Raw genomic sequence first — 141343 nt, forward strand, 5'->3', positions numbered from 1 at the left:
ATTGTGCACATTCAGGTTTATAACTGCATTCATCTGAAATACTAGGTCTTTTGATGAGATTGATAAAAACTGAGATTGGTTACCACTGAATATGCAGTCACTCAGGGAGCCCAGATCTTGAGAAATTGTCTTTTGTAAATGCAGATGTACAAAAAGGGCATCTCTTCATTTATTTTATGTACACACAAAGTGAACATGTCAATGCATTTTCTCTGAGTCAAATTTTCACAAAATGAATTTGAACTTTCTCTAAAAGTTTTAATACAACTTATACCTCCAGGGTTGGAAGTGATGCTAAGATAAAATAAATAAAATAGAAAATTGTGATATGGTAGTGTGGTGCACCCCCTTTTTTCTAGTACTGAAGGCTTTATGCATACACTGTATATTTGTAAAAATGATTTGAATCCCTTTTTAAGACATTTATTAGAGTGTCTGCTAGGGGTCAAGCATTGCTGTTAGGGATACAGTGAAGAAAAGAACAGGGCAACCCACTCATCCTTTGTGGAGGTCTCAGTCCAAAGAAAAGAGAAAGTCAGGCTCAAGCAGTGCTAAAAATAAATGCACCATAAACCAAAATTTCAGGTTGTGGAAGGATTATAAGACAAAAGAACTGGCCTTATATCAGCATTATATCAATAAATTGTCTGTCTGCATTGCTCTCTGTTTTATCTCCTCTGCAGACCTTTAGTATGCACAGTAGACACAAAATAACCATTTAAGTCTCCAATGTGAGATCAAGAACATACATCTGAACTGACTTCTTTTACTAAGGTATTGTCTTTGTGACAAAACCTCCCATAAATTGTGGTGCTGCCCATGATTCTGAGATACAATCCTGAATATAGCACCCCCTTTTTTTCCTATGGGATTTGCAGTTTGGGGGAATTCAGCTTGTAATAATGGGGATTTTAATCTTTTGAGATTGCAATTTTGGGAATTTTAGATTTCAGGGATTTTTGCTCTTTGAGGATCTCAGCATTTGAGAGTCTGTCTTTTGAGATCATGATTGACACCCTTTGGGGCCACCGGAGTGCTGAGAGCAGCCTGGCATCATGTCAGTGTGTTTTTGGACTGTTGGGGGACACTCATTGTGCTCATTTCAGCCTTGTCCAACTCCATACTCATGAGCAGGGCCTGCGAGGGGGAGATCTCTGAGTCAGCTCTCCTGGCCACTCACGCTGGATGTGCCTCCATGCCACAGTTCCTGGGGCGGGTCCACCAAAAACACCATGGGGAGAGTCCCTAGCACCTCTCTGACTCCCAGTCAAGTGTAGTGGAGGCTCAGCCCCTAGCAGAGCAGTGTGTGCGCACATGCCCTTGCACGCACACATGCCCTTTCACACAGAGACTCGTGGACCAACTGAAAACTATTAGGTTTAAAACAGTGAGAAAGCAGAGCCGAGGAGGCCTGAAGAGCTCCCGCACTGGCTGCTTGGCGACAGGGACTAATGCAGGGACTGTCAGAAGAGTGCAGCCTTGCACAGAAGTTACTTCTTTAGGGACATCTGGGTAGATGTACAACCCTGGGTAGAGCGACTTTTGTTATTGATACCTAGCTTAGTATTGATCCTGTGGTCAAGAATCATTTTAACAGAACAAATTATAGACTTCTCTTCGTTTTGCCTCAAGAAGTCCCCTTGCCTCCATTTCTTCAGGTTAGATAACTGTGGCACATGTGTTCTTATTACAAGGACATTCCCAGGAGGCTCCATTCTCTCTGCAGAACCTCTCTCATCTGTTGCTAGGCTTTGACACATGCTCACACAGGCAGGCAGAAAAATAACAACCACCAACTCAGGTGTACATTCATGACCCCAGGGCCCCTGCCAGAGCTGGGACCAGGGAGAGTCAGGGTCCACCCTCTCCAGTCCCCCTGCGGTGCTACCTCACACACAGCTCAGGTGTGACTGCTGTCTCTTGTGCCTCCAGTGAAGGTTGTGGCTTTGGCATTTGTGAGGGTCACTGGTAGAATGTTGGGGGCTGTCTCCCCAAGGTCAAGCACCATTTGGGGACCAGAGAGTGTACTTTGAGGGTTTGTGTTTAGACACCCCCTGTGTCACTGTCTCCATCCTGTGTTGGGCTAGAGAGGGGCTGATGGACAAGAGACAAATTCCAGTGGTGTAGTCTAGGCGTCTCCTTCTCTCCCTCTTGAGGCCTTGGTTTCCCTATCTGTTCAGTGAGGATTGTGAAGCCATTTCCATCTTTAAAGAAAAGAATCAGTGCATCCTGACCTAGGCTAGCAAGAAAGGATGCCTTATGTGGATAGTGGCCTACTTACCCCTTTGCCTAGACTTGCAAGACACCCAAGAGCCCAGGTTACCTCTAAATACACAAGGAAAGTGGTCGACCTGAAAGGACTGATTTTGAAATCAAACACAGACAATGCCTGTCAAGAAAACATTTTCACATGCCGAGCCAATAACTGAGCGTGCATTACGTTTCAGGTGCAGTGTGTGGTGGAGATCCCTGCAGAGGCCAGCCTGGCCCCTGCCAGTGGCTCCCAACCTCACACCTCCAGATGAGACACCAGTGACTGTTCCCCAGGTATTCCTAGCCCTCACTCACTCTCCATTAAAAAGCCAGGTGAGGGAAGTCTCAGTGGCAGGTCTCTGCTGTGGCGAGGGGAAGCTCACAAAGTGGGGGGGGGGCTCTGGGCCAGGACCCAGCAGCCATCAGCACCATGTCTGGGTACCCTCCACAAAGACACCCCTGGGGAAGGTGTCAGGCTTCTGCCCTCTGAGCCTGGGATACCAGCGCACTCATGCTGACCCCAGAGGGAGGGACGTGGGGCCAAGCCTAGGAAGCCTGTCTAGGGGTTCAAGGAGTGGCACTCACTATGCTCAAGGAACCAAGAATGTGGCCCAGCTATGGTGGCTGAAGAGAAGTCTCCTTTATCTTTGTGCCAGGAAAGAAAGCGACTGCAGCTTTTTACAAAACACACCCCACTGTCCATCTCCTGAATTTAAAGAATTTCAAAGACATTATTTCATTGTGTAAGGATGCAGATTCAGTTCATGTCCAAGAAAGCCAGTTTTACACAATGTAGGAGCCAGGCAGCAGCACCTTCATCCTGTGGGTCTGAGGCCCTCTGAGCACAATGTGCGAGGGAGGAAGCCAAGGGGAGGGGAGCTCCTGACAGGACAGCAGCATCCTCCCCAGACCCTTGAGGCTGGGAGATTAGATCATGACAAAGCAGGGTGTCACTTTGGACAGTCCTTTGGGACTGGAGGCCAGAGGGGTGTGACAGGAGGTGAGCTCAGGATCTGGGAGGGGCCAGCATCCCCGTTGCTCCACTTCCCTAGAAGCTGCTCCATCACACCAGAGCTGCTTCACCTCCCCAGAGCTGCTCCACCTCAGCAGGGCAACTCCACCTCCCCAGGGATACTCTACCTTAGAAGGAAGAAGAGGTAGTGGGGCAGCCTCAGATGTGACCTGGCATGGTGGGGAGACTGGCATTACTCAATTCCCAGGTCTACATTAGGCCTCCCAGGCCCAGAGCTTGCTTTTTGGGGGCCTTCACTGAAGATGGCAGAGTTTTGACAGGCCTCTAAATGGGCTGCAAGATCAGTGTCCCCAATGGCATGTCTGTGTGACCCTGAGCCACTGCAGACTGTTGCACACCTGGCACAAGTGCTCACATTCACAGGGCCTCTCCCTGGCCCCACAGTGCCCTGTCCTGGAGGGTGCAGGGCCCTATTAGCTGGCATCCGGCATCTTCCCAGGACAGCTCCCATACCAGCTGGGCACCTCTTCCAAGGGGGCTGAGAATTGGGGACTTGCCACCCCAAAGACCACCTGGAGATGGGACCTCAGGAGAATGAACCCTCAGCAAGTGCCAGGTCTTCTTGCAGCTCAGTGTCCAGCCTGGCTCTTTGCTTCCAGTAGGGCCCTCTCAGAGGCTAGAGTCTGACAACTTCCCATGGAGGTCAGGTTTCCAAGTCAAGCAGTATGCCTGGATGGTTGTGAGGGTCACTTCTGAGAAATAGGTAGAAAGTTTGGACTGTGGTAAATGGGTTGAGGAGTCAGGGTCCTGGTTTAGCCACACCCTCCTTTGAGGTTAGGCCCAGTGTTGAGAATTCAGGGCTTCTTTGGCCCCGGTCCATTTGTCATGCCCCAGGAAAGGAGCACATGGCTCAGCCTACCTGCATATGCAGCTGACATGCAGGGAGTCCATGTGGCCTTGCTGACATTCCAGGAGCAGCTTGCTTTGTAGGGTGCCAAGGGTGGGGCTCTGTTGTGTTGCCCTAACTTCATGTTTGGGATGCCGAGGCTCCCTGTGGTGGGAGGGATGGGGGGAGAGAGGGTGCTTGGGCCTGTGTTGGCCCTGGGCCCTCATGATTCCAGGTGCCCAGGGGATGCATGGTACACCACCAGAAAGAGTCCCTATGCTCAGCCCCAACCCAGGAGGCAGACAGAGCCCAGGAGGCAAGTCAAGAGGAGAGGGGCCTGGGGAACCTCTCCCATTCTGCTGGGTGGAACCTCATGGGGGCCAAAGGAAGTTAGTGGGTCCAGGAGAGGAGATTTCTATAATTCCATAAAGTCCTACTGTGCTCAGATCAGATGCTCTTTGGCCACTGAAGTGGAAAAAATGCAGTCCCACTCCACCCACCCAAGGTCAGAGCAAAAAACCATGAGGTCACAGCTATGCAAAGAGCTCTCCTGTGGGGAGGCTCACCCTCTACCTCCTGGGAGGCTCCTGTCTTCAGGGGCCATGCAAGTTAGGAGCAGCTGACCCCATCCTCCAGGGGCTGTACTGTGGGTGAGGGGCTGGTTGGGTTGCCTCTGCCAGACAGGCTCGCTCACCAAGGAGAGTTGGGGCCCTGTAATCAGAACCAGCTGCACCTCCCTTGTGCTGGGGGGATGGGGGAATGTGTCTACAGGAAAAGGCCCCATGGGCCTAGCTCACATGACCTTGTCAGGGAAGACCTGCTGCAGCCTTTCCTATCACAGTGGGGAAACAGGCCCTGAGCTCAGCTGCAGCAGATTCCAGTCCAGAGGCACTAGTTACCCTGTAGGTCTGAGACCATTCCTGGACCATCCACCTAGAAGAGAGCAGAACACAGCCCTCTAGGGAGAAAACAAGACATCTGCTGGCCCAACATCCAGGGAAGACTATTACTGTGTCCTTGGAGGGGCTTCTTCCCAGGCCCAGCAGGTTCATGCTGTTGGTAGCAAAGATGAGGGTCAGCCTGAGGATGGGCATTCGATTTACAGCCCCAGAGGAACAAGCCAGGCCCTTGGAGGATACTGCCACCTGCAGCTGTGTTAGGCGGCCACGCCCAGAACTTGGTGACAGATTAAACCAGGTCCAACTGCCACAAATTGGCCGTGGATCAGTTAGTTTAGGCTGTATAACAAACCCAAATCAAAAGTGATGGAACTCAGTAAGTTCAGCATCTCAAGAATCTATACAGAGATGGATATGCCAAGAGCAGGAAGCAGCAGCAGGAGGAGAAGGAGCAGGGCTAACAGCACAGTGCAGCGTCCAACAGTTGTTAAGACTCTTTCTAGAACAGTAAACTTACAAAAATGTTAGCCAGGTGCAGTGGTGCATGCCTGTAGTGCTAGCAACTCGGGAGCTGAGGCAGAGGATCACAAGTTTGAGGGCAGCCTCATCAATTTAGCAATGCTGTAAGCAACTTAGTGAGATACTGTCTCGAAATAAAAAATAAGGGCTGGGGATATGGCCCAGTGGTTAAGCATCCCTGGGCTCAATCCCTGGTACCAAAAATCATATCGTCATTCTATTATCATTTTTAAATATTAAATATTTTCCAGTGTTCTGTGAGGTTTTGCCCTGCCTGTTTTTTGAAAACACTCTGTATTTCCTTGCAGTATCACTTGGCCACAGTGGAAATAGTTATTTTCAGGTTTTGTTTTTTTGGCTTTTGGCAGTGCTTACCAACTTGAATCTGGGATTACCTGTTCAATACAAATCCATTAGTAATAATTGTGTCCTACAGAAAAGTATGTTGGGCTTTAAGAAGTTGTCTCAGAGTGTATTCATGCAGCTTGTAGGGTGAGGTAAGTTCGGTGCAGAGTGCTTGCCTAACATGCAAGTGGCACTGAGTCCACCCCATACCTACCCACCCCCAAACAGAGGGAGAAATAAAGAAAAGCAGACGAGCATCCCTCATCTGAAATGCTGGTCCCAGAAGTGTTTTAGATTTCAGGTTTTTGGATTTTGGAATGTTTACATACACATATTCATCTTGCAGGTGTGATGTACATCTCAACACACACACTTCATGTATGCCTCAGGGCCACTTAAGAACAGTCTGAAACTCCTGTAGGCAGGACTTGTAGTGCACTTGGACTCTGGCTGGGACCTATCCATGAAATCTTATGTGGAATATTCCTCTTGGGCTGTCATGTCAACCCTCAAAAAGTCTTGGACTTTTGAGCATTTGTATTTCAGATTTTTGGATTACAGATGCTCAATCTGCTACAGTAAACAAAAAGGCAACTGTTCATAGCGTTGATCTAGAGGGGCTGGAGGGGCCCGAGGGCCCCGAGAAGTGGCAGCTTTATCGTACGGCTTCTGCAGGTACTGCCAGCGTTCCTACCTGAGTCTATCCAGGACACCTGAGCAGTGGCCATCAGGTGTTGGGCATTTCCCTTTCCACATCACAGTCTGTCCCAGTACTGTCTGTCCTGGGAAGACCCCAGTGCATTCTTGACCAAGTATAGAGAGGGAACCAGCTTTGCCCTGGACCATGTCCCAGGGAAGCAGCGTGGGGCTCCAGGGGTGACCTAGGGGCCGTTCTGGCCCGAGGTGAAGCTGGATGCTGGGAACATTCCAGGCATGCTGGTTGCCTGGCCTTCCTCAGCAGGCTGGGAACAGGCCCGGCCTAGTGGGCGGTGCCTCCCAAGGCCTCTGGCTGACCCTGCACAAAGGCAGGGCGTTCCTCTGCCTCGAGGCTCCTGGACAGCTGCAGAGGTCACTTGGCAAGGCCACTAGGCCCTTCCTGACAACACTCTTTGAGGAGTCTTGTCTGGGTCGGGGGTGATGTTCATGTGCCGCACCAGGGTCAGTAATCGCGGATGCTCCCCTTGCGGAGTCAGTGTGTGTGTTGAGGGAGGGGTGATCATTTGCTCAGCAAGTCCATCCTGGGATGGATGAGTCTTAGCTGAGCCGTGGGCAAATAACAGGCACATGAAAGTGGCTAGGGAGGGCAGTGTGGCCAGCCCAGCCCCTCTCCCTATCTCCTGTCCCCTCAGAGGATTGAGCCCCACCTGCACACACTCTTTTGACCACAGGCATCTGCCTCCGATTTCCCCAAGTTCAAAGGCAGACAGTTGGCAGGCAGCAGCGCTGGGTGGGCTGGCCTGCTGCTGGGTGTGCTGTCCCGTCTGGATTCTGGTCTGGGAAGAGAAGAGTCACGTCAGTCTAGCCCCCCTTCCTCCCAGCCCTGCTGTGATTGAAGCCACGTGTCAGGGCCGCCTAACAGCCGGCGATGGCTGCAGGTGGGCCATGGATTCAGGGACCATCTGCAAGCTCCCACAGGCTGGGCATGTTCTCCTGTGGCCTGGTAGCCTCTGATTTATGCAAGGGCCAGCTGATCAGGACACCAAGCTCTGCACAGACTCAGGCATGGGAACTTGGGACAGGGCTCAGTGTTTCTCAACTGACCCAAAGGATGCCCATGGCCTTCAGAAAACTGTGGCTCCACAACCTGCAGCTCCTACAGACTAAGCAAGGCTTCCAGTTCCACCACCTGCCCAGTACAAGAGATTTTTAAAAGGTACATGTGGAATACAGGTCCTAAGGGCTGTGGGGTTGCCTTATCCTACAGGGCAAGGGGGAGGTCAACCTTCCAAGGCTAGCCCTACAGCTGGGAAGAAAGGGCTTTTACTTTTTTTCTCCCCCTTGGTCCCAGGGGTTGAACCCAGGGCAAGTTACCACTGAGCTACATCCCCAGCCCCATTTATTATTTTGAGACAGGATCTTGCTAAGTTGCCAAGGTAGCCTTGAATACACAATTCCTCTACCTCAACCTCCAAGTCAGTGGGATTGCAGGCATGTGCCAGCCAACCTGGCACAGGGCTTCTACTTTTGAGGCCAAGAGGAGGTATGGACCTGGAGCTAAGTCACATAGCTGTGATGGGTGTCTTCTGTTCTACAGAGTAGCCAAGGCAGAGTTATAAGGGATGATACTGCAAGGTTCTAGTTGCCATCTCTGTACTGCAAGGTTCTAGTTGCCATCTTCTTCCTGCCACCCTGGGTCACCCACACTGAATCTCCACCTTCCCCCCTGCAGCTGGCTTCCGCCACTTTGCAACAACTTGGCATGAGCCTTTACCCCCACTTGGTGGGCTGGTCTCTGGTCCTTGGCCCCTAGCAGGCTGTGGGAACATGAGGGTGAGGACACTAGTGGGGTGCTTGAATGGAGCTCAGGGCTCTTTGCATCCCACACCTTGAAGTTGATCTGGGGTGTTTCACATGGTGCATGGTGCATGGTGACACATGGCTGGCACTGTTAGTAGCTGCCCAGCTCTCCTATGGACCGCAGCTCTTGGCAGGGGCCCTCTTGACCTACCACACCCATCTACACTTGGTCTTCTGCTAGCTTCATCCTGTTTCCTAACTCAGTGCCAAGAGGGACACTGGCTTGCCCTGAAGAGCTTGGAAGGGGCCCTCCTGGAGCAGATCCAGGAGGTGGTCCCCCTGGGAAGGGTGTGGATGATGTAGTGGCAGGTGTTGGGGGTGCAAAATATGTCAAAGTGTCAAAGCATGTTGAGAGTTTGGACGCAGGTACACAAAGCCAGTCAAGCTGGTCATCCCAAACTGGAGCACCAGGTGTGTGTATCTCAGGAGCACATGCACATGGCAGAAGACCCATAAGGAATGGAGAGCCTGCCCTGCAACTCTTGGCTACATGGAATGTAGCCATCCAGTGGCTTCTCCCTGGGGGAAGCCCACAACTGCCCTGCCTTCCCCTATGTCTTGTCCAAAGAGGCCACAAACTTCGCAGGACACAACAGCCTAGCCTCAAACCCTCCTGGGAAGGAAACATGCATTCCCACCTCAAGCCTCAAGATGTAGCCAGTTCCAGCCTGGACTCAGTTCTCAGATCCATCCCCTGCCCAGGCGTCCAGTGTCCCAGCTCAGAAACCCCCTCTGGCCAATCTTGGCCCTGCCTCCATGTCTCTGTCTATGGAGGACTCACCTAGTAACCCTGGACACAGCTGGGTGGAGCAAGTCATCCTAGCCACAGGCTTCCAGCATGCTCCACCCAAGCAGAAAGCATGGATAGTACCTGCTGCTGTCACAGACCAGAGGGACCTGGAGCACTGCTGTAGACAGATCCTCCTCACTGACTCCTCCCCTCCCTCCTGTCAGGTGAGCATGTGGGATCCTCCTCAAGAGAGGACACAGAGGCCCCCTCAACTGCAAATTAAGGCAGCAGATGTCCCCAGCATGGAGACAGGAAAGGATAAGGGTCCCCAGGAATTCTCCAGGGAAATGCAAATGCTGTGCCTTGGGGGCTGATTCAGCAGAAGCAGGGATCCATTGTCAAACATTGGACTGTGCTCTGAGAACCTGCATTTCACAGTGTTTAGTGCAAGAAAGTGGGGAAAACAATTCACTGCACAAGGTGAATGTACCCACATTTGAAGCCCAGGTCCCTGTAAGGTGTGGAGCAGGGTCAGCCCATAGCTTTCATCACAGCAAGAAGGGAACAAAAGTGAAAACAACTGGTGCACATTGCATCTGCAACATGCGGGGATTCTTGCCATCCCTTAAATGCAAAATAAGAAAGAGGAGAAAAGAAGAAAAGAATGAGGAAAAGGAGGAGGAAGAGAAGAAAGGAAGGATGAAGAAATGAGCCCAGTATAGTCCAAAAGGGACATATAGACCCAGAGAGAAGCATTGCTCCTGCCTGGACTTCTGACCCTCTGTGGCCAGGCAGAGTTGAGAGCAGTGCCATCATTGTCCTCCTGGGCCATCCTGATGGAAGGCCTGAGCCAGGCAGCATTGTTTCCAGCGTGGGCTGTTCTTGGCACTATTGGTGCTGCTGCTGGGAAGCTTGGGAGGATTAGGGAGTTCAGAACCCTGATATTACAAGATCTGTCTCCCCACTAGACTGATGAGGGCCTTAAGAGAGACTGTGTGTACTCAGGGAAATCCCCTTGGTCCAGGACGGGGTTTAGACCTGGAAAGATCTCAGGGGGAGGGCAGAGATGAAAACTGCTGGGCAAGACCCAGAGTGGCCAGCAGTCTGGAAGTCTACTGAGAATCCCACTGTAGGTGTGCAGCCCAGATATGAGCAAGAGAGTCAGCTTGCAGGCTGAGAGAATGTGGGACGGGAGTCCCAGAGCAAACTCACTGCACAGTGAGAGACAGCATTTAGTGAGGTGCTTCAGTCCAGATAGATCCTGGAGGAACTTGAGTCAGGACACACATGGGCTTGGAGATGATAGACCAGGCTGGGAGATGACAGACCAGGCTCGGAAGTGTATGAGCTGGGCTGTGGGCAATCTTGGGAAGTGGGAGGCAAAGCAACTTTCAGAGGACTTCTGAAAAAAAAAGAGAGAGAGCTTTCTTTTCTAATATAGGTATTTAAAGCTATAAATTTGCTGGACACGGTGGCACATGCCTATAATTCCAGTGCCTCAGGAAGCTAAGACAGTAGGATCACAACCTGGGCAAATTTGCAAAACCTAGCCTTAAAATAAAAAATAAAACCCAGTACCTAATAATTAACAAAGCTATAAATTTGCCTATAAGAACTACTTTAGAGGCTGGGATTGTGGCTCAGTGGTAGAGCACTCGCCTAGCACAGGCAGGACCAAGGTTCGATCCTCGGCCCCACATAAAAATAAAGGCATTGTGTTATGTCCCTCTTCACCTAAAAAATAAATATTTTTTTTTAAAAAAAGAACTACTTTAGCTACATCTCTTATTTTTTGACATGGTATTCTTTCATTTCATTTATCTCAAAGTATTTTTAACTTACTCTGTGGTATCTTCTTGGAACCCCATCCCCTTCCTGGGCTACATAATAGTATATTGTTTAATTCTCACACATTCATGAACTTCCTCCAGTTTTTTCTGCTTTGCTTTTCATATTTATTTCTACTTTGGGAAGAGTACACATTGGTATAATTTCGATCCTTTTTGATGAGTTAAAGTTCATCTTTGACCTTGCATGTTGGTCTGTCCTGGAGAAAGTTCACATGTCTGGAGAAGAATGTGGATCCTGCTTGTTGGGTGAAGTGCCCGCCATCTTCTGGGCCTTGCTGTCCACAGTATGGCTCCCATCTGTGTCTCCCCACTGCACTTTGCTGGTTATTTGACACACTGCTGAGAGTGGATTTCTGAAGTATCTTGAGTGTTACTGTGTCTGCTTCTCTCTTTAATTCTGTCTGTTCTTGTTGCATGGTTTTGGGGGCCATAGTTAGATACACATATGTTTGTAATTGTTCTATCTTTGTAATGAGTCAACCTGCTACAACTTGGATGTGTTTCTCCAAAACCCTGTGTTGAAAACTTCATCCTCGGTGCAATACCACAGAGTACAACATTTTATATTCCTGCCAGCAAGGTGTGATTTCCCCCATGTCCTCATAAGCAGTTGTTATTTTTCATTTTTAAAATTATTGCCATCTGAGTGGGTGTGAAATGGCATCTTGTGTGGTTTTGATTTACACATCCATGATGGCTGATAATACTAGACATTTTTAAAAATGTGGAATGGATATTAGACTTTTTCTCATGTTTCTGTGTCTCTATTGAGTTGAGCAATATTTTCTCTCATAGTTTGTTTTTGTTTTTGTTTGTACTTGGGCTTGAACCCAGGGGCACTTTCCCATGGAGCCACATCCCCAGCCATTTTTATTTTGAGACAGGGCCTTGCTAAGTTGATGAAGCTGGTTTTGAACCCGTGATCCTCCTGCCTCAGTCTTCTGAGTCACTGGGATAACAGGCATGCATCATTACGCCCAGCCATAGTTTGTTAATATGGTGAATCACAGAGATGGACTTTTTAAAATGTCAAACCAACTTTACAATTCTAGGATAAACCACAACTGATTACCGTGTACTGACTTTTCTTATATATTATTCAATCTTGGAAAGCATGAAAGAGAATACAAAAAGAAAATTGAGACAGACTTCAATGGACCAGCGATGCTTTATTAAGCAACAGAGGGGCAACTTTTTGAAGGGAAAATGGTAGTGGGCTCCAAACAAGGGTCTGTTTTTTATAGGGTTTAGCAGGGCCAGGTCATGGGAGGAGTTTTGGTGGTGGGCTCGTTTAGGGAAGGGCAGGAGGTCAGGCAGGTGAACAGTTGTAGATAAGGGAAGTTCCCTAGGCCCATTGTCCATATCCTCCATTCGAGACTCTGAAAGGGGTATAATGAGTTGGGGCTATGTCATAATATCTGGCTACTTCCTGCTGAGAAGGGGTGGAGTGAGGGATCCCCTATCAGAAATCTGGAAGAGGATAAGGAGGTGGGAGGCATTTTAGGCTTCTAGTCTTGGTGGATGTGGCTTGAGATAGACGTAGAGGGAGGGAACTTCATTGTCATGTGGGTGATTCCTTCTTTATTCCATCGTGGGGCTCAGGAGAGTCATGTTGTGAGTGAGGGGGCAGAATGGCTTTCACATGTTCTTGGGAGGTAGTATGGGCTAGATACCTTATCAAGAAGTTGCTTCTGTATAAAGTAAACAAAGCAAGAGGGAAAGGTTATTATAAGAAAAATGAATATTAGAGGGGTTAAAAGAGGGAGAAGCCAGGAAGCCCATTGCTTTAGGTCTCCCATCCAACAAGGCCCACCAGGAATCAGCTAGTTCTGATCTCTGCTATTCTAGTCAGTCCTACAGCTGTTTAACCTTATCCCTTACCAGCCCTAATTGATTGACATAGAAGCAACATTCTTCCCTGAGGAAGAGGCACAGCCCACCTTATTCTGAAGTAAGGAGATCTAGGCCCTGATGATTTTGCAGGATGACAGATGCCCAGGAATTCAGTTGATTTTGCAAAGTCAGTGCCAAATGGGCAACCTATTGGATATCTTCAATAACCTATTCTGACAACTTTTATAGGAGTGAATAGAGGTTTCCAATCCTGCTCCTCCTGTTTCAATCTCTGTGGATATTTCTAGCTCTTTGAGCAAGGGAATAAACTTAAGGGCTCTTTTGTGTCAGGTGTACACCATTATCAAGATAGGCAAACTTTGGTTTTCAGGTAAAACATCAATTTGAGGACAAAGGTACAGAGGCCAGTCCAATTTTTGGTAGGCAGGTAAATATGAGCTTCACAAAGGAAAAAATGCCTCAGAATTCAGGAGACACCAGGGCTATGGGCCTGACACAAGTGTAAATCTTAGGTTCCATTAAAAGAACCATTGTCTTTTCTTTTAAATGCTCAGGAATGGCTATAACTTGGTTATGACTGTTTTTGCTAGGTGTTCAAGATCAAGTTGGCATACTGATCTTGTTCCTATCTGCTGTTAAGAGTCAGCTGAGTTCCCTCAGGGTCACTCTTAGGAGCTTGTGAGCAGCCTCTTGAGTGCCATTTGCCAGGATGGACTAGGGTCTGCTTGACACTGTGGCTTCCCTTGGAAGCATCAGGAATGTCTCCCTTATCCAATGCCCCCCCCATCTTTGCAGCATGTGCACTGGCAGTGTTCTGTTCTCCAGGGTCTCATAGGTCTGCCTAATTGGGAGGTCATGTGGCCCAGAGTGGCAAAGCCCTTAGAGAATTTCCCTTGTTCCATGGGTTTAAACTGACTTGGAGGGCAAGAACCAAATGTTGGCTGTTTTCTTTCTTGGCCCTTTTACTTTCTTAACTTGGTTTTAAACATTCAGCAAGCGAGTTTCATCAGTCTTACAGAAAGAGTACTGGGTTTTAACTTTAATGTATAACTTTACAGTAATTTACCCCTTCTATTCAACTGGGGTCTGTGTGAGTACTGGAAGTTAGCCTTACATCCTCTCTGTCTATAGATGATGGCCTACTATCTCAAATTACCTCAGGTTGTTATATTGAAAATTGTACTTCTGTAAGGTACTAACAGACAACAGTTAAGTCTACAAGGAAAATACAAAATGAAATTAACAAGAGCAAAAACCTATTTAGTTTGTATCATAGCTAGGAACCAAGAAACATAATTTTTATAACCCCAAACCTTTACTCTAAACTTTAGTTTGAAGAACACCAATTGGTAAAATGTTCTTTGTTCTTTTAAACCTTATATTTTAAAGACTTGTATACTTGGAAAGTATGAATACATTGAGTATATAAAAAATCCAATAATAGCATGACAATTACACTGATGTTTTTATATATCAAGTCTGGCTTTTAAAGAAAATTTTAGATTCAGCAATGTAGTGTAATAAACTAAAATAACAGTTGTTGTTTAGCCAGAGTTGTACAAACCCTTATTCCTTTAAGACTAATTTTTCTGAAGACTAAAACTTAACAGACACAATAAATTATCTTGATAGATAAGAGCAGATTAATGTTTTAAGAAATCCTTGTTACTTCAACATATACAGGATTAAACTTTGTTTTATATTAGTATTTAATATTTGACCTTAGGGGAAAAGCCTTGAACAGCTTTAACTTATTATGCTAAATATATATATATGTAACCAACTTAGTTACATACAAACATTTTGAAATTTACCCTCCATCAACCTTCTGCAAATTGCTTAGACATCCTATGACTTTTTACATCACCAAAGATTTTCTCACACACAAACATTTCCTTTTTCCTTCTGCTTTCCATACTAAAATATATTTCCATACCTAGAACCTTCTCATATCTCTTTCCTAGGTGTTGACCTTTTTCTAAATTTACATTGTGAAACATCCCTTATGAAATTTCTGAATTTAGACGGATTACTCCACTTTAATAAGATGAAATACTTTTACGTTTTTATGATACTTTAATTGAAGTCCAACTGAAACATTATACTCTTTGCATATAAATTATACCTGATAGAATCTTAACTCTTAGTAACCTTGTTTTTAGTGAAGACACAGGCAAAGCAATCTCAAACATTTTTCCATTCACCAATTTATGAAAACATACATAATGTTTAAATACATTATCTTATGGAATTTAAAAAGTTAAGCATACTTGATTTCTATTTAGAAGTTAGCACTTTAACTTTGTATATTAATCAGATGTCTCTAAAAAACACATTTATGATTAATACCATTTATGCTAAATCTAATTTACTTATTTTTAACTGTGAAAAACAAGATATCAGATAGTGTAGTTAATAATACTTGCTATCTCTTTCTTGTTGAAGAAAAATCCTCAAAGCAATGCATATTGCATTTTAGACATTGTGTGTGTGTGTGTGTGTGTGTGTGTGTGTGTGTGTGTTGCTGGGGTTTGAACCCAGGGCCTTGTGCATGCAAGGCCAGCACTCTACCAACTGAACTACATCCCCAGCCCCATTTTAGACATTTTATAGAGACCAACACTCTATTAATTGTCTGACCATCTAGAAAAACTTGTGAGTAATTTTTAAACACATCTTTACTCTCATTTGTTTCCCTAATTGAACCCCTTCTTAAAAGTCACATGAACGAAGGCACTTTGATCTATTCATCATTTAAATTTTAATTTATGAGTACTCATTTATCTATATGCCAATTTTGATATCGTGTACATTATGTATGGACATAAGCACATATGTAGATACAATACCACAATACATAGGTGTGCACACATACACAAAACAGATAGGAGACAGAGATCTCATAGCTATTTGTTGTAAGAGGAAGTTTTCCCAATGTATTTGAGACCTACTTCTTGAAAACTGGCCCCTGAACAAAGACAGAATATAAAAACCTCTATAGTTAGATAAAATAAAACTGATCGGAAAAAAAATATATTAATTTAGGCACACAGGATCAAATGCGAATTTATCATAAAACCGTCAGCTCAAAAAAATATAAAATTTAGCTGGGTGTGGTGGTGCACACCTGTAATTCCAGTGGCTTAGAAGGCAGAGCTGGAAGAATCAAGAATTCAAAGCTAGTCTCAGCAATTTAGCAAGGTGCTAAGCAATTCAGTGAGACCCTGTCTCTAAATAAAATACAAAATAGGGCTAGGGCTGGAGCTCAGTAGTCAAGTGCCCCTGAGTTCAATCCCCAGTACCTACCTGCCTCTCCCCAAAATATATATATATATAAAATTTAAAAACAAGAGTTCTGGGGGAAAAATAACATGGCTGTTATAAGATCAGAGTTCACTTTTTGGCTTAGATTAGAGTTCAGATATTAAAAGAATGTGAGAGAGAGCCCTGAAATCCTTAGGTAAAGATTCTCAAGGTAAAGAAGACTTGATATATGAGATCATTAGTTTGCAAAAGGGAAATAAACCAGTCATTTAGGTCTCACAAGTGGCTTGGCTTTAAAAGTAACACTTTTTACCCCTTTTGGTCCTAAATCAGCTCCCTGCAAGCCCAGCAGACCTCCACGATTTTTACATTTCAACACAAGCCTTGATGCAATAGAGATCTGGCAGAAGCTAAGTGAGGGAAGCTGCTGCCATGAGTTTGCATTTTAACTTTTTTTTTCTTTTGTAAAATCAGTCTCTTAAGGTATGGTCCTGTAATTTATGTTTCCTCCAGAGACCCTTTTTCATTTCCCCAGTTGGTAATCAGGCCACGTTGGAGGCAGAAAATTTTTAGGCATCTCCTTTATCTCATCTGTGATTAAATCATCCCCTACTATTACTTTTGAGGATGAGACTCCCCTCTGAACAAATATTTTAAAAAGAGAAGAGAAATATGGGCACCTGTGCCGAGAAAAATGTTTCTTTGGCTAGAAGACAGCTCCCCTATGCTGGAGACTGTAAGGGTCAGCAGTTTCTGCCTTTTCCTCCATGACCTCTGGCTGGGGCCTCACTCAAAATGGAGGATAATAAGTAATTTCTTGAAAATATTTTAATTTAAGGGAGGACATTTGCCAGCTAATTGTGCCCTTAAAGTTTCTTACATGTTCCTTTTGTCCTTTTGGGTCCTCAAATTCACAGGACCATGATCTCGTATTATGTGCCTCAATTTCAAGTAGGAGGCAAGTCTGTTAGTGCTCTGGGTGACATCTTCACTAGAGAAATGATTTGTGTTCCTGAAATATGACAGACAGATGAGGGCTAGTTTTACTCTAGTTAAAGGAGACAGCTATCTGGTCTTTTTCCTGCCAGATGAGGGGAGTACAGGAGAAAATGTGTATTATGAGAGTCTAGAGAAGGTTGTCTCATTTTAAAGGTAGGGGAGCTCTACTTTGAGAACCTACCAGAGTTTCAGAATCTGGTCACGAAATCTTCCTCAGAGATACTTGGGTTCCTCTTATCAATATTACTTTGGGTCTGCAGTTCTCCTTTAGTGAACAGGTAGTTTGCTAAGGAATGTGACATATCCTGTTCTCAGGGGCCAGGCAGGGCTGCAGATAAATTGTTTCTTGGAAAAGAAAGCATGTGGGGGTCAGCACAGAGGGCCCACTTGATAGAATTATCATACACAACAGTTAGCAGGCTCCCCCCGCCCATCCTGCCTCTCTCTCTCCGTCCTGTGACTAGTGACAAAAGGAGGGCCACAGGTGGCTGATCCCAGGGCAGGAACAAAGCCCAGGGGTACAGGCAGGAAGAGTGGGGGCATTCATTCGTTAACAACTCTTTGCCAGGAGGAGAGTTCCATGGAGGCAGGTCATCTTGGCCACAGGTGGGGATGGCGGAAGTGTCCTAGAGATATGAACATTCTATTTCCTCCTGAATCAGCCCCCTTCTTTTTGACCCAATCATTTATTATCTACACTGTCTTTTTGTCTCCTGGCTTCGGTTCCCCCCTCTGAGAAAGGGAATCTTACTGCTGTAAGGGAAAAGTGAAGATGGCTGCTCTGACTGCTTTGAGCTGAGATGGGATGACCTGGGGCCAGTTTGGGTTTCCATTTTAGGAATGTTTTGGGTCTGTCGAGGTGTCCATGGAAAAAGTCTGGTTTGGAAAGAACGGGTTGTAAAGTCATCTGGGGGTGGGTGCTTCTATGAGAGAAACAAAAAGACAAGAGGACTGGAATGAGATTATGCAAAATAATATCACAGCATCTAGAACAGGTCAATGAATATCATGAAGTTGATGGAAACTATTAATCTCACCAGGAAGTGCAAGAGCTGAGAAGTTGTTCCCATAACAAAGCCAGTGAGGATAAGGCCTTTATTTGGGAATGTAAATCTTTAACATTGCCAGGATTATCACAATAATTAGTTTTATAATGTCACAGATTCCCCCATAAGATGTAGTTATCTAATGTCATCTGATTTTTACAAAATACCTTTCTATTAGCATAACCTCTGTGCTTAGTAGAGATCTCTTTATTTCTGTTACTTAGAACTTTCTTAGTAAAGTTCGTTAGGACTATTATGTGCCATGTTACATTGTTTAGACCAATATGAGGTATACATTTGGGGCTAGATAATCATACTAGCAGACACAGAAACACAGATCAAGCTTGCCTATATAGGAGGTTAGGAAGATTTGTAGATCTCAAATTGACTCAGAAAAAAGGCTTATGACTCTGACAGTTTCTTTGTGTGTGTGTTTGTGTTGGGTTGTGTGTAGTGCTGGGGATCAAACCCAGGGCCTTGTGCATGAAAGGCAGGCACACTACCAACTGAGCTATATCCCAGCCCTTAATAGTCTCTTGATAGTTATCAGGCACTCCTATCTATGAAACTTTCCTTTATAGCCTTCAGTTTTACTTACTTTTGTTGGGGGTTTATCTGCTACTTGGGGGACAATAAATGAAGAAGAGGGCTGGGAGTCAGGACCTGATCTAGGGGGCTTATGGAGTAGGGAGTCAGTGAGAATTAATTGGAGAGCAGAGCAAGGTTGGCATAATGAGGGCCTTGTGCAAAGGCAAAAGAAAGCTTGGAGGTAAGGAACCTCAGGCCATTTGTCAGTTCATTGGAGGAAACTGTCTAAGTCTTGGAGGATTTGGAGGTCAAATATCACAAATTCTGAATTTGGGCCATCGACAAGGTTGTCTAGTTTATATTGCAGCCAGATCCGAGTACTCATCCTAATAAGGCATTTACTTTTAAGATCAGATTGAAAGTGGAGGATTTTGAAATTTTTAATGAGACAACCTAAGAGGGAATCCTGTGGGATGGGCTGGTTAGTGCCCAAGTTGGAGAGGTTTGACTGGGGTGTCAGTCAAGATCAAGGCATCCCTTAATGTCTCCTGTCACCAGAGTACCACCAGAAAGTGAGAGGGTGTCCCCCTCCTGCAATCCCATTGGTGGAGGACCTCTGGTATCCAGATGAGCCAAAAGGTGAGGGTCTCAGGCAGGGCACCTCTGTGAGAGACCAGAAGAGAACTTACCTCTCCAAAGAATGAGAAGCCTGGTGTTGCAGGCAGGAACAAAATGGCAAAAAGCAGCCTGGAGGTCTGAATACATAAGAGAAGGAAAGAATTGGAGCAGTTAGGATTAGGGGATGCTGCTAATATTCACCCATAGGGGTCCTTGCTCCATCCTTGTGGCAGTAAAGAAACAAAACTCTAGCCCAGGCCTCACGGAGGGCCTCCTTCTCTGAGTATAAGGTGGAAAGAGGCAGGGGGAATTGGAAGGAAATATGAAACATAGTAGGGTTCATTAGGTCAGGAAAGGGTAGACAGCCCCAAATCTCCATCCTGGGTTTTGGCCCCAAATGCCAGCACATGAAAGGGAATACAAAAAGAAAAATAAAATGGTGGCAGAGCTCACTGGACCAGCAATGCTTTATTAAGTAATGAAGGGACACATTTTTGAGGGGAAAATGGCGGTGGGCTCCAACAATGGTATGGGTTTAGCAGGGCCAGGTCATGGGAGGAATTTTGGTGGTGGCCTCTTTTAGGGTGGGGCAGGAGGGTGGGTAGAAGAATAGTAAGGGAAGTTCCCTGGGGCCTACTGTCCATGTCCTTCAGCTTTGATTTGCTAAAAAATTGTAGAGAAATGTTGCATTGGTTTCATGAAGGAACAGTTCTGTAACGTCCTTTACTTTCAGTGCCTTCTGGTTTCTCTAGTGTCAGAGGTACGGGGCAGTCCTCCTTCCTCTCAGGCTTCCTGTAAGACTTTGGGTGAGCTTCGTCTGACTTGCCCCATGTTCGGTGGCATGCTCCTCAGGGCCCTTCTGCACCACGTGCTCACCACAGAACGTCCTCATTATGGCTGACAGATGCCTCAGGTGTCTGCTCTTCAGGGCTCTGTGGGAGTTCCACCTTCAGGACTTTGCCTACTTCACCTGGGTGGCAGAAACGTGCTCCAGGGACTGGGATGTAGCTCCATGCTTGCCTCACATTCTCAAAGCCCTGCGTTCAATCCCCAGTTCCAAAAACGAAACACCAAACAACATGCTCCAAATGTTGCCTTCCCTCCATTGCTTGTCAGCTGGATGTTGGCCACGTCCCACTCCCTCCTATGCTGGCAGCGTGGACCTCAGCTGCAGCTCCTGCCCATTCTGCTGGGAGGTTTCTCAATGTTAGTGATTTAAAAAAACAAAACAACAACCAAAAAAAACCCAGCTCTTGTTTCTTTGTGGTTTTTTTTTTTTTGCCAACTATTTATATATTTATTCCTATTTTATTTTCTTCTCTGACATTTATTATTGCCTGTGCCTGCTTTTTTTGTTTAATTTCATATTTTTTGTACTGGGGATTGAACTCAGGGGTGTCTAACCACCAAGCCACATCCCTAGTCCTCATGTTTCTTTTTTACTATATCTTACTCATTTTCTGATTGGTTTTGTTTGGATCTGGACTGTCCCCCAAGGTCTGTGTGTTGAAGACTGGTCCCCACTGGTGGTGCTCTGGGGAGGTGGTGGACACCTAGAGAGGCAAGGCCTGCTGGAAGAGGTGGGCCCTGGGCATGTCCTGGAAGGTTCATCTTATTCTGAGCTCCCTCTCCTGTTGCTGCTTCCTGGCAGCCATGAGCTGACTGCTGTCCTCCACCAAGCCCTTGTGCCATGTTGTCCTGCCTCACCTGAGGCCAGAGCAAGGGAGGCACCAACGGAGACCTCTGAAACCATGACCCCAAATAAATCGTTCCTTCTTTAAGTTGATTTTATTAGGACCATCCCCTGCCATGTTGTGGGGGATTGAACCGGTGCCCCTCACATGCTAAGGAGAGGGTCTCCCAGACCTGCATCCCAAGCCTGATCATCCCAGGCTTTGCCACGAGACAGAAAGCTGACTAACAGACACCATTCTCTAAACTGTTGGAAAGTGATTCTCTTTGTGTGTCCTTTAGAAGGTCTCTATTTCTGCCCTCCAGCCCACTGATTATAGCACTTATTCTATATAACCCACCACTGACCTTCTTCAGAGGGTCCTCCAGCCCTACTCTTGGTACCTATAATATGCAATCCTCCTTCCTCTCAGGCTTTCTGTAAGACTTTGGGTGAGCCTCAGGATTGTGGATTCATTTCTAAGTTTGGTTGTGCTTCTTAGTGCCTTTTAGGCTTCTGTGTGACTTCTTGTTTTCATGGAATACAGCCATGATATGTTTTAATGTCCTTGTTTGCTCATTTTGACAATGAAGTCAGTTGCAGGTGATTTGTCCTTGTTTGGGGATGGGAGTTTTTGCTTCTTTACCTGCCTAGTTTCTTTGAACTCATGCTAGGCATTGTGAATTTTACCTCTCTGGGTGCTGTATATATATATTTTTAATTCCTACAGATCTTCCTGAATTTAATCTGAAGTCATTTGTGTGGCTTGACTCCGGTTAAGTCTTTTCAGGTCTTGCTTCTGTGGTTTCCTAGATGGTGTGGGTGCGGTCTGGTCTAGTGACGACTGGTTCTCATCACTGAGAGTGTCGGGTACACCTGCCACTGTCCTGTGGGCATGGAACCTTTCCCACCTGCCTGTTGTGAATGGGACTCTCACACCTGTTGTGAGTACCGGGTGGCTTTCCACTTCATTCTCCTGGGGTTTCTCTTCATCCTTGGGTGGTTTTGTTATATGCTTATGTGACAAACTCTAGGCTGAGAACACAAAGGTGCCCTCTCTGGTCCTCCAGGGTTTTCTCTGTCCTTCTCTTGCGTCTGGTGCCCTCTCCTGAGAACCTGACCACCATGGCCGTCCTGCTATCCCCTCTCTTCTGTCAGCCTCCCCCGACTGCCCTGGAGCTGTGTCCTGCTGTGCTGTGTTCTGGGAGTTGCTCAGTGGTGGCCATTTCCATTCCTTCCCTGTCTCTCTGGGATCCAGCATTCACTGCTTAAACATCAGCTTCCTGTATTAAATTTTGGGTGGGAGTTGTTTCAGGTGGAAGGTCATTCTGGTCCTGTTAATACAACTTGGCTTTATTGTTTTATTTTTTTAAAAAATCAAAATAAAAGCAGCACTTTCTTTCTTAAAAGTGCGTGCACCCAGCATAGTACGTCCACATTTCTTTTCTGAGCATCTCTTTTCCTTCCCATAGGGGGTCGTTTCTTCTGACTCACATTCTAGTTCATGGATTCTCTTCATCTGGGCCTCAACTGTTGTTAAAACCATTCAGTGGTTTTGAATTTTGGTTTTTGGGCTTTTCATTTCTATAATTTCTATGATGATTCTTTTCACATTCTCCTTGGTCAAATTTACAGCTTCTAGTCATTGCAAACAGTCGACAAGCCTTTGACCCCCTTGAGCCTACTCAGAGTCAGCGTCCTTCTTTCATGTTTTCTGGCTGGTGATCCAGGCATTGGGATTTCTTGTGTCTGTTTTCCTGCTGTTTCTCTGTCATGGTGCACATCTCGTGCTTCTTTCTGGCCATCTTTGCTCGTGTGCTGGAAAAGAGGTCTGTGAAACATCCTTAGCCTCATGGACAATGCTCTCATTGCCCTAAGAGGAGCTCACTGGGCTTTTTTCCAGGTGCATGGGCACACCAGCCACTTGGAGTTACCTTCGGTTGCCTTCAGGGCTTGAGAACTTGAGATTTTCCAGGTTCAAGGTTTGAGTACCCAGTTGATCCAGAGTTGGGCTGTGGCCATTAAAGGACTGATTTACCTAGGATTCACCCTTATTTCTGGGGAGCATCCCTTTTTATTTCAGCCAGAAGCAGGTGTGGTTGACCACAGTTCACCCCTTGCTGGGTCCTAACTCCTATTTTGTTTCAGTAGCCTCAAAAGGACAGACCCCTTTGCCGCTGTTTCTGCAAGGGCAGCACCCACTCAGATGGGGAAGGTCATTGTCTCCTTACTCCCCAGATCTCACTGTTCTGGTGAGTCCTTACCGCATTATAAGTGTCTCCTGCTTCTGGAGATGGCTTTATGTTTTGTCATTGTTTTGGTCTGGATATGAAGTGACCCCAAGGAAGGCTTGTTCTCCTGATGGTGGCACTCTTCAGAAGTGGTAGGAACTTTAGGGGACATGTGACCTTGAAGGCACTAGCTTGCCCTTGGCCCTTTCCTTTCTCTTTCTTTGCTTCCTAGCTATCATGATGTGAGCAACTCTGCTCCACCATGTGTCCCCTGCCATGATGCTTCCTTGACAAAGGTCCCAAGCCACAGGACCAAGTGACCGTAGATTGAAATCTCTGAAACCATGATCCAAAAGGAATCTTTCCTTTTTAAAGTTGATTTTCTCAGGTAGTCTGTCACAGTGATGGAAAGTGGATTAACACACCACTGCAATTAGATATCGAAGCTCCATATCTATCAGGATTTGATTCTGGGTTTCATTCCTATAATAAACTGAATATTTGTGTTTTCCCCAAATTCATAGGTTGAATTCCTAACTCCCTGTGTGATGGTATCCAGAAGTGGGGTCTTGAGGAGGGGATTAAGTCATAACCCTCCCCCTGTCTGTACCATGTGAGGTCAGCAACAGCAGGCAGTAGTCTGCAGCCCAGGAGGGCCCTCCCTAGTCCCTGACCATGCTGGATCCCGGACCTTGGGCTTCTAGCCTCCAGAAAATGCAGAATAAATTTCTGTTGTTGACATCCCCTCCAGTCTCTGGTATTTTGTCATAGCAACTTGAACTGATGAAGACAATTCCATTATCTGTCCCAGCCTATGCCCCCCTAATGTTTTAATTACTGCAGAATCATAATAAATTTTGGTGTCTTGTAGGGAAATTTTATCTGCCTTATTCTTCTTAAATTTTTACCCTTCCACATGAATTATTAATTTTTTTATACTAGGGATTGAACCCAAGGGCACTCAGCCACTGATCCACATCCTCAGTCCTTTCATTTTTCATACATTTTTTATCTTGAGAGAGGGTCTCACTAAGTTGCTGAGGGTGGTTTTGAACTTGAGATTCTCCTGCCTCACCCTCCCCAGTCACTGCTGGGGTTACGGGCCTGCACCCAACATGAATTATAACTTTTAAAACCAGCTTGTAGAGTGCATTTAAAGACCATGCCAGGATTTTGTTTGGAATTGCCCTAATTTTTCTCATTTTTGTTATGTAATTCTTTGGAATCCTGTATCTTGATGATAACAAGACTTGTCAAAACTAGCTGGGATGAGTATATTTTACTGTGTGTAAATGAAGCCTCAATTAAAAAAATAAAAGGTTTTCACAGGGTATGGCACAGGTGTGAGAGACAATGATTCAACCAAATTGAGTTGGCCACGGAGAAAGCTGGGGATACCAGGCTGGGTAAGAAGTTCTCAGAGCTGGAAGATCGAGGTGTGACTATGGGATGGAATGCCACACCTACAAGAGTTGGGCTGGGTGTTCTGTCACATGCCTAGAGTGGGCGCCATCACGTGTCCTCCTGGGGCTGCAGTCATTGGTGGGAGCATGTCCTGCTGCAGGGCTCAGGCGCTGTCACGTGTCTGGCTCACGCGCCCTCACCGGCTGGGGGCGCTGTCACCTGCAACTACGTACTCACCTGCTGCGCAGGCTCCTCCATGGCCGCCCCTGCATCCGGCCTGGGCGCATCCCGACGCGCTGCCCTGGGGTTCCTGCTGCTAGTGCTTCTGCTCCTGCAGACGCCCCTGGCCCGGGCCACCGCCGCGGCCCACCAACACCTTAAGAGCTCGGGGGACTCCCTGAGCAGTGCTGTGGGTAGGTCCCGTCCCTGGCGCGGGCAGCCATCAGACCCCTCGCGCTGCCCCGCCGCATGCCCACTCTACCTGTCTCTCCCCAGCCTGTGGCCGGCGCGCGGTGCAGGGCAAGATCCTGGGCGGTGTGTCCGCGCCCCCGGGGAAGTGGCCATGGCAGGTCAGCGTGCAGTATGCCGGCTTCCACGTGTGCGGGGGCTCCATCCTCAACGAGTACTGGGTGCTGTCGGCCGCGCACTGCTTCGGCAGGTGAGGGCGCCGGGAGGCAGGAGCACAGAGCACAGCATGTCCACGACGGTGTTGCGTCCACCTTGTTGAGCAGAACCTTTCTCTGCACTGAGGCCCCGACCGCTCCGGGAGGCTGGTCCCCACTTGCACCACCCCACCCCACACCAGCAGCTCCCTCCACCTCAGAGCCTCAGTGAGGTGCCCACGCTAGAGACTACACCCCAGCCATGCTCGCTGATGCTGACCGAGCAAGGCCCTGTCCCTTGAGCCTCAGTCACGTCCACAGCAGCTGCCTGGTGCACAGGGATAAGACTCCCCTTTGGCCATCTGCCTGATGTGGGAAGTGTGTACTGTCCAGCCTGTTGCAAGGAAGGGTTCGTATGTGGGGGCGTCTGGCTTGTAGAGCTGTTGGCCAGGGGCCCTTGATGGTCTGGGATCTGAGTTAGGCACCTGTTGTGGGTACCTCTGCTGGTCAGGCTGCACCGCCTTCCAGTCTTGGTTCTGTCTATAGGCTGATGGCGGAGGCTACATGCAGTGGCTTTCATTTTGGCCCCCAGGGACAAGAGCATCCAGATCTTTGACATGTACGTGGGCATCGTCAACCTCCTGGTGGCCAACGAGCACACCCAGTGGTTTGAGGTGAACCAGGTGATTCTGCACCCCAACTACGAAAGGTACCACCCCGTGGGGGCTGATGTGGCTCTGGTGCAGCTGAAGACCCGCATTGTGTTTTCCGATGCCGTCCTTCCGGTCTGCCTGGCACCTCCTGATGTGAACCTCACCAACCTTTCTTGCTGGGCCACTGGGTGGGGAGTGGTCACGCAGCAAGGTAGGCACAAGGGCAGCTCACGCTGAAGCCGGCACATGTCTTCTCCCAGGTGGGCTGTGTTCCTTGTGGGCTGAGGCTCTGCTGTCCCTGCCTCCTGCCGACCAGGAGCTCACCTAGCTGCCCCTCTCTGAACCCTACAGGTCACACCACGGATGAGCTGCAGGAGGTCCAGCTGCCGCTGGTCTCCAAGGCTCTGTGTGCACTGCTGTACAGACACTCGTCCTATATCCTGCCAGACATGCTGTGTGCTGGGGACCTCTTTAACGTGAGGACTGTGTGCGAGGTATGCTCCCACCGGAAGGATTGGAGTTGGGGCTGGGCAGGGACCCTGGGATGGCTGTGTGCTGATGATGGTGCATGAATACCTCGTACCTGCCTTAGGCCTAGACTGTGGCTCTAGGCCTGCTGCCGCCAGGGAGGGGGCCATGTGAGTGGGGAGCGAGGCCACCCTCCCTGCACCTGAGAGGCAGGCCCTCGACCCTCAAGTAACAGAAAACCCCACTTCCTTTGCAGGGTGACTCTGGGGGGCCACTGGTCTGTGAATTCAACCACACATGGTTGCAGATTGGAATCGTGAGCTGGGGCCGCGGATGTACCCAGCCCTTGTTCCCTGGAGTGTATGCCCGGGTCTCCTATTTCTCAAACTGGATCCGTTATAACATAGAAATCACACCCATTCCTCCTCAGCCGACCCCTGCTCTCTGCCCCATCCTGGAAGTCACTGTTGGTGTCCTTGTGGCCATTCTGGTGGGCCTGTTAGTGTTGTGAGGACCGAGACCACCCCAAGCTTCCTCATGGATGCACGCCCTGCTTCAATCCAGCTGCAGCCTGCCGGGTCCCTATGCTCCTCCTGGCAGTCTCTCCAGAGCCAGGTGAGGCGAGGTGCCGTGGGCCATAGGTGGGTCTCTCAGGGGAGGCTTAGGGGCTTCCCAGGAGGGCAGAGGAGATGCAGCAGGAGAGCCAGGAGCTTTGGTAAGGTTATTAAATATTTATGAAGCAAGCATCTCAGCACTTCTGTACTGGTCTTTCTGCCCCAGGGTTGCAGCAGATTCCTTCAGAGTGAGTGTCCGTGCAGAGAAGGGTCCACCTGTCCCCTGTACATCCACCTTCAGAGTGAGGCAGCTCCCATAGCATGTAAGGAAGAGCCCAGACCAAATGGAGCCTTTGTAGGAAGGACTACCCAGAGGCCAGTGTGAGTCTGTGGGCTGTAGTTGGAGCTGAGGCAAGAGGGAAGGGCATTGTCTGAATATTTAAACCTGCAAACAGAAAGGAGTTCCTGAAGACATTTAAACATCCAGTTTGAAAAACTGGAAAAGGTGAAGGAACCGGAGGATCTGTGCAGAAACTAATGAGCCCAAATCAAAACATACCACAGCTGGCAGTCAGCCCTGCCTCTCCACATGTCTAGCACCCCAGACTCACCAGCTTCAGATGGAAAATACTCCTCCCAAAATTTTGTCTCTATTAACTATGAACAAACTTACTTTTCTTGTCATTTCCTAAATGATACAATATAACAGCTATTTACAGAATATTTATATTGTATGAGGTGTAGTAAGCCACCTAGAGAGGATGCAAACTGCACAGAGGATTGCCTGGGTTACAGGCAAATACTGAGCCTTTTACACAAAAACTTGAATTTTGGTACCTGCAGGGGGTCCTGGAACTAACCCTCAAGGACACCAAGGGACAACTGTATTTCAAAATGCTGCTTTTAAAAAAGAAAAAAAAACTAAAACGTGTGTAGTGTCAGGGGAGAGGGGATTACTAACCTAATCAAGAAAGAAATGAGAACAAGAACACACACACAAAAAAGAAATGACAAAGAGTAGCTGGATGCTGTGGCACACACCTATGGTCCCAGTGACTTGAGAGGCTGAGGCAGGAGGATGGTGAATTTCAGGCCAGCCTCAACAACTTAGCAAGACCATCAGCTTAGCAAGACCCTGCCTCAAAATAAAATTATAAGGACTGGTGATTGGGCTGGGGATGTGGCTCAAGCGGTAGCGCGCTCGCCTGGCATGCGTGCGGCCCGGGTTCGATCCTCAGCACCACATACAAACAAAGATGTTGTGTCCGCCGAGAACTAAAAAATAAATATTAAAATTCTCTCTCTCTCTCTCTAAAAAAAAAAAAAAAAAAAAAGGACTGGTGATATAGTTCAGTGGTAGAGCATATGTGCAAGGCTGGGTTCCGTCTCCAACACTGGAGGTAAAAAAGAAAAAAAATGAAACAAAAAAAATAAGAAATCACAAGATATTACATAATTATATGTAAATGAGTTTTAATTCCCTTTTTAGGAATTTTTTAAAAATCAAAATCAACAGAAGGTTCAAATAGACCACATTCTATAAAAGCATCCCTCTCTACTTCTCAACAATCAGGGACCAAGAGATGCCATTATGTCCCTAATGGGGGATCTCCTGCCTGACACGTGGGTTGGGACTGGGCAGGCTCTGCCTCCACTGTCACTGTGCACCGTTGGAGGACAGTGTCTCTGTCATCACCTAGGAGGTGTCCAGAGACATGAGCAGGGTCACTTAAGACGTCCTCATGTAAAGAACAAGAAGGCTTTTAGTGTGGGGGGCTGTCCTGGAGAACATGAGACTGCCAGGTGACAGGAAGTTCAGCAGTCCTGAGACAGCTGTGTAAACGCAGTCTGTGCACCTGTTAGGGGGCATCGAGGTTCGAGCAATGAGATGGACAGCCCACCTACCCGCTCTGAAAAGAGATGGAAGGTCACACGCAGAGCTCTTTAAAATGCCCCTATTCTCAGTCTATTTTCTGTTGCTATAACTAAATACTTCAGACTGGGAAACTTATAAAGAATAGAGGTTAGGAGGGAAAGAGAAAGGAAGGAAGACAGGCAGGAGACAGAATAGAAGCTTATTTGACTCATCTTCTGGAGGCTGGAACGCAGAAGCATGGGCTCTTGTGGGGACTTTCTGCCCCACCATGACCTGGGAAGAGCCTCACATGGCCCTCACAAGTGTTCCAGAGCAAGCATATTCCTAACCATGCCACGTCCTCCTTGACCCGCTAAGGCCCTGGTGACAGCAGGGTCTCCTGACCCTGTCCCTCCTCAGACCACCAACACATGACCTTGGGTTTGAGTTTCCAGCACATGGGCTTCAAAGGCCACTCCAAGACCACGGCCTAAAGAGGAGCACAACAGAACCAGGAGGGAGGTCTTTGTGCTGCTGAGGCCTGAAGGGGCCGACCCTCAGGGCAAGCCCCTACCACGGCAGGTGCACCCAAGGGAATGACACACAGGTCAGACAGAGCAGCTTAAGGTTCTTCTTTTCCTCTGTATCTAGATAAGTTGATTTCCAACTTTTTATCAAAACATGAACTTGCAAGAATGCCCAGGGAGAGACAGTTCATGGGCTAGCTGGTCAGAAAATACTGACGCATTCTACGTGGACACTGCAGTTCAGCAGGCCACAGACTGGGTGATCCACGTCTGCCATGCATACAGAAGTCAGTGGGTAAGGCTTGGACATTCAGACTGCACCCTGCCTGTGGGATTGGTGGGTGATAAGTGTCGCTTCAGTTCCTGGAGGTACCTGGTCAAATAGAGTTGAGATCACAGGATCTCAACCAGGGAGGGGTCATGCAGCCCCAAAGGGCAGCTGAACACAAGGGTTCTTGCAGCACTTCAATACATAAACACATTCCATGTGACATTCACGGGACACCTGCTGTGTCCCAGTGACAGCCTGGGAAGGCAAGGAGATGGAAGGATCATTCTCTGCTGTCCCTGGGCTTATTTTCTGGCAGGAGACTGAAACGAAGCTCCGCTATCTGGCTCTACGGTGTTTACAGAGCTATGGTTTTACATGGCAAGTCCCGTGGGTTTTGGCCACAATCAGTTATGACCAGCTCTAACTACATCTGGACCCTTCCCCTGGCCTGTCATCCACCTGCACTGGGCCTGGGGAGCCACGGACACTTTGGAGCCCCCCAAAGGAGAGTCAGCATGTGACTCTGTCTTCCTGGGTCACATCCATGGCACTTGTGGGTGCTCCTGGAGGGAGAGTGGCTTCTCACTGTCGAGTGAGCAGAGCTGCCAGGCACCTGGGGAGTGGGCACAGCATGGCACTGAGCCAGAGTCAGGCTTCGACCAAGCCGGGATCAGCACTACCTCCAGCACCCGTCAAAGCAGAGGAACACACTTGACCATGCAGCTGGTGCAGAGGGTGCTCCAGCCACTGTGCCCCTGTGGGCGCAGCCCCATGGACCAGGAGGGGACTCTGTGGGCACAGCTCCATGGACCAGGAGGGGCTCTGTGGGCACAGCTCCATGGACCAGGAGGGGCTCTGTGGGTGCATCCCCATGGACCAGGAGGGGCTCTGTGGGTACAGCCCCATGGACCAGGAGGGGCTCTGTAGGCGCAGCCCCATGGACCAGGAGGGGTCTCTTGCAGCCACAGAGGCTGCCTATGAGAAGCAGCAGCTGCCAGGCCTCCCCGTGTGTGATGGCTCTGCGGTGCCTGGACTGACCATGGCTCCTGGAGGAACCACGCCCCAAACTGGGGCATTCGCACCCCACCCGGCAGAGCACGTGCCTGTGTGGTAGCACTTTCGGAGCCAACGTTCAGGACGCGGCTAGAGTGCCTTAAAGGGAACCCACTTTGTTTCAGAGATGGGATGTTGATTCTTTAGCTTGTTGTGTTTATTTATTTGTGGTACCTCAAATAAATATCAAACCCAGGACCTCATAGTGCTCCAGTGTCCCCTACCACTGAGCTGCACCTGCCCTTTTTATTTTATTTTGAGGTAGGGTCTCATCAGGTTGCCCAGGCTGACCTTGAACTTTGGCCCCCTGGCTCAACCCCGAGGCTCTAGGATCATGGGCACACTCCCCTGCTCCCAGCTTCAGTTTGTAAAGAGACGAGGCCCTTTATGTGTCTGCGGGGTTCTGGGGTGTGCATGGTGTGATGGTTGCAGCAGGGGAGAGCCCAGTGCGTGGGCAGGCCTCACCCTGGCCCTCAGCTTGGCGGCTGTGCTTGAGGACTTTGTGGCATCCTGGGCTGAAGTCCGGGCACATCTCTGGGTTCTAATTCCCACTTCGTGGTTTCCTCCAAGGACTCCAAAGCAGTGGCTGCGTAGTGGCACTCTGCCCTCTCCTCCACCAGGGGGCACTTCTCTGGCCTCTTAGAAGCAGGACTTCCCTGGGCCCCAGCACATTTGAGTGGCCTACTCTGCAAAGCTGGGGCGGTGGCCTGCCTGGTGTGAGTGGCAGTTGTGACGCTGGCTTGGGGTGCTGAGCGGAGGAGACAGGCTGCACCTGGGAGTTGGGACTCCGCTGCCCTGGCATTGCAGAGCCCCCAGCACGGGCTTCAGAGAGAACTGGCATCCAGGAGGCCAGCTGCAGGCCCAGGCCAGGCTTTCTGAGGGCCTCTGCCTTGCTGCCACACTGGGTATGCCATGCTGCCCAGAGAGGGACCTCACTGGCTCATGAGATAGTGGCGGGGGCACTGCTTCCCACTCCAGCCATACCTGTCCCCAGCTCCCATCAGCTCCTGGTGGACACCTGGCCAGGAAGCTCAGGGGGCTCATGGTGCCAGGTGCTTGGAGTAAGGGTTGGAGAGCCCATAGCAGGAGTGGGCAGTGCCCAAGTGCAGCCTGCAGCCCCATGTCCCCAGGCTCTAGGCGCAGGGACCTCCACCCTGGGGAGCCGTGTGACTGGACTCCCTCCTGACTCCAGCAGTGCCTGGGCCCCCATCTGTCTCATCTGTCTCGTGGTGTGAGGACCACCCTCTGTGTGTGTCCTGTGTTGAGACTGAGCCCCCCTGGGAGGTTTCAGAGGTGGGGCCTGGAGGAGGAGTCCTGGTGACACTTGAGGAACATAGGACATGAGGGAAGACTGGAGGACGCACACGCACACTCCCTGTCTTGCTGCATAGTGCCCTACGCTGCCTTAGAGCTCTGCTGCGAGAAGGCAGTCCCCGAATGTGTCCCCTGGATCTTAGACCACCAGAACTGTGAGCTAAACAGACCCCTTTCCTTTTTATGCAGTGCTGGGGATTGAACCCAAGGGCACTCTACCACTAAGCCACATCCCCTGCCCAGTTGCTGAGGCTGGCTTTGAACTTGTGCCTTGAACCTCCTGCCTCAGTCCCTGGAATCACTGGGATTACAGGTGCATGCCACCAAGCCCGGCAAAACCTCTTTCCTTTAAAAAGCCACCCTACCTCAAGCATTTTGGCATAGTAACAGAAGACAGACAAATGCAACCTCCCTTGACACTGCCCATTCAAATCCTCCCCAGCCCCAGCCCCTCCGTGGTGAATTGAAATTACTTCCTCTTCTGCCCACCCTTGTACTGCCATGGTCAGGACCCTCCCTGGAACTAGGAAATCACTCCCCCGAAGCAGAGGACCACACAGAAGCTGCAGCATTCTCCTTTTTTAACACATATTTTCCTTTCAGTTGACACCCTCAATGGGTATAGTGGCCGCTCAATCTCCATGTGTAACGTGTGATGATCAGATCAGGTGATTGGCAGGTCCATCACCTCAGACTTTGGCCATTAGTCATCCTTTCTTTGAGCTGGGAACATTCAGAGTCCTCCCTAGTGGCTGCTCTGAAAGGTCCCATTCCTGCTGTTCATCAGGGTGAGTGCGGGTGAGCCTCAGGGCACAGGTTTCAGTTTCTCCGAGGTCATGATACCACCCCAGGTGGCAGACATGAACAGCCCTTGTTTCTGTGCCTGCGTGTTTCATCCACGGTCCTCCAGCTCCTCCCACCTGGCCACTGAAACCAGGACCTCACCCCTGTTGTGGCTGGATGGCCTGTGACGGCACCACTTGCTCCTCATCCACCTATGCTGATCCCACCTGACCACCATGGACAGTGTGAACCCAGGAGTGCACATGTCTCTCCGACACGCTACCTCGTGTCCCTTGGAGGAAGGTCCAGTGGTAGGACTCTGCATCCTTTCCTTGGTAGTTATTTGAGGAGCCTCCATACCTTTCCGTGACAGCCCACCTAGTTCACGAATTCTGCCCCTTCTTCCACCTTCCATCTTCCTCCCCAGGAAGACCCCTGCTCATCTGTCCTCCAGGGGACCTCCCTAGGATGACCCCTCCTCTTCTGTCCTCTAGAGGACTTCCAAGGACTCCTCCCTTGTGTCCTCTAAGGGACCACCAAGGACTCTTCCTCCTCCCCATCCTTCAGGTGACCCTCCTGGCCTCAGTGTCGCTGCCTGCTCAGTACTGGACAAAGCAGGTCAGGGAGTGGGACAGTGACGGGTGCTGGTTCTACTGTGGGCTCTGAAGCTCTTTGTGTCAGAGTTGAGAGCTGGGCTCGGCTCCATCCCACACCCTGCCCCACGTCCCTCTGCTTCTCCGTACTCTGCAAGCTCTTGGGAACTATTAGGGCGTCATGAGTTCTGGGGTGGAAGGTGGCCCCTCCCACCTTCCTCCCGGCCTTGTCCTAGGTGCAGTCTTGCACCCAGGACAATGAGAAGCAAGCAGGTCCCCACCTACTGCTCTGGCCTGGATGCCACTTCTGTTCCTGCAGAGAGGGCCTCACTGAGGGCCAGCCAGTTCCTCCCCCATGGCAGTGAGGTTCTACTCCCCATAAGCTGTAGGAGATGCTGCAGGGAGGGCTGCACAGTGGGCAAAGCCCAGGTCCAGGACAGAAGGGCACGCACTACCGCCCCCAGGGCAGCAAGGAATTCAAGGGGCTCTGCTGCCCTGTTCTGTGCAGGAAGGTCCCAGACCCACCTAGCTCAGTCCCAGTCCTGGCCAGCTGGCTGGAGAATCTTCCCTGCTCTCCCTGGCCAGAAGAGGTGACGGAGGCCTGAGTGGGAGGGGGCTGCCCAGCCCCCCACCATGCCTACCCACTGGCATCCCCTCCCAGGCTCCTCACCACCATCCCAGGGCACTGGTCTGCTCCAGAGGCCCCAGCTGGGACATGCTGGCGCCTCACCCTCAGAGCACAGGTCGGACTCCACTCCCGCCTTCCCTCTATGACTTAATGGCCAAAACAGAGCTGCCCATAAAAAATGATGCTTTGACACTGCGGCCAGGACCTGATCCAAGAGCCATCACGCGGAGTTCCTTACCACGGCCATTCATCTCGGAAGCTGATGGGTTCTTGCCGAGCCAGGGTGGCCTGCAGCCCTTCACAGCCCAGATAAGGAGGGCTGAGGACACAGCTGGCCGTGTGCCAGGACAACATGCCTGGACCTCTGAGGTGACCAATCTGAGCTTCCCTGCCAAGGGCAGAGGCCTCAGGCTCAGGAGCCGGGGGTGAGCAGGCCACACTAGGAACAAAGGCAGGAAGTACCCCCAGCCCCTGGGCAGCATGGCCCTCTCAGGTCCCCCTGCCCAGCCCCACCCAGAGCCAGCAAGGGAGTGCACCCATCCTCACACCAGGGTGAAAGTCAGCTCCAGCTTCCTGACTGCTGTGGCCAGGGCCACTGCCCATCTGGTTGTGATACACACTACGGGCCTGGGGAGTCAAGGGGCTCCATTGACTCACACAGGACCCGGGTATCCTACTAAGAGAGGGCCCCAGGGCTCCAGTCTGGGGGTCCCACCCACCCAGCTTTCCTGTCTGGTGAGCCCTGGGACTCCTTCCCTCCCTCCCCCGCTCCCCTACAGACTCCTACCCCCTCCAGGCCTTCCCTCCCTCTTGGGGCTCCCCAGTACCCAACTTCCTGCCCCCAGACTGCCCCACCAGGCCCTCTCCTCCCAGGCCTCTCCTCTAGGACTCCTTCCAGGCCTCCCTCCCCAGGACTCCCCCTCAGGTCACCTCTCCTGCTCCTGCCACCACTCCCTCCCTCCCTCCTGACCCCCAGGACTCGCCGCCTCTCCTCCAGGGCTGTGGAGCCAGCCAAGCTTCTCAGCTCCTAAGTGGGGCTCTTGGTTCTTTACGAGTCTCCCACCCCATAAAAGAGATCACCACTGAGTTGCCCAGAACCTCTGGAAGCAGCTGGGCTTGCCCGGAGCGGGAAGAGGTGGTGGGAGAGGGGCTGTTGGGAGTGTGGGAAGGGTCCCGGTCCTTGGAGGACCCACAGGCTGAGTGACAGGGGCTGGTCTCTGCGGAAGTCCTGGAGCCCTCTCTGCTGGGGGTGGAGGGGAGGCAGGAGGCCCTGTGCTGACAGTCCCCTTTGGGGCCCAGGCCTCTCCCAGGACGTCCAGGGGATCAGGCAGGGTGAACCAACAGCAAATGCCTTCTGATTAATAAAAGGTCTGATGGAAATTTCATATGTTGACTGGGATCCTAAACATTTTCCAGGAACATCTGGCAGAGCTGGGCTGCCTGTTTATGTTCACAATGAGAACATTTTTTCCAAGAGGTCCACAGTGATTGTCTCCTGAAGCAAGCATGAGGGACAGACGCACTGGGCGGGGGTGGGCTCCAGGTTGCACCCACCCCCTCCATTGTTGTTAACCAAGGAGCCAGAAGCCAAATGCCTGCTCTGCTATGGGGAGGGGGGCTCCCAGCTCTCCCAGCCCCTGCTCCCTCTGGATGGTTCCCAGTTTAAAGTCCTGTCCCCAGAGGGGCTTCCTGTATTGTCAGGCCTATGGGTCCTGGTGACGAGACTGGGGGTGGGACATCAGGAGGGGGGGACAGACACTCTGCCAGGCCCCTGGCCTTATCCCCACAGGATCCAGATCAGGCCATGGCCCTCGCCCAGTCCTGGGACCTCCTGGTGTCCAGCAGAGGCTGCAGAGATGGGGTGGATGGATGGAGACAGTGTGCCCAGGGGGCACTATGGGCTGGAGGCATGCAGCCGGGAGGAGGGTCCCTGCCTGGTCAGCAGCACCACCAGGGCCAGGGCTGCTGGCAAGGGTTATGACAAACAGGCCCCACCAGGACCACGCCAAGGACACAGGCGCCTCACTAGCCCCCATCTCAGAGCAGCCGGGGGACAGCAAAGGTGTGAGGAACCCAAAGTGGGACCCATCTGGCCCAAATTCCACTAGGGCTGCTGCTGCCACCATCAGGATCTGGAGGGGCTGTGGGCTGTAGCCTGCCAGCTGGGCCAGCCCTGCCCCGTGACCACGCTGGGCCACCGTGTGTGGTCCTTGTGGGAGACTCTCATTTATTTTTCTTTCTTTTTCCCTCCTTTTCCTTCTTAATAAAATGCGCTGGAGCGGAAGGCAGACACAGCCATCGTCCTGGGTCCTTATAAAATGTGTGTGAGCATGCTGCTGCTGCCAGGGGCTCTGCCCCCAGATCCCCTGGTCTCGCCACTGGCCTCCCTGGGCAAAGGGAGGACACCCAGGTGGACAGACAGGGCTGGGCCTTGGAACCCCTCAGGATGTCCTCCAGCTGCAGGAGCAGGGGAGGGGCCCTTCTCCAGGCAGCCCCTGCCCCCAGGGCCAGGGTCTCCTCCAGCACAGAGGGGTATGAGCCCCGGGATGAATCTGGCCTGGCTGGACTGTGCCTCTTGGGTCGAGGTCCTGCCCTCAGGGTCCAGGAAGCTCACAGTGTGGGGCTCCCCAACACCTCAGCCCAGCAGCCCTGTGTGGCCTCTGTGGTGGCCAGTAGTCTCAGCCAGCCCTGGTGTCCGCTTCACAGCCTGTCTGTGCCCAGCCACAACCTGACCTCCCGCCAGCACTGACAGGACTTCCTCTCCTCATCATCAGCTGCCCGCCTCTGTGGCCTGGCACCAGGGGCCTGGGAGGCCGGGTACTCAGGCACAGCAGCCCACGGGCACCCCCGTGCAAAGGCCCACTGACTGAGGCCCAGTGCACCCCCACCCCTCCACACTCCCTCCTGAGGCCCCTCCTGGACAGCCCGGACTACTGCACACTTGGGGGCTTGGGGCTGGTGCAGCTGGGTCAGGAAGGGCCTCCCTCTTAAGGCTTGTGTTCCCCTGAGCCGGGGTCCTCACTCACAGCTGGACACTTGCTGGACAGCTCCCTCCTTGGGACCCCAGCTCAGCAGTCCCACCTGGGGCCTTCCCCCAGAAGTCTCTACCTCACCCCCTCCCTGCCTACCTCCAGACACCCCTTGCCCAGGGTGCTGAGAAGCTGCCCCCAGGACCCTCCCCATGTCCCTCATCCCCTCGGCTCCAGGCCATCTCAATCCTTACCCTGTATCCAGCCTTGTTCCCCTAAGCTTTCCAGGCAGGAGAGGAGGAGTCGGCTGTCCTTGCTATCTAGAATGGCTTCTGCCTGTCCTCCCATGAATCCACCCATGGAGAGAACCTCTGACCCTTTGGAGGGTCCCTAATCCCTTGCCCTTGCCTCTCAGCCCCGTCCTCTCCCTGGCCATATCTTCCTGAGATCATTAAGGGTGTAGCACACTGGAATCCACTGTAGGCTTTAGGGGTCCTCGATGGTGGTCAGTGCCCCAGAGAGGGAGGAATGGGGAGGCTGAGGGGCCAAGAGAGGCTGGGGCGTGGGGCAGCCCACCCAGCCCTACTCTACAAGCTAGCCGGGGCCTCGTCGAGGCAGCACTGTGAGCCGCCCTCCCCACAGTGCCGGGCCTGGTGGCATCTGCACAGTGTCCACAGCTCTGGATCTGGGCTGAGGGGTCCCCAGACATGCCCCTCTCCACTGCTCATCCCTCCTGGGCCTCAGCTCAGCCTGGGCTCAAGATCAGGCCCAGGAAGCAGCATCATGAAGCTTTTCTTGGAAAGTCCAACTTGTCCTGAGATAAGGGTAGCTCTTGGCTCCCACACATGTGGCGGAAGTGAGAGGGACATCTGTGTCTTTGGACTGCCAGTCAAGCAACCACATGAGACCCTCAGCAGAGAAACCGAGGCCCCTGCCAACAGCCAGCCCTAGTTTTCAGATGCCCTCGGAAGACTCAGAGGACCACAGCATGGCCACCTTGGGACCGCAGCCCCTTGGGTGTCCATTGACAGATGCTGAGATCAGCCCCACCCCTCTGTCACTGTACAACCAGAACAAACCCTGAAGCCCTGCAGTGAAGACCCCCTGAGGACCAGGGGCATGTCGGTGCGCTGAGGCATGTACACCACAGGTACGCACAAAGACATGGACGGTCGCCTTAGAAAACACCCTTCTCCTACGTCTCTGGGCGCAACATGCTGTGCCAACTATGGGGACCCGCCGTCCATTCATGCCCCAGCCAGGAGGGACTGTCTGCTCTCACAGCAGAGAGAAGGAGGGGCCCAGTCCTGGGCCAGGCCAGGGCTCTGTGGCCCTCAGTAGCACATGCTGCCCAGACCAGGGTCCTCGGGCCAAAGAAATGGGGTCAGAGGACACCTACAAAGTTCCTGCAGGTGGGGGCAGGTCAGGAAGGCCAGGATCCTTGACCCAATTTATAGAAGACCCACTTTTCCCACGAGTCTCCCCAGGCCACCAATCCCTCACGTCCACTTTCCACAGACAAGGCACCCTGAGGAAGATTACTGTCCCCACAGTCCCCTCAGCCTATCTGAGGTCCAGTCCATCAACACAGGGATGGCCTGTGTGTGCAACAGAGAGGGAAACCAAGTCCAGAGAGCCCTGATCCATGTGATCCCAGGCTTGACTCGGGGTTCCCCGGGGGCTTTGGGATGGTGCCATCACCTGTATCCTCACCCCTCAGGAGGGGAGCCACCAGGCCCAGGCACAGCACCTGGGGAAGTCCTGGCCCAACCAGGCAGACAGCAAGGGCCACACCAGAGTGGACGGGGCAGCCAGGCCTCTGCCCAGCACATCCACACACACACATCAGCACCGTGTCCCGTGGGAGCCTGGGAGCCCTCTGGCACACAATGCCACGCGAGCACACCAGCACACACCTGCAAACATGAGCACAGAGCCCTCACCCAGTGCACCAGCAAGCACACGCATGCACATGTGGCACACTAACGTGCACATCCAAAACATACACAGGAGCACGCGTGCCCACATGATTGCTCACACTCGAGCACACACACACCCCTGGGAACACTCACATGAGCACAGCTCACACTGAGACAGGAGCACGCCCATGCACACTCATGAGCACACCCACGCAGGCACTTTCACATGTGCTTATGGCCGCCAAATCCAACACTAGCCTTGGGCGTCTGGCCTGGGCCTTCCCAGCTCTTGGGGAAGCTCAGTGGGAGGCAAAGGGAAGCCGCTGGCAGCAGCTGGAGCCCAGACCATCCCTGAAGCTCAGCTCCCGGAGGGAGGCTGCGGACAGCACACGTGTGAGAGGCCTGGCGGCCCCCTGCACGGGTGCACAGTGGACCCAGCCTGATTTACGACGGGACTCCCGCACATGTGTCAAAGACGCCGTGTTAAGCACCAGCATAAAAATAATATATAGGTTACCGCAACCTTCTCATGGCCTCCCAGCCCTGCCCTGGAATGCTGGAAGCCAGCAGGTGAAATAACACTCTCTCAGCAGTGGTGCTGGGCCCAGAGCCGGCAGGAATCTCCACCGGAGCTCGCTCGCGGGGTCAGAAGGAAAGGCAGACATGCTGGTTCCAGAGCACCCGTAGCTCATAGGGCCACGCTGGGGTCCCTGGGAGAGGGATGCCTGGCAAGGTCTCTGTAGTCCCTTCACATTGACGGTGTACCTGCTGTTGCCCAGGGAGCGCAGGACCCCCCAGACAGGAGCCAGGACCCCAGGCTGTCCCCAGGAGCCTCATGGCAGGGAGCGCACCCCTTGAACTGTGACCACCTCAGGCTGCAGAGGAAGGCCGATGGGGTCGGGAGCTGCAGCCACAGTGAGGGTGAGCATCCACAGGACAAATATCCCCTCTGGTGGCTCCTCTGGGGAGTGAGTGCTCTCCCTCCTATCTGCAAGTTGAAAGAAACCTTGGCATCTCTCCTTCTCACAGCTGGGGAAACTGAGGCTGGGGATAGAGGTGACATCATCGGGCACACGGGGCCCTAACCCAAGCCCACCCCACAGCATGCCAGGAGATGGTGGGTGGGGCTCTACCAGGCCACCTACCTCCTGAACAAGCCACAGGGGAACCAAGGCAGCCACCAGCTGTCCTGTGCGGACAGGCTTCCACAGCCAGGGAGCATGGGTCTGCAGTAGCCCGGGCATGGCCTGCAGGTGCTGGGAGCAGCAGCTCTGGCCCACCATGGGAGAAAGCCAGCTCCACTCTCGTCCCGAGGGCTTGGGGGTCCCAGGCGCCATATCTGTGGGCTTTTCTGGAAGACCCCCTCTGCCCTCTATGAAGGGGGGGTTAGGCTGTGCCCCCACGCTTTCACCACAGGTCCCTTTGGTGTCCTTGCTGGGAACCTCCCTGGGAGGTTCCCACCTTAGGAGGGGAGTTATGAACTCTGGGCCAGGCCATGCCACAGTGAGGGGCAGTCACTCTGCCCAAGTAAGGGTCTTGGTGAGAGCAGCCGTGCCGGCCCAGCCATGCAGAAGGGAGGATGTCCCAGGTGGGAGACCCTGAGAGGTGCAGAGGGTGCCAGGCTGGTTGTCCTTACAACCCGTACTAGAGGCTTGGAAGGGGCAATGGAGCCAAGGTGGGTCCCTCCCACAGCCAAGTTTGGTGGGCATCTGTGGGTGGACTCCTCTGCCCAGGCAGGACCCCACAGCAGCCCTGGCAAGGGCCACCTCCCCACCCCCTGCAGAAACCCTTCTGCTCCCCGTGCAGGTTTCCAGCCTTGGTCTTCCCACAGGTGGCCAAGGTCCAGCCCTAAGGCAGCAGGAATGGTCCTTTCCAGCCGGTGGCCAGGGCCAGCAGGGAGCGGAGCAGCCTGGAGTCTCTGTCCCTGCTGCTCCGGGGCTCTCAGGGTGCCCCAGGGTACAGAGCAGCCAGAACCTGCGCTGCCCAGCTTGCCCCAGACAGAGTCTTGGTGAGCTGATGAATCTGGAGGGGCTGTCACATGGGGCCTCCATGGGCTCTGGACCCCACACACACCACAGGGCTTCTGCAAGGCAGGGGCTTGGCCCGGATCCCCAGGGCGGGTGGATCTGGGAAACAAGTCCAGTCTGGGCAACGGGGCCTGAGGACATGAGCTGTCATTGAGGCTTGGGGGTGGCTAGGGAGAAGAGCTGGAAAAGCCTCCCCTCAAAGGCCCTGCCCTCTCCTAGACCCTGCGCAGCCTAGCAGTGGGCAGCAGGCTTGAGGCTGAGGACCCCTGGGCATCCAGGTCCTCTGTTCTCTGCCCCATCTGTGACCAAGGAAGGGAACTAAGATTTGGGGCAGGCCAGGTGCAGGGACAATCTGTTTCTCCTCAGAGGCCTCAAGTAGGACTGGGGACCCAAGGGAGGCACCACAGCAAATACTTCCATGGACCCTGGCCTGCCTGCCACCTGGTCTCAGGGGCGAGCCGTGGGGCTGCCCTTGTCCCCCACTCCATCAGCATCCCCAACATCAGAAGGTGGTGGATGCTGTCACCTAGATGTGGAGCCAGCAGGCCAAGGGCCCAGGCTATCTGCCTTGAGCCACAGGTTATTTAAATGTGGGGTCAGTAGGGCCTGAGAGGACAGGCTTGGGGTCAGGGTGAAGCTTGCGTTGGGAGCCACAAGGCCAAATGTCCAGCAGCAGTTCAGAGCCGTGGGTGTTCCAGACCACCACCTCCCCCCAGCGGGGCTCCTGGGCCTGCCACAGCCTGAGACCTCTCCCTTGGCACAAAAGACCACAGCTGCGGCCTGCCCCAGCTGTCCTGCCACCTCTGTCCCCATTAGTCTCTCTCTCCCTCTCTACAGCTCTGTCTATCTGGGTCTGTTTCTGGGTGTCCCTCTCCCTCTTTTATCTCTGTGTTTCTATCTCCCTTTCTGCCTCTGCGTCTTGGTCTGTCTTATGCTTTTTCTTCCTCTGTCTCTGTCTCTCCATCTCTTCCTCTCTCTCTCCCTCTCTTTCCATCTCTCTCCCTCTCTTTCCATCTCTCTCCCTCTCTCTCTCCATCTCTCTCTCCATCTCTCCCCATCTCTCCCTCTCTCTTTATTTCTCTCTCTCTCCATCTCTTCCTCTCTCTCCATCTCTATCCCTCTCTCTCTCCATCTCTCTCCCTCTCTCTCCATCTCTCTCCTTCTCTCTCTCCATCTGTCTCCATCTCTCCCTCTCTCTTCGTTTCTCTCTTCATCTCTTCCTCTCTCTCTCCATCTCTCTCCCTTTCTCTCTCCATCTTTCTCCCCCTCTCTCTCCATCTCTCCCTCTCTCTTCGTTTCTCTCTCTCCATCTCTTCCTCTCTCTCTCCATCTCTCTCCCTTTCTCTCTCCATCTCTCTCCCCCTCTCTCTCCATCTCTCTCCCTTTCTCTCTCCATCTCTCTCTCCATTTTTCTCTCCATCTCTTCCTCTCTCTCCACCTCTCCCCACTGTCTCTCCATCTCTTCCTCTCTCTCTCCTCTCTCCATCTCTCCTCTCTCTCTTTCCATTTTTCTCTCTCCCTCTCTCTCTCTCTCTCTCCCTCTCTCTCTCCATCTCTCCCTCTCTCTCTCTCTTTCTTTTCCTCCCTCTCTTTCCCACTGGTGATGAACCCAGGACTCTCACAGGCCAGCCAAGTGCCCACTCTACCTCTGAGCTACCCCCAGCCCTTCTTGCTCTCTTACTGGCCTCCTGTCTCTGCCCCGTTTTGTCCCCCTGTCTCTGCCTCTCCCCACCTGCTCTTGGACCCCTGCATGTGTGGTCAGAAGCGCCAGGAGCCCACAAGACACCCACAGTGCGTTCTCCTCCAGGGTGAGAGGTGGATGAGCTCAAGTTTCCTGCAACCAAGCCCTGGGTGCAGGGCAGAAGCTCCACAGCACCAGTGGCCTCTGAGGGCAGCCTGGTGCCTGGCAGGGGCGACTGCCTGGGGCGTGGAGGCTGAGCGCCTGACTGACCCTGGGAAGTGCAGCCCCAGTCGCACCCAGCCCAGCAGGGGGCGGGGAAGGAATTCCAGGAATTCACAGGGAGGAGAGCCAGAGGGCCAGAGGTGCTGGAAGACTGGTGTGACTTTCCAGATACTGGATACTGGCTTTCAGAAGTCTTCAAGAGGACTGTCACCTTTACGTCTGCAGAAACCAGCTCCCAGTCCACAGTGGAGTCCTCAGGGCCACCACCCACCTTCCCCCAGGATGGACACACTGGACACCCCCCCAGGGCCCTTTGCTCTCACTGCCTCCCTGTGGCAGCCTCCTCAGATTGGCCTCACCACGTCCTCCGTCCATCAGCCCCAGCTGGTGCTCAGGGAAGCACCCTGCCCCAGACATCCAGGGAAGACAGGGCCAGCTACACACAGCCCACCCCAGGTCGCGGGGACCAGGGGCTGCCTTTGGGGCCAGGGAGGCTACCGTGAGCCAAGGCAGGTCTGGGCAGGGCCCTCAGGACCCACCTGAGCACTCTCAGGGAGCTCAGCTGGCAGCTGCAGCAGTATGGGCCCTGTGTTGGGGGCCTTGGGAGATGCGACAGGCAGGAGAGCAGAAGACTGCAGTGGCCACTGACCAGGGTCCATCCTCCAGCAGCCACCCAAGGCCCTGGGGTCTCTGGGCCCCAGAAGAAAGGGTTGGGGTAGGGTAGGGTAGAGGTATAGGAGGTGGGGAGCTCAACAAACAAGTCTGGGGCTGGCACCCTACCTGGCAAAGCACCCCCCACCCCTGCTAGGGAGCCTTGCCCCTCTCCAAGCCTGCCCCTCTTCCAGGCCACAGGAAGGTCGGGCATGCCTGGTGTGCCAGCACCCCAGGAGAACAGAGGGCACCGTTGGCCCCTACCCCAGCCCAGGGTGCACTCAGCAGTGTCTCCAGATGTCCTCCCCAGGCTGGTGGGCAGTGGTCTGGCTGCAGCTCTGCTGGATCCTGAGCTATCACAGCTGCAGCGAGGCCAGTGGATGTCGAGTCCTCCCTGCAGACCAGCCCACACCCAGCGAGTCCCCTTGAGCCCCACAGACTCAGGGTGAAGCCCTCCCACAAGGGCCGCAGCCAACTTCCCTCAGTCTCCAAAGCAGGCAGGGTGGCCCCAGCTGCCTTGGAGGGTGCAGGAGGCGGGACCTGAGCCAGAGGGCACCCTGCAGGGAGCACTTGAGCTCCCCAAGGCTTCTCCGACTCACCCCTCCAGCCTCTTCCCTGACCATCCCAGGCCCACCCAGGACCCAGGCATTGGTGGCATGCACAGGGTCTCCAAATGTCACCCCCACACAGTTGAGGCCCTTCATGTGGGAACTGCCAACCCCATCCAGGGCTCATCCTGGGAACACACCTGCCCCACCCCGGGCAGCAGCCCCAGTTCCTCTCTAGCAGTTAGGAAACCAGACCTGTCCCTGGAGCCGCCTGGGAGTGGAATTTCTCAGATGCATCAGACCTTTCCACAGGGAGAGCAGAGTAAGCCAAGGGGCAGGGGCAGCCCTGGGCGTAGGACAGGATGGGTGCAGCCGGACAGCCATGGAGCACAGACACCTGGGCACTCAGGTCTGAGCCCACACGCAGGTGCAGGGTGCCCGTGACTTACGTGTCTGAGCTTGAAATACCGTGTCCACGCATCTCCCCCGCAGCAACGCAGGCTGCCCAAGACAGGCCTGTGCCCAAGACACACATCCACGCCCACACCACTGCCCGTGCACAGCCTCATGCCAGTGCCCACATGTGCTTGTGCCAACACACAAGTGCCTGCAGACGTGCACCACATCTGCACTGTGTCCAGGACACACGTGCCCATCCATGCCTGCCCACGGACAGCACCAGCTCCTGCTGCAGGATGGGTCTCTCAGCGTTCACAGGCTCACACACACACACAGGTGGAGAGGTAGGAGTGTGCACACCCAGAGAAGCGGGGGCTGCCCAGAAGCAGGAGGCCCCTGGGGCTTGAGGGTGGGAAAATGGGACGAGGCTTCTCAGGTAGAGGGCCCCATTGCCAGTGTCCACAAGGCTCGGAGGCTGCCTGGCAACTTGTGGGCATGGAGGCCACTCGCACGGTCCACATGGATAATAGGGCTCTAGTTTCTGTCTGTTGGCCCGTCAGAGCAGCAGGAGTCACGTCCCCAGGCAGTCGGGGGGACTTGGGGACATTGCCTTGACTTGCCGTTGTCCCTCTGTTAAGAAAGGCCTAACAACCCTCCTCAAGACAGAAGGACTTTATCGGGGGGTCTCGCAGTGGGGAGCAGACAGAGCTATGCCCCAGCACAGTGGTGAGTGCACACTGGTGGCCAAGGGTAGGTCCACGGCTAGAAACTGACCCAGTGAAGACACAGGTCAGGCACTCTGGCTGGACCCAGCTGGCAAGACTCAGCAGGCCAGTGGCCAGACATCATCCAGGGTGGAGGGGTGAGGAGCTGGGCAGCAGCAAGGGCAGGGCTTTCGGCTGCATTGACACGGCAGGGTTCTCCCGAAGCTGGACAGTGCAAAGATCAGCATGGGCGCCCAGTGGTCAGGGCAGAGTTCAGTAGGAATAGAGTAGTTGGCCAAGGACAGACTCTGACCTCTCTATGTTCCTCCCCATCCCAAACCCAGGTGGAAAGGGTCATTCTTGATGGGGCCATCCACCAGGCAGCAATCAGCCTGGGCTCCTGGGGCTCGGCCTGCTCCTGGGAAGAGTGGCCCCAGGTGTGAGGGAAGGCCCTTCAGGGCTGCCAGCCTCAGGCCCCTGGGCATGCTCAGCTGGGAGAGCAGCTCCACCTGGTCATGGGGGCCTGCTGTGCCCACCCCTTGAGGGCCCAGTGGACAGCGTGTGTCAGGCAGCTGCTCAGCACCAAGCCCACTGGAAGTCTCACTTGGGCTCAGGGATGGGCATCCAGCTGCTTTCCCCTCAGGCAGCAAGGCCTGGGCTGCCCACTGGGCCCAGGAGGAGGACAAAGGGCAGCAGTGAGGAGGAAGTGGAGTGTGGGAGGTCTGGGGCACATGGGCACCTGCTTCCAGGGGTCTCTCTAGGTCTCAGGCTCCCTATCCAAGTGCTCTCTGACCATCCAGTCCTACATCTTCCATCCCTGAGAGGTCACTTGTTGACCCTGAGCCATGTTCTAGGAGCTGGTACCTCCACCCTGCCCAGGTTGGGGTCCACAGTGAAAGGGCACTTGGAGCAGGTACGTAAGCAGAGTGGTGGGGTGGGCCCAGGATGGAGAGTAATCTAGGGGAAATTTCCAGCTCTCTATCACGGAAGATGGCCCAGGGAAGGGGGCCTTTTGAGATGGGCTTTGCTGTGTGAATAAGAGTTCACGAGGCCTGAAGAGTACTCCAGGCCAGAGGCCAGGCCATACAAAGAACAGGAGGCCAAAAGGAGGCTGGTTCTCAGGATCCTGTGGTTCTGAAGGAGGGCAGAGTGAGGGCAGAGGGGCCTGGGATGGGTGACTATCCCCCTCTTTCTTCTGGCCACCCCTGCCCAAACCCCAGACCCAGCTGCCTTACCACTTTCCATGGGGTCACACAAAGATGCTGCCTAGTATCCCAGCCCTGACCTGCAGAGCCTGCCCCTGAGTGCCCACCCACCTTGGAGAGGAAGAAGCTCTCTGCTTAGGAGCGCCCCTATGGAGATTGGGTTGGAGCGGCCCTTCCTCAGAGGTCCGAGATGGTCACAGGTGGTAGCCAGACTCCCAGACACAGGCCACAGCCCCATCCAGAGTGGACTTTGGTCCCCAGGGCAGCTGAGGGGGCTGAGTCCATCTGTACCAGCCAGACTTGATTGCTGACCCAAGTCCCCAGCCTGGGCATGTCCTCCCTCAATAGCCTCATGGGGAAGTGGAGTCTGTAGGCCACCCCAGTCATGGTGAGGGTCTCTCCTCCTGCTCTCAGCAGCAGGGGCCTGGACCACCACCTCAGATCTGCTGCTGGAGTCCTGCAGAGCTCCTGGACAGGCACCGGCAGGGCACGGAGCCCTGGACTGGGCTGAGGTGGGGCCCTCCCTTGGGCCAGCCAGTGGAGGCAGCTCTAAACAGGGGACGGGGCTGCTGAGAAGCAGGTGGCATCAGCGAAGTCACCCAGAGGAGCCCACATCCTCGTGCCTCTGCGGTGGCGGGCTTCACTCTGCCCTCAGGCCACCAGAGCGGCTCAGAGTCCTGTCCTGACCTGAGCCTTCTGCCACATCCTCATAGGTAGGAGTCACAGAAGGGGACAGGCTAGGAGCTCACCGCCACTGCCTGGAACCTGACACACGGCCCCGCAGCATCCCCCGTCAGATGGATCTGAGTCACTGTGCTCCCAGGGTCTTCACAGGGCCTGGACGGGGAGCGCACACATGTGCACATGCACATTCATGCACACACAGAACTCAGGGTTTCTTCCCACAGCTGCTAGAACAATCCCATGCCGTCCCCTGAGGCCGCCTCAGCTCCAGCCTGGTCCAACCCTCCTCCAAGAAGTCCTCCCTGTTTGCCTGACAAGAGTGGAACACTGTGACCCCAGGACCACTGGAGACCCATCTGAGCACTAGGGACCCCATGTGCACAGGCGGCTGGGAGGACCCGCTGTTTCCCACCTGTTGCCCACGGACCCCTGGAGGAGGGCCCAGGAACCTGCCCTAGGTGGGCAAATGGCTCCCTGCCCAAGGGCCAAGAGTGGGGGCTTCTCCCAGCTCAGCCCTTGCAGGCAGCCGGGGTAGGGACTCGAGAGGCTGGCCTGGCCCCCAACCGTCCCTGGCCAGACACCCTCCAAGGCAGGCAGGATGGCGGACTCACGTCCCCTCTCCAGGTCTCTCCCCAGGTCCCAGCACCTGAGCTCGAGCCCCAGGATCCCCAGGGAATCCCCATGTCAGCTGCAGCCCCTGACACCTATTGTCCATCTGCCCACACACATGAGGACACACTGGTGACACCCAGCACAGGCTGGAGTTGAGGAAAGGGGGGGACCCTAGTAGGCAGGCGCAGTCATCAGTGTGGGCTCCTGCTCCTGAGGTGAGCAGTGGGCAGCAGGCTGTCCGCCCCTGGGGACATGGGGATGGAGGGGCCACGCAAAGCAGAAGCCAGAACATGAGGGCCCCATGACCAGTGACCCCCCAGCTGCCCTCAGAAGACTCAGAACTCCCCAGAGGCAACAGACTACCATGTCCTGGGGCCACCACCCCAGCCAATCCCCAGCCACATCACTGACTGGGGATGTCTCCCACCCGCTGACTCTGTCTCTGTGTCTCTCCCCGTGTCCCCATCTCCACCTCTGCCATTGTCTCTGTCCCTTGTCTCTGTCTCTCCATCCCTGTCTCTATCCCCCGTCTCTCTCCCTATCTCCCTATCCCTGTCTCTGTCCCCTAGTCTCTGTCTCCCTGCCTCTCTCCCCCAATCTCTGTCTCCCTGCCTCTCTCCCTGTTTCTCCATCCCTGTTGCTGTCCCCCCATCTCTCACCCTATCTCCACATACCTGTCTCTAACCCACTGTCTCTGTCTCCCTATATCTCTCCCTATCTCTCCATCCCTGACTCTGTACCCTGTCTCTCCATCCCTGTCTCTGTCCCCCCGTCTCTCTCCCTATCTCTCCATCCCTGTCTCTGTCCCATCTCTGTCTCCCTGTCTCTCTCCCTATCTCTCCATCCCTGTCTCTGTCCCATCTCTGTCTCCCTGTCTCTCTCCCTATCTCTCCATCCCTGTCTCTGTCCCATCTCTGTCTCCCTGTCTCTCTCCCTATCTCTTCATCCCTGTCTCTGTCCACCTCTCTCTGTCCCCCTGTCTCTCTCCCTATCTGTCCATCCCTGACTATGTACCCTGTCTCTCCATCCTAGTCTCTGTTCCCCGTCTCTCTCCCTATCTCTCCATCCCTGTCTCTGTCCCCCTATCTCTCCCCATCTCTTCATCTCTGTCTCTCTCCCTGTCTATCCATCCCAGCCTCTGTTCCTCTGTTCTCTCCCTATCTCTCCATCCCTGTCTCTATCCCCTCTCTCTCTCCCTGTCTCTGTCCCCCTGCCTCTCTTCCTGTCTCTCTTTCCCAGTTTCTGTCCCTCTGTCTCTCTCCCTGTCTCTCTCTCCCTGTCTCTGTCCCCTGTCTCTCTATCTCTCCATCCCTGTCTCTGTCCCCCTGTTTCTCTCCCTAAATCTCCATCCCAGTCTCTGTCCCTCTGTCTCTCCATCCCTGTCTCTGTCCCCCTGTCTCTCTCCCTGTCTCTCCACCCCTATCTAAATCCCCTCTCTTCCCTATCTCTCCATCCCTGTCTCTCTCCCCTGTCTCTCCATCCCAGTCTCTCTCCTTGACTCTCCATCCCAGTCTCTGTCCCCTGTCTCTCTATCTCTCCATCCCTGTCTCTGTCCCATCTCTCCATCCCTCTGTCCCCTGTCTCTCTCCCTGTCTCTGTCCCCCTGTCTCTCTCCCTAAATCTCCATCCCAGTCTCTGTCCCCCTGTCTCTCCATCCCTGTCTCTCTCCCTGTCTCTCTCCCTATCTCTTCATCCCTGTCTCTGACCCCCTGTCTCCCTCCCTGTCTCTCCCTGTGTCTATCCCCATCTCCCTCCCTGTTTCCCCATCCCTGTCTCTGTCCCCTGTCTCTGTCCCCCTATCTCTCCATCCCTATCTCTGTCCCATGTCTCTCTCCCTATCTCTTCATCCCTATCTCTGTCCCCTGTCTCTGTCCCCCTGTCTCTCCCTGTCTGCACCATGAGATACAACCTGTGCACCGCACACCTGGACCTCAGCTGGCAGAAAGGGGCAGGAGGCCATCAGACTGTCCAGCACTGCCCACCCGAGAGGGGACTGCAGGGCTCACTACAGCCCTGTCTAGTCACACCCTGGCCCCCAAGCATCTCTCCCACCTGGCACACCCTGGTCTCCTCAGTGCTTGTCCCTTTCTGAGCACACTAGGGTGGCTGGAGGCCCTGGGCTGCACCAGGCCTCGCTGAGTGGGGCTGGGCAAGTCCAGCACAGCCAGGCCTCTAGCCTCCAGGGTGGACACTCTAGGGGACAAGGTGGCCACAGGTGCTGTGGGTCCAGGAGGAGCTGTGCAGCGTCCTCTATGCACATGCCTCTGTATGCCACATGGAAGGAGTGGGCCCCACAGGAGACTTGCGGCCTCCTGGGCAGCAGGGCCCTGATCCTTTCTCTCGCAGGCCCTTGAGCCTGGCAGAGAAGAACCCAGCCAAGGCGCTGCTTCCCAGGGGTGGCTGCGCTCTGGCTGCCTCAGCCTGGGGGACTTCAGCATGCCCCTCGCCAAGACCCCTCACTGAGGGCCTGGTGCAGCCCCAGGCCCACCCAGCCCTCCTGGCCGGCTCCCAGCCTCGAGCCAGAGGAGCATGATTTCATCCTGCTAGAATGCGGCAGCCGAGTGTTTACATAATACTCCCTCTCTGTCCCTGCCCTGCAGCCCTGCGGACTGGCGTGAGCTCTCGCCTCAGCCCATGCCCAGGCTTCCCCTGGGCTCCTGGCAGCCAGCACTGATCACTGTCCTGAGGCATCAAGGGACAAGTCTGGCCTCTCCTCTGTATCTCACCCCCTCTGGGGAGGCGTCCTGAGCTTTCCTCCACCAGTCAACCCTGGGTCCAGAAAGCCCCTCTCCCCATGAACAAAGACATGAGGTGCCCCCCCCCCCCCGTGATGGTTGTACCCTCACTCCCATCCCCTGGGCCTGGCAGGTAACCCAGATGGCTGCAGGCAGGAGGACATGGCACCTGGGTCGTGTGCGTGGCGCTGGGGACTAAGCCAGGCTCTACGCTGAGCCCACCCCCACAGAGCCTCACAAAGTAATCCAGGCTGGCCTCAAACTTGCAATCCTCTTGCTTCAGCCTCCAGAGTTACCAGGGTTACAGGTGTGGCACTGCACCTGGCCACTTGAGCCCTTGGAAAGGGAGTTTGACTGAAGGGTGAGAAGGCTGGGGTTCCAGGCAGGCTCCTAGGTCTTGACAGGATGCATCCTAGGCTAGTCCAGTTGCTGGCCACAGTGTCACAGTGTGGAGGGGCAGATGGATGAGCAGGTTGATCCCCCAGGAAGCCGCAGCCCCAGGTTTCTGGGTTCAGGCACCAGGGAGGAGGCTAGGCTGGGTGAGATGCAGGGGTCTGGGGAGCAGAATTCAGGGAGGGTGTGGGGGGTACCAGTAAGGGCCCAGTCCACCCCCTCCTCCAGCAGAGCACCCCTAGCGCCTATCAGCAGTGGAAGGGGGGCTTCACTAGGACTGTCCCTGTCCGCTCCATTCCCCAGGGGAGGTGACCTTCACTGGAGGCCCGTCTTTTTCTCTTTCTATCTCTGTCCCCCTCTGTTCCCTGTCTCTCTCTGTTTCTCTCTCTCTTTGCCTCTCTGTCTCTCTCTGGCTCTGGGCTGTCCTCAGGACCGGGCCGTCCAGGGGCCACACACTGAAGATGGTGTCAGGGAGCAGGTTCCTCTCCTCCTATAGCAGGAGTGGGGCAAAGCTCAGGTGCAGAGGATCCCTGCTCCCTTGGGCTCCATCCATCAGGGGGGGAAATCACTGGGCAGCCTCATGGTGAACAGGGGCAGCCCAGGGTCTGGGAACAGCCAGGGGGCAGCCAGAGGGACAGAGGAACACCCAGAGGGAAGCAGAAGTTAGCTGGTGGGTGTGACCGTGAGGTCAGGCAGAAGCCAGTAGGGGTGCGGCCTGCAGAGGCTCTGGGGACACACACAGCAGGACATTGGAGCACCTGTGGTGTTTGCCTGCTGCCATCCCCAGGTCCAAGAGGGCAGCTCTGCCCCAGGTCCCCTCAGCTGGAGGGGGACATTCTCCCTGAGCCCAAAGGGCGGACTGTGGTATGTGGCTTAGAGGCTGTCCCTGTCCAGCCTGCTGCATGGCTGCTCGGTGACCAGAGCCAGCCCTTCCGTGGGGGCTGCAGCAGAGGTGCAGGCTGTGGGGGACAGTCCCTCTAGCCTGTCCTCCCCTCCCCAATTGCCCTGGGTCCCTCCCAGCCTCCTCCAAGTCAGCACTCCTTCCCAGGCCTACTGGCCTTTCCTCCCATGCACAGCCCTTCACTGAGAACCTTCGGGAAGGGGGCTTACCTCACTGTCCCTCAGAAGGAGGATGGGGCCCACCTGTCTTCTGTGTCTGTCTGAGCACCACTGTGTACCAGGACATGGGAGCAGCTGAGATGCCAGGCAGGACAGAGTCTCTGGGCCCCGTGGGCTCAGGGTCCACCCAACATCCAGCACAATGCTGGGGGTGGGGGTCCTGGGAAGTAGCCCCCGCCTGTGGACCCTGCAATAAATCCTCACGCCCCGCATGGCCCAGGTTTCACCTGTCCATCCGCCACGTGGGAGCCCTAAGGAGCTATTTGGCATGGAGAACTTCCTGGGGCACCACAAACGTCACCAGCAGAGGACACTATCAGTGACAGTTTCCAAGATCCACAGCTGGCCACCTGCCCTGAGCCCTGTGCAGTGGGCCAAGCCAGGGTGGGGCAGCCCCTCGTGTCTTGCTGCTCGCTGTGCTTACTTCACAAAGTTGTAGCCTCTCTGGGCCCCCTGGTGGGCCCAACAGTGTCCTCTGCTGAGACATCTTCCCGTGACTAGGGTCCCTGTCACACCACAGGGGTTCCCGCCCAGGACACACCCCTTCCCTGAGGAGCAGACTCCACCTGCACAGAAGGACCGTCAGGCCCAGCCTGGAGACCGTGAGTGGACAGGAGGCGAGAGGGGACATCGTTCTGCACACAGGTGCCTACAGCGGGGATCCCACAGCAGCGGGTCCCTCAGAGGGCACTGGCTGAGTGGCACTCTTGTCCTGTGGCTCCGTCACCATGCACAGCCACATGGAGCCAGCTCCACTCTGTCCTCTGGCTCCCCTCCAGGCTCCCCTGTGCCTTGTCACCTCCGCAGGCCAGCCAGGCAGAGAAGCTGTTGCTCTGCTGGCACCTGGGACAGGTGCCCAGGCTGCCCCATGCTGGTGGCACCCGCAGGCCCCGAGCTTGGCTTCAGGTGTGCCGGAGACCTGCCCTGCACCCAGACAGGGTCCTAACAGGAGAGTTTGCTCCCAGTGGGTCCAGGGTCCACGGCCTGCATGGGCCTCCTCGCCCCCACCTCCCCCACTCTCAGAACCTAGTACAGAAATGCCACTGAGGTTGCGCTGGCATCTAGGGAAGGACCCTGCTGGCGGGCAGGGGGCAGCCCTGGCTCCTCCCTGGGCTCCAGCATGGGGTCAGGGAGGGGGAACTGACTCCCTCTCCTCCACAGCTGGCCAGCTCCCCTACAGCTGTGTCCAGGCCCCTGCTGGAGCCTGCTGGCCCATCCCCTATGGCATCCTCTTCCTCAGTGTCCGCCAGCCCCTCACCCTTCCATACCCACTATCAAGATTCTTCCAGGAGACCCCGTGACTCCCTGGACCCCTGCCCTAGCCCTCCCTGTGCCAAACCTGACTTCCCCTATCTGACCTGGGGGGCTGGGCATACCTCACCAGCACAGTCCCCTAGCCTGCACTCTCCCAGCTGACCCCCACTGCCCTGCCTTAGGTGTTCCCTCCTCCCAGCACCCCCTTCTTGTCCCGGCTGCTCTCCCACAGGGACGCCCTCACTCCCACACCACCGGCTCCTCTTGCTGTTTCCTGCTCACCAGAATGTGCCCCCAGGGTGGTGGCACTGTCCTCCCTCCTGCTCCTTCTTGGGGATTCTGTTTGCAGGACCATTCTGCACAGCTCCTTGGACACCTGTAGCAGCAAACGGCCAGGCAAACCTGCCCCCCATCTCATATTGGGAGAGACACCAGCATCCAAGGAAACCAGAGATGGATGGAAATTATAGCAGCAAAATCAGATTTTATTCAGGGCAATTTCAATGGGAGAGAAAGAAGTCTTGGTACAGATCCAGGCTCCCCTCCAGACACAGCAGGAGCAAGTGGAAAACGGGATCCATGGCTGGGACGTGGCCAGGAGCAGAGAGGGGCTCTGGCTGGTCCCAGGATTCTTGCTGCAGGCAGGCCAGTGACCAGACATCATCTGGGGGTAGTGGGGTGAGGAACACCCATCAGATAGCGAGGGTGCTGAAGCAGAGCTCTTGCTAAAAGTGGACAGTGCAGAGATAAGCAAAAGTCCAGAAGTCAGGCCATCGGGCTGGTTACAGCCTGAACCTCGCAGGGGGAAGCCGCAGAATGTGGGAGGCTGTCCTCAGCTACTGCCCAAACTCCATGCTGTGGCCTCTGTGGACCCAGGTGGCAGCTTTCAGCTGTCCTAAGCTGGCTGTCCACCCTGCTCCAGCCACCCCACTGCAGCCTGAGCATGGCCCTTTGACAGTCTGCACCTGCCATCTTCACACTCCGTCCCACAGGCAGTGACTAGACGCCTGGCCTCTGCTCCACTCTGGGCAGCCTACAATCCATTTCCTTCAAAGCTTTCCCTGTGGGCTGGATGTGCTTTCTGTGGGCATCAGCAGGGGCTTCTTTGTGGCCAGACTCTGGGGACCTCTTCTCATGCATGTCACCACCATAACAGTCTTAGAGTTTGCAGGGTTTGTCCCCCTGATAGTTTATGGTAGGACAGCTGCATGGACAGTTAATTGTTCACAATAGATTTTCCTCCATGGAACATACAGTTTTAATGCTGATGCTGATACCCTTGATTTTAGCATTGGCATTACCTGGCATGTATAAGGCACTTGATGGATACTTGTCCTGAGTGGATGGACAGGGAAGTGGGTGGATGGACGGGTGGGTGGGGATGGACAGGGAAATGGATGGATGGATGTATAGTGGGGTGGTTGGGAGATGTATGTATGTATGTATGAATGGATAGGTGGTTGGATGGATGGGGGTTGGATGGATGGATGGATGGATGGATGGATGGGGCAATGGATAGGTGGATGTATAGGTGGGTGGATGGGTGGGGGGACAGATGCATGGATGTATGGGGAAATGGATAGATGGATGTATAGGTGGGTGGCTGGGGGATGTATGTATGTATGAATGGATGGATAGATGGATAGGTAGTGGGTTGATGGATGGGGAAATGGATGGATGGATGGATGGATGGATGGATGGATGGATGGATGGATGGGGAAATGAATAGAAAGATGGATGGGGAAATGGATGGATGGATGGATGGGTAGATGGATGGATGGGTGGAGAAATGAATGGATGGGTGGATAGGAGGGTGAAAGAATAGACTAATGGATGGATAAGTGGATGGACAGCTAGATGAATGGATAGAGAAATGCAATTATCCAGTAACAATGGCACTGCTTTGCAGTTGAACATCCCTAATCCAAAAAATCTGAAATCTAAAATTTAAACTTTAAGTACCTATGTGACCCTCAAAAAATTTGGGACTTTAGATTTTAGGATTTTGGATTTTCAGATTAGGGGTATTCAACTTTTACAAATATCCCCAAATCCAAAAAAAAAAAAAATGCCTAACATCTGCAACACATCTCAGACCCCAAGCATTTTAGATGACTGACATTCAGCCTGCATGACACACCAAATTTAGAAGAAAAATATCTTACCTATCTTTGACATTGCTAGAAAAACACAACACTAAGTTTCTCAATAGACAGGAAGGACAGAAGAACATCTCCATTTCCCAAGTGTGGCCACCACCTTCTGCTGAACACAGGGCCTCAGAGGAGAGGCTTATCTTTTCAGGATCCCTAGTCAGGGGGGCAAACAACGCCAAAGCGAACACCTCCAACACCTCGAACACCTCTGCAGGAAGGGGGCTGAGCAGGGGTGGGGTGCACTCATGCCAGGGTGGAAACAGCCACCTTGGGAGGAATATCATTTAGGACACAGAATCAGATGTTTCCAACTTATTTCAAACGGCCTGGAAAACAACACAAAGATGCGTACGTTTTGAGAGGGAGGGAGATAGGCTCTGGCCCCTGCCTTGAGACGCTGGATCCCTGGAACCCTTGGACCTTCGCTGTGGGCATTCTTACCATGGCTACCTGGCCGGCACCAGGGCCAGCGTCAGAGCTCACTGCAGGCTGGGTGGCATCCAACCTGCCCACAGACATTGGCTGGGGAAGACAAGGGAGATCCTCTAGGGGAGGGAGGTCACAGGGTAAAATCCACACGGAGGCCCTGCTCCACAGAGCTCTCACCCTACCCAGCCCCGGACCCCCCCAGGGCTTGGCAGGGCTGGCCCACCTGCCCCATGTCCTGAGCCCCTTCACTCAGGCCCTTCTTGACTATAGGGCACCTCCCCCAGGAGCTGCCCTGGCCCCTCACTGCCAAGGGCAGGTGCCTCTCCAGCCTCCCTCCTCAGTCCCCTCCCCCCTCTTCTTCCTGCTCTCCTTCCCCTCTGTCCTCCTCCTCCCTTCTCTCCCTTCTCCCTCCTCTGCCTTCCTCTTTCCCTCTTTCTGTCCCTCTCCCCTTTCCCCCTCCCACCTCGCCCCCCACCTCCTCCCTTCCCCCTCTCTTCCCGCCTAATTCCCCTCCCTTTCTTTCTTGGATCCCCCACCCTCTCTCCTCTTTCCTCCTCCCGGCTTCTTGGGTACCCCACTTCCCCATTCCTTCCTCCTCCTCCCTCCCCTTTCTCTCCCCTCCCTTCTAGGACCCCTTCCCTCCCTAGCTCTGGGAGGTCAGGCCACCGGTTGCCTGCTCACAACCACAGCCGTTTCCATGGACTTAGGCCCAACACAAACAGCCCAGGACCCCCCACCTCAGCCTGGCCTTGGGAGAGGGGCTGGGTGGGCAGATGAGGTCATTGCCACAGGCCCCCCACCAGGCCCAGGGGGGAGTGTTTGTTGGGTCTTGTTTCCTTGGCAACGTGCTGGCTCCTCCTCCTCTCCCATCCACAGGCATCCAGCAAAGCTGCCAGTCAGGCTACCACCCTCCCAGCCCCCACACTGGCCAGGACAGAGACCCCAGCCCAGAGCTCTGGGCTACCAGGAAGGGGCTGTGACCCTCAGTCCCACCTCTAGGATGGCAGCTCCAGGTGTCCTGTGCTCCAGAACTGCCTGGAAGCTTCTCCTCTGCCCTAATAGGTGGGGAGCACCTGGCAGCCTACAGGGTGTCTCTACCCACCTGGCAGAAGCGGTTGGTCAGGAGAGGTTTCCTTGCTGCCTCAGGCTACGGACCTGTTGGAGCTCAGAGCTGAAGAGGCCAGAGAGAGGGGCAGGGGGTTCTGGAGGCAGGCCCCCCCCATACTGCACAGGGCAAGGCGGCAAGCTACAGCCTAGCACTAGTCCCCCACAGCACTCACACATGCATATGAATGCAGAAAAACGTGAACAACACACATGCACACACACAGCATGCAGGCTGTGGAGCCAGCCATGAGCGAGCACACAGACATGTGGGCCATGTATGTGTGCACACACACACTTGGTACATGTGAACAAACATGGTCCCAGCCACAGACATGCATGTATAACAGATGCATGGACCTAGCCCCTCTGAACACACACGTACACACATGTGGACACGCAGACGCAACTGCACACAGCCACAACACCACCTGTATGCACGCTTGCAGGTACAGACCTTGAACACTGGATGATCCACCCCACACGGGAACCCTAGCTGCACAGCTGAGACCCAGAACCCACCGGAGAAGACCAGTCAGGGTTCCTCAGTGGGGCAGGCCATGGGAAACTGACCCGGCCAGATTCTCACCCAGGCTGGACAGTTCTGCCTCCAACATTCAAGAACAGGCCCACTCAGGCCTGGCCTGCTGGGCAGAGGCCTGGGAGCTAAAGGTATTCTGTGGAGATCCTGAGAGGGGGACTTCAGCCCAGTAAAGGCCAGAGGCTGGAGGCGAGGACTCAGCATTGGGGGCCATCCTCCCTTTCCAGGAGAGTCCCAGGGTCAGGAAAGAGAATTTGGAATTCAAATTAGGCAGATTTGAATTTCTCCATGGAGGCCTCGATGCTCCCCGAGGCCCAGGGAACCGGTGGAGGGCTGAGAGGGCAGCGACTCAGGGGAGTCAGGGCACGAGCAGGAGCCATCAGGGGTTCCAGCAGGATGTATCAGGGGGTGGGGACCAGGTGGACTTGAGTAGGAGGGCTTGGCCTGTTAGGGGCCGTCCCCTGGACAGCCTGGGAGGGAGGAAGGGAACTGGGTGAGTAAGCCCCTGCCCAGAGGACACAGGAGATAGAGAGACCAGTGGGGCCTGGGCAGCCACATGGCATGGGGACACAGGCCCACCACGAGCATTGGGCCCACATCTTCTTCCTCCCGTCCTCCCTCTGCCTGCCCCGGCTTCCTCTCCAGTCCTCCTCACATTCCCCACTCCCCTGCAGCCGCCTCCTTTGCCTGCCCCGACCCCCAGGGCCCCTGTGAAGGTGGCAGACTCAAGTGGGCATAACTTAAAATACATTTATTTAGTACTCCATTTGTTTCTGGTTCTGTTATACAAAGCTATTAAATAAATACATTCTCCACAGTCACTCGGGTTCACACCCACGGGCTACAGATGAGGTAGAGAAATCAACAGGCTCGCGGGAGCCTCAGCACAGGGACGCCCCTCCCTCCTGGGCCACCCATCCAGCCAGAGGCAGGCCTCAGGTCAGGCCCCCGCTGGGCTGGTGGGAGCAGGTGGATGGGGCAGAGGGAGACCACTGGCTCCGTGCCCCACAGAACAGCTCCTTCCACGCTGTCCCACAAGGTCAGAGGCCAAGGCCGGCACGGTGGCCTCCTCACTGAGCAGGACGCTCTGTGTGTCTTTAGAGAGAAACAAAACCACCAAGAGACCTCTGCAGGCCGCCTCGGGTGAAGAGCCTGTTCTGAATGTTGAGGGCAGAGCTCAACTGGTGTTGGGTAAGAAGACCCTGGCCCTTGGGTGTCCTTCCACGAATCACATGACTGAGCTCCAGTCTCAGGGGCAGAGTGGCCAGGCCTGCTGCTTGGGACCCTGACAGGTGTGGACACCTGGGAGGATAGGCCCCCCGGGCCCGCCAGCCACTCTGCCCCTCTGGTCACCTCGATGCAGCCCTCACACAGCCCACCCACACTCACTTGCTGGGACGGGGCCTTGACCAAGGGCTGCCATCTGAACCCAGGAGAATAAACGGTACTGACACCATTCAGAAGGACCAGAGACCTGCAGCCATATAAACAGGCTTCCTTTCAAAAACAGTTTCCCCTTTGCTTCCTGGACACTGGGCTCTGAGGAGCCCACTCCTTGCTCAGTAGTTCCACACCTGCCTCCTCCCAGACCCCATCCCACATGAGGCCACCCACCCAAAAAAGCTGCAGGCCAGACCTCTGCGAGCCAAAGGGCCACTATGTGGTACACCAAGGAGGTGGACAACCCAAGTGACCGCTGACCACACCAGCACAGTACGCACACACGACCTACACTCACGCAACACACACACCCCCCACACACATGCTCAAACCAAACTAGGTCAGTGTCGGTCACCCCTCCCCCTGAAAAAACAACAGCATGGCCCCAAAGAAGGGTGTGCCACTGTCAGAGGCCAGCCAGAGACTCTCTAAGTGCGTCTATCCCTACCTGTCCCCGCCCCTGTGACACACGAGCAAGTGTGGTCTCTCCATGGCATGAACCTTCAAAGGATGGCCTTGCCTCTTTCACCAAGCCCACCCCTCTGCCACCCCAAGGCCCAGAATCTGCAAGAGACCCTGGTGTTGACTTTCTGCCCATAAGGTACAGAGCACAGCCACCAAGTGGCACTGTCCCCTTGGCATGGGGTGGGGGGCCGGCTTCCAAGAAGCTCTGCAGGCCACTTGCTTCATTTATCAATATCATCTCAATTTAGTGGTTTCAAACGACAGGGCAAACAGGTCGGGAGGAAGACTGGAGCACAGGGACAGAGGAGCCCTCCCTGCCCAGCTCAGGGCAAGACAGAGTCAGCCCAAGAGGCAAAGGGGATGGAGAAAATAATAATTATTATATTAGTTAAATAATAATAATAATAATAATAATATAATATAATAACTTAAAGTTACTGATACTCCAAAGAGAAGTGCTCGATGTCAGAGAGGGAAGGCAGAGTCCTCCCCACCCGGGCGCCTGGGCAGCAGGGCCCTGGAGATGGAGGGCTGTGCACTCTCCTAGTGGTTTGGCTCTCTGAAGACAGTGCTGGTGCTGGGTGCCGGGCCAGGCCCGTGCCCCATGGCGGCCTTGTGGTCACAAAGGTGCACCTGCCCTCCAAGCCTCAGAGGGAGCCCGGAGGCGGGGAGGGGCAGCCAACAGACTGGGGCCCAGATTAGGGACTGGTGTCAGGGATGGAGACAGCTGAGAAAGCATTGCTGCAACGCTCTCGGGTCATGGGAGAAAGCTCAGGCCTTGGGCAGGAGCACAGGGGTTGGGGAGGCCAGACAGAAGCTGGCCTCCACAGCTGACCCAGACACCAACCCTGGGGCCCTGGGCTCAGCCCTTGCAGCTGGAGCTGCCTCCTGCTGCACAATGCCTGCCACAGCAGGGGTTCAGTCCTTGCAGGTGTGAACCCTGCACTCCATGCATTTCCTACATCCCAGGCAGGGCTGGAGGGCCTGGGCTCAGCCCCTGTAGGTGTAGACCTCCTCTCACTGTGTGCATTGCCTACACCCCACACGGCAGGGCTGGAGGGCCTGGGCTCAGCCCCTGCGGGTGTAGACCTCCTCTCACTGTGTGCACACGGCAGGGCTAGAGGGCCTGGGCTCAGCCCCTGTGGGTGTAGACCTCCTCTCACTGTGTGCACACTGCAGGGCTGGAGGGCCTGGGCTCAGCCCTTGCAGGTGTAGACCTCTTCGCGCTGTGTGCACTGCCGGCACTCTACATAGCAGCACCAGCGTACCTGGCACTGGCAGGGCCTTGTCACCACCCGGCTCTGCGTGTTGTGGCCACGGCCACAGCAGATACTCTCACAGTTCTTCTCACGGTGGCACCTGCGGCCAGCTGTGCCTGGGGAGAAGCGGCCGGCCAGGCAGAAACTGGGTGAGTCGTCCAGGTGCACGAGCTCGGGTGTGCGGGGCAGTGGGTCAGCATTGCCCACCCCTGAGGCCCGGCCCCGTGGTGGGGAGATGGCACCTGCCTCACCCGTGGCCTCGTTGGTGGTGCTGCCCACCTTGAGCGCCGTCTCGTACTTGTGCTTTAGGTGCTTGCCCACCTCATGGAAGGGCGCCAGCTGCCGCCAGCAAGTCCGAACGGTGCAGGAGCCCGACACGCCATGGCACTTGCACGTGGTCTCCACCCCGGCCTTGATCACCTGCAGAAGGCGTGGACATGAGAGCACCTGCCAGGTAGTCCAACCACCCACCCAGGGCTGGACAGACCCAGACCTGGCCAGCAGGGGTCATCACCATCTCTCTGACATGGAGGCTCCACTCCCTAGTCCCTGTGCAGGTCCCTCTCTCTCCAAGCCAGGGACTACCCAGGACAGAGGTCCTATGGCTGCACCTTAGCTTCCAGGACACCTCCCCAAACCTCTGTGAGCAGATACCCCCCACCATGCTGAGACACCCCTTCCTGCCTGGATGTCCAGCCCTCTTCCCCTTCAACAACCCTAGCCCCACTGAAGTCTGCTATGTCACTCACTGGACAAGCTGGACAACCGTGCCCTGACCCAGGGTCTGCACCTGGGCTGACCGGTCCCTACCTAAGTACTGGGGACCCACAGGCACAGCCCTGAGCCCCAGCTGCTGTTGTAGGTCAGTTGCTGCAGAAGGGCAGAAGCCCACTCCTGACAGCGAGAGAATTCTACTGCTGGAAGAGCTTCCTGAGTGGGGTGCTCCTCTGCCTCTCCAGGAGCAGCCCCAGCTGAGCACCCATAGTCCACACTGGAAGGAGGCTGGGGTCCCAAGAGGGGCTGGCTTTCCTTGGGATCTCCAGTCTGGGATCTCTTCCCTGGGGCAGAAGCAAGTGGGGAGGCAACTAGCCCTTTCCCAGGTGGGCCCTGAGCCAGACCACGAGTTCCCACCATGGCCCCAGGAGGGTAGGCTGGGTGGAGGGTTAAGAAATGCAGCCACCCACCCCCTCCTGCAGCCACGGAGACTCCACTTAGTGATGCTATGCTGAGAAACCTAGACGGGTTTAATTAAAATGTGGCTGCCCCTGGTCCAGGGCTTTTCACATTCTGACTTTTCATTAATAGCTCACAAAAGGGCGACTGGGGAAGGAGGGGTCAACACAAAGGAAAACCAGGGCCTAGTCTGGGGGATTTAATCTGCCCTCCAGTTTCACCCGCCTGCCAGCCGGCTCAGGAAGGCAGGAGGCAGCAGAGCACTGATGGACAGGGAGACTGAGTGCTTAACAAGTGAGTGGCCAGAACTCTGCCTTCTCATAAAGAGCGGCTCCTGAGGAGGCGTGCTGCCCCTGCCCTCCTGAGGCCCAGGCTGGGCCTGGAATCAGCCTTTGGTGGTCAGGGCTGGTTGGAGACTGGGGTCAGGTGTCTTAGAGTTAGGGATCTGCCCCTCCCTTGCAGGAGCCAGCATCTGGAGCTCTGGTGACTCGAGGAGGGAAGGACAGCCAGAGCCAGGTTCACCCAGGCTGCAGCCCAAGGCCTCCCAAAGGGCCCACTGGAGAGCTTGGAAATTTCTCTTTCTGAAACTTGAGTCTTTTTAGTTGGGTCTCTTGTAGCTAGCTCTGCTCGGAGTCTGGCTATAGAGGGGCCAGCAGAAGAGGTGTGGACAGCCCTGAGTTGGGTGAGTGGGTTCTGCATTCCCAGACTCTTCCCAGGAAGACACATTCCCTCTATGGCTGCTCTCAACAGTCTTGGTGACAAGCCTGAGGGCTACCCTGGCAGGAGGGGCACATCCCACCGACCCCTGGTTAGACGACAACCCAGGAACCCTTCTGGGCTCTAGACCAGCAGTGGCAGGCCAGAGGGGCCCATCCAGCTGTCCCTCCCAGACTATCATGGGGCTTCCAGCTCCTCTTCTCCACAGGGGATGCAGGGGATGTCTCACTGGGGCACGAAGGTCCTGTGGTTAACAAGCTCTATGGGAAGTAGCCTCCGTCCAGCAAGCCCCTCCCTTCCTATGTCCACTCATCCACATTCAACCCCAGGCCTGCGCCCAGCCCTTCCCCTCACTCTGGGCCCCGCCCACTGCATGCCCAGCTCCACCTACCCTGCGCCTTGCCTCTCCACAGATCCTGTACCCAACCCACCATGTCTTGCCACACCTACTCACTCTGTACCCCGCCCACCTGCCCCTGTCCCTTCAGGGGCCTTCAACAGACCCTCCCTGCGCCCTGCCCCGCTCTGCTTGCCTTCACACCCACGAGGTTGTTGTGGAAGTCCACGCGGGCTCGCAGGTCCTTGCTTGACCGCCTGCCTAGGAACTCCTTAACAAACTTGCTGCTGTACTTGAGGTTGTCCCCGCAGCCGCCCCACTGCCAGGCCTCTCTGTTCTCCAGGTCCGGTGCCTCGTCACACGTGCAGCGCTCCATGCGCCCGGCGCTGCACGCCTTGGCCAGGGCGTGTGTCAGGCCGGCGGAGGAGATAGCATAGAGGAAGGCGGTCTCCTTGAAGCCTGGGGTCAGCAGGGGCAGGTCAGTGAGGCCAGGTAGCCAGGTAGGCCCCAGGACCCTGCAGCCCACCTGGAGGTTCCCATTTCACACGTGTTGCAGCCAAACCACAGCTGGGGGTTCTAAACCATCCCCTCAGGTGGGCAGGTATGTGGTGCTGCCTGCCTGGGGTGCAGGGCACGTCCAGGGTGTTGGAACTCAGGGCGTGGCCCTGCCCTGGCCTCAAGACCCCTATGCTTGGTTTCCTTTGGTTTTGTTTTGGCTGTGCTCAGGATGGAATCCAGGGCCTTCTCTGTGGAGGACCTCCCTAAGCATCTACCGCTGATCATCCACCCAGCACCCCAGCCCTCAGCTGGGGCAAGGCTGTGGAGGGCCCCCGACCTCTGTGCCCCAGGTACAGGAAGGAGGAGAGGAGGGCTTCTCCTTGGGTGGAGGTGTCTGGGCACTCAGATACCTGGCATGAGTCAAGCACTCACAGATAGCCCCAGGACCTGTCAAAGACTGAGCAAAGACGTCCTATGCCACCAGGCCCTCCATGAGTGTGTGTGATGGAGGGGATGGGTGGAGGGAGGTGAGGGGATGGGTGGAGGGAGGTGAGGGGATGGGTGGAGGGAGGTGAGGGGATGGATGGAGGGAGGTGAGGGGCTGCCCTGTCCAGGCCCCAGCCACTGCCAGAAGCCAGGCTTCAGGTCACCTGGGACCCAGAGGAAGAGAGCATGCAGGAGGGATATGCCCACAGCCCTGCAGTCCTACCTTTGCCACCTGGGATCTTTGGCCAGATCTGGGCAGGGCCTGGGCACTCACCTCTCTTGAGCAGGCTGGCACGGTAGCGGCCCTCCAGGGTGCAGTTCCAGCGCTCAAAGCGGAACTGGTACTGGCACTCGAGCGCACTCATGCTCACTGCCTCCACCAGCGTCTCTGCCACACCTGGGTCCCGCCGGCACATGCGCCTTTGCTTGCGCTCTAATTTCAGCCGATCACAGGCCTTATAGTGAGCCTGGGCAGCCGCCTCAGGCTCCAGGGTCAGTGGGAGGATGGTCAGGGGCTCACTGCCAGTCAGCCTGGGGATGGAGAGGCAAGAGTGAGCCCCAGCTCCAGCCAGGACCACGGGAGCTGGGGACAGAAGAACCATCCCACAGAGCCAAGCAGGAGGAGCCCAGTCATTTCAGGGAGTCCAGTCCACACCAGCCACACTGCCCAGACCCATGGAGCCCCTTCCTCGACACACACCACCCCCACGAGCATAGCCAGGCTCAAGCTGCAGCAGGGGAAAGGGCCAAATCCAGGACTACAGCTCCCTGGTGTCTCTACCACACTCTGCTCCCCTCCCCAGCTTAGATGCCACCAGCTGGGGGTGTCCCATGGGTCTGTGGCTTCAGGGGCAGGCCTTGGCTTGTTCCTCCCTGCCTGCCTGTGCAGCCTGGTGACCGGGCAGGGTCTTTCAGTCTTAGAAGGGTAGGACTGTCCACCAGAGTGAAAGGACAGTTCCCAGTGAAAACACCCCAGGGCCCAGCTCTTCACAGGTGACCGAAGAGCTCATCCCCCAGCCTAATGGCTGACCAAGGAGGGGCTTGCCCTCCTCTCCTTGCCTTCCAGTCATGTACCCTCCTGCCCCAGGCTCCTGCACCTCCTTCCTCTGAATTCAAGCCTGCTAGACCCCCATGTCCCCACAGCAGATGGCAACCCATGGACACTCCAGCAGGCCCTGTCCAGTACATATCTGTGCAGGCATAGGCTGTGCACACTGAGCGAGACTCCCAGCCTCAGTGCCTCAGCCCTGACCCGGCAGCTCTGCACCCTGTTCCATCCCAGGACTGACACCTGAGTCCTGCCACCTCTGTGTGTCACCCACAGGCCTCAGCACCCCATGTGGGCAGACTGCACATGGAGCCCGCAGGCACACGCACTTCCCGCCATGCCCAGGCCTTCATCCTTGGACGAGGAGGCATCTGTCTGCACGTGGGCAGGACTAAGTTCCCTGCCTCAAACACCACAGGAGATAGTCCCCTTTGCCCCTCAGCAGGGGCAATGCTGTTGTGCCCAGGCTCCTCTGGGAATGATTGGGGATAGCGGCTTTGGAACACTGCCCCCACCCGAATCCCTCGCAGGGGGCTGTGGGCTCACCTGCCTAAGGGTGGTCTACACGAGGGCTAGAGTGGGAGCAGGGCCAAGAGGTCGCAGAGGGGATGTGTCAGCCCCACAGCAGAGGTAGGGCCCTGGGAGCATGGAGTAGGGTGGGGCCTCCAGGAGAGCAGAGGGGTGCAGGAGGGCACAGCGGGGCAGAGGCAGGGTCTCCTGGAAGCTCCCAGGTTGGAGAGAGGCTCTGAGTTGGGAGGAAGCTGACTGGAGGGCCAGGGCTAGAGCCCCACCGAGGGCTGGGCTTCACCTCCAAAGCTCCATCTGAGCAGAGGCCCTCAGGGAGGACCAAAGGCCACCGGTGGACTCCAGCCTTGCCAGGTGGCTGAGCTCAATGATGGCTCCAGACCAGGCCCCAGGAGAGCTGCCCACCGGGGGCAGGGGTGGAGGCAGGCTGGGGCAGAGCCTGGTGGCTGCCCACCAGAGAAAACCAAGGCAGGCAGAGCCACACCCCAAACTCAAAGGCAGCTCTCACCGAAGACCTCTGTCCCCAGATAAGAATGTCACAGCCGGGTTCAGGACAGAAGCACCAGAAAGGCCTCAGTGTCCACTCCATGTGCCACGGCCTGGACTTGCCAAGACGCTCCCATGTCCAGGGAAGCTCTGTGGCCCAGACCCTCATGGGGGTCTCATGGGGGCACAAAGTGCACGTGGAGTTGTGGAAGGGGGCACAAGGGGCAGGCAGAGGAGGATCAAGGGAGACAAAGAGGAAGTGGGGACAGGGGAGGGACTTGCAGGCCAAGGACACTTCCTGACACACAGCCAGTTGGGGGTGTTAAGACAATGACACTCCACATGTGTCTGTGCCTGGGGGACACTCCCTCCACTCCAGTAGGCCAGCCTGTTCCACTATAAGTAAGGACCCGGGAGGTCGGGTCTCCACCTGGCCAGCCTGTGCTCCCCACCCTCTGCCCATGGCTGACCCTGCCTTAGCTCTATGCATAGCCTCAGGGACAACTGTCCTAGAGGCTCCTGTCCCAAGCCAGTGCCATGTGAGGACCAAGGAGGGTACACAGGGGAGAGGACTGGGGCTGTGGCACACGACGGGGAGGCCCAGGGTGAGGAGGTGGCATGCTGTCTACTAGGTCAGGGCTCCCACCACACCAACCTCAAAGCCAAGAATGACCCTTGGAAGCCCTGGGGGAAGATGAGGAGGTCACACAATAACCTAGAATAGGAGCACTGTCTCTGTGACTCTGAACCCAGAGGGCGTTACAGAAGCAATGATTAAGGTATTTCTAAAAATCTCTGTAGAGGGAGCAAAAGAAGAGACTTAAAGACCAGCAGACAAGTGACATATGGGGAAAATATCAGTGTGCAACTTACATCCCTGAGCGAGAACTAACTGTGCATGTGTGCCATGCGTGGGTGTGTGTCTGTGGACATCTGTTTTCTATAAATGAACCCCAGGAGTCCATCGAAGTGGACAGGGTGGACAGGAATAAGAACCTTGTGTGCCATTGCACAGTAGTGGGACCACAGGTGGAGATCACGCAGCGTGCCTGACGCTAGGAGAGGACCTCAGACCTTCCCACCATGAACAACTGATAAGTGTCGGAGGAGATAAGATAGCTTCACCTGATTTACACAACATGCAGTCTACACATCAGAACACCAATGCACACGTGTACGTTTTACGTATCAGTTTAAAAAACAAAAATAAAGACAAACAATAACGGAAATGGACAAAGGACAAACATGCAGTTCAGAGGAAGGAAACAGCCAGCTGTTGGGACGTGGGACACTCCACCACCAAACAGCACTGTTCTTTCTCTATCAGAGGAACACGCATCAAACCTGGGAGCAGATAGTGCGCCAGGACAGGGAAAGACAGGCTCTCCCTGGCGAGAACTCCAGAACAGTGTGCCTATAAAATTCCACGATTCATCCACTGACGGGGTCTGAATGTTCGTCCTCACCCCAGGCCACAGTGTCAGGAGGTGGGGCCTTTGGGACATGACGAGGTCACAACGTGGGAGCCTCGTGATGGGATCAGTGTCCTGACTAAAGGACCCCAGGGAGCCTCTGCCCCTCCACCATGTGAAGACGTGGCAAGATGGGCAGCCAGATGCTCCACACCGTGCCCTGGGGCTCCAGGAGTGGGAGCAGTGCCACAGAACAGGCTTCACACTGGAGGGCTCTGCCTGACAAAGGCCACCTGAGGTGCCCTGGGTGCCTTCGAGCTGGGCTGGCTGAGCTCCGAGGTGCCAGAGGGAGAGTGAGCTCAAAGCAGCTCTGGTCATGATATCTCGTGGGCCAACGGGCAGGTGGCCTGATGATGGGCCGAGGACACCGGGTCCTGCGGACCACGCTCACAACGCAGGATGGCTGAGTGGAGGGAGCAGGAGTGTGGCCGGTATGTCAGACCCACGTGGCCATGGGTGTTGAGTTGCCATTAAAGCAGCGGCAGCCACGGTGCACCCCCGACCCAGCCCCAGCCCCACTCAGCAGACAAGGGGCACTGAGAGGTGTGCAGGACTCCCAGAACAGGACTGAAGCCATCTGCAGATGCACAGGACAGGGAAAGGCCCACAACAGGTGACCTGGGGCAAGGGAAGCCTGTCCTCTCCATGTGGCTGCCCACCCTGCATACCAGCCTGGGTGGCTGGCTCTGCCCACGGGGCTGCCACCTCGAGGCTTCTGCCTTGCAAAGTCCCAGGCAGGCTGGCACGCACCACACAGGTCCCTGCCAACAGAACCAGCTGCCCACCTCACATGGACCACCTGCTGCCAGGCTTAACGCAGCTGCCACCCAGTCCCCAGCAGGCAACCTACCGAGAGGAGGCAGACAGGCCGGCTGCAGAACCCAGCACAGCCACTTCCTGGCAGGGACAGCAGTTCCTCTGGGGCACAGGCCCTTTTGCCCACCCTGTGCCATCTTCTGCTCAGAGCTGGCAGCTCGATGGCACAATGGGTTCCACCTTGTTTAGATGTTCTTATTTCCAATTTTGGAAGACTCATGTCACGACATACACAAAAATCCACTTGGAGTAGGTCAGTGAGTTGAGACCTACGCCTGAAACCATGAAACCACCGGTGAAAACAGGAAATGCACACGACGTTGGTCTTGGCGAGATTTCTTGGGCGTGACCCAAAAGTACAAGCAACATCAACAAAGAGAGCACATGGGGTGGCATGGAGCTGAAGAGCTGCACAGCAAAGGAGCCGGCCAACAGGAGAAGAGGCCACAGGATGGAGAGTGGGAGAGGGCACCCGCAAACCACATGCACACAGCCTGGAGACAGGTCTCTCCAGGTTTCTGAGGTTGGCCTCAAATTTGTGGTCCTCCTGCCTCAACCTCCCAAATAGCCGGGACTATAGGCATGTGCCATCATACCTGGCTCAGAATCATACCTCTGATAAGAGGTTAGTATTCAAAACATACAAGGAACTCAACTCAGTAGCAAGAAATAAACCATTTAATAAATGAGCAAGAGATATAAACAGACATGTCTCAAATGAGGATGAAGAAATAGCTAACAGGTACATGAAAGAAGGCTAATCATCAGGGAAATGTCCATCAGAATCACAAGGAGATACCTGCTCACTCCAGGAAGAATGGCTACTGTCACAAATAGCAAGGACAGCAGGTAGGGGCAGAGGAGAGGGACATGTGCGCCACTGTGGAGGAGAGTGTGGAAACTGCCCGTCCAATCATGTGCAACACATGGGGCACCTGTGGAGGACGTGGGTCAGGGTGTCCAAGAGGCACCAGAACTGCCCCTCACCACAGCCCCCTGCCCAGCAGCCAAGACACAAGAACAGCCTGTCCACCCACTGATAGCACCCACTGAGGCCCCGTTGACAGTGCATGCTACAGAGTTCAAGAGGCCGCACACTCAAGCAGGGGATTGTCAGGTCCAGGGAGTGAATCAGGCTCTGAGAGACGAGGGCCACACGAGCTTCCTCACACTCTGCAGCTGAGAAAGCCAAACGCTGCAGCAGTCGATGCTCGTCACCAGGGCCAGAGGGTTGGTCAAGGCACACGGTTTCTGCTAAGCAGAAGAATAGGCTCAGGATGTCAGTCACACAGCATGGTGACTACTGCGTTACTGAAAGATGCAGAGAAGCAACGCTTCCTTGCTGCAGGCACGCAGCCCCGTGAGGCTGTGCAGGCGAGAACTCGCCCCAGCAGCCCTTCCACAGTGGACCATGCAGTGCCCGACAGACACAGGCGATGGGACCTGTCATTTCAAAGTAGAAATGTAGAAAACGCTTTTTTAAAATGAGCCCACCTGCTCTCAGATCACGAAGGACCTTCCAAAAGCCCTCTGCCTGCTGACCTCAGGCAGCTCCCAGCGAGCCATACCAGCCGGAGCACACCATCACTGGGAGGCCCAATGTCCCTAGGGAACACGACCATCACAGCATGACGTTCGAGAAGCCGGCCTCATGCCTGCAACGCCACAGCCATTCCCGCCTTCCCATAGCCCAGTTCTTGCTAGGACTTCCTCAGGAGCTCCCTAGGCAGGCCAGGGACATCCGTGGCAAGCCGGCTGACCGCCACACTGGGCTCCAGGGTCTGCGGGCATGGACTCGGGGTCCCTTCCTGTCCACTCCATGGACTCGCAGGGGGGTCCCTTCCTGTCTACTCTGAAGACTTCTGTCCTGGACTCCAACCTGTCTTTACAAGGTTCACTGGGCCCACTGCTGACACACAAATGATGAGTGGGCTCCTGTGCTGACCAGGCTCTGCTGCCTCCACATGCCCTCACCACCACTGGAGGTCTTCCATGTTCTCTGCACACGACCACACATGTTCAGAGATGGGCTTGGCTTCTTTATAAGGTTCATAGGTGGACGACTGCATACGTGACTGTATGTCAGTGCACACACAAGTGCACAACATGGTATTTTGAAACAAGTCTGCTGCACGGTGATCCGGTTGAGCTGGGCAGCCCATCCGCCACACCGCTAGCTTGCTTTTTGTGTGGTGGAACACTCCCTACACCTAACTGGCATTTCCGCCCAGCCCTGGTGCCCACCACTCCATGTGCGGCTCTGTGGGCTTCCTGGAGAGGCTCTAATGGGTATAAGCCGGTCACTTATTTATGAAGGGTGAGCACAGCCACCCCCATCTTACACTTGAACTTCTGTGGGATGCCTCTTGGTCACCCAGGATCATGCTGCTGTTCCCTGTGGTTCTTAGCAAAGAACCTTTCAAAATCCTTAGTGGGCTGGGTGTGCTTGTGCACACCTGAAATCCTAGTGACTTGGAAGGCTGAGGCAGGAGGATTGCAAGTTTGAGGCCAGTCAGCAATTTAGTGATGCCAAAAGTAGCTCGGTGAGACCCTGTCTCAAAAAATAAAAGGGCTGGGTACACAGCTCAGTGGCAAAACACCTCTAGGTTCAATCCCCAGTGTAACAAAAAAAATCCTTAGCTGTAGCACTGTCACACAGAGCTCTGCATGTCTGTAGTGACCTGGAGAGACCAACCTACCTAGTCAGAGAGTTCCATCCTGCTGGTACCCTGACGGACGGTCTCCAACAGCACCTGACGGAGGTTGCTTGCCAGTGTAGGCCCTTTTCTTTGCCTTTGCTCTTCCTGTCAAGTTCTGGTGCCTGGCGGGTGCTCTGAGTCTCCTGAAGGTCTGGGCTAGGACAATCACGTCCTCTTTGCTATCTGGAAGAACTTGCCATAAAGCCACCTACACCTGAGCTTCTCTTGGTGGAATAATTTCCATTCCAACCCCCTTTCTCCCTTCACTCTGAATGGTTGTGATTTAAGGCAACAGACCATGTGTACACAGCTGTGTATTCACAGTATGTGGGACCATCATAGCCAACTTGGAACCCTCTCATCACCTCAAAAAGAATCCATCTGCACTCATGTCACGAGGCAGCCTCCCATCTCAGTGGACGCACCTGCTCTGGACAGTCTGAGGAGGTTGGAAGCAGCAGTGCCTGTACCCAGTGTGCCTCACTTGCCCCAGGACTGTCCAGGTCGCCTCCATCACAGCACGTGTCAGAACTGCCTTCAAGAGGAAGGCCTCCCAAGAGTGCACGCCACATTCTGCTTCTCTGTCTGTTAGGGATGGATACTTGGGTTGGTCCCACTTTCCAACAACTATGCTTGAAGCCTCTGGGAACGCACATGTTTGAGGAAGTGTCTTCACTTCTCTTGGGTACATCCTTGAGAATGGGCATGCCAGTCAACGCCGAGCTACGCGCTTAGACTTTGGAGAACTGTCAGCGTATCCTCCCAAGTGGCTGCACCACGCTGTCCATCTTTAGGCAGGGGACGTGTGCTCTGGAATCCCCCTTTACTGGATCAGGTGACCTGCCGTTGCTGCTGCTCCAGGTACGTGATGGACACACAGTCTGCACTGTCCTCCACCATGTGCCCTGGGGTCTGCAAGAAGAGCTTCACTGGCTCCCAGGTATCAGCTCCATGCTTTCAAGTCACACTCCTCCTCAAAATGGGCACGGAAGGCACAAACTGTCATTCTTCCAGTGACTCCTGACCTACAGTCTAGTCCCAGCACCAGGGAGGCACACAGGGCCCAGTCACAGACCCGGACAGCACCCAGGGGCCCAGTCACAGACCAGGACAGCACTCAGGTGACCAGTCACAGATTAGGGCAGCACTCAGGGGACCGGTCACAGACCTGGGCAGCACTCAGGTGACCAGTCCCAGACCCGGGCAGCAGACAGGGCCACAGACGCGGGCCCAGACCCCAACACCTTACCTAGTGCATTGCACTCTCAGGTCTGGGGTCCTGGTGTGCTCTCTGGGTCCATCTGGGCTGCTGACCATGCTGCCCTGAACTTTGCCTTCTTTTCTGTCTGCCTGAAGTTTTCCCTTTGTTCATTAGAAGTCTGCTCACCTGCCCCCTGGTCCTCAGCTGCCCTCAGCACCGGGTCTGACCTGCTCCCTGGTCCTCGGCTGCCCTCACCTCCGGGTCTGACCTGCTCCCTGGTCCTGGGCTGCCCTTAGCACAGGGTCTGACCTGCTCCCTGGTTCTCGGCTGCCCTGGGGCACTGGGGGCACCCCCTGCCCCGCCCGCGGTCATACTGTTGGGCATAGTGGTTAGGCTGTTTCCTGGGTCTGCACTGGCCCTTCACAGGGACCTCACTCTCCGCAGGGCCTTCTGCCTTTAGAGCTGGGTCAGCCCATGGCGCCCAGCGGCTCTGGGGAACACCACCTGGACTGGGTTTTTTCAACTGCTCTTACAGTCTTTGGCTCTGGTGTCCTTTAATCCTGGCATGTCACATTCCTGTGCACATGTATTTTTGTTCCCCGCCTGGGAAGACGCTGGGACCCTTGAGTTTTCTTCATGGCTTTACTGGGCTTCAGAGACCTTGCCTCCTTTCCCTTCAGCCTCAGCCCAGCCCTCCCCAATTTGCCATCTCCAGCTGCACTGGTGGTTCTGACCAGGCTCCCAGCTTCCTGACCTCCCTCCGTAGTCTCTGATGGCCTCTCAGTCTGTTGCTGACCCCATCCTGCCTGGCATTTCCACCTCTGGGCCAGTTCCTGTGGCACTCGCTCCTCCTAGACACTCTGAGCTTAACTGCTTTGGTTGCCTTTCTTTTCTTCATTCTTGGTCTCCTGCTGTTGTCATCGGCCTTCTTGGGATGTGAGAAGGGCTGTCCCGCTCTGCCTGGGGTCCAGTGATGGGTCTGGACTGTCATCTCTGAGGGTCCCAGCCACACAGCCCTGCAGGCCTCCTTATCCCTCACCATACACTGGTCACCAAATTTAAGAAACTGTGAGTAGGTAGAATCTGAAGCAGAGGACGAGACACTGCGTGGGTCAAGCTGTGTCCCCACAGTGCACAGAGAGCCCGGTCACAGGCCTCTGGAGGAGCCTCCTTTGGATCAGGGGTCCTACAGAAGTATGGAAGGGTGACCCTCAAGGCAAGGTCACGACAGGGCTAGAGCCAGTGTCCTTGTAAGGAAAGGTGAGCACAGGACAGGGAGGCTGCGTGCAAAGGGGCAGGCATTGGGGAGATGCTGCCCAGGACACCTCGGGCCCTAGCAGGACAGCAGCTGGAGGGCACGGGACCCTGGCTGCAGCCATTAGAGGGAGCCCAGGTCTGTTTCAGACATCCTCCAGGCTCAAGAATGCAAATCCTCTTGCTCCAGGGTTCCTAGCTCAAGGTGCCTTGCTACAGCTGACCCAGGATGCTGATGCTGGTCTCAGGAAGCCTCCTCAGGGAGGGGGCCAGCCAGGTCCCCAGCCACGCAGGTCCCACACCCAGAACAACCAAGGCCAAGGCCAGGCTGTGCCTGGGCCACACCAGCAACTCAGGCCAGCACCCTGCAAGTCACCTGGCCTGCCCTGGGGGCCCAAAGATGGTGATCTTGGAGTTCCCACAGGCTCCAGGGCTGTCCTCCAAGTACCCCGACCTGCAGCAGGACCTGGGCTCTGCTCGGCCCCCACCTTTAGGGCAGTGCTGTTCCCATGGCTCTCAGCTTCCCTTCAGCTCATCAGCTCTTGGGCAGACTCAAAGAGCAATGCACTGTGCGTGCACACAGCCTCAGATACACCTTCATGCATACCCACAAACACCCTACGGGCACCATACCTCCCCACCAGCACACTGCACACACAGACATATCCACACTTGCTCACACAGACATACCACACACACCCTCACACACAGACATACCATACACACACACAGATATACCACACACACACACCTGCACAGACACACACACATACCCACACTTGCTCAGACATACTATGCACATACCCACACACACAGACATACCATACACACACATAGAGATATACCATACACACACACCTGCACAGACACACACACAGACATACCATACACACACACACAGATATACCATACACACACACCTGCACAGACACACACACAGACATACCATACACACACACACATATACAGACACACACACAGACATACCATACACACACAGAGACATACCATACACACACACACACACACACACACAGACATACCCACATATGCTCATACATACATACCATACACACACATCTGCAGACACACAGACATACCATACACACACACCCACACACAGACAACACACATACAATACACACACACAGATATACCACACACACACCTGCACAGACATACACATAAACATATCCATACATGCTCATACATACCACACACACACCCACACAGACATACCATACACACACACGATATACCATACACACACACCTGCACACACACAGATATATCATACACACACACACACAGACATGCCATATACACACACAGATATACCACACACACACACCTACACAGATACACAAGACATACCATACACACACACCTACACAGACACACAAACATACCATATACACACACAGACACACAGACATACCATACATACACACTTATACATACACACAGACATACCATATACACACAGAGACACTCAGACATAATATATACACACCTACAGGCACACACAGACATACCATACACATACCCATAGACACACACAGATACACACACACAGACATAACCACAATTCCCACACACACTTACCATACTACAACCACACACTTATACACTCACAGACTTACCCCCACTCACATACCCACACACATACCCCCACACGCTCACACACACACATACATACCCCAACACGCTCACACACACACACACACACATAATGCTCTCACTCCTGCATGCACACATCAAATCCACGCTGTGAAATACACACACATGCACTCACATATGTGCATATGCAATATACATACACAAATGCACACACGTAGCACACGTGTACAAACATGCCCATGTATGTACAGACTCCACACTGCACAGGGTGAAGCTGTGACTCCTGGTGATGGACCTCCTCGCTGGAAGAAGTGTCTGCACAAGCGCCCTGTGCACCTTCAGGCCACCCTCAGTACCTGGCCTGCTGGGTGCTGTCAGCTGCACAGAGGCAGGACACTGAGGGTCAGGCTCAAGTGCTGTGGCCAAGGCTGCATGGCCACCAGAGGAGAGAGGCCAGACTGCCACCAGCTCCCCGGTGAGAGTCTGCAGCCCTGGCCCAAGGCCACAGCCAGCACCCACTCATGCTGCCTTCCCAGGGAGGAGTCCCTGCAGTCTCCAGGGGGTGCCCGCAGCCCTGGGCCCCAGGCAACCTGAGCCAGCTCCCACCTCATCATCCTGTCCCCATGGTTCAAGCTGCAGCTGTGGAAGATGTGTTGCCTTCCAGGAAGGGAAGCTGCTCAGGCACAGGGGTGGGTGGTGGTCGGGCAGATGGTGCACAGGGTTGGTCGTGCAGATGGGGTGGGGGGAGGTGGTCGTGTGGACAGGGCATGGGGGTGGTGAGAGGCACTCTGAGGACAAACCCCACTCCGTCCCAGCTTCTAGGGCTAGAGAGATGGTCGTGCAGATGGGGCACAGGCAGGTAGTGGTTGTGCAGACGGGGCGGGGGGGTGGTCATGCAGACAGGCCACAGGGGCAGTGGTCATGTGGACAGGGCATAGGGGTGGTTCTTGCAGACGGGGCACGGGGGGTGGTCTTTCAGATGGAGCAGGGAGGGTGGTCGTGCAGACAGGGTTTGGGGGGCAGTGGGCCTGCAGGGGGGGTTGTACGGGGAGGGGGTCATGCGGGGAGGGGGGGAGTCATGCAGACAGGGCACGGGGAGCAGTGATCGTGCAGACCAGCACTGGGGTAGTGGTCGTACACAGGTGGGGGGGGTGGTCATGGGGACAGGACAGCATGGGGGGTATTCATGCAGACAGGCATGGGGGGTGGCGATGGTCGTACAGACAGGCATGGGGGGGTGGCCATGCAGACAGGCACGGGGGAGCGATGGTCGTGCAGAGGGGGCGGGAGGTGGTTGTGCAGATGGGCACAGGGGTCGATGGTCGTGGGGATGGGCAGGGCATTGGGGGCAGTGGTCATACAGACGGGCATGGGGGGTGGTGTCCTTGGGACGGGGCAGCCTAATGACAGCACACACAAAGTTCCAGGGCGCCCAGGCCTCTGCCTTGGAGGTGTGACCCTTGGAAGGGTCATAGGATGGCTTCCCTGGGCCCTGGAGACTGGCCAGAGCAGGGAACCCAGTGCTGAAAGGCAGGGGCCTGGCAGCCCACCACCCAGACCTGCCCAGCAGCAGCCCAGGGCAGTGAGAGGCACTCTGAGGACAAACCCCACCCCGTCCCAGCTTCTGGGGCTGGGCCTGAGGCTGCCATGCCATGGCTGCCCATCTGACAAGCCCGGTGATCCCTTTCCTCAGGTGAGAGCTGGAGAGCAGGTCCCTCCCCAGGCTGCCTGGTCACCTGAGCTGTGAGCTCTTTTCCCTCAGGGCATAGGGAGGGAGGCCAGGCCCCCACTTCTGCCCCTGACAGCCCTCTCCTGCCAGCAGGCCCGGCCACCCTAACGGCCACCCTGCCGGGACCCAGCACTCCCCCAGCCAAGGCGGTTGAGCCAAGGCTGCACCCCAGGAGCCGCAGAGCCCCGCCCACCCGTGAACCTCCGCTGGCCAGACAGCTTTAATTTCCATGTGAAACAAAATCAAAACAAATTCCAGCACTGAGAGCTTGGGGTTGAGGTTACCCTCCACCCGCCCCAAGGCCTGCAGCACAGCCCTGCTCGGCCTAGCTTCCAACCTAAGCCCAGGGGCATCCTGCAGGGCAGCAAAGACACCTGGTGCCCAGACGTGCCCAGGCCCAGGCTGGGGACAGGAGCTGCGAGGGAGCACGGGCCCAAGACCCAGCGTCACTCAGCAGGCTCATGTCCTGGAGCCTACCAGAAACGGTCCTGTCCACCCTCGGTGCAGCCAGCTGAGTCCCACAGCCCCAGGCCCTAGGGCTGTGCACTGGACCCCTGGGGAGAAGAGGGGAGTGGCGGCTTCCTGGAGGAGCCACCTCTGCTAGTGACCTTGGCCCCTGTGGTCCTCACCAGCAGCCTGACCACAGGGAAGGCAGGGGCAGCATGGGACCCCTGCATCACTTCCTCCCAGAGATGGCTATCCCCCAGGGCCTAGCACTGTGCCAAGGCTGTGGCCTGGGCCTTCAGCCCCACCATTGCCATTTGCCGGGACAGAGCATGTCCTGGAGATCTAGGGCCTGGACGCCTCTGACAGCACCTCATGGTCGCCAGGCTTCCCACCCACTGGCCCTGGTGGCTCCGGGCCCAGCATCGTGGAGGAAGCGAACGCGGCTTGTGGCTTGCCTCTCCCTCACCTCGTCCGGCTGCCCGGCCCAAGGCACTGGGGCTGCCAGCTGGGCGGCGGGGTTTCCTCCTGTGGGCAGCGGCACTCGGCCAGCAGGGACCTTGCAGGAGGGGTAGGCCCATGGGGCCCAGAGCAGGGGCAGCCCAGTGCCACCCAGACCGGCGGGTACAGTGCGACTGTCCCCCAACACCTGCCACTGGGCTGGGCCTGGCCCACAGATGTTCTTCCAGATTAACCTCCGCAGGAAAACCAGCAGGTTGCCAGTCCCCGATGGGCCAGGCTCTGACAGCCGCCCCTGTGGCCATCCACACCCGGGATCCTTCCTCACAGCTGTGCAGGCACACTGTACCTGGGCCACCATCCACGCACTAGAAGGTCAGGTGGCCTGGCAGCTAGAGGCATAGACGCTCCCTGGCCACGACCAGAAGGTGTGGACACAGCACATCTGGTCAAGGCCAGCCAGGACAGTGGGCCAGGCCAGACTGCCTAAGGAATGAGTGCCATGAGCCTCGTAAGGTAGCAGTGGGACCCTATGGCCTCAGAGCCTTTGGGCAGGGGACAGTGCCCACTAGGGGAGACTCACAGTCCCTCCTGCTTGCCCTGGGTTTGACTACCCAGGAGAATTAAACACAGCGGGGCTGTTAGGGGTTTCTGGAAGAGAGGGCAACCCAGGCAGAGCCTCCAGGACAGGGGAGGCCTCGGGCGGCAGGTGAGGACTGCAGGGGCACATGGCACCCTTCACCCTGACTCTGCAGAGTCGGACACCAGTCAGAAGAGAGTCCCCGAATGCCCACCTCCCGTGGTTCAAGGGCCTGGTTTCACCCATGGTCACTCCAGGGTTCATGCGAGGCATGGGCCTGGTCCCCGATGTCTGGGCCTGGTCCCAAGCCTGCTGCAACCTGCCAGCACTACCCAGTCGCCCAGCACAGTGCACAAAGGGGCCGGGTGCCCAGCAGGCTGGGATCAAGAGGGCAAGGGCAGGAGGCCTGTCACCAGGTGCCACTCTTCTGCAGTCAGCAGGAGAAACAGGCGGTCCCATTCCCCGGCCACCCACACTTATCGCTCCTCGCCCTCCCTGGAGCCCGGGCCTCTGGGGAGGGATCTGTAAGCATGTACTCTCTTCTGGGGTAAAAACTACCCACATGCTGTCCTGTGATGGCCACGCTCCATGGCGGGGGTGGGGCCGGACTGACAGGAGTGGCCCCTGCCCTTGTGGCATCTGGACGCTGACTGGCACCCACCAGGCCCTGCCCAGGGCAAGATCCGAGCCGCCACAGGAGGAGGCAGCACGTGGGGTGAGGATGGGAATGGGATTAGGCAGCTGACGCCCTGTCCAGACGGCCGGCTGTGGGCAGGACATCTGTGCACACAGCTGAGGGGACCAGGTGGCCGACACTTCCGCCTCACCTCAGATCTGCCTTGGGGCTGCCCTACACCCCTCTCCTAGAGTGAGCTCCAGGGAGCCTGAGAACTCTCACCCTGGGGTCTGGTCTTAGCCCACATTGGGGGCCAGGGAAGACCCCTGCCAGGGATGGAGACACTGGGCAGGCTGAGGCTGCATGGAGGCCCTCAGTCCTCTGTGCTCCATGCAGGGGCTCCTCCCACCGGCACCCCAAGCCTGCCTGCACAGGCCCCTCACTCCTTCTGCTGGTCACACAGGCCCTCATGAGCCAAGGATGGACGCCATCTCCATACCCACCTCCCCAGCCAAGGGAGTGCTCCTCCTCTGGCCAGATCCTGGTCTCCCTCACGACACGACCACTGCCAGCCTCACTTCCAGGGCCGCCTCAAAGAGGCTGGCCCAGTCTCCCCACAGCTCCCTCACTGCCCTGTCCTGGATCCCTTTCACCCTCGGCTCCCAAGCTTTCCTGGGGTGGAACCTGGGGTCTCCATGGACAGCATCTGTCCACAGCATGGCAGCCCCTCCTAATCAGGTCAGCCCAATCCCCCCTTCCGACTTCCCTGCTCTGTCCATTCTGCTCACAGCAGGAGCCCAGGCCTAGACACCCCCGCCTGCCAGCCCCCCACCCCCTACCTGCTGTGCTCCCACCACATGGTTCTCAAGCACCACGAAGCCTGGTGATCCAGGCCCCTCCTGCCTTATGCCCTCTCCAGGGGCCAGCTGAGTACCCCCAGACCAAGCAGCTGTCAGACCTGGGCGCATGGCCCCAAGGCATCCCCAGCCAGGAACGGGATAAACACACTGGCAGGTGGGCCGAGGGGTGGGCAGCCCCTGTCCTTTACCCTGAGGGGCCTGTATCCTCATCAGTATCCTCCACCCCCATAACAGCAGCCTCCTCTGTGAGAACAGGCCCTCATAGAAGGTTCTTGTGAACAGGGGAGACCCCCCCCAGACACCCACCACATGCTAGGATGTGGAAGCACCTGGGGGTGCCACCACCTCCATGTGTAGGGACAAGTGTCTGCCTGCTTGGGGATCAAAAGACAAGGTTCTCTACCCAAGAAGAAAGCCAGAATAAGTAAAGAGCTCTTACAACTCAACAACAAAGACAAATAACCCGACTAAAACAGGCAAGGAACACAATAGATGCTTCTCCAAAGAAGATTATATACAGGGCCAAAAGCCACAGAAAGTTGCTCAACACCATTAGCCACCTTGTACATGTATGTCAATACCACAAAGAGATGCCCCTTCACACCCACCAGGGTGTCTAGAACCAGGAAAATATAAAACAAGTGTTGGAGAGAAAGCTGCCAACTGCAGCCATGTGCATGCCAAACAGCACAGCCACTTAGGAAGACAGTCTGGCAGCTCCTCAGAAAGTGAGGCACAGATGACCACAGGACCCAGGAGCCCCACTTCTAGGTGCAAACTCCCAAAGAGCTAAAGACACAGGTCTTCTCAAGGAAAAGCAATGCTCACAGTCCTCTGTTCACAGCAACACTGTCCAAACAACCAGACAGCCGAAATAGCCCAACTATGTGTCAGCTGACAGCGCTTTGGAACACCTGTCTGTTCATCCCATGGAGGAAGTCAGACAAGGGGCAAGCACCAGCCAAGCTCGAGGTGGAGGACCCTGGAAATGACACGGGGGAGGAGCCAGACCAGGAAGGTCATGCGGCATGTGCTTCTGTTGATGGGAGGTGTCCAGAGCAGGAAGATCCACAGGGACAGCAGAGCAGTGGCCATGGGGCCAGAGGAGGAAGAGGGGGGCTGAGTGTTGGAAAGGATGAGTTTTTTCAACCCTGAAGGCAAGGTTCTGGAATTAGTGATGGCTATGGGGGGACCAAAGGCTCCCAGTTGAAGAACTCGACGGGATGGGGGTTATATCCAGCCCAGCCTCAGCAGCCCTGCACCACTGGGCCCCTACGACCCCTCTTGGCCTGAAGCACCCAAACTTTGCTGCTTGTGCTGGTTCCAAGACCATCAACTTATGCTGATGTCTGGTCTGCTGTGGGGATGCATCTGGGGACCCCAGACCTGCAGCAGGCAAGAGAGAGGCAGAACCTGGCTTGCAGAATTCCGTCAGGGCCCAGCTTCCCACCTCTGTCTCCCAAAGTGGCCTGCAAATGTTCCCTGAGTGATACAGAATGCAAGGGGTCAAACCCAAACCTAGCCCCAGGTGTATGATAGGCCTTCTGTGTCTTCTAAGAAATCAAATGGAAAGTCCCTTGCTCCGAGGGCCCTGCAGGGGGCTGGCTCTCCCCTGCACAGCACCCCTGAGAGGAGGGCTGCAAGCTGCCCAGCCCTGCCAGGAGCAGCCCCAAGACCTCGAGATCTGGACTCCATACCCTTCTAAATACAAAACTTCCCAGCGGGGGGGGCACCCCAATCTGTTCTAGACTTTCACCCACTGGGCCCTTCAGATTCATCCCCTCACCTGAGAATTCCGGGAGATGGGCAGGGGACAAGGGAGTCAAAGTCTGAAACCCACCCCCACGGCCACCAGGGGAGGACCCGGGTCTGTGACTTGGGGCTGGGCAGCCAGGCCCAGGAGCACAGGCATGTTGGCAGCCCTAGGAGAGCCAGATGGGAATGCCACCTGCTAATCAGGCTAAGATGCAGAGCTGGTCCAAGGGGGGAAGAGGAGAGCCCCTTCCGCACAGCCAGGGGCCAATCTGGAGGGGTCCAGCAGTGGGGTGGCCAGAGGCCTGGAGAAGGGAAGGGCAGCCTAAGGTTGGGTTGCAGCTCAGGGAGGGGGCAGGGAGGGCTCCCGCTGGCCACGTGACCCTCCCCGGGGCCAGCCTCTCCTCTCCGGGTTCCTGGGCTGTAACTGGAGCTGCGTTCCTGCCTGGGAGCCTCGTGCCAGGCAGAGCTTTGGAGAGGGGGAAGGGAGAAAAGAGCCCTAGATTCCAGTTTCTTCTCCCTGCTCCCTGTCCACTCCAAGCTGGGGAGGGATGTCCAGAACACCCACACCCGCAGGGAGATTCCCCCAGGCTCCTCCCGCAGCTCAGGCCCAGTGGAGTCTCTCAGCACTTGGGAACCTATCTCCTCCCTTGGCTGGGCTAGGAGCAGACCTTCAGCCCCCAGCCTGCCTTCCTCCACAGCATATTAGGAATCAACTCAAGAGAAGGCTCAAGGCACCTAGCCTGTCCCCTGGCTCAGGGAGGAGCCCACTCTCAGTCCACTAGAGTCCAGTGTCCCCCTACTTTGTGCCCCTACCGAGCACATCTGCTCTCAGCCCCCCTTACAGGACAGCTACCAGGAGAGCTATACTTGAGCAGCACTCAGAGGGGACTCCCTTGAGGGGTCCTTTGAGGCCACACAGCTGGGCAGAGGGGCTGACCAGGAGAGACACAGTGGCACTGAAACCATTACTACCTGCACATGGCCAGCAGCCAGGATTATTAGGGAGCTGTAACACACAGGCACAGCTAAAACTGCAAAGCTTGGGATGGAGGCCCAGGATCCCATCCTCCCCATCTTCGTGGGTCTGAGAGATCCCAGGCAGAGCAAACCTGCTGCCCAGACAAGCCCAGGGTGTGTCAAGAGCCTGGTGAGCAGAGCCTCTTGGCCGAGCTGGAGAGTAAGGCACAGCTGGCGGATAAGGCTGTGACTCACGGTGGACCTGTGGCCAGACGGCCATTCTCCGGCCCTCCCTCCTGCTCCTGCCCCTGGGGTGAGGCTCAGGGCTGCACAGATGGCAGGCAGGGGCTATACCCACAGTCCCAGCCAGGAGAGAGCCAGGGTGGAGACCCCAGGGGAACCAAGACACAAAGCTGACCCTGGAAGACAACCCTGGAGAAAGAAACAGACAGAAAAGGAGGAGAAAGAAAAACACAAAGGGAAAGTTTCCCATGAAAATATTTTATTTTCTTTGAGAACAGGATACACCTGCAGGGCTCCTCAGCCCAGGCCGGCCTCTCCCTGCCCTGGAGAGTGCCAGATTCCTGGACCAACGGGGCCCTCTGCCGGCGAGGCCACTGCAAGCGCCCGCGCCTGGGCCAGAGGCGAGGGAACAGGTGACCGCGGAGGGCGGCGGCCCTGGAGCGGCCCAGGGCGCCCAGGAGGCCGACGAGGACCCAAGGAGCTAGCCAGGGCTCCCAGGGGCGGCGCCCGGGGAGGGGGGAGAGAGCTGGGGCGCTGCCTCACACCCTGGACCTCCGCATGCCCAAAGCGCAGCGTGGGTCCTTCTAAAGGTCGCTGGGTTCAGGCATCCCAGACCTGAGAAAGGGAGGAGATGGGGAAAAGGGGGGAAAAGAAAGGGGGTGGGGGGACTGACGCGCCGACAGTGCCGCAAACTGCTATATCAGAGACTCAAAACTGTGGGTAGCGACCCGCGGGACAGCAGCGTCCTCTGCCCTGGCCAGGTCTCACAGACGCGCTCCCAAGGGCCAGGGTTGGGGCCCGGGCGGGCGTCAAAAGCAACGCGCAAGAAAAATAAATTTCTCTGGCTTGGAGGGTTTTCTTTTCCCCCTTTGGGGCTCAGTGCAAGGAACATCTGGATTTTGTACGTATTTTTTTGTTGTTGTTAAATTAACTTCTCTAGGAGAGAAAGGGGGGTGGGTGGGCAAGGGCCGGGAGGCTCCAGCCTTTTGGCAGGAACACCGCGGCCTAAGGCGCCGACGGCGACGACTCTGGGGTCACGGAAGACCTCGACCCTGCGCAAGCCCGTCGGGTATGCCGGCCTCTCTACCCCCAGTGCGCAGCGGGGGGACACCGACCCACGGATCGAGCGACGCGCGAGCCGCAAACAAACAGCTCCAAGCAACCCGGGGGCCCCGCTGAGCGCTGGCCCGGGCACCCAGACCGCGCGAGCCCCGGGGCTCCGGGCACCCCCGCCCCGGCCCCGCCGTCCCCGCCCGCCTGCGCGCGCGGCCGCCCGCCCAGGGCACCTACCCGAAGTAGGCGGCCGAAGGGCGCAGCGCAGCGAGCAGCAGCGTCAGCCCGAAGGCCGCGGCCAGCCAGCGCGCCAGCAGGGACCCATCCAGCATCTTGCCGCGCCGCGGCGGCGGACCATCGCGCTCCCGGCTCCGCGCAGGGTGCGCCGCTGCCGCCGCCCTCTTATAGCGCCCGCAGCCGCGGCCGCGGGGCGGGGCGCCAGCCAGCTGGCCAGGCCCGCCCTGCGCCCGGGAGGAGGGGTCACGCCGGCGCCGGGGGCGGGCCGAAACCCGAGCCGCGCGCCCCGCCTGCAGCCCGCTTGGCCTGGCCGCTCCCGGGGTGGGTCTGGGGCGCGCCCTCCGGGAAGGGAGGGGAGGGCCCGCCGGAGCGGTGGGACCCGGCAGAGGGTCCTCGGCGGGAGGTAGTGTGGGGGCCGGATCCCAGAGGGCCAGAATCGGGTATCCACAGCGGGACGACCCGGAGCAGAGCAGAAACTGGAGCTCAGGGAGAATTTGGGGCGGGATGAGTGTCGGCCGCCAGGGGCTAGAAGGCCGGGGGCGGGGATGGGAAAGGCTGGAGAGCCGGGTGCGACTGCGAGGAAACTTGGACCGCTGTGCGGGCGGGATGGCGGGGGCGGGGGTGGACATTGGCCGCGAGGCAAAAACGCGGGCGCGAGTCCAGGACTCTCGAAGGGTGTTGAGTCTGGGGCTGGGGCCGCTGCTGCCTGCGCGGAGTTGGGGCACCCAGGATACCAAGTACGAAGAGGAAATCGAAATGGGACTTCCAAGGAAGGAGACCCAAAAGGCTGTTCCCCATAGTGGTCACCGTGGACGATTTGGGCCTGGGTCCACTCCGGTGCGATCTGGTGCCTTAGGGCTTCTGACTCTCCATCGTTAGGTTGAGCAAGAAGAGCTAGCACTTGAAGTCACCGCCAGCACTGACCATCAAGCAGCCGTTCCCAGAGCCCATGTCCTCACCATCCATGAAGATGGTGAATGAAGGGTGACTCTTGGGGATCCAGGTGCTGGAGTATGGAAGCATGGACTACCAGTGCCTCATTCAGATCCGTTTCTGGAGCAAGAGCAAGATGGTGTCAGAGAATTCAAAGCCTAAATTAAAACAGATACAGTTACTGAATTGACCAATGGGTGGACTTTGGCATTGAGAAGACTCAGAACAAGTCCCCTGGACAGGAGGCCTCTGCATTGTGTATGTTTGTGACCATACAGCAAGGGACTGGGGATCAAAGCTGCCTGGTCCAGGCATGTAGGTGCCCTGGCAGTGCCAGCTTCCTCACCTGGACACCTTCAGTGCCTGAAGCACCCCATACTGAAGCCACTGTCAGAGCCTGAGACACAGAGTATGGGTCTCAGAGCCCTGGGCCCACCAGGGGGCGCTCTGCTGCTGGCCCTAGTGTGGGCCAACACCCTTTGAGCTAATTCTGGCCTGCAACCTCCCAGTCTGAGTAGGAGCACCTCTGGAGGCCTAGGCTCTTCAGCTGTGAAAACCTACCACTCGCTTTCTGTGGCAAGGCAAAAATAAAGGAGGAGACAGGAGCAGAACCTGCACCCATCCCATGGTCCAAGCCAAGCCTTGGCAGGCTGGCCTGCCATGTGAGCTTGCTGTGTCCTGCCAGAGGAGCTCACGCTGGCTGTGTGGCTGGGTAGAGGTGGGCAGAGAGCAGCCTCCTGGGCAGGTCACTTCCTCTCTGAGCCCCCTTCTCTCATCTGAGACTCATCTAACTCCAGTGAATGGTGGCTCTTTCCAAGTTGTGATGTCACCTTGTAGCCCAGGGTCTGCCTTTTTGTTAGGTGTGACCAGCTTCACATCATTCCCATTCCCGGGACCCCTCCCCTGCCCTCTTCTGCTCACACTTTGCCAGACCCCCCATAGGGCACTTGCAGCAAAGAAGCACAGAAAGCAGCCCCAGCTCACCCCAGCTGTAGTGCCCAGTGTGGCTCTCAGGACTTCCTTCCACCTGAAGGCCTGGCTGTAGTCAGGGAAGAGAGGCAGTGGAGGGGCAGCCGTAGGAAGCAGGGGACGGGAGACCCAGAGCGATGACATGTTTAAAGGCATGAGATTGCTTCCAAGAAAAATGACGTGTGAGATTGTAAATGTGTGTCACAGGGCACTGCGGGTGTTACAAAGCTCCCTTCCAGCCAGAGTGGAGTTCTGTCACATTGGCCACCCAGTGAGTCCCTGCTGAAGGAGGCAGCTGGCCAGCCAAGGAGCAGAGAGCTCCCTGGACCCCTGGGCCACAGTGGGTGTGAGGGGTTCTGGCAAGGATTCATGCACTCAGGAAGAGCTTTGCTTTCTTTGGTGGTGGTGGGATAGGGTTAGAGAGCTGAGTGAGGGGAGCTGCCTAACCAAAATCCCACTTGAAGCCCTGGCCTAGCTCCAAGCAAGAACATATCAGACACCCCAGGGAACCAGAGCATGTGGGTGACTGGGCCCAGGGTACGTGGGTGGCAGGGCCTGTGCCCAGTGTAGGGTAATGCCAGAGCTACCTGAGGGCCTGGGAGACCACCCCAGCTCTCAACTGCCCATTCCTGGGGAGATGCCACCACTGTCCTCACCCTAAGTGGGCCCCAGTAGACCCTCCTTGCCCTGTGAGCCTCAGGCTTCACACCTCGTCAGGCCACCATTGCCCAGGAATTGCCCGCTCCACCCTACCCACGGCAGAGGTGGGCTTTCCTCAGAGCAGGACAAGCTTGAAGCAGTTCCCTCTCCTTCACAGGCCCTTAAGGTGCTTGTGGAACCCAGACTTCAGATAGGCCCAGGGTGCTGCATGCCCCTGCTCACTTCTACCTCACCCAACCTGCCCAGCGCACCCTTGTCCACTGGGAAAACTGGCTTGTGGGCCCTCGTCATCTGCCCAGCTGTCGCCAGTGGCCCACACCAAGGTGAAAGGCAGCTGCTCCTTGGAGGTGTAGCCGTACCTGCACAGCCAGTTCCAGTCCCTGAAGGTAGGTGCAGAGGGCGTGAAGCTGAGGGAAAGGGCCATGGGGCTGCACCAGGGGAGACAACTATTGCAATTTTGGTTTTTCTGATGCTGTACAGAATGGGGGACCCATCGGGGCCACTGAGGAGGCAGAAGTGAATTCTCAGGGGAGAGGTATTGACAGGCACCTGCCACGCTACCTCCATGGGGTCTAAACTGAGCCCCAGAGGTTTGGCAGAATTCACCAAAGGCACTTGGAAAGCCAGGAGGAAAATGGCCCCTGCTCGGCCACGTGCGGGGGTTTCCCTGGCTCTGGGCAGTGTGTGAAGGGGTTGTTCTCCAGGCAGACTCTCCTCATCTAGTGTTCTATGCTCTGGCTGATGGCCAAGTGCCCCCCCTTATTTCTGTTGGGGCCATAGCCTTCCTTGGATGGGAGGCCTGCCATCCCCCACTTCAATCATCCAGGCCTCTGAAGTCATCCAAATAAGGGGGCAGGGGGCTGGACAAGATCCACTGGGTCCACGGTCAAGAGCAAAGTTCCATTCAGATCCTAGATATGCAGCTACAGCTGCTCAGCTGATTCTGACTCATCCAGCTTGCAGGCCAGAGCCCCTGAGGAGAGGAGGACCCCATGACCATTCTTCCTGCTTCACAGGGCCCCTTACCAAGGGACCACCTGCTGGAAGGCCATCAGACCTTCAGAGACCGGGGGACACTGGCTCTGGCCTACTTCCAAGGACCCACAACATCCCCTGGGCCCTCCAGTGAGAACACAGGTTTGTGGGGGCGGCTGATCTCTGCAGTCGGAGACTCCTCACTGTGGGTCCCCAAGTCCATCTCGTGGTCATTGCAGGAATAGATGTTCAGCAGCTGGCAGACTCCCCAGGATGTGAGGGAGAGTGAGCATGGGTAAGGCCAGGCTGGTGTGTCCCTGCCCAGGATGCCTGGCATTGGGAGCAGGGGAGCAAGGGCCCGAGGGCATAGCCCCAGGCTTGCTGAAGGAGGGAGGAGCCCCACAATGAATCCTGCTCCTGAAAGGAAAACCGGTGGGAGTGGGCACCCCCACCTGAGTCCTCCACACTTCCAGCCTTGGAGACCCCTGCCCATGGGGGGCTGGACTCAGTAACTGAGGATGACAGCCAGGGCATCTGGGGGAGGCTGTGGGGCCTGGTCAGTTCACACTTTGCATGAGCCCTGCTGCATTTGGGCCCACCAGGACCCCTGCTGCATTTGGGCCCACCAGGACCCCAGGCAGGGGAGGGCAGCTGCCTCCCTTGGTCAGGCCCACCACACATCTCTGCCAGGCCTGTCTGGATTCCGGACAGCATAGGGCAACCGTGGAGACCTCGTGGGCCAGGAGGCTCCTGTGACCCCAGCAATGGGCCCCTCTCCGAAGCCAGGATTCCCTGTCGGACAGAGGCTCAGAGAGTGAAGGAAAGAAAAAGAAAGAAAGAGAATCATCATCATCATCATCATCGGAGAGACTGACAAAAAGGGGCCAAGTGTGGGAGGAGGGGGAGGAGGCACATCAGGTGAAAGGGAGGAAGAGAGTGAGGACTGCAGAGGACTGACTGAAGAGAGAGGTGAGCCAGGAGGCAGCACAGGTCCCCCAGCTGTGCACCCTCTGGGCCTGGGTCTCCAAGTACCTGGAAGTGTGAGAGAGGGCTGGGCTCCAGGGCTCTGTGCTCCCTGTTGGGGCTTCTGGAGGCCTGGAGAGGGGCAGGCTGCTGACTGGGAGGGGAAGCAGAGTCAGGTGGTCGGGAGCAGGGGCCTGGGGCCACTTACCAGGAAACACTGCCTAACTGGGACAGTTTATGAGGCCAGGCAGGGGGTCTCCCTGGGGGAGACGCAGAAACCGTGCATGAGTCATTTGAAATGGAGCTGGACAGAGAGCCCAACGAGACATGATCCCACCCAGACTGCCAGCGTGGGTGGGCTGAGCTTGGGCTCTGACAGGGTTGGGGGGGACAAGGGAGCAGAGGAGACAGACGCCAGAGAAAAGGGGAGGGAAAGCCGACAGGGGAGGAGAGAAAGGGAGACAGCAGAGAGGTGGGGAGAAGGAACCCCAGGGCCCACCTGGTCAGGCCTGGACAGCTGAGCCCTGTCCAACTAACTCAGCCAACCCAAGTCCCTGCACAGCCAGGCTGCCCCCTGCAGGTCAAGGGAGAAAGCCAGCAACCTAACCACCATCCCAGCAACCATCCCAGCTACCATACCAGTGACCATCCCAATGATCATCCTGACAACCATCCTGACCACATCCCAATGACCATACCAATAATCATTCTGACCACCATCCCAGAGACCATCCTGACAACCATCCTGACCACATCCCAATGACCATACCAATAATCATTCTGACCACCATCCCAGAGACCATCCCAACTACCATCCCAGTGACCATCCCAACCACCATCCCAGTGACCATCCCAATTACCATACCAGTGACCATCCCAATGATCATCCTGACAACCATCCTGACCACATCCCAATGACCATACCAATAATCATTCTGATCACCAATCCAGTGACTATCCCAACTACCATCCCAATGACTATCCCAACCATCATCCTGACAACCATCCCAGTGACCGTCCTGGCTGCCATCCCAATGACCGTCCTGACCACCAGCCCAGTCAGGGTCTTGTCTAGCATGCACACACCCTCTGAGCAGCACCTAGCTCAAGGCCTAGGGCAGATGCTCAATAGACATGGAGCTTATTGTTCACAGTGAGAAAACCACATATACACTGTGTCCACTGTGAGATGTGTCAGAGATCTGAATAGAAAGAACACAGAGAGATCTTGGACCCTGCACCCGTTTTCCCCCAAGCAAACTGATGGGCAGCATGCAGCAGGAGGTTGGGTGGAGACCATTGAGTGCCTTCCTATACACACTCATGTGAGGTACAGTTCCACCAGGCATGGTGGTTCATGTGTTCACCCCACAGCACAGGTGGTCAACATCCCCATTGCTGGATAGATGGGCCACCACCGATTTGCTCTCCGCCTGCCATTTTGACATTTCAAGGACACTATATAGATGGAATCATACAGTATGTGGCCTTTTGAATGATCTTATTCATTCAGCATGGTTCTCCTGAGATCTACCCAAATTGTTGTATATGTCAATAGTTTGTTCCTTTTGATTTCTTCCTAGTACAGTTATCCTTTGGTATCTATAGAGAGATTGGTCCCAGGATCCCCCATGGGCACCCAAATCCTCAGATGCTCAAGTCCTTTAGATTAAGTGGAATAGCATTCACACACAGCCTCCACAGCCTCTCACATAATCTATATTCAAGGACTGGGGTTGTGACTCTATGGTAGAGCGCTCACCTAGCATGTGCAAGGTATTGGATTAGATCTTCAGCACCACATAAAAATAAACAAATAAAGTATTGTGTCCAACTACAATTAAAAAATAAATATTTTAAAAAATAATCTATATACGAGGGTATAATATTAAGGATTATATGCAATACTCAGTGTTATCCTTTAAATAGTCTCTAGATGACTTAAATACCTAAAGCACTGTAAATGATTGCTGTAGTGCATTGTTTAGGGCATAACAATAAGACAACGAGGCTGTACATGTGTCATATGGATGCAATTTTTCTAATGCTTTGGATCCTCAGTTGGTTGAACCTGAGGATACAGAACTACAGATAAGGAGACAACAATATTCCACTCCCTGAGTCTGTTTTCTGTCACTATAATTGAGTACCTAGGACTAGGTAATTTGTAAATAAAAGACATTTATTTCTTACAGTTCTGGAGGCTGGGAGGTCCAAGATTGGGGGCTGCATCTGATGAGGACTTCTTGCTGGTGGGGACTCTGCAGAGGCCAGAGGTGGCACAGGACATCACATGGCAAGACAGAGCAAGTGTGCTAAAGAGAGCTTCATTGTGTCACAAAGCTACCATCCCACCAGACCCTGTCAATCCATTAATCCATGCGCGAGCTCTTCAGTTCACTAAGGCACAGCCCTGAAGAGCCAGTCACCTCCCAAGGTTCCAACTCCAACTACCATTAACATATGCCCTGGGGATCTGGTGTCCAACACAAGATCTTCAGGGACACTTTCAAACCACAGCATCCACTCTGGATGCTCACTTTCTGCCTAACTGGGCACCACTGAGGCCCACCAGGTTCCAGCTATTACACATAAATTGGCTGTAAACACTGACATACAGGTTTTATGTGAACGTAGTTTCCTTCCTCTGGGATAAATGCCCAGGACAGTAACAGCTGAATCATAGGGCACTAACAACTTTGGTTTTGAGAGGAACTGCAAGCTGTTTTGCAGAGTGGCTGTGTCCCTGGGAGCAAAGGGTTTCTCTGCATTCTTGCAGCAGCTGGGATCATTGTTGCCCTTTGCCATTCTGCGGGTGCACTGGGGTTTCAATTTGTATTTCCCTAATGGCTAGTGGCATTGACCATAATGATTTTTATTTGCAATCTATATCTCCTCTTTACTTGTAATTGGATTTTCTGCAAGGTTGAGTTTTGAAAGTTATTTCTATATTGGAAATAAAGTTCCCTTGCAAATACAGTTTGCAAAAATGTTCTCTCAACACATAACTCATCTTCACATGTCTTTCTCTTTGCCTGGACTTCTGTAAAGCAAAACTTCCTAATTTAATTCCAGTTTACCAATATTTCCTTTTATGGATCATGCTTTTGGTGTCAAGACAGAACTCTTGACCTAGCCTTGAATTCTGAAGTTGTTCTTCTACTTTTATATAAGTCACAGTTTAAATTTAAGTCTGTGGTCAGTTTTGAGTTGATTTTTTGGAAGGTGTGAGATGTGAGTTGAGATCTATTCTTAACATCCATCATGTGGATGTCAAGTTGCTCCTGAGCCCTTTGTCAAAAGGCTGCCTTTTGTCCATCAAATTGTGTTTGTATTTTCATTTTTAAAAACCAGTTGTGCATAACTGAGTGGGGCTTTTTCTGGGGTCTGTGTCATGTTCCATCTATATGTGGGTCTATCCCTAGCCAACAGCATATTGTCTTGTTTTCTATAGCCTTACGGTAAGCCTGATTTCTCCTGCTTAATTATTCTTTTTTCCAGATTATTTTGGGTAGTTTAGGATCATGCCTTCCCATATACATTTTAGAATAAGTTTGTCTGTACCTATATAGAAAAAACTTGCTGAGATTTTGATAGGAATTCCATTAACCTATAGATCAATTTGGGGAGAATTGGCATCTTTGCTACTTGAGTCCATGAACATGGTATACCTATCGGTTTAGGATTTCTTTGACTTATTTCAGTATCATTTGTAATTCCAACATACAGATCCTATACATATTTGATGAGACTTAAAACTAGAAATGTTATTGAATTTTCTTTTCTTTTTTTTTTTTTAAAGACTCTTGCTGTGTTGCCCAGGCTGGCCTGAAACTCCTATTCACAAATGGTCATCCCACCTCAGCCTCTGAGCAGCTGGGCCTGCAGGTGCACATCTCACACCTGGCATGTATGCTAACCTTGTACCTGCAGTCCTGTGGAACTCACTCACTAGTTTTAGTTTCTTTGGGAGATCCATTAGAATTTTCCTACACACAATCAAGTCATCTGCAGTAGGAACAGTTTTATTTCTTCCTTATCTCTGTGTGCATTTCTTCCTCTCTGTGTTCCTTCTATTTCCTTTTCTTGCCTTATTAACTGGCTAGAAGTCCCAGTGCTAGGTTGAGGTTCCAGAGTGGGTAGGAGCTGATATCTTTGTCTTCCTACTGATCTTTTGGGGAAAGTGCCTCTTTTCACCATTAAGTATGATGCTAGGGGTCACAGATGTACTTATCATTAGAGAAAATTCCCTTATTTTGATAGTCTGCTGAGCATTTTTGTCATGAATGGGTTTTCCCAAATGCTATTTATGCATCAATTGATATTACTATATCCCTTTCTTGCTTAGCCTGTTGATATGATAGATGACATTGATTGATTTTCAAATGTGGGCCCATCCTTGCCTAACCAAAGTGAGTCCTACTCAGCTGTGGTATGTAATTCTTTTTATCTACTGTTGGATTCAATTTGCTAATATTTTGTTTATCATTTCTTGCTTATAATTTCCTATGGGATGTTAGTCTATAGTTTTGTCATTTTGTATTTGTATTGTATTTGTGTTGTCTTTGTTTTGGGTATCTGGGTAATAACAGTTTCATGGAATGAGTTGGGATCTATTCTCATCTCTTCTATTTTCTAGAAGAAATTGTATTAAATTGGCATCTTTGCTATTTGAGTCCATGTACTAAATTGGTGTTATTTCTTCTTTAAATGGTTGTTAGAAGTCTCCAGTGAAACTGTTTGAGCATGGATATTTCTTTCTTGAGAGCTTTTCACTTACATCACCTTTTTTTTTTTTTTTAAGAGATGGGACTGCTAACATCTTGGGTGAGTTTTTGTGGTCTATGGTTTGTGAGAACTGGTTCATTTCTTCCAAGTCATTGAATCTATAAGTGTGAGAGTGCTTGTATTCCTATCTCATTTTTCTTTTGAGGCTTCAAGGAATTTAGAGATATTCCCTGTTTCATCTGACATTGGAAGCTTGTGTCTTTTCTCTTTTTCACCCTTTCTGGTCTTGCTAGAGGTTTGTGCACATTGATTTTTGGAAGCATCAGGTTTTCTTTTATTACTTTTCTCCATCATTTTCCTATTTTCACCTATTTCTGCTCTTCTTATTTCCTTCCCTCTCCTTGCTTTCTCTCTCTGTTTCCCTCTCCTATGTTTCTAGTTTCTTGAATTGGGATCTTAGACCCAATTGGCTTTAGACTATTGAAGCAGAAAGATTCCACCCCATAATTGGACATTAATGCCTGATTTGAAAAAGGTTGTTATTTTTATTTTCTTCCCAGATAGTTTTTAAACTAGCTTCTTTTCCTCCCTATGTCTACCCACTACTGACAACGGGTGTGTTCTCAGGGGCACCCTGGGAAGCGTGGGAACCACAGGGCAGCAGAGGGCAGAAGCTTCCTCTGGAGGACACCACACCTGTGCTCGGAACATCCTCAGGGCCTGGAAGAAGGGCCTCTCCTGGCAGGGCCGGGTGTAGGGGCTAGGCACCAGGCTGGGAGTGCAGGGCCTGCTGCTGGCTTTCCCACAGGGTTTTCATCCCTTCCTGCCCTTGCTGGTCACAGACCCAAGAGATGCACCTCTGTGTGCCCCTCCTCTGTCCCAAAGGAGCTCTGACCAGCATCTAACCAAGAGGACCTTTCTGCCCTGATGCCCCTGGACTGCAGGCTCCCTGGTGGACCTCCAGAGCTCAGATTCCTGCCCCATGGTCTCCCTGTCCTGAGTCCCTGTCCCTCCAGGTCCCAGAGGCAGCCCATATCCACAGGTTTGCCAATCCAAGGCAGCTGGCATGGATGCCGAACTCCTGGCTAAGGTCACCAGCATGTCTCTGGGAAGGACTGGCCTGGCCTTACAGCTCCCCACAGAGTTTGGCAGGCTCATCCTCGAAGGTCTGGGGAAGAAAGGCCAGGGGCTTGAGCCAAGGGACTGTAAGCAACCTCTCCACCTCTCTAACCCCTCTGTTGGATTACACCAGCTTGCTGAACTTGAATCGCATGTGTCGGGAGCCCAGGTGGGTTTTGCCTCCTGTGTGGATGGAGGAAATCCTGCACCTCTGTGCATCTCAGAGCCCCTTGTGCCAGCCAGTTTCCCATACTACAGTGAAATGCCTGAGGTCACGAGCCCACAAAAAGAAAGGTGTATTTGGCTCACTGTTTTGGAGTTTCCAGGTGAAGATCAGGTGGCTCTGGGACTCTGGCAAAGGCACGACGTCTTGGCAGGAGGGTGAGGCAGAAAGAGCAAAGCTGCTCATATCATGAGCCTGGAGTAAAGGAGAGACAGGAGAAGGCTGGGCCTCTGAAACCTTCAAGGGCACATCCACAGTGACCTCAGGACCTCCCCCCAGCCCTGCCATCTAAAGGTCCCACAGCTCTCTGGGGCCAACCTTCAGCCGTGGACCTTGGTGGAAACACTACCTACACCACGGCCAGAGCAGGAAAGGTATGGTGCCCCTAGCGTAGGGAGGTAGTGGTGAGGCTCTGAGACTCCTGCCAGGCTCCTTGCCCCCAGCTGACCAGAGTGTGTGCCACACAGAGCCGAGGACAGTCACCTCTCCTTCCCAGGCCCCTCATCATGGCAGAGGCTGGAAAGTGTAAGAGAACACTTGGGCTCCAGATCCACCCCAAGGGACTTCACAGCCACCACACGTCCACCTCGGTCCCGTCTACCCACACACAGGCATCTTTGTGGTTTGGGAGTGTCCCTGGGAATCTGCGTATTGGAAACTTAATCCCCAAGGTCATGTGTTCAGGTATCTGTAGGGTCCTGCGGGAGGTGACTGAGCCTTGCAGGCTGCGCCCTCTGAGTGCATCAAGCTCAGGCTCAGGGTGAGGTGAGCAGAGTCCCGTAAGAGGAGCTGCACACTGCAGTCTCCAAAATGCCATTTCCAGGTACCAGTGCCAAGCTCCTGGGCTGCCGGCCTCCAGAGCCACAGCCACATAGACTGCAGCTCACTAGAGATACGTAGCAAGCCCCAAGCAGTGTGAGGCCATCTCACAATCAGTGTTCACACATCTCTGCATTCACATCTCCCATCCAGCCCCAGCTGAGAGCCTGGGCAGTGACCACAGAACGGCCTCAGTGCGGGGGTGCTGGCATCCACATACCGCAGCAGAGCTGCCAGCATGCTCAGGGCAGAGCCCCGGGCTCTGAGAAACAAGGTCCTGGGGGACACCTCCCGGGCCAGATAGGACCTCAACCCACCAGCCAGACCTGAGCCTTCTCCCAGGGACTTGGATCCAGCCCTTGGCCCAATTTGAGGAGCGGAAGGAGGCAGACGCTCGCGTGATGAGCTTGGGGAGGTGGAGAGTGGAACAGGGAGGTCAGCCCAAGCCCAGCAAGGTGGGAGGCCAAGGGCAACAAGGTGAGACTGTCTAAAACAACAACTGCAACAGGGAGGAAGAGAGGTGAGCAGAGGCTGGGAAGGGGTTAGAGGCGCCCTTGCCAGGCTTGAAGGCAGTTAGGCGGGCACAAGCCCAGCCTGTGGCACAGCAGGGTGACTGTAGCCTGTTGAGGAAAGCAGGTTTCATGTGCTCCCAGCACAGATAAGGGACACATGTGCAAACCTCCCTGATTCCATCAGTGCACACTGCACACACGCGTTGATGCCTCACACTGCACCCGGAAAGCACATGCCACTATTATGTGCCAAGTAAAAACCTTTGGACACTCAGCACGGATGTGCCCGTTGAGCTGTTCTGGAGAGAGTGAGTGCCCTCCTGACTCCTCACCTCAGGCTCCCAGCCTACGCGGCACACAGTTCTCGGGTGCATTAAGGGGGCTAAAATCTAGAATTGTTGAGTTGACCGCTGGGCAAGAAAGCTCTTTGTAAGCACAGGAAGAGTAAGATGGCGCCATCTCTTAGGCCACGTACCCCAACGTGTTTCCCGAGGCTCCAAGTGTTTATGCTGGAGAAATAAAAGGTGCGCTGGGCCTGGGGCTGGGGCTCAGTGGTGGTGCACTTGCCTGGCACGGGTGGGGCACTGGGTTTGATTCTCAGCACTACATAGAAATGAATAAAATAAAGGTCTATCACCAACTTTAAAAACAATTTAAAAAAAGAAGAAAAGAAAAATAACAGATGCGAAGAGCACGCCAGGCCAGGCCATCGCCAGAGCGTTCCCGGAGGACACCTGCTTTCCAACAGTGTGTCCAAGCAAAGCTCATTGCTGCGAGGCTGGCGGACGCATTCAGCTAAAGCTACTGGGGATCCCACACGTGACTCCCTTCTTCCTCCCAAGAGCTCGTCAAGATGAATTTATAAAAATAAAGAAGGCCCATGAGGGCGGAGGGACAGGGGAAGCCCATGTGCATAGACAAAGCAGGGGACGTGGGTGGGGGCTGGTTGGCAGGGACAGCTACAACCTAAGAACAGGAGGGCTCTCTGGGCCACGTCAAGGGAAGTGCCAGGGCTGGCCAGGGCTGGGGCAAGATGGGGCAGGAATCAGGGACAAACGTCCACACTGGGGAGACCACATCCAGCCAAGACAAAATGACAGGACCAGACTCACCTCCTTCCCCACAACCCAAGAAACTAGACTGGACCTGTGCGATGGGAAGTCAGGATGGCCAGCCCAGAGAAGGGAGGGTGGGTGGGCCTAGGCTCCTCCAGCCACGGTGGGAGTCAGGCATTTCTGGGGCACAAGGGGTTGCTTTGGGTCCTGTTGTTCCCTGACTCACATGCTGGGCTCTACCCCAGGACTTGGGATGGGGCTGCATTTGGTGATGGGGCCTCTGAAGAGGTGACCAAGGCACCTCAGGAGAGTAGGACGGGTCCTAATCAAATAGGACTGCTGTCCTAACAAGATCAGATGTGGACACACGGAGATTCAAGGGACACACACAAAGGCAGGCCACGAGGGGATACAGCAAGACCGCAGGCAAAAAGGAAAGGCCTGGGAGGACTGCCCCAACACCTGCACCCAGGGACCTTGAAAAGGACCATGGACTCTCCTTTACCCTGCTGTGCATGTTGTTATGACAGCCGGAGCCAACTCCTCTGAGGCCAAGCTGCCCACGGAGAGGACGGGGAGAGCACTCTGGGGATCGGCAAGGACCTCCCTGTGTCCCCTCCTAAGAAACACTGGGAGGGGACAGGAGGAAGGCCCACGGAGCTCATGGCCTGGGACCAGCCACCAATACCCAGGTGGGAGCCCACCACACAGGGAGTCTGAGGGAGGGCACCCAGGGCACAGAGGGCCTGGGACCAACCACTAACACCCAGGTGGGAGATTGTCACACTGGGAGTCTGGGGACAGGTCCCCAGGGCACAGAGTTGTCAGTCACTAAATTTTTATGTGTGCCACCACTCCTGTGGGACAACAGTGTAAAGCAGCCTTTGAAAGGATCAATGTGTGGCCAGTTTCAGAGCTTGAAGCCTTGTAAACAGACAACAAAATTCCAACACCCACAAAATAAAAAGCCCAATATCTGACATCCAATCAAATATGACCAGGAATGCAAGACACCACAGTTCCAAAGTCCCGGCCCAGAAACACAGAGGCGGTGGACTTAATCAGCTTGACTTTCTTAATATACCCCATGGGCTCCAGAGAGCAGAGGAAAGCGGGAGCTCGGAGGGCAGAGCAATGGGAATTCTCCAGACAACGCATTGAGAAGAGTGAGAGTAGGAGGGAGCCTCAGGGACCACAGAGAGCCAAAGAGCCCCGGAGAGCATAGAGAGCCACCCAGAGTGCAGAGAGCCACACAGGCCACGGAGAGCCACACTGACCACGGAGAGCCACAAACAGTGCAGAGAGCCACAGAGAGCTCAGAGAGCCACAGAGACCGCAGAGAACCTTGGAGAGTGCAGAGAGCCACCGAGACCACAGAGACCCCAGAGAGCCACAGAAAGCTCAGAGAGTCACAGAGACCATAGAGAGCCACCAAGAGTGCAGAGAGCCACAGAGACCACAGAGAACCACAGAGACCCTAGAGAGCTACAGAGACTACAGAGACCATAGAGACCCCAGAGAGCCACAGAGAGCTCAGAGAGCCACAAAGACCACAGAGAGTGCAGAGACCAGAGAGAGCCACCGAGAGCCATGCAACAAGTTCACACATGAGGAGCTGGTGTCCCCACGGGAGAGGAGCAAGGAAGGTTTAAAGGGGAAGAATGGCTGAATTTTTCCAAATTTTATGACAAATATAAACCCACATATTCAAGGCCAATAAACTGCCAGAGGAAAAAAACATAGGAAAGACCAACCTGAGAGGGAAACAGAGGGGCCAGCAGTCCTGGTATCTCACAGAAACCTCAGAATCAGGCAAAGGCGGTCAGACAGTGGCAGGTTTGCAGCAGCCAGGGAGGCCGAGGTGGGGAAAGAGCACCTGGCGTGGGATGTCAGCCTGCCTGCTGCTGCCCCCGCCCTGGCACAGCAGCCAGAGGAGGGACCCCATGTGGCCAGCTTGGCCCCACCAATCCAGCAGCACCCTCATCTGCACACAACTGTGCCCATTGGTCCTGACCCGTCTGGGGCACTGAGGACGGACGCAGGTGCTCACTGTCCAGAACACAGGCTAGACAAGCAGCAGGCTTTGTTACCTCAGAGCAGATGAGCCGCAAGCACCAGGTGGTGGTGGAGACCCGCAGAGCACAGTAGGCCCGGGGTCAGGAGCTGGCGAACATCCTTAGGAAGCCGGGTTCTCAGAAGAGCCTAGGCTCAAGCACCCAGAAAGAAGCAAGAACTCCACAAGGACCAGAAGCTATGTGGAGAGCCTGGGCAGAGCCTGGCTCCCTCCTGGACTGATCTCACCTCCACATGAGCCGGGCTCGCTGCCAGCCAATGCCCCAAGGGAACCACTGAGAGGAAAACCTAGGACAGGGCTGTGGACAGCTCAGCCTGGAGCACTCACCAAGCATGCACAGGCCCGGGTTGATCCCCTGCACCCCACCCAGCCACTCCCAGAAAAAGAAAAAAAAATACACAGAAAAGGAAAGATCAGACCAAAAATTATACACTATAAAAAAATGAGCTAAATATAAAAAAACACAGTAGTTAAGGAATAACAATCACAGAAGACACAGAAAACAATAGACAGATGGCAGAAGTAAATCCTTTCCATCACTAATCACATCCATTGTAAGTGCAGAAACTGTCTTCTTAAAAGACAACTCAGGAGGCTGGGGCAGGAGGAACGAGAGTTCAAAGCCAGCCTCAGAAGATTAGCAAGGCACTAAGGAACTCAGCGGGACCCTGTCTCTAAATAAAATATAAAAAAGGACTGGGGATGTGGCTCAGTGATTAAGCGCCCTGGGTTCAATTCCTGGTATCAAAAATAAAAGGTAGAGATTGGTGAACTGAATATATTAAAAAAAAAAAAAGCAGCATCCACCTGTGTACTGTCTATAAGGCACACATTGGATAGAAGGATGCAGAAAGTTTGAAAATCAAAGAATGGAAAATGGTAGTCCATCTAAACAGTAACCAAAAGAGCTGCAGACTCTAAATAGACTTTACAAGAGCCAGACAAAAATAATCTATGTTGATAAAAGTCTTAAGCAGTAAGGAAATGCAACAATTGCAAAATACATGCATCTAACAGCGGAGCCCCAACGTGGGTGAAGCAGACGTTGACAGCATTGAAAGAGAAACAGTTCTACAGTAACAGCTGGAGACTTCAGTGCTCCACTGTAAGATGATAGAAAAAGCAGAGAGGGGGGCTGGGGATGTGGCTCAAGCGGTAGTGCGCTCGCCTGGCATTCGTGCGGCCCGGGTTCGGTCCTCAGCACCACATACAAAGATGTGTGTCCGCCCATAACTAAAATAAATAAATAAATAAATATTAAAAAAAGAAAAAAAAAAAGAAAACGCTGAGAGGAGAGTGGGAAGGAAGCAGAGAATCTGGAACACAGTCTAAGCAGAGCGGCCTCACCCAGCCCGGCACAGAGCCGCAGCAGCCCCGGGGCCCAGGGCATGCAAAACAGGCGCCAGCATGGATCATCCTTCAACCGCGGAACAGTTCTGGGTCAATCTGAACAGATTTAAATCATATGAAGCAACTTTTCTGATCACAGTGCAATGAAAGTATAAATCAATGATAGAAGGAAAATGGGGAAATTTACAAATATATGGAAATTAATCAACACCCTCAGGTAACCAATGATCAAAGAAGAAATCACAAGGGAAATCAGGAAAAACCTTGAAGCATACAAAACCAGAAGCAAAACACATGGAAAGGCAAGCAGCCCAGTGAAAACCAACAGAGAACTCCCAGCTCCAGACACCAGCACAAAGCAAGGCAGAGGGTCCAGTCACGCTGCCCGCGCAGCCTGGAGTGTGGGGAAAGAAGAGCAAGGGACCCCAAGCTGGCCACAAGGTGCAAAGTGAAGATCTGACCAGAGACAGGGAGCCTGGAAGAGGAAAGGCAACAGTCAGGTTGAGCAGAGGACAGGGAAAGTGACAGGCTGAACAAAGACACTGCAGGGAAAACCACAGACCAACATCCCTGTGGAAACTGGTGCAAAAAACAGGAGGTGGCCACACCTGTCGTCCCACCAACTGGGAGGCTGAGGCAGGAGGACCACAGGTTTGAGGCCAGCCTAGGCAAAATTAGCAAGACCTGTCTCAAAATTAAAATGGATGGGGATGAAGCTCAGTGCCCCTGATTCAATCTCTTGTACTGAAAAAAAAAAGTTAAATAATAACATAATGAATTCTGCAACAATTAAAAGGATTTACACCTGTTCAGGTGGGATTTATTCTTACCCAAAACAATCAACCCAAGACCATGTTAGCAAGATGAAGAATGGAGAACTGAACATTTCAACTGAAGAAGAAAAATCACTGGACAAAATCAAACATCCCTCAGTAAACAAGAACTAGAAGGTGCTTCCTCCACCCAGACCTGTATGGACACCCCGGCTGACCCCAGACTCAGTGGTGAGAGGTGAGCCAGGCGGAGGCGGTGTGGCACTGAGGTTCTGGTAGAGCAACTGGGCAAAGGAGGAAAGTTGAAACTGGAGGCACACCCTGAGAAGGGCAGGGGGCTCACAGGGGCCCCTCTGGCCAACACCCTGATCGTGGCGCTTCCCAGACTGTGCAGATGGGACAGTCTAGAAGGAGAGCACATATGACAGGCCATACTGCTAGAGGCCAGGCCGTCCACAGCAGAAACCAAGGGGAGTCGTTGCCCATACATTGACTAAGATGAACAAGAACCTAGCACCGAGGTCCCAATCACAGGAGCCACCTGTAGCCATCAGGGGTGGCTTCCGCACTCCTGCCTCCACAGAAGTGCCTGTGGGGCGGTGCCGACGTAGACAGACTTGTGCATTTTAGTGACAGATGTTTCTTAAATACTAAGGGCTGTTCTAGGTACTAGGCACACAAGAAGCTAGGCAAGAGGTTTGCCCTCATCAAACTTGGATTCTGCTACAGGGAGGGATATAGTAAATCAGATGGATATGATCAATGGCAGATGGATGATAGATGGATGATTAGATAGATAAGCAAAAAGATGGTGAGTAGATAGATAAAAGTTCAGATAGGATAGATATGTGGCAGATGGAAAAACAGATGATTGAGACAGATGACTGATTAAATAGATGATAGAACCATAGGTTGTGTGTTGGTGAATGATGGAGAGACTATAGATCCGGTAAATAAATAAACTAAAAACAAAAGCCATGAAATTGTCTCAATAGATGCAGAAAAGTCATTTGACAATTTCTGACATTTGGTTACAAACTCTCAGCAAGCTAGGAATAGCAGGGACCTTCCTCAGCCTGATAAAGGGCTTGATGTCTTCATGACACACTGCACGCTTGGTGCCCTAATGTCAAGAACAAAGCAATGGCCACTCTTTTTTGTTCTCTCTCTCTCTCTCTCTCTCTCTCTCTCTCTCTCTCTCTCTCTCTCTCTCGCTCCCCTGGGCATGGAACCCACTCCAAGTATGCTGGGCAAGCCTGTACCACCAAGCTTCATCCAAGGCCAAAGATATCCAACCTTCAGATTTTACTGCACATTGTTCTGGAGTTCCTAACCAGTGCAATAAGACATGAAAAAGAAAGTTCTCCAGCTCTGGAAGGGAAGGGAAAACCTGTCTTTGATTACAGGTGACACATATTTTTGTGCAAAGATCCTACCTAATCGATGAAAAAGAACAATCCACTGGAGTGAGTGAGTGGGCTCAGGAAGGGTGGAGGATAGAAGATGGATATACCAAAGTCAGTACAGCTGCTTCTCAACTTGTAATGGGGTTGCCTCCCAACAAACCCACCACAAGTTGAAGTCTCATAAACTGGAAATGCATTTAATACCCTGACAAATACACCATGGAGTCCAAGTCGAGCCTCTGCTGTTGGGGACCACCTGAACTAGTAACAAGACACAGATGGAAAGAAACACCACGATTTAAAACAGCCCAAGGACTTTGGGACCAAGGGGAAGTGCTGGCACAAGAGTTGGATAGAAGATTCAGGAGAGACAAGGAAGGCTCTTAGCAGGTACCAGAGGGCCCCAGGGAGAGCAGGACTTTCCAGACCTTCTGTACCCGCCAGACTGGCAGGTGACAAATGGGAACCCTCACCCTCTGAGGCAGGGGAGGTGATGGTTTGTCTGCAGGTTGCTACAGCAGAAGCTGGGGGCCTCGGTTTCCCTCAGTAAGCAGGATAGCAGGGGCTACTGTAGTAGGGGGTGTGCAGGGAGATGGGGTACTGGGAGAGCACATGGCCTTGTAGGAAACAAAGCATTCCTTCTCCTGGGAACCAGGGTGAGAGGGGTGGACGGATGGGGACCTGGCCCTGCACACAAGACCTCATCTCCCCTGGCCAGCGAATGGCTGGTCCACGGGACTCGAAAGAGGCCCGAGGGAGTGATGTCCCAGTCCCCTTTGGCCAGGCAAGATAGCGGCCAATAGACAGTCCCTGGGTCCCCTTCTCCTTGCCATAGCTCCCCATTCTGCTGTTCCCTAGGGCCACATTCCCACAAAATCTACTGGCACAAGAGCATTTATCCCAAGCCCAGGGGACCCCAAAACGTTCCTAGTGTTGAGCCTGCACTAGGTGGGGCAGTTCAGGGCAATAGGAGGCACCAAGAGTGAGGCTGGGGGGGTCCAGAGTAGAGGAGAGGGTGTCCGGTGCCGAGAGAGCCCAAGAATCCTGATCCTGGACCAGAGGGTGGCCTTGGAGCCACCCTGCCCGTGCTTGGACAGCAGCCCCACCATCTTGCTCTCAGCCACCCTGAGCCGTGCTCTTTTTCTTATAATTAACACATAGTGACTGTGCTGACTGTGGCTGTGGTGCGGTATTTCAACCCAGGCCTGCCGAGTGCAGGGGTCAAGCCAGCAGAGCAGCACCTCCCTGTCCGACACTCCCTGGAACCTCTGAGCTCCTCCCTCCCATTCGGGGTCGTCCTGAGCTGCAGCCCCTGGAATGCAAGATCATCTACCTGCTGGCTGTGCTCCTGGGGCTGCCATTGCCACCTCCAGTGCCCAGCCCAGCCCTGCCAGCCTCTGGTGGCACTCTGTTCCCTTCCACTCTGGGCTCAGCGCCCCCGGCTGCTGTGTGGGAGAGCACATCCCATGTCTGCCTTTCCAGGTCTGGCTCACATGGTTTAACGCATGTAGTTCACACCTGGAGCGTCCCCCAGAGCCTCCCGTGCTGAAGGCTGGTGTCCAGTGCCGCAGTACTCAGAGCAGGGCTCCGAGAAGGAACAGGGTCATGAGGGCTCTGCCTCCAGGTGGGTCCACCATGTATGGATTCAGAGCTCAGTGAGTTTGGGGAGCTCTTGTTCTGCTTCCTGCAGCCATGCAGTGAGCATCCTCCTCTGCCACACACTCCCTCCACAATGTTCTACCTCACCTTGGGCCCCAAACTGCTGTGCCAACCATGGTCAGAAACCTCTGAATCTTGGAGCCCACATAAACTTTTCTTCCTTGATGTCCACTCAGGTGTTTGTCACAGTGATGAAAGCTGACAGTACCCATGATGTTCTCCCTGTCCAACCAGGTTGTCACAATGACATCCTTTGTCATGGCTGAGCGACATTCTGTTGACACTATGCACCAATTTCCTCTATCCTTATTGTTAGATGAACACCCAGGTGCATCCATGTCTTGGCTACTGTGAACAGTGCTGCAGTGATCGTGAAGTTCTGATGTCTCTATGATGTGCTGATTTGGTTTCCTTTGGATACGTGCCCAGGAGTGGAGTACCAGCTTCAGTTTATGCTTCAAGGGTAGTGGTACCACCACCCAGGTGGGACCTACACTGGGTCACAAGAAACCCAGGATCCAGCAAGCAGTTGTGGTGGTCACCACCGTTATCAGGAGATGAGTTGTCCCATCTCATGTGAAACCCCACTCGGGCCACAGCAAAGCTGAGGGCTGGGGAGGAGATGTCACCAAATCTGTCCTCAATTGTTCCCAAAAGGGACACTGCCTCCAGATACAGGGACATAGAGTCCCTTCCAAGCCACTTCACTCCCAGCATCTCCACAGGGTGGCAGTGTTGGCCCAGTAGCAGGCGGCTACTCAGAATACATGACCCTAGCCAGCCGTGGTCAGAGCAAAACTTAGCCTTTTTGCGAGGACAGGCTAGCAAAGGACCCCATTTACACTGACCTGGGGAACCAGAGCACCACACCACACCACTGATTGGAGGTTCTCATGGCACTGACGCCTGCTACTGCTCCAGAACTCCGTGACACGTGTGTGCATTTCAACCCCTAACCCATTTCTTGCAGTCCTAAGGCTCTCTGTCCACGGCTTAGAGAATCACAAGATCCCAAGAGCCCACCGCTCTGCTCTCTCAGCTCTGTGGGAGCCGAGACTCAGCTTTCCATCTTTTCCTTCCACAGTCCCCATCTCCAGGAAGAACAGGTTCCAGCTAAGCCTGCATGCAATCAGAAGGAGAGCAGGCTTCTCCTATGGGATGAGCCCTGGAGGAAGCACTGAGCACCGTGGAGCCGGGCTGGGCAGCCAGGCAGCTGAGCGTGACCACAGGAGACCCGAGGAGCAGGCATGACCTCCAGTGGCACCGAGGGCTGCCCACCTGAGACACACACCCGCCTGGTCCGAAGGGGCATCCATGTGGCAGGGCTTTGTTGGCAGACCCTGGATGGCATCTAAGGTGCAGACCAGGAACAGAGGAGTCTCAGAGCCAGCAGGAAGGACCTGGGGGCAGGTGGAGGCCAAGGTCAGCCCTCCTCCCCTCATTCTGTGCCACTCACCCTGAGCAAGGAGAGGGCTGGCCAAGGGTCATGGCTGCTTCACAGGCTCTGCTGAGTCTCAGACGTGGACTGCATGTCCCCCAAGGCTCCTGGGCTCAAGTTCAGTCCCCGCTGGGAGGTATTGAGAGGGTGAAAACTGAATGAGAGTGGTGTTCAGAAGCGGAGCCTTGGGAGGCCAGAGGATCAGACAAGGTCATCAGAGTGGCACCCCAGGAGGAGGCCTGGTCGCTCTGGGAGATAGATCAGAGGGGACAACACAGCCACTCACATTATCTTGTGTAACCTTCTGCACCATCTTGGGTCTCTATTAGCAAGAAGGCACCCACTAGAGGTAGACGCTCCTCCTTGGATCTCCAAACACCAGCCCAAATAAACGTGAGCTGAATAAGCCCCTGGCAACTTCCTCAGCCTGTGATGTGTGTTCTGAGCCACAGGCTGAGACAGGGTCTAAGTTGATAGAAGGCCAAGTGGGGTTTCCACAAGGCACTTTGAAGAGAGACCTGAGGAGAGACCTGGAGAATGCACAGTAGCCCCTGTCAGCGTGTGGACCTGGAATGTCCCCCAAGGTACGCGCATTGAAGGCTGGTCCCCACTGCGGCTTGTGCAGAGGTGGGCTCCTGGGAAGTGGTGGGATCATGAGGGCTCCGACCTCACCGTGGAGTGATCCGTTGATGGTTTATAGCTGCTGGCATTATAGGGAGGTGCTGGCAAGTGCAGAGGGGACCTGGTTGGAGGACGCAGGTCCCTGGTCCCAGCACCCCTCTCCCTCCCCTTCCTTCCTCTCTCTTTCCCTTCCCTTTCCCCCTCCTTTAAATGCATGTCACCATGAGGGAAAGCTGACCTGACCGGTGCCTCATCCTCAGGGAACACATCCCAGACCCCATGCTGCCTGAAGCCGTGGACTGGACCACCCCCTGCACAGGTTGTTTCCCCCAGTCATACACCTGCAATGAAGTCCAGCTCATAAACACTGCAATTGTGATAAAGAACAATAACTAATAATGAAAAGAACTCTTCCTTCTTTGCAACTAAGCACAAGTTATGCATTCCCATAGATCTTAGCCACCCCAGCATCTGATTTTGTCTTTCCTAATTAATTCAAGGATTTTCATCTTTGCAGTGAAAGGAGCACTTTGGCTCCTCTTTGGCCTAGCTAAATTGCCAGAATCACGCCTCTTGGGAGTCACTACAAAGTGAAATAACTGGGCTTGAACACCTCACTGACACTGCGACTGTTGGCCTCACAGTGGAGGTGACTAACAGACAAGTGAGGTATCCAGCATGGAAACACTGCACACAGGTGATTCATGTCTCACGTGGGACAAAGGGAAACAGTGAAAGATTTCATCAGGATACACAAAATGGCACAATTTGAAATTCATAAATTGTTTATTTCTGGGATTTTCCATTTAATAGTTTTGAACTGTGGTTGACCGAGGATAACTGAAAACTGCAGGAAGAGAAACGTCAGATAACGAGGGGGTAGTACTGTAAATGCAACTGTAGACTGAGGAAGTAAGGACCAGGCACATCCCTACGGGTATGTGGGAGGGGCCCATGGGGGCATACCAGCAGGTGAGGTGCTGCAAGCTGAGCCACAGGCGGCAGAGGGGTCCTGATGGCTGGTGTCCTCAACAGGGTAGGCAGAGTGGCCAACTGGATGTGCCTATCTGGATGGCAGCCAGACTGCAACTGGGAGCCCAGTCTGAGCCGAGATTCTAGGAGCAGAACAGCTAGGACATAACCACACAACAGCCGGTACTGAGGGCCTGGCGAGCTCCAAACACAGATGGACCATCCTGAGCTTGAAGCCTTGCTGGCGAAGGCCCTACCAGTATGTACCCATGTCAGCGATTGCCAGAGATGGACCTGGAAGTGACAAGTCACGAAGGATCCTGAGCTGGTGGGAAGGGGTGAGGGGAGGGAGGGTGCATACAGAAAGAGCCATCCAGCTGCGCAGGAAGCAGCAGGGACATGGAGATCATAGAGACTGGATGGAGGGCAGCAGGGGCAGGAGACCTGCTCCAGGAGATGTGGGTCCAGTCCTCTCTCTGGGTCAGTTCTATGAGCAGCCAGGCTTCTCACTTGGAATGAGACTGCCAAAGCGCGCACCAGGCAACCTGCACCACAAGATTCCAGCACACTGTGGGATAGTTTCAGTTCCCCGAGGAGGCCCAGCAGTACCGTCATCTGCAAGCCAGACACCTGCAAACTCCAATCAGTTCCACTGTCTGTGTTCCTCTCAAAGCCACCCCTGTGTGAAGCTGGCTGGGCGGGGGGAGCGGAGCGCTGCTGCAACATGACCGTGCTGCTTCTCACTTCCGGTGGGCAGATAACTGCAGTTGTTTGAGATGGGGGCTAAGGTAGCATTCACTGGCCAGGGAGCAGCTCCATGGCCGGCACCTGCCTGCAGGAGCCCCAGGTTCCACTCAGCACCACACACACATAACAGTGTGCATTTCTTTTTTATCTTGTGTGGATTCTTTTCCAAATAGCGACGTCTAGGTTGTTTATACATAGTCATTAGGTACTTCTTGTAGTCTGAGCACAGAAGCTGCCATCCCTGCCTTTGAGCTCAAAGGGCACTGTCACAGAGAAGGAAGGCAGAGGCACCCTACAGGCTGTTCAGGGCAGTGCTGGGAGCACCTGAGCACCCAACAGGCCACAGGCGGGGTGGGGCTGCTGCTTCTCATACCTGGATCCACCATCACTGCTGGCTGCCCCTTCCCCTGGGTCCCTCGTCCTTGGAGCTCCCAGGCAAAAGATGAAGCCATTTGTATCTGCAGCTTGCTCCGCTGGGAACAAGGATTCCGACCTCAGCGTCGATAGGGAATTTACTATGTTACAAAGCTAACATCTCATAAGAGGCGCTTCCCTCCCCAGCATCGTGTCTCTGCCCAGCCCCCAGAGCTCTGGGGGTGGGAAGAAGCGCCTCCTTTCCCCGGAGGAGTCCCAGCATCCAGCCTCAATGGCGGGGTCTCCTGTTTCACAGAGCCTTGGCAGGTCTCTCGAGGTTCAGTTCCAAAGCCACCCCTTTAAGAGGGCTTCTCAAATGCCCTCTCTCCAGTTACTACCACCCCCTCCCTGCTGGCTTCTGGGTCTCGCCCCTCCCTGTAGTCAGAAGTGCTCCCTCCATTTGCAAGTGACTGACAGGGCAGCCAGGTCCTGCTTGTCTTCCAGCATCTACCCCAAACTCACCAGCAGCTGCCCTGTGACCAGGGCACAGGTGCCATGCCACCCCTAAGTGCATGGTCCCTGAGGATACTGACCCTGCCTGACAGGCAAGGAACAGCAGAGGGCGCTCCCAGGGAGGAAACCAGCCCCCCACAGCCGCCCGGTGGTGCTGCGTAGTAAGACTGCTCAAGTTGGAGGGTACCTAAAGTCAGGCTGCCCAGGGGCCAGTGCTCACAGAAAATGAGGGGAACGAAAAGACCCTCCCAGCACGGTGCCCTGTGCAAGAAAGAAAGAAGCAGGCTGGAACCCCCCACCCAGCACCTCCTCCACCTGTCCTGGCTCGTTCATTCCAAGATGATCCAAGCCTGCAGCAAACACTCAGAAGCAGGGAGCCTGACTGAGGAGGACGAGATCTTACCTGGCTCTCAGCAACCCCTCTTACTGTCCAGCGATGGAGGGGGGGGGCTACCAGCTCTTGATGTCTACCCACAGGCACAGAGCTGGCTGCTGGGGAGGAGATGGAAGCTAAGAGAAGGTGCGCAGAGGGCTTTGGAAGGCGAGGGGTGGGGGTGGGGGGAGACCTGAGAAGGCAGTGCCACCTGCCTGCATGGTGGGCATGGCCACTCTCCTTTGTGTGTGAAGAGCCACAGCAGCTGTGGTGCCTCACCAGGGCTCTAATCCCCAGGCCCCAGCACTGGGAAGGCAGAGGCAGTGGGAGTCTTCCTGCCTGGGCTCAGGCCCCCACCCCACCCCACAGCCAGGTTCCCCCAGTAATGCGATAATTGGGTGGGATTTTCGCTAAGAGAGAGGGAAAGTCCAGAGTACGGAGAGCCAGCTCCCCTCCCTGCCTCATTCTGGAATTCTTCCCTGTGAGGGTGGGGGGCATGCAGTGACTCAGAGGAGGGGGGTGGATGGGCCGGGCATGCTTAGACTGAACTGGATCTCAACAGTGGTATGGAGGAAAAGGAACTTTTGTTAAGAGATAGCTCTCACTTTGAATTCAGGAAGGGGCTCTTGATGGTCACCAAGTGACCCCTGGGGCCAAAATTGATAGGACCATGGCATTTTCAAACCCACTGGCTCCCATGCAGGTGGGAAACCAAGGTAGAGAATGGGGGGAGTGGCACCCTGTGAAGTGGGACCTGCCTTGGTTCTCCATCCTGTGCTAAATCTAGAGGGACTACCAAGCCCACTCCTGCCTTGAGAACCAATCATGTGCCAGGCACGACCTTCTGGGGACCCCCATACAACATTCTGCAAGCAACACAGTGAGGATAGGCTCAAGGCCCAGGGTTCTGGGGAGCAACCACAGCACTAAGGAGCCAGAAACTGTCCTCTCTGGCTGCGGCTCTGCCCTTGATGGCAAGCCCTTGAGCTTCTCTCTCTCAGTTCAAAATGCTGATAAGAATTCTGCCAAGTTGAGTCACAACGTTGCTATGATGAGGACCAGTGCTGGTAGAGAGGCCCCGCTTAACCGTCATGTTTTCAGGTGCCCCAGGGGAAGCTGAGGACACATCAAGACTTGGATTTTCCCCTTCCCAAATCACCAAACTCCCCAGGCCCTTCCTGGGCTACTCTGAGCACGCAAACAAACTTGGCACTGAGGAGCAGTCGGGTCTGTGTGTGACCTAGGGCATTTCACGTTCCCTTTCCGTCAGCAAAACTACCTAAATTGTCAAGAAGTCCCTCTGCTGGAGAGGTTACAGCCCTGAGCAGGCAGGATGGTCCCAGGGAGCAACGGGCTGTACCTTACCCCACTCTATCCCAGAGGCTGCTCTGTGGGAGAAAGTGGAAGCGTCAACCGCTGACCCCAAACAGAGCCCAACTTCCTAAGGGTGACCTGCAGATGCTGGGCTGATCCTTGGTCACCCAGCAACCCCCCAACTCCCGTGGTCACTGCTCAGGGGATGAGGCTGCAGGCACAGCTGCTAGGCTCAAGCCAAGGGATCCGTCCCTGACAAACATTTCCCTAGGCAAGGTGGTGGTTGAGGGAGCAGCCCGACCACTGTGAAGGCAAGGGTGAGGCAGAGTAGGAACGAATAGGGGACTGTGTGTCCCACCATAAGCAAAAGGCGCGCCTGGCTGGAAACCCAGGAAGCAGCCCAGGAAGCAGCCCAGGAATCCCGAGGGGCGCGGTACAGGTGCTCCCTGGGGTCGCCTAGGGACTACATCGTACCGGATCCCAGCAGGAGTAGCTTTGGTCCTCGAAGCCAGCTTACATACACTCCAATACCCCACGTCCACCTGGATACCCCAGCACTCTCCACTCCTGCGTGCAACTGCACACCCTTAGCACCCCTAGTGCCCGCGCACATCTGAACACCTTGTGCTACTCATTCGGACACTCCTGCACCCCGCATACACCCTCAGCACCCCAGTACCCCAAGCGCTCCCACTCACCCTAGCACCCCACGCACCTACGGCCGCAGGAGGGGCCAGCACCACAAGGCTCTAACTCCTAGGGCCCCGCCCGCCCCCTGCCCGCCCCGCCCCAGCCCCAGCCCCGGCGGGCGCCCCCTGCGGCGCTGCCCCGCCCCCGCCGCCCCGCGCCGCCCCGGGCCTCGGCCCGCCGCCCGGCCGCCTGCCCACCTGGCGCAGCGCCGCCCTCGGAGCCCGCGCACCGGTGCACACCCGTGCACACCCGTGCACCCCGCGCACCCCGCGACCACAGGAGTGCCGAGTGCCGCCGCAGCTTCTCCTGCTCCCCGGGCCCGGCCCGCCCCGGCGCTCGCGCTCTCGGGGCGGACTCCTGGCCCTCAGGTCCTCAGCCTGGCAATGGCTCCACTCGGATACTTCTTAGTGCTCTGCAGCCTGGAGCAGGCGCTGGGCAGCTACCCGATCTGGTGGTGAGTGAGCTCCTCGCGTTCTCCCCGGCCCGGGTGCCGCCCCAGAGCAGCCGTCCCTTCGGGCATGGCCCCTGAAGACGCTCCGCGCGCGGAGCGGGTTGTCTTCCTCGTCTCCACTGGGACCTGTTCAGGCAGCAGGTAGCGAGGTTCTGGAGGCAATTACCGCCCCATCTGGGTAGAGGGAACGGAGAAGGTTCCAGCTGTCCCCAGCATCGGCGTCGGGCATCGGACAGAGGTGGAAAGAGGGTCAGTTTAGATAGCACTAGCCTAGGCGAGGGGCGAGGAAAGAGGGCAAGCGGGAAGCAGCGCTTCTCCAGAAACTCTTTTAGGGTCTCTCTCTCTCTCTCTCTCTCTCTCTCTCTCTCTCTCTCTCTCTCTCTCTCTCTCTCTCACACACACACACACACACACACACACACACTTTAAAACAAAGTCAGAGAGACAAGACTGAACAGCTCGGAGCCGTGTAGTTACGTAAAGACAGCCCGGACCCGGCGGGGAGTGGCGCGGAGCGGGCGGCGGGCGCACTGGAGCCAGCTCTGAGCCTTGCGCGCCGCCCGGCCTTTGCAGATGAGGGGGTCCCCAGGGACACTCTCTGTGAGCCCGCTGCCCGCTGCCTGCATCTGCCTAGCAAGGAAGGGCTGCTGGAGAGAGGGATAAAGCAATGGATTTGAGAGCGAGGGGGAGGCTCCAGGACTCGCATCGGAGAGGAGTGTGCTGTCTGATCCATTCCACACAAGGCACGCTACTTTCGAGACCCTCCTCAACTTGGGGATGGAAGTACAGATAAACCAAAAGCAAGGTCTGCGTTCTTCTGTCTCCAGTCTCCGCTGCACCTACCCTGAAGGGAGGGAGAATAAGGGCGACCCTTCCCCACGAGTAATTCCTCAGAGCACCCCACCATCGTGCAAGGGTCATCCCAGCTCCGACGCGGGGACGCTTGCAGATGCCCAGATGTGAGGAACACAAGTGGGAGGAATGCGGGCGCCAAGGGGCTGGGAAGCGCCGCTGATGGGGACCTAGTTGGACAGAAGCCTCCCCGCAAACATGCACACCCTCCCCTCCCACCCAGGAACAACTCTCCGACGGCTTGCCTAGAATTATAATAATTACACCGAAGGGAAGCGGGGAGACCGAGCGAGCCGAAGTACATCTAATCCGATAATAATTTTTCTCTTCGAGATGGTTCAAGAGAGGAGCCAGGGAGCCTGAGGTGGGGACGCGGGGCCGGGCACAGCAGTGCGGGGAGGGTGGGTGGGCAGCTAGGGTTGCTGAAGCCCCGCGGGCTGCCCGCTCCTGCGCCAGGCTGCAGGGCAGCGGACACGAGATCCGCTTCAGACATCCCCGCATGCCCCGCGTCCCCGCGTCGCGGCGTGGCACCTGAGGCGCTGGGTGGCCTCCCCGGGCGCCGGCTGAGGCGGCGCGCGCCCTTGGGCGCAGGGACACTGACGCGCGTCCCGCCGGCTGTGGGGAGCCAGGGGCAGCGCGTCCAGGAGAGCCCCGCGGGCTGCCCGCTCCTGCGCCAGGCTTCTAATTAGAACCCGCCGCCGCCGCATTCCTGCGCGCAAGAGGAAGCACTTCGCCCCCGCGCTCCTCCCATGGAGATGGGCTTCGTCGCCAGCCTCTGGGCTACCCTGCGACCTGGAATCCTTGCCCCGGCCATCCTGAGGGTCCCTAGCCTTGCCCACCCACCCCAATACAGATTCATAACCCTTCTCACCTGGGCTGTATGAATTCCATCCCAGATGGACTCTCAGATACACTCAGTCGCACCCTGGCATTCTTCAGGTGAGCCAGGAGGGATGCAGCCTTCCCCACCCCCCATCAAGAGACTTGGGCAGCCCTTTTGCCCCAGGAGGCCGGGGGTGGCATGGAAGTCCATCCCCTATGATAGGGGTGGGTGGGAGGGCCACCTTTCCACCGGCCCACACTCCCACTTTGTTCTCAGTGGGATTCTCACACTTAGCAATTCTGCTTCCTGAGAAGAGGTTCCCCGCCCCCCTTGTGGAGGATGACAAGATAGAGTCCTCCTCCTGCCTCCTTATCCATCCCCGCCCCACCCGCAGTTGGGCAAGAGCACACAGAGAGGAGGGCTCCAAAAGTCAGTGCCTCAGTGACTTGGCCAGCCACAGTGCAGTGTCAGTGCCTCAGTGACCACCGCCAGGCGGGTGCAGCCAGGTACAGCTGCTTCAGGAAGCTTCTCTTTCATCTGCACCCTCTACCTGCCCAAGCTTCCAGTGCTTGGTCTTTCCTGCTCCCACTCTGGGCCAGGCAGATCATTTCCCAGGGAGAGGAAGGGCCATCTTGGCCATTGTTGGGGGTGCTGGTGGTGAGCAAGCAGAGAAGGTGCTTAGGGGGCTTTCTTTATGACTTCTCACCTTCACCCTCAGCCTCCCTGATTGGCTGTTTAGTTTCACCTTCCCTCCCTAAAACAAAGCAGCTAGCTCCGCGGCTCTCCTCCCTGCCCCAGCACCACACATAGAATGTGCATGACTGGGACCTTCTCACCTGGATAAGCCCAGCCGGGAAGCAGCTCACATCAGGAGCGATTAGGCTTTGATGCTGGTGTGACTCTTGGAGGAGGGGAGCAGGGAGGTGTCACTGCAGCCATTGCTGTAGGCAGCCTTGTGGGAATGTGAAGGGCTGCCCACCCCCAGACCTGCTCAGTGGGGCTGTGCCTTCAACCCTTCATGTGGTGCTTTGGAGTCCCAAGGCAGAGTAGGAGTGAGCCCAGAGAAACTAGCCATCCTAAGCAAGACTAGAGCGGTCCAGAGCTGGGTGGAACTCCAAGAAGGTCCATCCTGGGATCTTCATGTGACAGAGAGGTGCCAGGTGAAGGGACCAGACCAAGGCATGGCCCTACAGGAACACACACTGCAGGGAGGTATGTCTCTTGCTCCCTCCACTTGCCTATTCAGTTCTCTTTTCATGGAAGTATAATTCATCAGAAGAGCCCACATATCAGCGGTCAGGTGAGGCGGCTAAGAGGACATGGAGGACAGTATCCATAGGTACTGATTGATTTGAGATGTACTGTGAGCTCCTCCTCCTTCCCATGTCTGGGCTGATGGCATCTCATCATGTCCTCAGCAGGTCCCTGGAGGCCAGCCTCTCCTCCCCAACTTCAGCAGCTACTGGCCCTCTTCCAAGTTCCTGTGCTTCCCTCACTAGGCTGCACTCCTGCCCAGCCACCTCTGACCTCCCTTCACAGTTCTCACCCACTGTCCCTCCCTTGGGCCCTATGCCCTTACTGTCACTTGGATTTCCCATCTGATTTGGCCACTGCCCACTGCTTGCAGAGCAGGGTTAGCCCATGCCCTGGCCCCTCTCTCCCAGCAGGGCCCCTCTCTTGCTGCTTGGTCCCTCTGTGCCTGCTGGACATGAGCTCCTAAGCACAGAGGCAGTGCTATAGAGCAGTATGAGGCCAGTGTCCAGCCTTCTCCCTGCTCCTTGGTGGCTCAGATTTAGACAACTCCCCCTCTGAGGGACTCCCTAATGCCCTCAGAGTCTGATGTCCATATCACAGTGACAGTAACACTTCATGAGTGTAGGACCATACCTGAATCCCTCTGCTCAGTGTCAGCCCTCTGTGGCCTCTTGCCTCCTCTTTGACCCCAACCCCTACATGCTGGCCCCACCAACACAGATGACCTGGGGTGGAGCACTCAGCCCTTCCTCCCAGCCTAGCTCCACCTGGAGGTGCATGGTCATCAGTGGTTCCACTGCTTGTGGGGACCAAGCATCCCAGTGGAATCAGGGTTGGTGATGGAGAGTGTACAGAGAGTGGTTGGGACCCTAGGGAGGGGTGGGATAGAGAGAAGTTTCCAGATGAGATTCACAAGCTCATGTGATGAGAGGCACGTGGCCAGCAGTGCAGAGCAGATGGGCAGGTACTGGTGACAACAGGGACCCAGGGAAGGCTGAGCAAGGTGTCTGGCCACCCCCCCACACACACCGCAGACCTGGCCTGCTCCTTTGAGCCTGCCCAGGAGGATAGCCTCTCCCACCCCATCTCTTTGTCTTTTGGGCCCCTTTCTGCGCCTCCAGCTGGCCAGATCAGTACTTAGCATACAGAACTTAAAAAGGAAGAGAAACCAACATGCTAGATGAATCCTAGGCCTGTGCTGGGAATCTCAGGGAACTGTGGTGAGGATTTCTTTCTGGAACCGACAAAAATCAAACTTTTTTACAAGGGGCACAATCAGAAATGGCTTCAGGAGGAGAATCTGTGGCCAGAATCATTGTGGCACACAGGACCAGGACCAGAACTCACACACTAGTTCATGGCAAGCCCCTTCCTGAGCACAGAGCTCCTGCCTCAGCTCACTTGTCCCACTTGGGCTGCAGTGCCTGGGAGCCTGCCTAGGGCTGCATCTCCCAGCCTGCTGCTCCATTTCTTCAGACCTTGTGCCTTTTTACCCTGTTCAAATGATGCTTATTTGCATAAGCCTTCTAGCCCCTTTGTAATCAGCCCGATGGACGAGGTGATGGATGGGTAGTACAGTCACATTGAATGCAATCTCAGGGGACCGCCAATGGCCTGGTGGACACTTCTTCCAGAGTCTCTTGGACAAACCTCCAGCCTAGGCAGATGGAAAATTCCAGCCCCCTGGCAGCTCTGCCTCCCTTCTCATGGTGTGACTCAGGAAGGAGGAAGCAGAGCTCAGATTTGTTACCTGTATCCAGAAGACATGGCCGGCACTTCTCGAGGTATGGTTCACCCACCAGAACCTGTCTGTGCACAGCTGGTCAGTTGTTAGGAAGAAATAGAAACAGAAATTGGAAGAAGAGTTCCCGGTGCTGTCGCAGCTGTGTCACATGCTGCAGTGTTCCATGCCCTTTACCAGAGTGACTGGTGTCTGCAGAGCACCTCCACACCTGCTGGCCTGTCTGGACCACCTCCAGAAGGGAGGGTCTTCCACACACACTGCTGCCCCTGCCCCTGTCCTTGGAGGTTTACATTTGCCCCTATTGAGTGAAGTTAAAGGGCTGGGGACAACACTGCTGAGAGGTTTTAGAAAAAGACTGGCTTGGCATCTCTGAAAGCCACTGCGTGGCTCCAGGAGAGGAGCTGGGAACTAAGGGTGCAGGTGGTGGACAAGAAGGCTGGTTTGGGCTCAGAGTGGGGAAAGGCTGCCTTGGGTTGATGTGAGATGGCCATCTGCAGAACCAGAGGCTGAGGACAGGAAGCAGGGAGCTGGGAGCCGGCCGTAGACACAGCGGTGATCCTATGACACCACTGGGGACAGAACCCCATGCTACAGCCACCACCACAGTCCTCCCAGTAGATGCACGACCCTTAAATCCACAGCCAGAGGACAGGTGTTGAGGACGCTGGGCTGAGGAGCAGGACTGAGGCATGGACTTGCCACATGCCCTGACGCCTGCTCACACGGGATGTGTCCCTCCCTTGAGAATGACCCAAACATCACCTGCACCATTGGGGCTGGATATGGGTGCCGGGTGCCCAGTGAGCAGGAGGCACTGTTCTCCTCTCCTCTGGTCCTACCTTTCCCCTCTGCCACTATCAGGAAGGTCATGTTGAACGAAGAACAGGTGGACAGATGGGCAAAGGGTCTTTCCTGTGGAAAACAGAAACTGCACTTGAGTTTGGGCAGACAAGAGGACACAATTTAATGTTTTCACCACCTGCCCGTCCCACTGGTTGACGAGATCCCAGCCCTGAGGCTCAGGGGCCCGGCCTCTGCCTGTGCCTCGGTCTCCCTCCCAGGTTCCCCAGGTGACACCCTGGAGGTGTCTCACACATTGGAGCTTCCACATTCCTTCCCCAGCAAAACGTGCTGCCACCGCCCAGGGAGGCTGGCAAACGCATGGCCGCCGGCACGGGAGCCTCCCCGCCTGCTGGGACTCGTCAAGGTATGTGTCAGTAATCCGCAGGCCCGGTGGGGCAGGACTAGGCGCTGACTGTGAGGGCCCCAGGCAGGGCTGTGCAGCCTGGGGAGGGAGGCAGTGGCCCTGACCCCACGGGACTGGGAACCCCCCAGCTCAAAAAGTCTCTGGCCACTAAGAAGTGCCTCCCATGGATAAAAAGAGTCCAGGTGGCTCCCAGGCAGCCCCTGCTGGCGAGGACAGACTACTTGGGTCATCCATCCACTGAGAGGGTGAACAGCCCCATACTTGGGGTCATAGATCTGAGGATGGAGATCTTATCCTGCCCATGCAAAGGCCCTGAGGTCAGAAGACCCTTCAAAACAGGACCAGTTCTCCAGAGGCCTTCATACATGCAGCCCAGCCAGGCCCTCTGCAGCAGAGACCACCCCCGACACGAATTCTTGTCGCTCAGGGTTGGGCAGAGCCACTGTATCCTCCCTGCCTAGATCAAACTCTGTGCCAGTGAAGAATCAGACAGGAGAGGTGCCTCCTACCCCAGATGCAGATGTGGGAGAAGTTGGGTGAGGGTCAGAGGCACCAGGAAGGCACCACCAGGGCTAGGGCACACAGCTCTCCTACTAGGGATGACCACTGAAGAGCTGTCTTGGGATGGGTCCATTCCCAGTAAGGTCAGAGGAGCAATGCAGACCTGGGAGTGGACACAAGTTCAGCCTCTCTCCTGGATCCTTGGGTAGGTCAAGACCCGATCACCTTGTCTGACAGAGAGGAAAGGTGAGGCTCAGGCCAGGCAAGGCTGTCACAGTGAGCCAGCGAATGCTGGGGCCCAGCCGGAGCCCACATCCAGGCCCAGCGCAATATCACTGGCCTCAGCCCGACTGCCGAGCCCTTCTCCCTGCCAGCAGCCTACATGAAGAATGACTGGCAGGTCCCTTGCTTGCACCTGGACCCCCTCCCTGGGACATGCAAGCACAGAGTTATGTCCTTGGTGCACAGGTGCTCCGACCTTGCCAAACTGTACTACAAAAAGAAACCTGAAAGCCTGCCAGCCCCGGGAGGACTTGCTGGGGAGCAGCAGCAACTCTGGAGCAGGACCCCCTGGGCTACCAGAACCCCACATCCACAGGGTATGAGGAGGCCTGCAAGTCCAGCATCACAGGGCCTGCCCTGAGCTAAGTGTCACCAGAGACGGGACACATGAACACTAAGACACACTTGAGACCCAACAGAAGCTGGAGGCCCTCGGCCCAGAGAGGCCAGCACTGGCCCAGGCTGGGCTGGCCTGCTGCCCGTCTTGAAGTCCTGGGCTGGCCTCCTTCCTCCAGCATGTCACAGCCAGCATCTCTGCTGTACCCCTGGCCAGGTGCCCGGCCTTTCAACAGGAGCAAGGGGAGGAGAGAAAACCATTAGTGCTGGCGGATGGCGGGCGTGGCTCATGTGGCTGCGGCCACAGCTGAAGCTGTGAGCGAGGCACAGGTCCGCTTTCCAGCACAGCATTCTGCAAGCTCAGAGTTGAAGGCAATGGTCTCCCCTTAAAAACCAGTAGGACCGAAAAACAAAAAGCCCCCAGCGTGAGAGAGTGAGGCAGGACATACGTCCCACGCAGGCTTCTCCAGTCATGCTCATTTCACTCTCAGTCGTGCTTCCTACAGAAGGAGAGGCCCATTCTGCTTTCCAAGGCCTACTGTCATTGTTGAACAACGTCTTCCTCCTTGATAGTGACCATAGGGTGGCCTCCACTCGCCGGTGCTCAGGCCATGACCCACTTGCCTAAGCCTGGCCATTGGCCCTTTCTGGCCGGGGCATGGTCTCTGAAGGCTGTGATTCCAGATGAAGGCACAATGGTGTGTTCCACATGGACACCAAGTTTGGGGGTCTGGGGGACATCGCCTTGTCACAGTGGGACAGTTAAGAGCCTTGCTGCTTGGCCAGGGGGCAGCTGAGCAGGGACTGTGCACACCTTCTGAGACTTGGTTGGCTGTGAGAGGGGAACTGGAGTGAATTCCTCACAGGGTGAATCACCGAGGCCAGGTGCAGGGAAATGGGTGCAGCGAGGGCGGGCCAGCCTCTCGGCTTCTCCCCCTGGGGCTGGGCAGGGCCCTCCAGTCTCTGCTATTGCCACTATCCCCGGGGCAGGGATGGACCTCCCTGTGACCTGGATGGACAGACAGGCGGGATGCAGGGTGTGAGTGGAAGTTACTTATTATAGGGTCCCACTCCCAGTGCTCACCTGGGCAGGCTGAGGGTGTGATCTGAGCCCAGACTCCATGGTCCTTCAAGTGAGTGACCTTGAATAAAGGCCTCCTCTCGGTCTGGACGCTGGTCTTCGTCCTCTGAAGCCCCTTTGTGAGAGGGTAGTGAGAAGCCTGCAGGAACCTGGTGAGAGTTGGGTGGGCACCTGAGGCTCCAGGCAGGTGTGGGTCCATGCTGGAGGGGTGAGACCTCTAGCTTGGCTGCTGGCCTGTAGATGTCTCTTGGAACCGACTGCCAGACTCAGGGTCCACTGGCTGTATCCCTGCCCACACCTGGCAGCTTTGTGTCCTGTGCCAGCCTACTCTGGGGTGTCCTCACTGTTTGTGTATCAATGGTACACCTGGCTCTCTGTAGCATCCTTGTGTCCTCCAGAAGGCAAGTTGAAGGTCTAGACATCCGGACCCTCCCAGTTGCTTCTATGGAGATGGGCTGGAGGGAAGCAGGAGGGCAGACGGCAGGGACCTTGGGATCCCTGTGAACTTATACTCAGGGCTGTGGAGGGCAAACACATTTTGCATTTGGACTCAAGTCTTTGAAAATTCCGGTCTGCCCACCAGCCTTTGACATCTTGGAACATCTGAGCCACAAGTAGCCTCAGAATCCAGCTTGTCTTAAACCAGCAGCTCTGCTGTCTTGGGACCACCTGAGAGGATCCTGCTCTAACCCAGGGACCTCCCAGTTCAGCTGAGGTGCCAAGAGTCTCAAAGGACAGGCCAGAGTAGACCAGCCCTGGGGGGGGGCAAGACCTGACAAGGGGACACCACCCTTGTCCCCTCAAGGACTATCCTAATATGCAAATGGAGCAGGGCAGGAGGTGGGCATCCTGTGACATCCTATGTCCTTAGCCTGTGGTGGCTGGATGTGGGGGCTATTGACCCATGCCATTGAGATCAGACTCATCGTAAATGTTATTTTGCATGGACCGGGCTTAGTACATTTTAGGGTCACCATAGGGTATTGGGAAGGGAGGACCTTGGGTCCAACATGCTGGAAACCCTGTTTTGCCATCCCAACCCAACAGCATGCACAGGTTCCTGGAGGCTCTCCAGTTGTCCTGCAGGTTGTGTGTTGGAGGGAGCCATAAAAGGGAGAGAGAGCATCATACCTGAGCTCCATCCTGTGGTCACATGGGAGATGGGAAGGGGGAGACAGCTGGGGACAGTCACAAGTGGCAGGAGCAGTGGGGGTTGGAGGAACCAATTTAGCACAGCAAGAGTCCCTGTGCAAAGCAGGGCACTGTGGCACAGGCGTGGCGGGAGGTGGATCCTCTGGGCGGCTTGCATCCCCAGAGCTTGAGGCATTGGGCTCTGGAAGTTGTGTCCCTCCTCAACACGTTTCTTTTCCCCTTTGGACCCAAGAGCTTAGAGGGTGCTGGGACTCAGGGAAGGTGGGAAGTCCAGTATGAGCGGGAGAAGGGAGGTGGTAAACCTTAGGCTCCTACTGCTGTAAGACAGGGGCTCCTGGGGCTCACAGGCCTGTCTGCATCGGAAGCTCAGGGTCTCAGGAAGCCAAAACCAAGGAGTCTGTTGGGCTTGGGAAGAGCCTGTCTCTACCCTCGTCCTCGTGGTGGAGGAGCAGTTGCTAGCTGTAGGATCTACTCTCCCAGTCCTGGAAAGCTGTGGCCCAGGGTCCCTCTCAGCTCTTAGTTGTCATTTTATGTTTCTGGAGTGTGGCCCCTTTCTCAGGGCCAGCGATTGCAAGGTGCATCCCAGGCTCCAGAGAAGACTCAGAGTGCTCAGGGTGGCCACAGTAACTCGGATTACCCGACATTGATTTTCATCTGCAAAATACCACTGGGGCATCCTCTGCACATTTCTGGGCCCCAGGATGGGGAAGTTGGGTTCCTGCCAGATTCTGAGCTTGCAGAGGTTTGGGGATGAGGACAAGGCAGGTGCCATCCACTATCCAGGCCAGGTCCTCTGGGTGCAGAGCAGACAGCTGAGAGGAGCAGCAGGAGAGCGAGGTGGAGAAGAGCCCTGGGAGGAGGTCTGTGTCCCCAGATCTCACATCACATCTCTATTAAGGCTCAGGGCAGCCTCTGGGTGCCAGGCCACTGAGCAGGACCTCTCCAGCCTCCCAAGACAGACAGGAAAACAACATCTCATTTTCACCTGCCACTAGTTGCAGCAGGGTCTTGCCTTCCGTCCTAAATGAGGGTGGCTGTGGCCACACTGTCACAGGGAGAAGGCAGGCACGCTCATCTCAGGCAACAATTAATGTGGAGAACACAAATGCCATCAGTTCTCTAAAATTGTGTAGGAACTCAACCACGTGTTGGGTGAGCTGAGGGTCACGGCCGGGGACCAGGAGCCTGTTGTCCACACGTCTGATTCTTCCTTCTTTACCTGTGCTCCACTCGTCCCTTCTGGGCCAGCACTTGAGGAGGACATATCCAGCACCCAGACTAGGGGTTGCATGAGTAGCAGGTGCTCTTGATGTTGTTCACTAAGGACTGATGAGTAGCTGGGTCAGGAACTTGAACTTGACAACCCTCAGCCATCAAATGCTTGGACTTAGTTCCTTGAAACTGTTCCCTCTCCACCTGCTCCCTCCTTAATACTTGGGCACCTCAACCCACAAATGCAGACTCCCATGTCTGTGTGACCGGCCCAAGAGCCCAGGTGAGTTTGATGTCATATTTTGTGCATCCTGAGAAACTGTTCTGAGAGTGGCTGGGAGACACGAGCACTCTGTGCCATCACTTTTCGGCTTGTGAAGTCCTCTGCCACTCAGCGCCACCATCCTAGCCACAGCTCCCTAAAGAGACCCGTCCAGGCCTTCCCCTCTTCTGGCCCTTGTCCCAGGCCAGAGCCCCCATGTCCTCCCAGAGGGTGCCACAGATGGTGGCTTTGCAGCTATTGATTCATTAGAGGCACCTTTGTTCTCCCTGGACTAGAAGTTTGTGTCCTGGGGATTCTGGGGAAGGGAGGGACAGTGTGCACAGTGTGTTTCATAGGACAAATATCTTGTGTGGGGTTGTTAAGGCCCAGTTGAACCCCCTTGGGCCTTATGCCTTTCCCTCATCAGTGAGAGCCCTCCCAGCTGCTGCCCCCACACTGGGATGCTGCAGTGCTGGGGCCTTCTTGGGCCCAGCTCTCTAGGAAGGAGAAAGGGTCTGGGAACCCTAACTCAAAGGGCCCTGGGGTTCAGAGAAGACAGGAGAGGCCTCCCCTCCAACCTCCCCAAGTCCGTGAGGACAAGCAGAGGGACCCAGTGAGAACTGGTGGGGGCCAGAGCAGCTGCTGGCACCCTGGTTGGGGAAGATGGCAAGCTGGGGCCTGCCAGGGCAGTGGGGGCGGGGAGCAGAGGAGCTGACTCAGCACCCGGAAGAGCTGGCGCTGGGAGAGCCTAGGGAGCCCCCTCTGCCTCTCAGCAGCACCCCACCCTACCCCATCCTGACCGCCCGGCGAGGTGGGAAAGGTGCTGAGACTGCAGGCCCTGTCCTGTCTGCAGAAGCTGCAGGGTCCAGGGCTGGGCATTCATCAGCTCACTTCCCCCATCCACCATCAGCAGCCCCGGAGTAAGACGCGGCCTCTAGCATCCAGCCAAGGAAGCCACCTGTCCTTCAGCAATGGTCACAGCCCCAGGATCAGTTCCTATTTTGAAGACAGCCAGAGAGACGAGTCCTCGATTTTTCTGTCTAAACAGATTCCTTTATTTTCCACTTGTTCTCCGTCTCTGAGTCAACAAAACATCCAACAACAGTTTCCTTCTTGTGGGTGGATGGACAGATGGACAGACAGGTGTAGCTCACCCCTTCCCTGGTGGCTGTGAGTAACCAAAGAGAAGAACAGGTTCTATGGGCCTCAGGACTGGGCCATTTCTGAGAAGCTCTCAGATGGAGCCACAACTTACAAACCACTCCCCACAACTTTCTGTCAGGGAGATCGATGAACATCCAGAAGAGATGCAGAGCCTGAACCCCAAACACCATGGGTCCACACCCCACGTTCCACACTGCCTGGAGTGCTCTGGACCTGCCATCCTCTCTGGCCCATCCTTCCCTCTTCATGCTTTTGTGTACAAGCCAACCCCTGTCGCCCTCCACCACTTGGGCATGCATGTCGCTAACTAGCACCTCCTGTGTGCCGTTGACATCACGTGTACAATGTCACCCCATAGAAGGGGTGGAAGTGAAGCACCCTGGTCCTGGTGGAGGAGAAGCCCATGAGGGTAACTAGCCCATCCCCAATTAGACAGAAGGCTCCCAGTCCTGAGTGGCCAGTCCCCCAGCTCACCGTACTCACTTGCCCCTGAGGCACCTCAGCTGGGGCTGGGGCTCCTGACTCCCACCATGCTCAACCCCCACAGAGGGCTCCCTCCTCACCCGCTTCTCATTCAGGAGGCCTGGCTGGAAGTGAGAAGGGCCAGGCAGAGGGAGACCAGATGTCTTCTCCAGTCTTTGCCTGCCCATGTGCTGGACACCCATGCGACCCCCAGCTACTTGGTCCTCAGAGACCCCTCTCCCTGAAACCTCCACTCATGGCTGAGGATGTCATCCCAACACCTCGGGCTGCCTATGAGGGCGGACCCCAAAAGGAGAAGGCACAGCTGAATTCAGAGCCCCAGAGACACGTGCAGGAGGGGACCCAAGAGGGAGCCGGGGAGGAAGCCAGCAGTCATCAGAGTGGGGGATGTAGAAACCAGGATGGAGAGGGTTGGACAACAGGTGATGGAGGTGTGGGTGCTTTGAAGGGAAGCATGACTGAGGGGAAATTCTTCTTAGTTTTTACAGCTAGGAGTATCTTGGAACAGGGTGGGTGCCAGTGGACAGCTGGACCAGAGAGAGGGCTGAGGCATGGAGGGAGTGGCTAGATCTTTTCATGACTCATTGCTGCCGGAGGTAAGCAGGTGCTCAGTGGGCAGGTCTGATGTGGGTACATCTGGGGGCCTCTGGTTTTCAGTGTGGTCAGCCAAAAGTATAGAGGAGCATGAGGTACAGCCACACCCTTCTCCCTGGTTCAGTCCCTCCCCTCTCTGGGCTCTGGGGCACCTGGCCTGCCCCTCCTCTGTCCCACTCTTGAGGGCAGGGACCACTGATCCTGGCCCTATTCCAGTTTCTCAGCCCCTGAGCCAGGGCCCAGGCAGAAGGCTGACCTTCTGCTAGGCATAATGGCACGTGCCTGTGATCCCAGCTGTAACCCAGCTGGGGGTGGAGGGTTGCAAGTTAGAGGTCAGCCTGGCAAGTTAGCAGGACCCTGCTTCGAAATAAAAATTCTTGGAAAGGGCTGGTGCAGGAGGCAGCTCAGCAATACAGCTTGCCTAGCATACAGGAGGCCTTAGGTTCAAAGAGAAAGAAAAAGGAAAGCTGTCCTTCTGTCCTGCCAAGTGCCACTCAGACTACACCCGGAGCACCCATGTGGTTTGTGCAGCACTAGCATGGACACTAGGGGGTCTCCGTGTGGTCTGCACCCAGAGAGGAAAATGTGAGCCATTCCCATCCCATGTGGGGCAGGTGTACCCTGAGCTGGATCTAAGAGAGAAGCACAGGAGCGTGGATGGGAAAGACCATGTGACTCTGAGACCAGAGGTGGCCCCCCAGGTGCTCCAGGGCCAGTCCTCCCAGTAGAACTACAGGGAGGGACATGTGGGGAAACTTGGCAGGTGTCACCCGCCCGCAGACCCCACAATAGTGGGGTGAAGAGCAAGTGTGACCCACAATGTCCTGCACACAGGGGACCCGTGACACCATGAGTGGGGTTTGGAGGCAACAGAGGGGGTGATGGCGGGCAAAAGGCAGTTGGACCCACTGGAGTCTCTTTCTGTTCTTCCCACCCCACCCTTCTCCAAAAGGACTTGGCAAATCTTTCTTTTAGACTGAGGTGCAGTTTTATAGAGCTGGTCCCGCATCTGAGGCTCTGCATCTGCAGGGTTAACTGAGGATTGAAATATTTGGGAGTAAACTACATGTGTCCTGAACCCTGGGGTCCTATTCCCTGAATGATACACTTTAGCAGCCATCTACACCATGCTACATTGTGTCGGGTATCACTGTAATCTAGAGATGGTTTAAAGCTTTAGGGGACAATGTGCCATTTTATGCAAGGGACTTGAGTAACTGCAGATCTTGGTATCCATGGGAGATCTAGGAGCCAGTCCCCACCCTGTGGATACTGAGGGGTGCTGTGTCTTGAACACATCTTATTGAGGGTGCATGTCTTGTATCTTTGGGATAAATAGCCAAATATGGGCAGGAATGGGTTTCATGTGATTTTTGCCCTGATCACACCCCTACTCCAGAAGCTGAGCTTCTCCTCCTGGGCCCTAAGGTGCCCCTATTTAGAAAGCCCCTGTGCAAACCTGGGGCCACCTGCTCTGGGGTCCATCCCAAGGCCCTTTAGTAGCCAGAAATTCTAGTCTCTGCATTCTCCAAAGGCTTTGGGGTCCTCCACCAGTGTCCTAATGCGCCCAGGATCTCTGCATTCTCAATGGTGGGGGTGTGGGCCCTTCTTTTGCCTCCCACATCCATCAGTTTGCTCAATGCTGTCTCAGGTACACAGATGGGCAGGGCCCTGGCTTTTCCTTAATATCAAGTTTCCTTCAAAGCAGAAGTGTCCTGCCCCTCAGTGCACAGGTGCCCCCAAAGCAAAAGGCCTATGTGTGCCCCAGGGCAGGGCAGCCTCCCCACTGTGTTCCTGGCTGGCCCTAACCACCTGTCCTCCTTGCTAGGTCACTGGCCATCGGGCCCCAGTACTCCTCTCTGAGCACACACCCCATCCTCTGTGCCAGCATCCCGGGCCTGGTGCCCAAGCAGCTGCGCTTCTGCAGAAACTACGTGGAGATCATGCCTAGCGTGGCTGAGGGTGTCAAGCTGGGCATCCAGGAGTGCCAGCACCAGTTCCGTGGCCGCCGCTGGAATTGCACCACTGTGGATGACAGCCTGGCCATCTTCGGGCCTGTGCTCGACAAAGGTACCTGCCCTGCCACCATGTGTACTCTCAGGGACTTGGGAAGCCTGTGAGGGAGGGGCAGGCTGGCCTGGGATGCGCAGATGCAGGGTCCCTGGGTGTGCCTCCTCCTCCCTCTCTCTCAGGAGCCAGGGCTTCTAGGGAGAAAACCTTCGGAAGGGAGAGGAGCTGGGGCTGTGGGTTAGTCCAGGAAAGAGAGGACGGTGGGAGACTGGGTGTTGGTTGGCTGCTGCCAAAGAGCAAATTAACCCATAATGTAGTGGCTAGAGCAATGATTACCATGTGCCATTGCAGTCTGCTGGCCAGGGGTGCATCTGCCCATGTCATGAGGCCAGCCCAGCTGGACACCATGAAGAGCCTACTCGACGGGGGCTTCTTAACAGCCTGGGGCCTGGATCTCAGGGCAGATATAGGGAGAGAGGAAGAGACAGAGAGACAGAGGCAGAGATACAAAGAGAGAGAGAGAAAGAGGCACAGGGATGGAGATGAGAGAGAGACAGACAAAGACTGAGAGAGGCAAAGAGAAACAAAGAGACTGAGACAAGGGACTAGGGGACAGAGACAGGGAGAAACAGGTAGGGAGACAAAGACACAGAGACCCAGAAACAGACACCGCCAGGCAGAGAGACAGAGGGAAACAAAGAGAAACAGGAGGCAAAGGTGGAGAGAGAGACACCGAGGGGGACCATGGGAGAGAGGACACACAAAATGCAAGCTTTTGTGGCTTTGGAACAAAACTGAGGAAAATCATGATTGGAATCACTTCTAAGCATACAATACTGTGCATTAGCACACTCATAGAGTTGTGTGACACAACCTCTCGTTCCAGAATGTTTGCATCACCCTCAAGGAAACCCATGCCCATGAGTGGCCCCTCCAGGCCCTCTTCCCCTCCAGACCCTTGGCCACTGGCCTGCTGCCTGAACCTATGGACTCTCCTGTTGTGGACATTGCCTACAGCATGGTCACTCACGGTGCGACTTCTGGGGCTAGCTTCTTCCCTCAGCATGGCGTTTCAAGGGACATCTGTAGGAGCATGTCAGCACTTTGTGGCTTTTAGTGGATGAATACTCTACTCTCCCAGGAAGGATGGACCACATTGTCTATCCCTTCCCCAGTTGGTGGACACCAGGGTTGTCTCCACCTTTTGACTATGTGAAGAGTGCTGCTAAGAACAGCATTTCTTGGGCAAGCATTTCTTTTTGAATCTTTGGGGAATAAAATCAGGAGTGGTGATTGCTGGGTCATATGCTAATTCTATACTTAGTTTTTCGAAGAACTGCCCAATGTTTTCCATAGTAGCTGAACCATTGTGCATTCCTACCAGCAATGCCTTGAGGATGCCGATTTTACACATCCTCAGCAACGCTCATTTTTGCTTGTGAGCCATTGTGGTGTATGTGTGAGACATCTGTCTGTGTTTCATGTGCACACGCCAATGGTAAAGTGTGCTCATTGGTCTTCTGCATATTGTGTTTGAAGAATTGTCTGTTCAAATCCTTGGTCCATTTTTTAATTGAATCGTTTGTCTTCTTATCATTGAGTTATATGTGCTTTTTATATATTCTGGATACTAAACGTTTATCAGATACATGATTTGCAAATATGTCCTACCATATGTATCACTTTTGTGATAGTGGCCTTTGATGCACAAAAGAGCTTACTGTTGATGAAGTCCAATACATTTAGATGTCATATCAAAGCAAGCATTTCCTAAGCCTAACTCACAAAGATGCACAGCTATGCTTTCTCTCTTACCTTCAGGCCAGGTGAGTGAGCTACTTTGAGCTTCTTCATGCATTTGCTATCAAGTGGGGATCCGGTCACATTCCTCTGCCTGTGGAATCCTGTCATTCCAGTACTTTCTGTTGAAAGGTTGTCCCTCTCCCTCTGAATGATCTTGACACCCTGCTCGAGAATCAGTTGGCCAATTCCATTCCATTGGCCTATGTGTCTATATTTTTGTGAATACTACACTATTTTGATTGTTTTAGCTTTGGAGGATGTTTTGGGCAATGTGTGTCCCAACTTTGGATTTCTCTTCTAAAATCATTGTGGCTATTGGAGTTCCTCGCAATTCTATTTTTTCCACTTTGTTGTTGTTGTTGTTGATGATGCATTATAGTTGTACAAGTTGATGAGTTTGTTATTATATATACAAACATGCACACAACATGATAATATAATTTGGCCAACGTCACTCTACCTTGCAATTCTATACAAATTTTAGATCAGCTTTTCCATTGCTGCAAAAAGTCAGTTGAGCTTCTGGTGGGATTGAGTGAAGCTGTGGGCTGCTTTGGGATGGTCCTGCCCTGCCAACTACACTGCGTCTTCCCTCAAGAGCGCAGGATGGAGTGCCCTCTCTGTGCCTACTTGTATGCTGTGGCTTTCAGGACACAGGGCTTGCACCTCTGTGGTTAATGTATTCCTGAGTGCTCTGTTCTCCTGGTGCTGTTGTAAATGGAATTGCTGCCTGATTCTTTCTCCAGGTTGTTCATTACTGATCTTTAGAGACACATCTTGTCAGGTGCCATGGTGCACATCTGTAATCTCAGCAATTTGGGAGACTCAGACAGGAAGATCAAAGTTCAAGGCCAACCTTAGCAAGACACTGCCTCAAAATAAAGAGTAGAAAGGGCTGGGAATGTAGCTCAGTGGTAAAGAGTCCCTGGGTTCAATTCCAGTACCCCCCAAAATTATAAGATAAGAGTTTTCTGTGCTTTGAGTCTGTATCCTGCAATTTTGATTATTGGCTGTGAAGTGTGTGTGTATGTGTGTGTGTATGTATGTATGTGTGTGTGTGTACTGTATGCACGTCTGTGTGCATACCGTTTGCCCCTTGTAATCCTCTAGGGACAGGTTGAAGAGAAGCAGGACTACTCTCCCCTTACCTCTTTCCCTAACTCCTCTGGCTCGGACCTCCAGAGCCCTGCTGAAGAGAAGTGGTGAGAGTGGCAGCCTGCCTGGTCCCCCACCAGGCCGGAGGCCTTCAGCCTTCACCACTGTGTGCCACTTGGTTACAGGTCCCCACGGGATCCCCAGGTGGCAGAGGTTTCTGTACTTCACTTTTGAATGTTTTCAAGGAAAACCCTGTGCAGTCACTGCTCTGCCTCCACAGAGTTCAGAATTCAGCAAAGCAGTGTCTTGACTCAGAGAGATGCCAGGTCCATTTTGGGATGCTGGCTGCCACTTGTCCCCAGACCTCCTTGTGCCAGGCTCATCCCCCATACCTACACCACCCTTTGCTGGGCGCTGTGCCCTTTAGCTATTTCCAGAGGTCTGACTGTGGGGGTCTGACAGTTTGGGCTTGCTTTTCCATGGCTCCTGGATTTTCCTACTGGGTCCTGGGGTGGGAGCAGACCACAGACCCCACCACTCAATGGCATAGAGGTCACCATGGAGGAGCATCATGAAGTTTGCAGTGTAGTCAGCTCCTGAAGGGGCCATCGCTTCCTGGAGCAGGGCCCAGGAACACACTGTCCATTGAGGCACCCAGGTGACCAGCAGGAGGGAGGAGTTTGGGCAGAGGGCCAGGTCATGTGGGAAGGGCCCACTAGGGACCCTGCATCCTTCAGTGTTCCTCACAGCATGGCCACAGCTGGGGTCCACTTCCCGTCTCCATAGCCCTTCTCCTCTGGCTTCCTGGGCTTGCGCCCATAGCCCCAGCCTTCCATTGCTCAGGTCAAAAACCTCGGGCTCCCGATGAGCCTCTAAGGCTCAGAGCCCCTTGGCAACACCTTCAGCCTCAATCCAGAGCCTGATACTTCCCACCATGCCCTCCCACTACCCAGATCCCAGTCACTGCAGGCGCTCCCATGAGACCCCTTAGTCATGCCCCATGACCAAGAGAACTGGTGTCCCTCCCTTGACAGCCATGCCATGCTGCCCACCTGCCTCCTTGGCCCCGTCCTGGCAATGCACACAGAATGTGTGTGCCCCTGCACTCCTAGCCCCCCAGGCCACGGTATCAGGAGGTAAAGCCTGTGGGAGGTGATGAGGTCATGAGATGGGAGCCTCACCATGGGATCAGTGTCCTTATCAGGGGATCCCAGGAAGCCCTGCCCCAGGATCCACCTCTGTCCTCACCATGTGAGGACAGTAAGATGGGTGGCCGTGGGCCAGAAGCAGCCCTCACCAGGCCAGAACCTGCCAGGCCATGACCTTGGGCTTCGGCTTCCAGAACTGGAGCAACACATCTGTGTTTCACACCACCAGGGCCAGCGTCCTTGTCAGGCAGCCCAAGTGGACCAAGACACTCCCTGACCCGTCCACCCGTGGGCCTCCTGGCTGCTTCTCAAACTCAAGGCACAGTTTACTCCTGACTCACACCAGGGAGGGCTGCCAGGAGCACTCTTCCCCCTCTGTCTTTACGGCTCACCACCCAGGGCCCTGTCCTCATGCCAACAGGTTTTGTCATACATAGTGCCCCCCCAATGCTTCTGTTCCCCTCACATGGTTTCTCAGTCCACCAGCCCTGCCTCAATTTTCCTTCTCATGTACAGTGTCAGTGCAGCCCACCCTGCCCAAGGCCAGGGGAAGCCCACTTTGCACACACTGTCTGATACCCAAGGAAGGAGCAAGTGGCCTTGCCATAGCCCAGCAGCTGGGATTCAAGAAATTGGGTGTCCAGTCAAGGAGCCAGCCCTGCGGGCCATAGGCATTGGTGGAAGCCAGCTGAGGAGGCCTGTGTGTGGCTGATGCAGCCTGGCTGGGAGAGTCTGCACCCAGGTGTGGCCATGCCCCACCCCCTGAGGGGCAGTAATCCAGGATGGCAGTCCGGCTGGAGGTAGAGGAAGAGACTGGAGCTGGGGGCCTGAGGCTCCTGTGCCCTTGAAGGAGAGTGGCTCACGTCCTGGACTGTCAGCGACCTGTCTATGAAGTGGGAGAATGCTGCAGCCTGCCACTTCACAGAGCTGCTGGTCAGGTGTCACAGACTTGATCACAGCTCGGTTCTGGAAATGGAGGAATTGGGTCCTCAGGGCCACGTGGCTCTCCAGGAATGTCAGGGTATGGGGGTGTTACTTGTGTAGGCATGTGTACTTGAGTATGGGATGTGTGTATGTGTAGTGCGTGCAGTGCTGACACACAATGGTCCGTGTGCATGTGTGTATATTGGCCACAGTTATCACGTGTGTGTGTCTTGGTGTATGTGGGTGCAGGACGTGCATGCATGTGGCACACACATATGCTACAGTGTGTGCTGTGCATATAGGTAGCACTGTGTCTTGGTGTGTGTGGGTACAGGACATGCATGCATGTGGCACACACACCTGCTACAGTTTGCACTGTGCATATAGGTAGCATGTATATCTTGATGTGTGGATGCAGGACGTGTATGCATGTGGCACACACACACCCGCTGTAGTGTGTACTGCACATACAGGTAGCACATGTAACTTGGTGTGTGCTACGCACATGTATACATGGTGCAGGACAGTGGCCCGGGGCAGGGAGAAGTGTGCTGCGTGTGATGCTGCCGAGCAGACCAAGACAGGGTGCTGGTGTCAGGTGGGTGTGTGGCTGGAGAGCCAGGTAGAGTTCCCAAGGCCTCCCCCTCCCCAGAAAATGAGTAAGCAGCAGGGATTTGGAAAGAAGGCAAGAAGCCTGTCCACCCGGCAGCCAGCCCAGGTGGTGGAGGAGGGTGTGCGGAGTGGGGTGAGGAGGGGATACTATCCTTCCCTAGAAGCCCTGCTGCCATCCAGGGAGCCTGGGGGTATGCCACGATAGTCAGGGTGTCTCTCAGGAGAGGGGAGGACACCTGCATGATTCCATAACTGCTGTCCTTGGGCTAGGAGAGAAGATGGCCCTATGACTCCATTTCAGTGAGGGGCTGCAGGGAGCAGGTAGACGAACTCCTGAAGGGCTGCCACTCAGACAGCAAGTCTGTCCCCAAGACTAACCCTCAGGAGCACAGCTACCAGGGCCTGGACTGGACCACAACCTTGGAAAGGCACAGGTTTGCACACCAGGGCCCTAGACTGGAGATTGACTTTGGGACCAGCTGGGTGAATGCAAACCCCAAAGTCAGCCTGTGTCCTCATCTAAGTCGGCTAGAGAAGCCTGCAGACGTGTCCCTCTCTGAGCCCCTGGCATACCTTGGGACTCATCTTCAGGGCTGGGCTGTATTCCTGTGTGGCTAGACCACACTTTGCTTATCCACTCGGATGTTGGTGCTTATTTGGATTGTTCTCTATTCTGGCCTATTGTAAACAATGCCACTCTTTGTAGGGGTGTATGTTTCCAGTTCCCTGGAGAATATAGCCAGGGCAGTGTGGCTGGCCACTGAGGACCACTGGCATTCGAGGAACAGCTAAACGTCTGCAAAGCATCTGCGTCCTTTCACCTTCCTTCAGCCAGAGATGAGGGCTCTGACGTCCGCTCCATCTCACCAGCACTTGCCGTTTCTGGCTTTTGCTCTGCTCTGAGCACCCTGCTCGGTGAGCAGGGGTGTCTCACTGGGGTTTTCCCTTGGATTCCCCAGAGGCCCGAGGGTGTGGAGTGTGTTCTCATGTGTTCATTAGCCATCTGAGTGTCCTCTTTGGAGAAATGTCTGCTCAGTCCTTCCACCATGATGGCATTGTCTTTTTGCTCTGGAGTTCTGAAGTCCTTTGTATAGTTGGTGTGCAATCCATTATCCAGGACATGTTCTGCACATCTCACTCTGTGGATTGTCTTTTCACTTTGAAGCATAAAAGTTTTCAATTTTGATGAAGTCCAATTCATCTTCTTTTTTCTTTGGCTGCTTGGTTTGGGGCACCACTGCCTAATCCAAAGTCACAAAGATGTACTCTCCTCAAGTTTTCTTGTAAGAGTCTTAATAGCTTTAACTGCTGCATTTGAGTCTCTGATCTGTGTTGAGTTGATCTTGTGTGTATGGTGTGAGACATGGATTTTCCTTTCCATGTGAAAGTCTAGCTGTTCCAGCCTCATTTGCTGCAGGGACAGATCCCCACTTCCACAGCCAGCCCCATTGGTCTGGGCATCCTTGTCAAAGCTGAACTGCCTTTATTTGTGGGCCACCTCTTCTGTTCCACTGGTCTTTCTGCTTGACTCTACACTGTACTGTACTGCTGTACTGCTTTGGTATCTGTAGCTCTGTAGCATGTTTTGAAGTCAGAAACTGAGAGGTCTCCAACTTTTACCTTTTTTTCAAGATTTATTTGGTTATTTGAGGCCTCTGACAGTTCTGCATGAATGTTAGAATCAACTTATCAGGGGCTGGGGCTGTAGCACATGGTAAAGTGCTTGCCTCACATGTGTGAGGCATTGGGTTTGATCCTCAGCACCACACAAAAATAAATAAAGATACTTGTGTTCAAGTAAATGAATATATTTTTTTAAAAAAGAATCAACTTACCAGTTTTAGCACAAAAGGACTGGATTTTTAGGGGTTGTGTGGAATCTGCAGATCAGTTGGGGAGTATTGCCATATCAACAACATTAAATCTTCTGATCCATGAACGCAGAATCTTTCCATTTACGTTGGTCTCAATTTCTCCCAGTGTGGCACAGTTTGAGAGTACCATTCTTATTCTTCCTGGATTAAATCCACTCCCAACTGCCATATTCATTTTTGATGCTGTCATAAATGTGTTATTTTCTTCATCTTCTGTTCAGATTGTTCATTCCTGGTGTGTGGTGTTTGTTTTGGGGATTTTGTTTGTGGTTTGTTTGCAGACCTGGACGTTGAACCCAGGGCCTTGTAGATGGTAGGCAAGTGTTTCACCTCGGAGCTACCCTCTCAGGCCTTTGTATTTCATTCTGAGACAGGGCCTCACTAGGTTTCCCAGGCTGGCCTTGACTTTTCGATCCTCCTGCCTCAGCCTCTGGAGTTACTGGGATCACAGGTGTTCACCACACCCAGCATTGTATATTTTTAGTACACCATAGGAGCTCTGTAACCTGGCTGAAGTTGTTCATTGTTCTAACATACAGGATTTTTGCAGATATCTTTTTTTGTACATAAGAGGGTTTTACCTCTTCTTCCCAGTCCAGGTTCCTTTTATCCAGGACATGTTGAACAGCAGTAGAGGTGGGGCACTCGTGTTTCCCTCCAAATCAGGAAGATCCAGCTTCTCACCATTGGGCACCATGTCAGCGGTGGCCCCAACCCATTTTTAAGCTTTATGGATCTAGGTGTGAAAACCTTGTCCTTACAGATAAAGAGAGGAAATGGGAGAGTTTTATTATAATGCATCATTAGATTCTTTGGAATTTTTTGGAGTTATATGTGCCAAAAACCGTAGGCCATCTATTAACAAAAAAGTTTAAAAGTCTGTCAGCACACAAATCAATCAGATCTTCCTTAAATTGTGTAGAAAACAGGAAATTAGAAGTGATTCTCACAAGATCCAATCATTATGAATAGCACCCTACTTCTGGGACAAATCCCTAAGGCTGAGGGCTTTCCAGGAAGATTCTGGGATATCCTAGAACCAGAGGGGTACCCATGATCCTGATGTATACAGTCCTCCCTATTGCAGGCACACACCCGCGCCTGTACACAGTTGGTGCCCTGAGGGCAGCACAGAGGTATGCTCCAGCTCTCTGCAGGTGCTCTGTGAAGGTGTGTCCAGGGTAGACAGGGCTGTGCCTGGGGCTGTTCAGTGGGAAGTGTTCCCCCAGGGGAAGCACCCTTGGCCAGATCTCCTAGTACTCTCCCTCTCAACACACAGATGGTACTTTCCAGGTACCATTTCAGGGATCAACACCTGGCAGCCACTCAGTCTTAACACCCATCCAACAAGGCCAACGCTGTCGTGAGCCTGTTTTCCAAGAGAGAAAACCAAGGCACTGTGGCCATATGGGCCTCCAGCATCAATGGCTTAGCTGCAAAGACTCCAAACAGAGGGTGGGGCCTCGGATATGAACCCAACAAGGTCCCCCTGATGTGGCTCAGGCCTGTGGAGATAGTGAGGACTGCCTGGAGGGTAGGACAGTTGCTATGGAGGCCAGAAATGGGTTAAGACTCCTGAGCCCCCACCTCACCCCCAAGTTTGTTTGGGGAGAGGGTGAAGGGTCTGCAGGTCACTGAAGATTTCTCAAAGGGACTGAATAAACTCAGAAGGCTCCCCAAGGCCAAGCAACCCCTGCAGGTGTCTGGTCCTGCCCTAAGGAGCGGACAGGCAAGCTGGCTTCTGGCCAGAGAGCTAGGGGAACCCCTGACCCTCATATTCATTCCTTCACTTCCTAACAGTGGCCTATGTGCTGGCATCTGGACTGTTTGGCTTCAGCATCCCACACCCTCTCCCCACCAATGCAGACTCTGTCCTGCCTCAGGGTGGGAACAGGCTACATTGTCCCTTCTGCAAGCATGTCTGAGCGCCCGCCATCAGTTAGCAGCCTCCTCTGTCTCTCCTGCTCCCCCTTCTCTCCCCTCTCCTTGTACTTCTCTCAGACTATCTCACCCTCCTCCCTTTTTCCACTGGATGAGCAGGAAACTCTCACTGCTTGGTTTAAATAGGAAAAAGGATGCCTGGGATTAAAGGGCAGAATTCCTAGTGGGCCCCTCCAGGTGCCCCAGAGAGAAGCCAGCTAGGGGAGCCATTGTGGAATCCCCCAATCCCGCCAGCCTCAGAGGCTCAACTTGGCTCACAGTAATCAATCTGATTGGATTAGGGTCAGGGTGACCCTAATCATGTCAAAGGTCACCCCCGGCTTTGTGGCAAACACCATGGGGATGCCTGGTCACCCTGCTGAGGCGGCCTCGTTGAACAGAGTTTAACATCTGCCAACCTGTGAGGGGGGCCAGCCTCATGCAAGTGTGCGTGTGAAAGTGCATCTAAGCATGCACTGTGTGTGGGTTTGTGGGTGTATGCGTGTGTGCACATGTGTGTGCATGTGAGTGCTGTGTGGGGAGTGTCTGCGTGTACGGGCATGTGTGAATGTGTGTTATGTGGGTGGCGTGTTTGCACTGTAGTAGTTTGTGAGAATAGGAAGGAAGGGCCATGTACACCTTCTGCTTCTAGTTCCATCTGCCCTTGGTCCATCTGGCCTGGGACTGTGGGCCAGGCCCACCAGACAGCTTGGGGAAGCACCGGTGCCTGGGACAGCCAGAGAAGCAGAGCCGGGCAGGTTCTGAAGAGTTCTCTCCTCTTCAATCCAACCTAGCTCTGGGCAGAAAAGCATTTGAGGAATTTTGAGAGCTTGGAGACTGGTGCAGCTTATCTGTTCCTTAAGGCCGGCCCTGGACACCTGGAGGGCCTGAGCCAGCTGACACCCTCTCTTGACCTCTGGTGAGGTGAAGCCAGTAGGGAGGCTGTAAGCACAGAGGCCTGCCAGGGCTGTCCAAAGAAGGCTGCTCAGCTCCAGGGCCTGGGACCCACGGATGGATGTCAGAAGAGCAGCAGACATTCCTGGGAGGAGGCCAGTGGGAAGTGCAGTGGATGTGGCTGCCCAGCAGGGTTGGGGGTGACTTGTGGCTTTGCCGGGAGCCCGTCTTTGTATTGGCTGAGTGAGCCGTTTGTATCTCAGAGAAGAATTACAGGGATCATAAGGGGATGAGGTCTGATGCCTCAGGACCCCTGGATGCTGGGGCCTCAGGCTGCACCCACCCTGATATGAGTTGCTCCCAGAGTCCTCCTAAGCCAGGGTTCTTGGGCCATGCAGCTCCTTTTGTAGGAGGGGCCTGTGGAGGCTTGCCTCTCTGAACCCGCCTTGGGGGCATTTCTCTTCCACTGTCCCCAGCAGCCCCTGGGGGTGCTCTGCTGGCAGAGGCAGCCTTTACTCACTATAGGGTTCTTACTGGAACCTCACCCACTTGGACAGTCCCCAGGCCACACATTCTGCCTCCTGTTGAGGGGTGGCTGATCCCACTCAATGTAGGGTATGGTCAGACTCCCGGTGTTCCTCAAGCCCCAAGGGTGGCAGAGGTGGGGGTTTTGGGGTGTCAGGTTCTCAGTGTGTGCCCTTGGTCAGCCCAGAGACAAACGCCCACGTCTCCCAAACTTAAACCCTGTTCTCTTTAGAGAGGAGCAGCCCAGCTTTCCTTCCCTCCAGGGCAAAGCCCTTTCCTAATGATTGTCTCCAACATCCGGAACCCCTCAGGGGGTGGTCCCTGCACCGTCCTGTGTGTCCACAGCCTACCCAGAGGGCCGGCAAGGGGAGGGGCTGCCGGCCAGCCCAGGCGTCCCCAGCCTGCGTGCTCAGGCGGGGACCAAAGGGCAGCTCTTTAGGGAAACGGCATCCCCAAATCCAGGTTGCGACCCCTGACCCCTCCCATCCGAAAGTGTTGCCATTCACGGCGCATTGGGGGTGGGGGGCTTGGCTGGCTCCAGGGGCCTCTCCGGTATATCATTAACTCTCCGCAGTGGGAGGGGGACCCCGGCCGACACCCCGCCGCGCCCGGCTCTGAGCACAATGTCCCCGCGACGACGACAAGATTAAGCACAAGGGAAAAGTGAAAATGCTGTTGGCGATTCACACGCCCTTCGGGGTGTTGAATTAGAGCGACTGAATAGGGATTTCCCCTCGCGCCGACGGCCCGGCGGGCAGCGCATACTTCCAGGTTGCTATGACTGGCCGAGGATCGCCTAATCACCGGCCAGGGGGAAATTCATATAAAATATCGCCGGCCATTGTGGGCCTAACGCGGCGTGACAGTGCGGCACAAAGCCGGATTCATCAGCCCCAGCGGGTCAGCAAGGCGTCCGGCCGCGCGGGCCGCCGGGCGGTGTCAGGGGCCGCGGCCACGCTGGGGCGCGGGCGCATTCCGCTCTCAGGTGGCTCCTGGGCCTTTTGTGCCGCCGTGTGATTACCAAATGCCACCGCGACACCCCCTCCGGGCCGCCAGGCTCCTCAGCGGCCTGGAGAGGGGCCGCGGGAAGGAGGGAAGGTGGGCAGCTTGGACAAGAGGCGCCAGGGCGTCGGCCGCCAGCGCGCACCCGCTGGGGCACACCGCCCGCTCCTGTCTGCCTGGCAGTGCCTGGTCCTCCCGCCAACCTGACTAGCTGGAGTACTAGGCCGGGAAGGGGTGCCCACTGTTGGGAGTTCTGGAAGCCCACCGAGCCCTTCCTACCGAAATGGGAAGGATGGTTTGGTTGCTTCCAAGTGACCTAGGATTGGAGCAGCCAGGACCATGTCCAGAGTGGCCTGGAGGCCCCAACCAGGATGGACTCCATCGCTGAGTCCTCCCATCCCAGCTCAGAGTGAACCCCCAGACAGGACCCTGGTGGAAACTGAGAGAACTTGAGGAAGAGGCTTGGTGCATTTGGGGCAGCAGGTGCCCATCCTGACCCTTGTGTGGGCCGGGTGAGGGGGGGTGTTGTAAAGTGCTGATGCTGGTGGATTAATCTGCTGTGCTTTCTATGACCATCTGCCAGGACCTCCCCAAGGTCCATTCCTGTGCAATGGCAGTTTCAGCAGGGATAGGTCCTGTGCTCCAAGAATTCTGAGGCAGAGGAGGACCCAGAGAGGGCTCTATCTGTGCAGGCTGTGGCTGGATTTGAGCTTCCCTGCACCTTGCTCATAATGAACTCTCAGATCCTAGATCAATGAATGGACAGATGGATGGTAGGTTGGTGAGTGGATGGCAGTTGGGTGAATGGAATCTGGAAGACAAAATGGATAGAATAGATGATGATGGGTGGATGGGGGTGGATGGAAGCTGGAGAATAGGATGAATGGGTGATTGATGGAGAACGTATAGATAGATGGCTGGTTAGTTGGATGGTTGGTTGGTTGGATGGATGGTAGCCAGATGGATGGATGAGTGAATTGATGGATAGATGGATGGATGGTGGATGGATTGAATAGATGGGGAGTGAATGATAGATGGATATAGATAGATGGGTGGGGAATGGTGGATGAAGGGTGGATGGGTGAGTGTGTTGATTTTAAAAAAATGGAAAGAAGGAAGGAAGGATAGATAATTGATACTTTGCTTGAACTTGCTAAATGAAACTACAGCAAGTGCTGGACAAAGATGGTTTCCCCAGGTGTCATTCACTTCTATTTTGGAACAATTTACCACATATTTCTCTTATTTTTCTCTTTCCCTACACCTGACCACATTGTAGAAAGAATCTTGGGTCTGAACAGAACAAACTCTCTATAGCCTGAAATGTTCACCCAGGCTCTGCCCTGGGTGACTTGGCCAAATGTCAGCATTAGTCTAAGTGTCCTGGTCCCTCAGCCCACAGCCTCTACCCCTCCTCCTTTGACTTTGAGTGGCCCATTTGAAATAAGGCATTTTACCTCAGACTGGAAAGGTCTCCTGCCCTCTGGAGTGTTGGCTGATGGCTTCACCCCACACCCACCCACAGACCTCTGTTGTGCCAACAGAAACGGAAATTTCTAACAACGGTGTTATTTGTGGCAAAGAACTTGGCTGTGATGAAGGCAGCAGCCTTGCCCTCCTCAGGGACTTCATGAAGCCTTGTCCCCAGCAACTCCAGGAAGGAGATTACTCTGGACTGGTTCATTGACAACCTGCTTATTGCAACACCCTGAGGAAATCTGATAATAGCAACAGATGCTCTTTCCAGGAACACACACTCCTTCCCAGACACACCCATGCATTCTGCCACAACCTCAGAGGGCTGCCAACCCTAGAGGACTGCCTGCCCCTCGACCCCTGGGTGAAATCAGCAGTCCCTATGCTTCGGAATGTCACCTGGGGCCATTCTCCTGGGCAGCCTCAGGATGTTTTCTGACTTTCAACTTTGACATAGTCCTCGATCTGTAAAAGCCTGACGGGAGGAACACCAGGAGTCCCGGAGCCCTTGTCTGGCTCCGTGATGCTGACACAGGAACAACCACGCACCATCCACCAAAGCCAGGACTCCAGTCTACCAAGTAAGCTGGCTTGACTCACGTCACTGCTTTTCTACTGAACTCCCTTTTCTGTCCCAAAATCCCATCTCAGGTCCTTCATTGCTTTTTGTCACCACATTGCTCAGGCTCCTCTGCCCTCCCTCCCCTGTCTTGACCCTGGGACCACCGAGGACATGGCCAGGTATTTTTAGGAAGGCCCTGGATTTCGGTTCACGGGAGGTCTTCTGACAGTTAGGTGCAGGCTGTGCTCCTTGAAGGTGGAGCAGTGCCCTCAGGATCCCATGGTGCCTGTCCATTGCTGGGATGCTGATGCCATCCCTTGCTTAGGGTGTCTGCAGGGTCTCCAGCACACAGCCACAGGCCACAGGTCTCTCTTTGTGATCCATCAGTGTCGTGGAGAGCTGCTTGGGGATTAGTGACTTCAGAACACACTTCTCTGGCCTGCAGCTTCTATGACGGCCTTGCAGCTGGGGATTTCTGTCCTAGTGGTCTGACCCTGTTTGCAGAGCCCTGGCATCTCATTTCTTCCTGAGCCAGTTGAAGGCCAGTTTCAGGGCTTCCTCAGCTTGGCCAGCCTGACATTTTCTGGAAGGAACCTCACCTCCTCATTTGACATCAGAGGAAACTGAGGCTCAGCAGAGAACACCGATCAATTTGCTGGTGACAAAGCCAAGCAAAAATGAAGTTCCTTAGCTGTGTCTTAAGTCCTGAGCTCCACCCTCCCTCCCCTGCACACCCTTGCCCTCAAGTGTGTCTGCCAGCCTTGTGTTATTTGCCTAAGTTCTGATAAGCAGGGATCTCTCAGCCCTTATCCTGGGCAGGGCAGGGGCAAGGCCTAGAGAGCTCTGGTCCCTGGTTTTCCTTATCTCTCAGGGTCTGTTCAGAAGACAGAGAAGGGCAGGGAGCAGGGACCAGCTGGGAGACAGCTCCTGCAACAAAGCGGGTTTTCTTGTCTGGGTCAGAGCATTCAGGAATTGGAGTGTCAGCCTGGAGAAGGTCCGCAAAACTTGGAGTGAGAGAGGGCAGGTGGAGAAGCCGAATGTGTTTCTCCAGGAGGTCAGTTAGATGCTCCCTCTGGGCTGCCCTGGGAGGGGCAGCCAGGAAAGCTAAGTTGCAAAATCCCCCAGGCCACTTGCTTAAAATTCCTAACTTAGGCTCAGTGACAGCAAGGAAGGGTAGGCCAGTCCCAGAG

The 141343-nt window shown here is 54.8% G+C and overlaps 3 protein-coding genes across 3 annotated transcripts in view; 2 read left to right on the forward strand and 1 right to left on the reverse strand.

Annotated features, from left to right (window-relative positions):
- Positions 1–476: 476 nt before the first annotated feature.
- Prss38 (serine protease 38) lies at positions 477–30769 on the forward strand. The gene is made up of 5 exons (XM_021720816.3): positions 477–25001; positions 25084–25246; positions 25783–26054; positions 26195–26337; positions 26568–30769. The coding sequence occupies exons 1-5, from the start codon at positions 24845–24847 to the stop codon at positions 26820–26822; spliced, it is 990 nt and encodes a 329-aa protein (XP_021576491.1). The 5' UTR covers positions 477–24844; the 3' UTR covers positions 26823–30769.
- Positions 30770–57971: 27202 nt separating this feature from the next.
- Wnt9a (Wnt family member 9A) lies at positions 57972–83883 on the reverse strand. Its single transcript, XM_078014663.1, has 4 exons — positions 83671–83883; positions 63891–64147; positions 62829–63091; positions 57972–60825 (listed from the first exon to the last, which is right to left on the reverse strand). The coding sequence occupies exons 1-4, from the start codon at positions 83763–83765 to the stop codon at positions 60343–60345; spliced, it is 1098 nt and encodes a 365-aa protein (XP_077870789.1). The 5' UTR covers positions 83766–83883; the 3' UTR covers positions 57972–60342.
- Positions 83884–111293: 27410 nt separating this feature from the next.
- Positions 111294–141343, forward strand: part of Wnt3a (Wnt family member 3A) — a 41617-nt gene continuing 11567 nt past the window's right edge. Inside the window, exons 1-2 of the mRNA XM_040272919.2 lie at positions 111294–111364; positions 126137–126378. Of these exons, the coding sequence (XP_040128853.1) occupies positions 111294–111364; positions 126137–126378 (313 nt within the window). The remainder of the gene's footprint in view (positions 111365–126136; positions 126379–141343) is intronic.

Source organism: Ictidomys tridecemlineatus, chromosome 1 (assembly GCF_052094955.1).
Source record: "Ictidomys tridecemlineatus isolate mIctTri1 chromosome 1, mIctTri1.hap1, whole genome shotgun sequence".
Classification (NCBI taxonomy): Eukaryota; Metazoa; Chordata; class Mammalia; order Rodentia; family Sciuridae; genus Ictidomys; species Ictidomys tridecemlineatus.

What these genes read in the sequence shown, in the direction of transcription:
- Prss38 (XM_021720816.3), top strand. Translation starts at nt 24,845, where the DNA reads ATGGCCGCCCCTGCATCCGGCCTGGGCGCATCCCGACGCGCTGCCCTG. An exon ending in CTCCCTGAGCAGTGCTGTGG is followed by an intron (nt 25,002 to 25,083) that starts GTAGGTCCCGTC and finishes GTCTCTCCCCAG; the next exon opens with CCTGTGGCCGGCGCGCGGTG. An exon ending in ACGTGAGGACTGTGTGCGAG is followed by an intron (nt 26,338 to 26,567) that starts GTATGCTCCCAC and finishes CTTCCTTTGCAG; the next exon opens with GGTGACTCTGGGGGGCCACT.
- Wnt9a (XM_078014663.1), bottom strand. Translation starts at nt 83,765, where the DNA reads ATGCTGGATGGGTCCCTGCTGGCGCGCTGGCTGGCCGCGGCCTTCGGG. An exon ending in CCTTCGGCCGCCTACTTCGG is followed by an intron (nt 64,148 to 83,670) that starts GTAGGTGCCCTG and finishes CTCCATCCCCAG; the next exon opens with GCTGACTGGCAGTGAGCCCC. An exon ending in TGCCAGCCTGCTCAAGAGAG is followed by an intron (nt 63,092 to 63,890) that starts GTGAGTGCCCAG and finishes TGCTGACCCCAG; the next exon opens with GCTTCAAGGAGACCGCCTTC.